Genomic DNA, 144,179 nt, shown 5'->3' on the forward strand with positions numbered 1-144,179 from the left:
TTGAAAAGGTAATGAGTGAGTGTTAAAGAATTGATTGTTAGAAGTGCATTATAAGTGGTTTGATGAATACTTACATATAAGTTCCCATGATGTACTTGTAGATATAGGGACTCATTCACTGAGGTTTCGAACACAAGTACAGGGGCACTAAGGAATAAACTTGCACCATTGAATCTATACTTCTACATCCTGTGTAACTTGTGTGTCTTATATTTTTGGTTCTGATCTGTAATGTTCCTTAAATTTGGGAATTTGGGTAAAAACATACCATTCCAAAATGGAATGGCAGATCCTCCTCAACTTCAGCACCGGCACCATTATGCAATTATGTTTGCATTTGCCAGTAGCTGTCAGGAAACTATGCTATACCTGCTCTATTACTGACATCTTCCTGGCAATATATTTGGGCTTGTTACAGGTTGCTCATTAGTCTCATGCACCTGCATTTTGTTATGTGCAAAATAAAGGACTGAAGCTGGGCCAAACACGTAAAGATGTCTAATGTCTTTGTGCTTGTGCAATGCATTTTTAAGGGTACTTGGCGTCTGCTTGGCTGTCTGGCTACTTTGGCGTATTCTACCCCTGACAAGGTCTTTTGACCTTTGTGATGTTCTGACCCTTGGCTTGACTTCTGACTAATAGTTTGCTACCTGTCCCGACTCCTGGCCTGATTATTGGCCTCAATTATTGCTGCATGTCTTGATCCTAGTTGTTGTCATAGATATCTCTGTTTTGCTGCCTGTCCTGACCTGTATTTTGCCTACTCCTACTTACTGCCTGCCCTTAAACTTTTATCATGATATTGACTATTCTGTTCTCTCTTTTCCTGACTATGGCCTTCCTGGCTTTCGCCTTATACACTATTCCTAGATTCAGAAATGTCTCACAGTGCTGCCTAATAATGGGGTTTGATGCAGACCCAAAGGAAATAGGGCTAGTTGGTTGTGACGGTACATATGGGTCATGGACTCATCTGAGAAAGCAACATCTGATCAGGGATAAAAAGTAAAATTTTTCATCTTCCAGAATGGTCACGTTTTAGCCAGCAAAGTCATATTGCTTGGTTCTGGTCTCTTGACTGTCTTTCACTTCTGCAGCCACCGTACGTCCAATCGTTGAGTCCTGTTGCCGTTCTACCTAATGCTTCACAAGTTTAAAGATCCTGTATTTCTCATCAGCAGTACTATTGAGGGGATTTGTGCGTTCACAAATCAATTCTGTTTGATCTGCATCTATCCCGTATTATCCCGTGTTGCTTCTGAACACAGTAAAGTGGCTTACATGAGTTCTATTATCTCTCTGCTTGCTGATAAAGCTTTGGCACAAGCCTTTACTCTCTGAAAAATGTTAGAATGAGCCCATGTAACACTGCCTCCTTTTTCAATATGTTCCAGAAGTTCTTCAATGTTCCGGGTCACATGCAATGTAGGTTCAGACTCTTCACACCTGATGCAGGTTTTTAGTCTAATAAGCCTGCCAGTCAATATGTGAATTCTGGACTGGAGAACAGATGGTGAGCTACTGTCCTTTGCTCTAAGTCACTCCGTGTCTCTGTATCTTGTTTCTGGTACCCTGCTCTAGTTCTTACCTTGCTTTGTATCTCAGGGTCCTTATTCTGTGCTTGGTCCTGAAACACTTTGCCGTTTAGCGTTTGTTATTGAGTTTCCACCGACCTCTTCTGACCTTTGCCAAATATATCTTTTCCCAGACTTTATTCTTTGCTGTTACTCTATTAATTCTAAGAAGTACTGAACTGAAACCCTTAGGTTTCTCCATACCTGGGATCAGTAAAAACAACTTTCAAAAATAATGACGTATGGGTCAAACAAGAGGTGTCTCTGGAACAACCACTTAGGGCTGGAGAAACCAAGAGGATTTCAGACTGATTAGTTTGGCCATCGGAATATGTGAATGTGAAGCATTACCATGAATTAATCCAAATTATTAATTTAATAATTAATTTAAATCCCACTCCTGCCCTTGCCAATCATTGAGGCACCCATTTGAATCTTTCGCTATTTAATCTATTAGTTGGGTCAGTTGTAAAATCAGCTAGGGAATATGAGTATATTCCAGTCATTCTTGACTATGCACCCAGAGCTTTTGTCCCCTACACAATTCCACAGCTGAATCCATTGCAAAGAGCAGTGACACACATTTTGAGCCATATTGGGATTCCAACGAATCTCAACAGTCCAATTAACATATTTTATGTCAAAGTTATTGCAGGAATGGTACTTCAAACCCCAACTGGATGGTCTGGAAGAAATGTTCAGTAAAATACTTTATTGACCTCTGGCATAAGCACAACATTAGAATTTTATAGGGGTAAAATGCAAAGGGAAATCCCCAAGAAGAATCCGAATATATACACAATGTAATTTTATACAGTGCTATCATATGTACTGTCACATTAGAGGTTCAGATACTTGTATATAGTCTACACTTCCAATGCAACTCTTTACCTTGAGTCAGCAAAGCTCTTATCTCTTCCATTCTCAATGTTAAAAACAATACAGTATCTCCATGCAGAGTGCAGTAAAGGTTAATGAGCCCTTTGCATAAATTGCAATTGATCATGCTTTGTCTTGTCGGAGGACTGACTCTGAGATTATATCTGGAACCCATAAAGAAAGGCATTCCCTCTGCTGGTAGCCAAAAAGAAAATATAAACACATGAGCACAAGAAGATGAATACCACCATGCAAACATAAATAATTCGAATAACCCTTTCAGGAGTGTTTTTTCACAACCTGCAAAATACTGTTCCATTGAGGCGTGTGTGGGCCCGGGGGGAGCAAGGATGTTCATTCAACCAATATATTGAGCCAAGGGTCCATAGTAAGGGATAAAAACTTTAAAAATGTAATCCTCTAACTGAACCTAAGCTCCTAATAAAGAGTGTAAGAGTCTACATGAGTATTCTATGTGAGTAGTGATGTGTGAATAAATTCGGCAGGCATGGATTTGTGGCGAATTTCCGCAAAACAGTGGTGAAAATTTACTGGTGAAAAATTTGCTGCAACAAATTTGCGTAACTACAGTGCACAGGACTCCTTGCAAAAATTGTTCAGAGGGGCCTAAAGCGCAACACAGCCTCTACCTGCCTCCCTCCCGATCCCTCCCCCCATCCACCCTCTCTACCCACCAGCCCGCTCCCTCCCCTTGCATCCAAGATAGTGGCCAGGGAGGGGGGATTTCTCTAGATCAGGGATCCCCAACCTTTTGAACCCGTGCGCAACATTCAGAACTAAAAGGAGTTGGGGAGCAACACCAGCATGAAAAATTTTCTTGGGGTGCCAAATAAGAGCTGTGATTGCCCATTTGGTAGCCCCTATGTGGCTACTTTGAGGCTCTGTTTGGCAGTACACCTGGTTTTTATACAACCAAAACTTGCCTTCAAGTCAGGAATTCAAAAATAAGCACCTGCTTTGAGGCTACTGAGAGCAACATCCAAGGGGTTGGTGACCAACATGTTGCTCACAAGCTACTGGTTGGAGATCACTGCTCTAGATCTATAGAGGAAGAAGACCATTCAGTCCCGGAACCCCCCTCCCCCCACAACTGCGGGGTCTACCTCCTATATAGTTACACCACTCGATTGCACCTTTCTCTATTTTATTAGGTCTTATCGCCATTAATTAGAAAGGAGTTAATCCCATCAGTCAATACTTTGGCCACAATTATAAGGCACTTACACAACTCCCAGTTGATAACCATAATCTAAGAATTCTTTAGAAACAGTCAATTTCTCTGGAGTTAATTCTGACCAGAGGGAAATGTGGAATTGAGATGAAAGGTGCCCTCACTTCTTCTTTCCCCCCTATTTTCAGAACCAGCTGGGGGGCATAGTATAGAAAAAAAACACTGTCAGCGAGGCACCACCGGGTCCTAAAGAGTTAAAACCATGTCTTTGATCTCACTCGTTAGCAAGAACTTCAAAGAACCAATATTTAGAGCCTAATTTACATACATCAGTTTTAATGAGGGCAGCTCTTTCATTGCGTTAAAGGAATGTGAATTCTGGTTAACATAAATCCATATCACATTTATCAAATGCATATTTGTCCAAGATCCATTTCTACCCCACTGGCACAATTTATTCTGACTCAACACAAGCTAGTGATAGAGTGATAGTGATGCACCACCAGGGCAGCACTTCGTACTGTTATTGCCCCTTATCTAGTGGAGCTTCATAGGATACCAAATCCTTGATGAAAAACGTTTTGCCAAAATAATAGCAATAATTTCCTGTTCTATTTGCAAAATATTTCCATTTGTTTGATGTGCTGTTTATTTGTCACTGCACTCACATAAAGCAGCGCCACATTTAGCTGCATTGTGTTTGGAGAGAATGTGTGCAGTGCCGCTATAATTATTTCTCATAATATTGTTACTTCCTGTAATTCCTTATAATAAAGTGCTGCTGTATCCTAAGGAGTTAGAGACCTCTGCTGGACAAAATTGCACCAATGTATAAATTAGGGTTTCTTCTATGAATCAGAATACTGTACATAGGACTGTAAGGAGGTGCTGCAGAATATCAGAGGTAAGTTGTGCCATGGTGTGTAACTTGTATTGCCTCCTGCCTGCCACATCGAAATTCAGAAACACAGAAGAAATTTCTGGGTTGGTCACAGCCCCCCTGGTTCAAACATCTGCACCTGTATTCAGCCAATCTCTTTATAAGAGAATGCAAGTCACTGAGGGTGCCCACCCACTGGAATTACTGCAAACCAGGTGAACTTCTACAGTGGGATTAGAAAAGACTGGATCAAGAATGGATTGAATTGAATCTATGGGATTTCAGACAGGAAATTAAATGTACTGGAATGTAGTTTAATTGAAAGTAGCACAGGGTGGTGGCAAACATGAAGGAGCAGGCCCTAGTACAGAAATCTTTGGGAGGTCCCGGAACACACATTCATACAGCCGCCCCCTCCCCTCCAAATTGCCTCGCACCCAACTGGAAGTCAAAGGAGAATTAAGCTGAACTAAAGAAGAAGGGCAGAAATGTTGTACATTATGTTTTGGGCTTCTGTCCCAGCCCATAGGAACAACAGCCCTTTAGCAGTAAAGATCTGTGTCTCCAAAGATGCCCCAGTAGCTCCCCATTTTCTTTTCTGCTGATTCACTGCACATGCTGCTGCTGTCACTTACTGAGCTTAGGGACCCACTCACAATATGCTGAATATATATTATATAAATGTCACAATATAAGGCTGGTTAGTATATAATTCAGATTATTGGTACATGGCAGCTCAAACCCAACACAACAGTTGGAATTTAAAAATCAATCCTGTAGCGTCAGTTTATATGACAGACAACTCTCATTTTATGCTTGAGAATTTGTGACGACCCCTAAGCTTAGCCTCATACCACATGCCCTATCATTGACACTCCGAACAAAATCCAAGATGGTGAATTTATGTGACAACTTTAAAGGCCTGGAGCATTACTACTGTAGAGATGCTGAACCTTAAGACTGGTTCAATAAGTTCAATATATAAAATATGGCATTTCAAACCATTTTGGTTTTTAGCGTTTAGTTCTTCTCTACTTTAAATAAAAAGAAGTAACTGTGGCTACCATACAGCAGACTAAATGTTCTGGGTCCCCCTGCAGGGTCTGCCCTGTGATAGTTACACCACTGATACAGGCTCTTTGGCAGGGTGGGTTGCACCTCGATAATGTTGGTGCAACTGTTTTAGGGCAACAAGTAAATAATTTATTTATATAACTATGTACAATTGTAAGACTAGTTACTACATTGTGGTGTATTTAATGGATAGATTGTAATTTCGTGCAATAGTATCCATATGTAAAAAAATCTTGTAATTTCTCCTCTGGCCACAAGATGGAGCTGAGGAAGCACTTGGGCTGATGGGAGGTGAACAGGGTTTAAAAAGGTCACAGCAATTAAAATGTTTGTAACATGCACCCGAGGAAGGACCTTGTTGTCCGAAACATGTAGTGCTAAATAAAGAACATTAACTACATTGAAGGCTCTCCAGTTCTCTATGGGGCAGACACCGCTAATTGGTTGGGGGAGATATTAAATTAGGCATAAGGGAGGGAGCATTGAGATGTGCAAAATATAGAGTGGAGAAGGATATCACATATGGCGAGGAGGATATGAATTTATATATACACAAAATATAAAAGCCACCATTATTGAGTGTATTTTTAATAATGCAACAAGCTAAGCTGGTAAAATGGATGAGTTGGGTTTACTGATACTAAATGATAAATATGATGTCACTGGCGTTGCTGAAACATTGCAGCATGAGTCACATGACTGGGCAGTAGAAATATAAGAGGCCATTCTGTATTTCACAGGAATAAGGGAAATAGAAAAGGAGGAGGGGTATGTCTGTGTTTTAAATACCCTTACAGGCTTTTTCATGGGTGCAGCTCAAGTTGGATGCCAGGCAAATAGGGAAGCAATGCACTACGGACAAAAAAGAAGTGAGTGCTGGATCTTGTTCTATTTTTGAGCATGATGTGAAACCCAGTAATAAGGAGGAAGCCTTACGGGATGAGCTTGTCGTAGATTGTACAGCAGCAGGCAAGTTACTGTAATTGTAGGGGTATGCTACAAACCCCTGTGTGTAAGCATAAAGGAAAAGGATCAGATCTAGTGATGAGCAGCGCCGATCCTTGCTTTTATGCCGCCTGAGGCGGACTTCCGTTGCCACCCCCACCCCAACTCCCGGCGCTCACCTTTTCAGCGCCGGAATTGCGCTCTCTGCACTACAAGAGCCAAATTTCCGGGTTGAAAACCAGAAATTCGGCTCTTAGTTACTAGGAGCAGCATTTTTGCCGCCCCTGGCAACCAGGGGGGCGCTGCCGCCTGAGGCGAGTGGCTCAACTCGCCTCATTGGTGGAGCGCCCCTGGTGATGAGCAAATTTTTTTTTGCTAGGTTTGGATTTGGGGCAAAATTGTGCATTTTGCCATTGGTGAATAATTTCACAGAAGTAAATTCTGCAAGTTAGGGGCAAGTTTTATTATTATTATTAATAATAATAATGATAAAATATGCTTTGTGCAAAGAGATCTCATGGGCATGCGTAGCAGCCAGCCAATAGAAATGACAGAACTCATCACCCAGCACAAGTAAACTTGTAAATCCACCAAATCCCAGTTAACACATATGACCACTATGTTTCTCCTCATCGCAACATACCACCAACCCGTTAATGCTGGCACTTCTCAATGTATATAATACGCTGTGCTTGTTCACAAATGAGAACTTAGTAAGTCAGATGGGCACAAGATATAGGGTAAGTAATTAACTTCTATATTTTTCTGTAATGTACAATAAATCTATAGCAAGGAATAGAGAATAGCATGGAAATTCACAGTTCTAAGATGCAATTACATTTTATTACCCAGCAGGGGCCCCAGTGAGTTGAAACACGAGGCTTAGAACCGTGTGGGTTTTTTTGGCACTCCAGAAATGATTGCTCTTGCCTGTTCACACTGGTACAGGGCGTTAGAGACCACTTTGCTTGCATAGGCACGTATCAAGCACCTGAGCCTAGCAAAACCACAGTCCAGGGAGAAAAATACATTTAGGGTTCTTATAGTATATTGTATTATTGTAAGGAATGTTATTGTTGAAGCAATAGAAGCAAAGAACACTTCAAAAGCACTCACAATATTCTCTCAATATATAAACGACAAATAATGAAAAGCAGTGGAGGGGCTTATCCACTAGAACAGCTAGAAACCTGTATCTGGATAGTCTGAATTTGCAAATATATTGCTATGCTATACACAAGTACAGTATGTTGCCCTCGTCTTGAGTGCTTCCACAATTTCCCTCTAATATAGTATATTGGCCTGAAGCTGTGGCATAGCTTCATGTGGTTTTTCAATAGCACCCCATACCCACCCCTTAAAACTAATGGTGGTCCTACGCTTTTAAATGTGGGCGTTGGTTTGGGCAATCCCTCTCTCTTAAAAGCCTTTACTGGCGGGGGAGGATTCAGCCTTCAAATTGAAACCAATGCTCAACATACACTGAACACAGGTAATGCTATTATGCAGAGAAATATTTCTTTTTAAAATAAGTAAGTTAGGGACCGCCATATGGGGTTTACCTTGACGTGGTATGGTGGCTTTTCAATTTTATGATCATAACTTTGGTAACTAAAAACCCCTGTTTTGTAAACATGCACTTGCATTTATACTGAATTATTTATGAGACAGGGGCCCAGGGAAGTGCATTGTAAGCAGCACTTCCATTATATTTAAATTTATTTTGATTTAGCCTTGAGTGCTTCCACAATTTCCCTCTAATATGTTGCCCTCGTAGCCAGAGTTAATGGACAATGTGGGAAGGCAAAGGAAAACACAAGAGGAATTAAAAATGTCCAACCTGAAAATTCAAAAACTGCAGGGGTAGCCACGTCATCTTTACAAACTGGAGCTATTGAAATTTTCATACTAAACTGAAACCTAATGATTGGTTTGAATGTTATCTGCATGACTGCTTAGACATCAGTACAATGTGCAGCGTGCAGCTTCTATACTGATTAGTAAACAGCCATGCAGCTTCTTAATTTGTGTCTGTTTTTAAAGGGAATGAAATAATACAATCTGCACAGGGGTTAAAGAAGGGATAACATAAAAAGAGTAAGGAAAAACCACACTCTAATTCAGTGGTGTAACTAGAGTGCACCGGCCCTTCCTGCAAAGGAAAAACCACACTCTAATTCAGTGGTGTAACTAGAGTGCACCGGCCCTTCCTGCAAAAAAATCTTCCCGGCGCACTCCGATCCCCATCTTCCCATCCCACTTCTGCCCTGCCCCCCGTCCTGCCTCCACCCCACCAATTCCTTGCCCTGACTCCGCCCACCCCAACTTGTGCCTCCCCCTTCCTGCCACAAGTAAAACAGCAACTGGGGAGTAGGAGGATTTTTATTAGCTATAGAGGAAGCAGTCCGGGTCCCCTGTTCCCCTGCGACTGCGGGGTCTGCTTCCCACCACTGTACTAATAAGTCAAGTAGAAGAATTTCTGACTGCCCCTTTAAAACTTGATGCATAAAATTAAGGTGCATAATAAATGAATACAAGTATGGGATGTTATCTGGAAATCTGATATCCAGAAAGCTGACAATGGTGTGTTGTAATAAAAATGTTATACGTTATAACTTATCTTTGTTTGAAAGTTGTTTAAGTGGACAAAGACAATTATATTGCATGAACTCATGTGAAAACTCTTGGTTTGTAAAGTTTGTAGACTTGTAAAAATACACCTATCCCTGCCCTTCTAACATACCCACTACTCTAACTCCTTGAGGCATTTAAGCATTTCACACACAGCAATACAAGAAAAAGAATTTTGTTCCCACAGCAAATAGCAGTTTGTAGAGCAGGTTCAAAACACTCAACAACCACCCCCTTTTTTTGCAATCTCCTGCAAGTTTTGGTGCACCAAATTGCCAGGGGATTGTCACAAAAAAAACATAACAATGCAGAAATAAACAATACATGCATCTATATTACAAATAAATAGCCAGGATTTTAAGGCTATGAGATTATTTACAAAGTTGGGGCCATGTTCTCATATTTTCCCTAAACCACAATGTCACTTTGCCAGCTTCTTGCCAAGGAATTGAGTTTTGATGCATATTTCATAATCGGTATCTCTATACCTTTTTTTTTTATCCTTCTACTAACCTGAAGGAGTTGTTCATCTTTGAGTTAGTATAGTGTAGAGCAGTGATCCCCAACCAGTAGCTCGTGACCAACATGTTGCTCTCCAACCCCTTGGATGTTGCTCTCAGTGGCCTCAAAGCAGGTGCTTATTTTTTAATTCCAGGCTTGGAAACAAGTTTTGGTTGTATAAAAACCAGGTGTACTGCCAAACAGAGTCTCAATGTAGGTTGACAATCCTCATAGGGGCTACCAAATGGCCAACCTTATTTGGCACCCCAAGAACATTTTTCATGCTAGTGTTGCTCCCCAACTCCTTTTTATTCTGAATGTTACTCACGGGTTCAAAAGGTTGGGGGTCTCTGGTGTAGAGAGTGAAATTCTGAGACAATTTGCAACTGGTTTTCATTTTTTTTAATTATTTGGGGCTTTTGAGTTATTTCACTTTTTATTCAGCAGCTCTTCAGATTGTAATATCAGCAATTTGGTTGGTATGGTCCAAATACCCTAGCAATCGTGTAATTAATTGAATAGGAGACTTGAATATGAATAGAAGAGGGCCTGAATAGAAATATGAGTAAAAAAAAAAAAAATTATAAATATACATTAGTAGCCTTACAGAGCATTTGTTTATTTAGATGTGGCCAGTGACCCTCATTTGAAAGTAGGGAAGAGTCAAAAAGCAAAAGGCAAATTATTAAAAAAACATAAAAAAATGAATAATGAAGACCAATTTAAACTTACTTAGCATTGGCCATTCCAATCACCCCTTTAATAGGACAGAAGAGGACAGAAGAGAGGGCAAGAGGAAAAAGCCATATTCACAGAAAAATGGAAACAAATTTGAAGATTTATACCTGATTGTGATTGTTGTGAGCAAACTCAGCCCTAGGGAGCAACAACTGAGAAGCTGTATAGTGGAATTATTGGTGCTCTCAGTCATGACATTACTTTGAGAGTGACTGAAGAAAAGGTAATTTAATTCCAAAAAGTTTACAAAAAAAAAGCCTTAAAGAACCTGGAAACGTGACCGGGAACTCCACAATGGTAGAAGGAATGCCATGGGAATATAAAATATAAAATCTATGCAAAGAAAGAAGTGAAAGAAAGCTCCTGAATGATCATGTAAGAAGACTTAGATAAGTTCACAGTAAAGTCCAAAGCAATGTCAGCCAGAGGTTAATTAGGAACAGGTAAAGGCTAGAGAAGACCACAAGGCAAGGAAAGATATGAATTGGGTGAACAAGCAACGACCATCTGCAATATATTGAGACATAATCACCTTTTTCATCACTACCCACGAGCAACATTTAAATGTAAGCCCTATGTAGACTGACAGCCTAAAGGAGACACTGTTTAGCAGTAAATGTTACCAAAAACTTACCTCCAAGGCAAGAATTCAAAAATTTGATGAGCATTTTGTTGCATTAAAGTCAATGGGCGTCCAAATCATTTTTATGCATGACAATTTATACAGTATGTGCACAACAATTTTGATGCGCGACAATTTTTTTTTGTTGTGGTGTATTTTTCACTGGTGAATTTCCCAGGCATTTTCACGAAAACATTTGCCCGCGGCCAAAATTTGCCACAAATCCATACCTGGCGCATTTATTCGCCCATCACTAGTGACTGGGTATTATTTTCAGAGACCATATATTCCCATTTGGAGAGCATTTCAGCAAAAATATCTGCGGGCAGTCGTGAAGGGAAGGCTAAGATCAGTGACACAAATCTGGACAAAGGTAATTCCAGCCATGTATTGAAAATTGACAATTCAGCTGTACATTCTTCTTAAAGGAACCTGTTACTTACTTGGTTTGGTGGTGGCCAATAAAACAGCCTGTATTTGGACCACTTACTCTATGGAGGAATGACTTTGCATTATATTAATTATAAAGTAAGATGAAAAAAGGAAAGATAGATATGTATTTATTAAAAGTCCAAAGTCAGTGTGAGTCCAAGGAAATTACGGTTTCCCCCAACAAGTCCAGCAAATCTTTAGGCTTTCCTCTGCCCGTTTATAATAATCTTCAAAGAACAAGGTTTGCTGTGTTCCTCAAAATGACAAGTATTTTGAGGAAGGGGAATAACAGAAGATATATATAGTGTAGTATATTAAACACTTAAAATTTTCTCCCAACATTTGTGCCTTGTTGGATAAAGTTATATCACTCTAACTTGCAGTACAGCAGTAAAGAGTGATTGAATTTTATCAGAGCACAAGTGACATGACTTGGGGCAGCTGGGAAATTGACAATATGTCTAGCCCCATGTCAGATTTCAAAATTGAATATAAAAAAATCTGTTTGCTCTTTTGAGAAATGGATTTCAGTGCAGAATTTTGCTGGAGCAGCACTATTAACTGATTCATTTTGAAAAAGTATCCATTTAAGTAAAAAGTTATGATCTGAGCCCACACTGACTGATGTCAAACACTTTGTAAATGACAAGCAAAATAATATGGCAAATTGTGAAATTATTTTGAATTTGTTGGATTGTTCAATTTTTACAATATTAAATTGGTACACATATTATCCAGGAGACGGTTAACTTGACTGCTCTAAAAACCAGAAATTATTCTGTGATCTGCTGCTCCTCTGTAATAAAACGTAGGAGTTAGTCATGTAATGGGAAGGCAAAACAACTTGATTATCTTATTTTTTAATCCTATCAGTATTGGTTTGTATTAGATCATGCCATGCCGTTTGTTGATAATAAACATGCAACTTGGAATAGATAAAAGGTATAATAGGTACCATACAATCTACAGTGTCAGCACTATGGCAATTCTATTCCAACAGCAAAGATTATGCAGTGGGTGGCACCAACAGTGTGTGGTTTAGACTTCAAATTCTGAATAATAGACTCCACATTTTGTATATAGTTACTTGCTCTTGCACAATTGCAGATATTAGTATATTACTTGCATAGACACATACAGGATCAGCTCTTTAGGATATTTGTTTGTCTGAATCTGCTCATAGAACTCTAATAGACACATCATCACAGGTTTCTGTAGGATTAAACCAATAACTGGGGGTCTTTTGGAACCATTATAAAATGATCGCATAATGGACTCTGGTCCGCAAGTGAAGTCTTGGCATACACTCTAGCCATGTTGGTTCCAATACTTGCCTGAAATTCAACAATGAAATCTGGAAAGCCATGGCATTTGCTTGACAATTTATTGGCCTCTGCTCACCACATATCATTTTCCATTCTCACCAATGGAAGTCTCCCTGTAGATGTGTTTAATAACTCATAAAATAACTCATAAAAATGGCATAGCTGTGTTTTTGGTTGATAATGTGTTTGTTGTAACAAATGGCTTTGCCAGCTGATCTCACCTGCAAGTGATCTGCTTTGAATGACCTGCTGCATATAGCAGAATTTATAGCAGAATTTTGATCCAGTTACAGGTTTGACATCACTTAATATTTAGCACACAGTGTAAAAATATATATATTGTTTTAGCAAAATACATATCTGACCAAGAGGTCTTCTTCTTGGGGGAAACAGATAACATCTCAGCCCTGCACTAAAACCAACACTGCCCCAATTTCCCAATTGCTCTCCAGGATTAACATGGAGGCGCTGCTCAAACTAAAATAGTAAAGACGTGTCCTGTTTTATTTTTTAGAACTAATACAGCAGTCTTCCCAAGTGTTCTTATTGTGGGCTCTGCCCAGTCTGTTCTGTGTTTTAATGGTGCATTCATATTAATGCAATGTCTAGATTTATAAAAATGTAGTATGAAATCCTCAGTTTAGTACTTTAGGCATTCATATAAAGTATGTACAATGTACAGTGACATTTTCTGGGTACATGGCTGCACACTTCCTATTTATATGAATTCTACTTCCCTTATGTAGCATGAAGGGGATGGTCCATTCAGATTAAATTATTGTTACTCATCAGAACATGACCACTCTCTCAATTAATTTTCTTGTATCTTCTATTTTGCAGAAATTCAAGAATCCAAGTTTCAGATGAGGAGGGCAGTGTTATTCTTCTTGAGTTTTTTTCCCTGTGCTACAGGAAGATGCATCTTATTCCTACTGAGCCTTTTTCATTGCATTTATCTTCTGAACACAGACGGTATCATAGAATGGATCTGGAGGAAAGAGGACAAGAGACGTGCGAAGCAGTATATGAAAAAGAAAGTGTTAAATCTAAAAAATTTTTATTTATAAGTAGGAATATGGGCATTATATGGCATCTGCCCTTGGCCCCTGAGGATCATAGAGACCCCCTAGAGGGACAAATATATATATATATGTGTATATATATATATATATATATATATATATATATATATATATATATATATAATATCAAAACAGGGGGGAGCACTCTAAAGGCTTTAAAGTATATATATATATATATATATATAAGTATAATAAATGCTGTTGCATATGTACCCAAAACAGGTTTTTTTTATGATCATAACTTTGTAACAAAATAACCCCTATTTGGGTACATATGCAATAGCATTTATTATACTTATATATATACTTTAAAGCCTTTAGAGTGCTCCCACAACCCCCCTGTTTTGATATTGTATATATATATATATATATAAATAAGTACAAAGCACATATTATATTGTGTAAGAAATGCTGAGCAATATGACCTAAGATTTTGCACTGGTGATGTGTGGGCTGGCCCAAAAGCCGTAGGTCAACCCTCGGGTTGGGCAGGTTTAGACAAACTTCCACACAATGTTCTCAAGCAGCAGGCAGGTTCGGGCTGAACTTTAGCCTCTATCCACCCTGCCCCGAACTTCTACTGCTCTACTTCTGCCTCCGTGCATGCCTTTTAATATACTCGTCGGTTAGGGTCAGGTGCTGGTATTGCCAGATCGGGTAGGGTCGGGTGCGGGTAAAATTTTAGTTGACCGGCACATCACTTTACTATCAATAGCGGGAAATAAAGTACACCAACGTGTAACTTCACATATCATTCTACTTTGTTTTTAATTACACCTCACTACCACAGTCTCTCCCTCTTAAAGGAGAAGGAAAGCTACGGAGGCATTTTATTGCCAATAGATTAGCTGCAATAGTGCAAGCTAGAATGCTATATTTATTCTGGAGAATGTTTAACCATACCTGTGTAAAAAGTTCTATAAACTCTCTGTCTGTTTAGGATAGGAGCTGCAGTATTAACATGGTGTGACATCACTTCCTGCCTGAGTCTTTCCCTGCTCTGGGCTCAGATTACAGTAGAGAAGGGAGGGGGAGGGGGAAGAGGAGCAAACTGAGCATGCTCTTGCCCAGGGCAATGAGGTTTAAGATGAAGGCAGGAAGTCTGATAGAGAAGCCCATGTTTACACAATAGAAGGATAGAAATGCTGTGTTTCTTTTGACAGGGGACTCAGAGCAACATTACTTTGGGGGTTTACTGGTATATTTAGATGGACCTTTCTGATAAGGCTTACTTAGTTTTAACCTTTCCTTCTCCTTTAAAAGCCGCATCAGCAATGGGCGAGGGAGGATTTAGCTCACAGTTTGAAACCAAAGCACAGGAGATGTTCAAGTAATGCTATTAAGCAAAGAGGTAAAATACCTTTTATACTATGATAAGAGGTGAACAAGTGGGGTTTACCTTGACGTAGCATGGTGACTTATCAATTTTATGATCATAACTTTGTAACAAAAAAACCCTGTTGTTAATATTACATGCACTTGCATATTTAGTATTTACTTGAATTACTTAGACAGGGCTATTTTGAAATTTGCCTTAGGTGTGCACCCACAACCCCCCTTTTTTATATCCTATAATGACTTTCTTGCCCTGACTGGGAATGATTTACTTGTACACCCATAACAGGTGCTGGTTGAACAAATAATTAGTGATGGGCGAATTTCTGCTGTTTTGTTTCGCCAAAAAATGAAAAAATTGTGAAATCTGAAAGTTCACGAAAAAAAACGTGAAATTCAAAAGTTTTCATGAAAAAATTGTGAAATTCGGATGTTTTCCCAGAAAAATTGCGCAATTCTAAAGTTTTCACCAAAAAATCATGCAATTTGAAAGTTTTCAACAAAAAAATCGAGCAATTCGAATGTTTTCACTAGAATCAAGCAATTTGAACATTTTCACTAGAATCAAGCAATTTGAAAATTTTCACAAAAAATCGAGCAATTCAAATGTTTTCACTAAAAAATCGAGTAATTCGAACATTTGCACGGAAAAAATGTGAAAATCTGAGATTTCCGGGGAAGTTTCCTGAATTTATTCCCGGCGTCGAAATTTCCCGCGAATTTGTGCCAGGCGAATTTATTGGCCTATCACTACAAATAAGCAGATATCTTCAGCATATACATCATAGGTGTCCAACTTGCAGCCCTTCAGTGTTTGCTGAACTGTGAATTTTATTTGTGAAAACTGTAAACTATTTCTTCAGTACAAGACCTGGATCTGACAGGATACAGGTGTGTCTTGGTCATGCCTGCTCTGCCCCCACCACACCCTTGATATCATATTTATTTTGCTATGTGAGTGACTATGAGTTTGTCAGTACTGTATCTGTGAAATAGGCTTATCATTATCTCATAATGCTGGTTTATATTGAGAGTGATGAGAAAGTTCCAGAGTAATAAATGTGAGTAAGTGCAAAGTAAGTTCTACGGCAGGGGTGTCCAAACTACGGCCCGCGGGCCAAATGCGGCCCGATATCCATTTTTAATTGGCCCGCAGAGTGCAGAAATCCCTCCCCCCTCTCAGCATCCATAAAAAAAAAAGTTTCCTTCCACGGCGTCATTGAGGGGCGGAACCTACAGTGCTTCACAGAAGCTACAGAAGCCTGTCCTAAACTCCGCCCTCCCCTCCCCGTGACTGGAGTTTAGTGTAGTGCGGGGAGGGAGGGGGAGCCAGTAAACAAACTGAAAGCATGGCTCCAACTGCTGCCTAACCTGGCCTGGATTTCCTGCATGATCTCATGAACTGTGAGTAAAACTGTTCGGTGCTTGGCTTGGGGGAGGGGTGGATTTAGTGAGGCTGCAGTCGGGCAAGGGAGTCAGTTACAGATCGAGTGTGTGAGTTACTGTGTGTGTGTCTATCTGTATGTGTGCCACTGTGTGTGTGTGTGTGTCATTGTATGTGTGTGTGTGTGTATATATCTGTCTGTATGTGTTTCACTGTGTGTGTGTGTGTCACTGTATGTTTGTGTGCCTCACTGTATGTGTGTGTGTCTGTCTGTATGTGTCACTGTGTGTGTGTGTATGTCATTGTGTGTGTGTGTGTGTCACTGTATGTGTGTGTGTGTATATCTGTCTGTATGTGTGTGTGTGTGTCTATGTGTGTTACTATATGTATGTGTTTCACTGTGTGTGTCACTGTGTGTGTGTGTGTGTGTATCTGTCTGTGTGTTTGTATGTGTGTGTTACTTATTTAAAATTTGTAAAATGAACATGGTAATCGGGGGGTGTGGCCACAAAATGGGCGTGTCCACAGTGAGTGGCCCGGCTGTTTGTATATTTTACCGCATATGGCCCTTGGTGAAAAAAGTTTGGACACCCCTGTTCTACGGTATGGTGTGTCTCTGTTTGCAGAACAGTTTGAGGGATTGAGACATTTCTCTGTTGGCCAAATACTGATCTTTGTTACTGTGCTGGATGTGAAGAGAGCTCATAGCTGGGTGTGAGATGTGAGAATGTCTCCGTGTTATTTTCTGCTGATCCGGGTTAGTGTTTGTGTGGGTCCCTACTATCTGGGTATATTTACAAAGATAACAGCCATGCTTCCTTGAATGATAATGTTTAGTACAGAGAATGTTTATTGGGCCAGTATTCATGAGGCTTTACTGTTACAAATCCTTAATCATTAAAATAATCTTCTGGCATGAATGACTGGACTGAAACAGTGAAAAGCATTGTAGATACAAATTAGATACAGTATATTCTAAATAGCCTCTGGAAATAATAATTATATTATAGTAATAGTATTTTATTATAGTATAGTGCAATAATGATTTTATTATAATAATAGTAATGATAATTTTCCTTGTTTGTCTCTGGAAAATCAAACCTGTATCGTTATGAATGTAGTGTTACCATTCTCATCACAACTGTAGTTCAACAACATCTGAAGTACCAAAGGCTCTGATGTTGACATGAGCTTCCCCAAGATGCATGACTGCTGATTTTTCTCATGAAGCTAAAAATTACTATAATAACATATACGTAGCTGTACTTTTCACAAGTTATTACACGGTATCATTCCATATAGTTTTATGAAACACCCCAGTCAGGTATTAGATTAGTTTAATTTGTTTCTTACCTGATGCTTTCTACCCAACTGTCTCTCTCTACTTGATTAGGAGCAGAAAGGCGATATGACTGATGATTCCCCTGTACCATTTGCCCATCCCCATGTGTTTAGCATGCTTTGATTGTCTGTCCTCTCCCATGTAGATCAAAAAAGGTCTGGGAACAGAACGGTTCAACATAAGAAATAAAACAGAGTATGTAATGATGAAAAGATGAAAAGATGAAAAAGGGGTTGGCGTAAGAAAGTAGTATGTTAAACATTATGGGGCAAATTCTCTAAGCGGTGCAAATTTGCTATTGACCGCTTCACCCACTTCAACTCAACACTTCACCAGGTGTAAATTCGCCAGGACAACGCTAATTCCCTAAAATGCGAAGTTGCAACCAGGGCGCCGAACGCTGGCGAAGTTGCGCCAGCGTTACTTCGCCAAGCAAAGCAAAGTTGCGCTAGCGTTGGCTAATTTGCATACGGTGGGAAGTGAAAGTTGAATGGACGTATATGTTGCAGCAAATACATTACACTACACAAGCCCAGGGAACCATAATGAAATCAAGTTGTTATAATGCCCTACATATGAGCCCAGTGTATAGTTTATGTGCCATATGTTAGCAAATGTAGGGGGGAACCCTGGTACCCAAAAAATTTTACAGTCTTTTGCAGCCTCTTACCCTGAAAAAAAGGAAAAGACGCCAGCGTTTTATGTAAATTTTCAACAAAAAATTGAGGAAGTCCTATCCACTCCATTGCACTTCTCCTGGTCTGAGGTGGCCAAGGCAAGTTTGGCGCGAGAGGTAACGTTCAGTAAAATCCGCATATTACTGAATTTGCGGAGTTAGCCAAAGCAAAAATTCGCCTGGCGTTAGAGTGCGAAGCATCGCTAGCGTCTATCTCCTTCGCTAGCAAAGTGAGGCCTGCACCCATTAGGGAATTGGCATATGATGTCACACTGGCAAATTTTCGCTAACATTAGTCACTTCGCCCTTTAAGGAATCTGCCCCTATGAGTGTAAGCAAATGGTATTTGTTTACAAAGATCCCCGAGAACAGTGATCTCCAACCAGTGGCTTGTAAGCAACATGCTTGTCACCAGCCCCTTTGATGTTGCTCCCAGTGGCCTCAAAGCAGGTGCTTATATTTGGTTTAGAGGAAATTTTGGTTGCAAAACAACAGGTGGTCTGCCAAACAGAGCCTCCTAGGCTGCCAGTCCATATAGGGGCTACCAAATGGCCAATTATTTGCACTCCCCAAGGAACATTTTTCATGCTTGCGTTGCTCCCCAACTCTTTTCACATCTGGATGTGGCTCATGGGTTACAAAATATGGGTACTCCTGCCCTAGAAATTACATTATGACCAATCAAATGCATAGGGATGTCCACCAAAGTCTACCTACTGGTTTATTGGGATCCACAATTTCCACTGATACGTTATCAAGAGGGATTATTCCTAGAGGTTCTTTGTGCTAGAAACAGTCAAACACAACTACATTTAGCCCCTTGTAATGAAATAGCCATCTGTCAGGCAGCAGAGCATCCCTCCCTATGCCATTACCCCCTCTCACCGTGATGCCTTCAAACTAGTACAGGCAGTTGTCTTTGAGAATGAACCATCTCTATGTTTTTACCCGACCACCTGCAATGAGGGAGAACAGAGCATGTCAAATATAAATAGCAACCACTGTTCTATCAGTGTTTTCCTCTGAATTAAATGTGGACTTCATCTCTCCTCATCATCAAGAAGCTTGGCTTCTTAGATATATTCCAAGCCTAGAAGGAAATGATCAAGAATAAATAGGCCCTTTGGGACGTGGTGACAGAAGATATATAAATCTCTTGCAAAGTGCCGTATGTACCACCAGAGCCGCCTTGTAAAATGTCAGCTCCAATTAGATCCTGAAGCATAGACTTTTCAGTAATTGTTTGTCTATCTAACTGCACCATCAGTAACATTTTCCTAAATAAAGGCAGTATGGCTTTAATAAGACTCTACCCCACAGAGGTAAGGAAACAAATTGTGCTAACTATGCACGTACTGCTATGCTTTCATATTCCCGTCATATATATAGTGAAATGTAGTTATTTCATCCAGAAGTTGGCACTTGTGTCCAAATATGCATTCCAGGACTAAGCCTCCCCTTTATCTTCCCTGTTTCACCGCTGTTTCCTCTCACATGAGACGGTGGTGGAATTTCATATTTTCTTGCTACAAGAGTTTCTCTTGTGTGTATTTTATGAACCATTACAATATCCCATTTTGTGCATGCTCTAATTAGTTTCCATCTCTGGGGTTTAAACGAAACAAAATTTCATTCAGATCATGTGAGAAAAATGTACTTATTAAGGCATGGTTAGTTCCTGGGGATATGTAGTCTGTTCCAGGTTTTGGTTAATGAATTATCGTCTCTCTCTCTACGGTACAGTGATTCGAAAAGAAAAAAAGATTTTCCTAATTTATGGAACATGATAATGTCATCTATATAGTGTATTCATGGCTTTATTCTTTATATTAATGCAAGTGCCTTGTCAAGCTAATGCTGTACTGATAACAATACCTGTAAAACACTGTAGTATGAAAACACCAACTTATTACAATGGTTATTCACCTTTGAGACACCTTTTGTGTGATTTAGAGCGTAATATTCTGAGCTAATTTGCAATTGGTTTTCATTTTTTATTATTTACGGTTTTTGAGTTATTTTGCTTTTTAATCAGCAGCTCTTCAATTAGCATTTTAATCAATCAGGTAGCTAGGGTCCAAATCACCTTAGTCACCATGCATTGATTTGAATTAGAGACTGGAATATGAATATGAATGTGCCTGAATAGAAAAACGATTAATAAAAATTAGCAATAACAATACATTTGTAGCCTTACAGAGCATTTGCTTTTTAGAAGGGGTCAGCGACGCCCATTTGAAAGCTGCAAATAGTCAGAAGAAAAAGGCAAACAACTATAAAAAATAAATAATGAAAACCAATTGAAAAGTTGCTTCGAATTGGCCATTCTATAACATACTTAAAGTTACCTTAAATGCGAACAACCCCTTTAAATAAAGAAGTATTTCTATAATGATCAATGGGTTTACTCCTAATGATGTTTCCTGCAGAACTGCACAGAGAATATTTAAGCATAGGTAGCTCTCTTTGCTTTCTATAATAGCTGATATTTTAATGTTTAGGGAGTTGAAGTGGACATTTACACACACTTACAACTGTTTGACTCATTAACTGACCCACTTGACACACAGGGCAAACTTGCCATTATAAAGTGGGTGCTACTTCAAAGCGATATTAATTGTATTTGTATAATATTAGGCACAATTGTCATAAGAATTTTCAAGGGAGTTATAGACTGGAGTTTTAAAGAGATGGGGGAGGGAGTAAAGCAGCAGAACTGTATCCTATCATGTTGCATAGAATAGTGAAATATTTATTCCTTTTGCTTTCATGTTAACAGTCAAGGGGAAATTATAGTAGATATAGGATATTCCCCGACTGCATTAATCAGTGTGTGTGCGGATCCGTTTCTTATACACATTGGAAATTATAGTAGAGCCACTACTGGGCCATGAATTCGAATGCCCAAGGTGCTGGGAAAACCAAAAATTTAAAATATTATTTCATTTATTCAGCTTTCTGCCTTAAGCTGGCACATTCATTAAAAACTAGCCTCAAAGAAGAATGGCAATGCTATAAAGGCTGCCAATATTACTGACAGTTTCTTATCAATTTGGAAATGATTACCGCCCAAGGGCTTCTATCAAGGGGAAACTGTGCTCTGCAGGGTCAGACGGGAGCATTGGTAGCCCACCGGGGGTGAACACCAGCGCGGCACCATATATCTTTTTTTTTTCGAGGGGGCTAATCGGAGGAATGGGTCTGACCCTGTGCAAGGTTGAGGGTTCGATGCCTTTAAACAATAATAGTAATAATAGGGTTCCTAATTTACAACATTGGCAGTGCCTCTGTTCTCTTACAAATTCTCTGTTCCCCAGCATCACTGCATACTTTGGCACTGGCATCACACATCTCAATATATTAACAGATTGTACCTAAGGTCATTAACTATCTGGCACATGCCGGCATTTTCCTTTCCTAAAGATACATCATATTGTTGGAGAAGGCGTGACAATATTTTGAGAGGGATATTGTCTAACATAAAGCAAGAAGTGCAAAGAATGTCTGAGCTTGTTCCATGAGAGTTAATGCCATTTCAAGCTACATATGATATAAGTATGGGTAAGGGATAAGGCTCACCTATTTTAAGAAGCCATCCCTCCCGGTGAGGCTTGTGAAACGCATGGGCAAGCTCCCAGGCATCTTCCTCTTCAGGGATTCGGAAAGGTTCTTTCTTTAAACTTTCATACATTTCCTGTATTGGAGAAAACATGGAACAGATGGCATGTAGGGATTTGTTTAGCTCACTCACACAAAGACTGGCAGAAAAAGAAAAAGGTTTTCCCATAGGGACAGGAAATAAGTCAAGCTTGAAGATAGAGTAAAATAATGCGGCATGTTGCCTCTGTCATCAACTCGGGTTTTGATGTGCTCAGCTGCTCATCTTTATCAGTTCCCATGATGATAAAAAGCAGAGACTGGCACAACACATCACACTGTCAGGGCGACATCATCCACACACAAATATATCCAAACCCCCCTTACCCTTTAACCAATGTTAATACAAGTATAGGATCTATTATCCAGAATGCTGGAGACCTGGGTTTTTTTGGATAGGTGATCACCAAACTTTAAACTAAAAATCATGTAAAATTGTTTTGCCACCAATATGGAGTCTTAATTACTATCAAGTACAAGTCACCATTTTTAGTGATGGGCGAATTTGCGCCGTTAAAAAATTAGCGAAACGGCGCCAGCGTCTCGTTTTTGACGCCGGCGCCCGTTTTTTCGACGCCGGCGCCCGTTTTTGCCGCGAATTTTCGGGGGCGTTTCGCGAATTTATTCGCTGGCGGCGAAACGCGCAAATTCGCCGCAAATTCGCGCCTGGCGAATAAATTCGCCCATCACTATCTATTTTATTATTACAGAGAAAAAGGAAATCATTTAAAAAAAAATAGCATTATTTGCTTATAATTGAGTCTATGGGAGATGGGGCATAAGGGATCCCAAACCTGTACAAAAAGAAACATCTTGAGACCAGAAAAGGTCATGGTTTTATTAACAATAACGGTCAATTACAAACTGAACCATTTTGATCCATAACTAGAAAGATACAGCAGCAGGCCACAAAGCTTTACAGGAGTGAACGGACCACCAGCCAGCCACCCTGGAGCAGCTGCCCTCAAATGGGCAAGTGAGAACAGATAAATCTCACTCAGAACCATTACCTATAACCTAGTAATAGTAGACCCCTAATGATGGGTCTAAAAGTCCCAAAAATCATAGAGGATCAGTGTGAGGCAAGGTGAAGTACCATGAATCAAGTGTGGCATCACAGTGTAGCATACTTTGGATAGCAAATGTCTGAACTAGACGTCCTACTATTACATGCAAGAATACCTGGAGTCTACTATTTTTAATATTACTATTAATACTCTTTTTAATACTGTATGCACATGTCAATCTATAAAGGGTGAAAGGAAATACTGAAATATTTGCACTGTAGCTATACTATAATGGCTATACTCCAGAGATTGTATTTATATAGAGAGGGGATTGCATACAGGAAGGCGCATCTCCCCCCTAAAGAAAACAGTGGTGTGGATTTTAGGCTACTAAGGTGCTGCATATAAGTTGTGGGTCATACTGTCATTTGGGTAGCCTGAGGACAATTTAAGAATTTTTAGTAGTGATGGGTGAATCTGTCCCCTTTCGCTTCCTCATTAAAGTCCAGATAGGGGAATTGGGTAGCGGCTCTGGCCTAGCCACTCGCCAGTGAAATAGTCAAAAATAAATGGAAAGCCAATACCTTGTCTGCTAAAAACGGGTGAATCCCAAATTTTATTCCATGGTGCTCACAACACTTCAATGTTCATACACACACATTGAAGTGTTGTGAGCACCATGGAATAAAGTTTGGGATTCACCCATTTGTAGCAGACAAGGTATTGGCTTTCCATCTATTTTTTACCCTTTCGCTTCCTGACACGCAACACCAATTGGAGTCTACGGGCGCCTTTTTTTGTTTCGCTGCGAAACCTGGCAAAATTTTGGTCATCACTAATTTTTTTTAGGTTTTTACTCGTTTTTAAACAGTGTGTCATTGAATTTTGTCACTAATGAATACAAGTTTTTAATGGGCTTTATACGGTATGCATAATATTATCATGGTTTTTTTTTGACAAAGTAATGAATTAGACCTTTCCGGATATTTGGAGAAGAAACAATTACTTTACACTGCTATTTAACAAAGGGAAATAATGAATCCCATTGCACTTTATTAGCTTTATAGCAAAAGCCACTGGACTAAAGAAATTGCAGCGGCTACACATGGGAATATTGTACATATATTTGGGGGGGAGGGGTCCTTTAGTGCTCTAGTTCTTTTTATCCCAAATGGAGACATGGATAAGAAATAGCATTTCTTCCAATTTGCAGTAGATAAAACTGTCTATTATTTTTGCACTATATTATATTGAGAGCAAACTGTATTAATTTTGAATTAATTTTATGGTAATTGGTTGTGAACAGGTGGTAATTAGTTGCATTAATGAACTCATTAGTGAATTAATTGTATTAAGGGATTGACAAGTTATTTAAGAAGATTTTATTTAGCACCACCCTTATTACTGGTGTGAATATAGCGCTCAATGTTTTTTTGGTTTCGTTACATGTAACCCAGTAGGGGGGTATCCCAACAACAGTCCAAATCAGGGCTGAAGGCTGGCTGCTGCTTCTCATGTTCGCTACCACAGGTTTCTCCTTCATGCTGCAGCCTTTTGCTACCATATCGCTACACCTACTCCTGACCAGGATCTACACGTTTAACCATAACTCCCTAGCCTTTCCAGTCCTTACTTTTTGTCTCTACCAGATGCCCCAGCTGCTGTTCAAATACTAATTTCAGCATTCCTTTAACAGCAAAGGCTAATCCCAACTCTTATGTCCAACCCCTATCCCCTTCATCTGGGCTTGTGTGTTTCTCCCATCCCACTACAGTTTTATTTGTTTACTGTTGTAAAAATTACAACTATCTTCTTTCCATCTTTTCCCAGCAACAAATATATTTTAACTAGAGGCGTGGGATCTGTTATCCGGAAACCCGTTATCCAGCAAGCTTCAAATTATAGAAAGGCTGTCTCCCATAGACTCCATCATAATAAAATAATCCAAACTTTTAAAAATGATTTCCTTTTTCTCTGTAACAATAAAACAGTACCTTGTACTTGATCCCAAATAAAATATAATTGATCATTATTGGACGCATAACCAGCTTATTGGGGTTAAATACTGTTTATTTTCTAGTAGATTTAAGGTATGAAGATATAATTAGATATATTTCCAAATAATGGAAAGACCACCTCCTGAGCATTCTGGATTAAAGGGTCCCATATTTGTATATTATTGGTACATTTCTAAACCTAAAGCCCAATGAAACCCACCACCCCAGGGCAACAGCATACAGGTATCAAGTAGTAAGCGCTGTTCATGTCTGTCTTAAAACTCATACATTTATAAAAACGTCTTGAAAAAAGATTGGGAATCATAAAAAGTCTTACAATCCCATGAAATCATTTAAAAAAAGGTGGGGGCGAACCCCCCCCCCTCCCAAATGTAATCACTTTTGCATGATGCACCACAGTAGTCAGTATAATGTTAAGGCTTTCAGGCTCATTTATTTCTTAGTCTTCCTTTGATGCCTGGTGGCCATAAATGTTGATTTTTGACATTACACGCTAGTTTTGCTTTAAGCTGAGACTTTGTATTTACGACAATGTATGAGCGATTTATTTTGCCCAGTACAGTCTGGTAGTTAAGTTCATGGTTTCAGCATATCTTTGCTATAACTTTGTCATGCGTTATGTTTAGCTGAAAAGAAAAATGGTTTTTTTCTCCAAAAAAACCCCGAAACTTCATTATTATGTACCCCTTGCCTTCCACATCAACCAGAGATCACAGAGAACACCTTAAAGGAGAACTAAACCCTAAAAATTAATATGGCTAGAAATGCCATATTTTATACAATGAACTTATTGCACCAGCCTACAGTTTCAGCTTGTCAATAGCAGCAATGATCCAGGACTTCAAACTTGTCACAGGGGTCTCCATCTTGGAAAGTGTCTGTGACACTCACATGCTCAGTGGGCTCTGAGCAGCTGTTGAGAAGCTAAGCTTAGGGGTCATCACAAATCATAATGCAGAAAATGAGGTTTGTCTGTAATATAAGCTGATGCTACCGGGCTAATTATTAAATTATGATGCTAATTGCACTGGTTTATGTGCTGCCATGTAGTAATTATCTGTAGTGATGGGCGAATTTGCGCCGTTTCGCTTCGGCGAAAAATTTGCGAATTTCGCGCGAAATTCGCGAAACGGCTTTTGACGGCGAATTTTCGCGGGCGTTTCGCGAATTTATTCGCTGGACGCGAATCGCGCAAATTCGCCGCGAATTCGCACCTGGCGAATAAATTCGCCCATCACTAATTATCTGTTTTAATTACTAATCAGCCTTATACTGTGACATTTATATTCTATGGGTACTGTATATTTTGAGCCGGTCCCTAAACTCAGTAAGTGACAGCAGCACAGAGCATGTGCAGTGAATCAGCAGAAAAGAAGATGGGGAGCTGCTGGGGCATCTTTGGAGGCACAAATCTTCCCTGCCAAAGGGCTGTGGTTGCCTTGGGCTGGTACAGAAGCACAAATTATATAATGAACAACATTTCTAGCTACTACTTTAGTTAAGTTCTCCTTTAACTGCAATGTAATGTCACCTTCTCATAGCGTTTTGGTGAAATTTCACTGTTTCAAAAATTTTTGTTGAAGCAAAGCATGGCATTCTCAGGAATCACTAGATACTACACCGACTTTGGCTAGTTTTCAAGCCCTGGGCATTTTGCAGTAACCTGAAGCAAAGAATTAGACATTAGACATGAAAAGTGTATTTGTCTTCAACATATACTGGAATTGCTTATCAGACAGTGTCAACTGGGCACCCATAATATACCATCTGGAACTCTAGCAGTTTAAGGGATCTGTATGCTCTATAGTTATGCCCCATGTGCCCATATTCAGACACCATGTTGCAATCCAGAGCCAATGGGACTGGGATTGTATATAATAAATAAGAGTTAATTGGGCATTTCAAGTACATTGATTTCTTCCATTTCCACACCAGCCAAAACGATCTTCTCTCATCAAGGGCTGACATGCTTTATACTAGCTGTATAAAGTGCTAAATGGTTCCCTACAATTAATGTAACCAAACAAAAAAAAGATGAATGTGTTCAACCGCTCACTAAACAGTAGGGTAGAATATAAATGCCCTCAATAATGTTCCCTGCTATGAAATCATATATCACTGGAGCGGGCAAGGACAGGCACACCAGGGTGCAATGACGCTCAGCGTAAAATACAATAAGTTCATATATCTGTCAGAGCCTGAAACTATCTGCACTAACACCAAAGACCTTGACTCTTCTGTTTATTTGGTACTCAGATAACTCTCCTTCAGGGTCTCATCTGTCTTGATAGTCACAATGTGGCTTCCTCTTGGGTTACCTGTTTATGTATCTCATAGCTTATTTTTATTTTCTGTGATGAAATGGCCTTACATCCTGTTCGTGTCTCTTTATAGCTCCATGTTCCATATTTTATGTCTTTAGCTTGAGTTGTCATTAGTTATCTAATTACCTAGCCTGCTCTGCTTTCCATTTACATCAAAACAGCTTTCTCAGTTCTGCCACAATGGAAATCTATTATGTGAGAAGTTTCAACAAATAACTTCATTATCCCATGATTTGCTTTCTCATTGTATTATTGCACTTAACAGGGCTGATGGCAGCAGGCTGGTGTACCGAGAATTGAAGTCCCCGGAGTATGCAAGAAGTCTGTGTGATGTATACAAACTGGGACTCTACGGCTGTTGTTGAACTCTATTGCGAAAATTAAAATTTGATATAAACTTCATCATACTGATATAAGAAACTTTCTAAATACAATCAATTAAATATTCGGTACCGTTTCTGAAATAATACGTTTATGTTCACTTTTCCTCTCTCAGTATCTGTTACTCTTCATTCTGTCTTTTGCTTTTTAAAGGGAAACTGTCATGGAAAAACATGTTTTTTCCAAAACACATAAGTTAATAGTGCTGCTCCAGCAGAATTCTGCACTGAAATCCATTTCTCAAAAGAGCAAAATTTCAATTTTGAAATCTGACATGGGGCTAGACATTTTGTCAGTTTCCCATCTGCCCCAGTCATGTGACTTGTGCCTGCACTTTAGGATGGAATTACTTTCAGGCAGGCTGTCATTTCTCCTACTTAGGGGCCCATTTATTTAGCTTGAGTGAAGGAATGAATAAAAAAAACTTCGAATTTCGAATGTTTTTTTGGCTACTTCGACCATCGAATGGGCTACTTCGACCTTCGACTATGACTTTGAATCGAACGATTCAAACTAAAAATTGTTCAACTATTCGACTATTCGATAGTCGAAGTACTGTCTCTTTACGAAAAAACTTCGACCCCCTAGTTCGCCACCTAAAATCTACCAAAGTCAATGTTAGCCTACGGGGAAGGTCCCCATAGGCTTAGCTAGCTTTTTTAGGTCGAAGAAAAATCGTTTATTCGATGGATTAAAATCCTTCGAATCGAACGATTCGAAGGATTTAATCGTTCGATCGAACGAATAGCGGTAAATCCTTCGACTTCGATATTCGAAGTCGAAGGATTTAACTTCGACAGTCAAATATCGAGGGTTAATTAACCCTCGATATTCGACCTTAAGTAAATTTGCCCCTTAATGTAACTGAATCAGTCTCAGTGGGACTTGGCTTTTACTATTAAGTGCTGTTCTTAGATCTTCCAGGCAGCTGTTATCTTGTGTTAGGGAGCTGCTATCACGTTACTTTCCCATTGTTCTGTTGTTAGGCTGTTGGAGGGGGAGAAAGGGAGGGGGTGATATCACTCCAACTTGCAGTACAGCAGTAAAGAGTGATTGAAGTTTATCAGAGCACAAGTCACATGACTGGAGGCAGCTGGGAAATTGACAATATGTCTAGCCCCATGTCAGATTTCAAAATTGAATACAGCAAAATCTGTTTGCTCTTTTGAAAAATGGATTTCAGTGCAGAATTCGGCTGAAGCAGCACCATTGACTGATGCGTTTTGAAAAAAACATGTTTTCCCATGACAGTATCCCTTTAACATCAAGAAAGGTCTTTGAAGAAAGCCAATAAAAGCCTTTAAACCCCATTGTCTATTCCCATATTTTCTATTTGGTATCTAACATTTGGGTGTAGTAGCAGTAGGGTATAAACAAGGGACTCAGGGGAAACTGCAGAGGATGAGTGTTCATGAAAAAAGTCTGTAAAAGCTGTTCCCATAGTGTTTCCTTGTGTCCCGACTATAAAGCACTCCACTGCCCTTGAGAAAGTCGGGACACAACCAAATGCGTTGGGAACGGATTTAAAAGACTATATTTATGAACAGTCATTCTCTATTAAATTGTAAGTGCAATATATCTTTCTTTGAATAAAAATGCTGATAGAATTTTACACGATGGGAGTGCGCCCCTTCTTTTATGTTTATATACAGCATCATACAAAGCAAGGATATTAGTCAGACAACCTCGATGAATGTAATCTCTTAACTACCCTTTTAACTTCCCACTAAAAAAGTTACAAGCCTTTAACTGCTAGGCTGACAGTAGATCCATTTTTAAATACTGCAATTACATCAAGGTTTCTCGAGTTTATAGAAATTATACCAGGTGAGAGGGTATGAGGGGTGAGAGGTGTATATTTGATTTGATTTATCAATTCCTTTTTTCTATTTTTTGTCTTATTTGTGGCCTGCTTAACATTGCTTAACAACTCTTAATATTTATAGGGCCTAAAAGAAGTGTCTGTACCATCTGGAGTTCCTTTTTTGCCTTCCTCGTCCATACTTCTCAATTTAACCACACGTGCCAGATATCATAGAATCAACAGCACTGGTACTCAAGTATCATTGTAACCTATGAATGAGACTTACCATGGATAAAAAATTTTAAAGGGATACTGTCATGGGAAAAAAATTTTTTTTCAAAATGAATCAGTTAATAGTGCTGCTCCAGCAGAATTCTGCACTGAAATCCATTTCTCGAAAGAGCAAACAGATTTTTTTATATTCAATTTTGAAATCTGACATGGGGCTAGACATATTGTCAATTTCCCAGCTGCCCCAAGTCATGTGACTTGTGCTCTGATAAATTTCAATCACTCTTTACTGCTGTACTGCAAGTTGGAGTGATATCACGCCCCCTCCCTTTTCCCCCCCAGCAGCCAAACAAAAGAACAATGGGAAGGTAACCAGATAACAGCTCCCTAACACAAGATAACAGCTGCCTGGTAGATCTGAGAACAGCATTCAAACCCATGTCTCACTGAGACACATTCAGTTACATTGTGAAGGAAAAACAGCAGCCTGCCAGAAAGCATTTCTCTCCTAAAGTGCAGTCACAAGTCACATGACCAGGGGCAGCTGGGAAATTGACAAAATGTCTAGCCCCATGGCAGATTTCAAAATTGAATATAAACAAATCTGTTTGCTCTTTTGAGAAATGGATTCCAGTGCAGATTTCTGCTGGAGTAGCACTATTAACTGATTCATTTTGAAAAAAAATGTTTTTCCCCATGACAGTATCCCTTTAAGGTTAAAACTTTCACATTTCATAGTGAACAGTAACGGTTTCATATCATATTAATAGAGAACCATTTGTATCATATGTTTATAGCTGAGAAAGTATTGTCTCTCTGTATTTACTGAAATATTGTTCTTAATAATTGGTAAATTAAGTTTACCTTCCTGAGGTGTACATGTCTTTGTTAAATGTGAATGTCTGTTTTTGTAACTTATATGAGACTATATTATAACCACTATAATCCAGGAATTCTATGGTACATTTTTAGATCATTTTCAGGTTGTAAGAGATCTAATATAGCATAATTTCTGCTCAGGTCCTTGATAATCTGTGTCAGTAAATTGTCATGCAGCAATTATTTTTTCCAATAAATGTACTGTTATTAGGATCAGGGCAGTTAAAATTCCTTTAAGACTTGCTCCAGACTTTAGTCTTTTCTGTTTGCAACATGAGCCAGGCCTCTTGCTATTACATGAGGAGGACTATAACAATTAACTTGCCTGTTATCTTACATTCTCTGAAAAGTTCTGCCCATATGACAGCAGAATAATCACTACAAGTGATGCTCTAATACCAGCTTTCAAATCATGCTCTAAGGAACAGTTTAGTGTAAACATGAAAAAATGGGTAAATAGATAGTATGTGCAAAATAAAATGTCTCTAATATAGTTAGTCAGAAATGTAATGTACAAAGGCTGGAGTGACTGGATGTGTAACATAACAGAACACTACAGCCCAGCCATTTTCATTCAATTCCTTTAACATACAGACAAACCATCACTTTTTCTGTTTACATTGTCCCTTCAAAACATGGAACAGTATATCTTTCAATTTTTATTGCTCAGTCAAGTGACTTGTTTTCAACTATGTTTCAGCAGAAAATTAAATTATTTAGCAAAGAAGAGTAATCTGGCGATTTTCTGCTCTAGTAACTTAATTGTTTTCATGGCTGACCGGCTGGCTAAACTATACAGCAACACTGCTGTTTCAAATTCATTATTTTAGCAGTGTAAAACTGCAGTGTTTTAAGTATCTTGAATACAAAAAATTGAACAGTTGTTCAGAAGAGCACTCTGAGAAATGTTACATGAGATTGTTTCTAGGTTTTAATCTCCAATAAGTTTAGAGTGTTAGAGAGTTTAGAGAGACAGAATAGGAATTAGAGGGATGGAAGACTTAAATTATGAGGGTAGACTGTCAAGGTTGGGGTTGTTTTCTCTGCAAAAAAGGCGCTTGCGAGGGGACATGATTACACTTTACAAGTACATTAGAGGACATTATAGACAAATAGCAGGGGACCTTTTTACCCATAAAGTGGATCACCGTACCAGAGGCCACCCCTTTAGACTAGAAGAAAAGAACTTTCATTTGAAGCAACGTAGGGGGTTCTTCACAGTCAGGACAGTGAGGTTGTGGAATGCACTGCCGGGTGATGTTGTGATGCTGATTCAGTTAATGCCTTTAAGAATGGCGTGGATGATTTTTTGGACAGACATAATATCAAAGGCTATTGTGATACTAAGCTCTATAGTTAGTATAGGTATGGGTATATAGAATTTTAATTAAAAGTAGGGAGGGGTGTGTGTATGGATGCTGGGTTTTCATTTGGAGGGGTTGAACTTGATGGACTTTGTCTTTTTTCAACCCAATTTAACTATGTAACTATGTAACTACTTTGTCACAAGGAAAATATTTGCTGCCGGCGAAACATGGAAATTCACAGCAAATCCATGCCTGGTGAATTTATTCTCCCATCACTACTGAATACCAAAGAAGTGGCTTGTGGATGACATGGGTGTTATTGAAGTTAGGAAAATAATTGTTGTACTCTTCATTGCTTGCTATAACTTATCAATATTTTAAGGCTTATTTAAGAATGCATGTGGAAGTGCAAAATGCTACTTTGGATGCAAAATTGAAGATAAATGGACCCAAATCAGAAAGGTACTTGCCTCTGTACATGCTCATTTGCACCTGTGGTTAGAGCCAATGCACCCTTTCAGCTCTCTCTGATGAATCACACACAATCACACAAACTAATGCAAAGGAACATTTTTCTATTCCCACACAAAAACTTTGACTTTCTGATTGGCAGTGAGCTGCATTGTAGACAAATTGAGTTGAACTTACTTCAAAAACTCTGGGGCAAATTTGTTTACCTTTGAAAATCCACCAGCATTGGCTTCGCGCACATCATAACACTTCGCCCGGAGTAAATTCGCCTGGACAACGATAATTCACGAAGATCCGAAGTTGTGATCAATTTACCGAACGAAGTTGCGCTAGCGAAAATGCGATCAGCAGTTCGAAGTTACGCTAGTAAGGAAATGTAGGGGGGAAGGAGGGCACTCCAAAAAATTTTTTCGATCTTTTCCAGCCTATCACCCTGTAGAAAGGAAAAGATGCTAGCTTTTTCAACTTTTTTCTGACAAACTCCTATCTACTCCATTGCACTTCTCCAGGTCTGAGGTGGTGAAGTCTGGTGATAGACGTAACGGTCAGTAAAATCAAAAACTTAGTGAATTTGCTTAGTAACGCTCTTTCGCCAGAACGAAAAATTGCCTGGCATTAGAGTGCGAAGTTGCACCATTTATATATATCACTTTTCATTTGTCTATTTTTGTTTAATTTTTGAGGTGTATCTTTTGTTATTTAGGATATGTATGTAACATTTTATGCTTTCACCACTAGGTGGAACTTCACTTATTGTGTGGAGTGGTAACATGTGTTTGTAATCTTGTGATTGGTCACAGCCCCTATATAACAGATGTACAGGGGTGTGCCATTTAGCCTATGAGTAAGTGCCCCTATAGGCACGATACGCGTTAGGTCTTCATGTCCTAATAAATTTTTCTACTTTTTATATTTGCCTCTTTATTTTTGGAGACCCTCACACCCTTTGGATACAGTGTTTTTGGTTTTTGCACCTTGGGAATGAGGTGAACTGTGAGTGTTTTCTCCTTATTATTTCTTCTATTATACATTTTTGTATCTTCACTCATCTAATATTTATTTTTTGAGTGGTACCATAGATACTTTTTGTTATGTGGCAGTAGCACAAACCAAAGTTTTTTCCAAGACCCCTCTTTACCTTCTTCTTATAGACCTATTTTATTACTAAACCAAGACATTAAACTGCTTTCTAAAATTTTAGCTGACAGGCTTTCCTCAATCCTACCTACAATTATCTCTGAAACTCAAAATGGCTTCCTAAAAATCATTCAGGCATAAAGAATATAAGAGCAGTTTTTTCAGCAATCTCATTTGCCAGAAAAAACAAAATCCCATGTACCATCATAAGTCTGGGCGCTGAAAAAGCATTTGACAATGTTGTCTGGGATCATCTTTTTAAATGCCTTGAGCGCTTTGGAATAACAGCCCCTTTCTCCAGCTTCGTCAAATACCCATACACTTCTCCTGAATACCAAATATCAATTGCAGGAGCGAAATCCTCCCCTTTCAAACTCTTTAAAGGAACCAGACAAGGTTGTCCCTTATCTCCTTTACTCTTTAATATCTCCCTTAAACCCTTGATTAAAGCCCTAGATAACTTGGTCTCATTCCATGGTATAAAAACTAACAAAATTAATTTGAAAACCCTTGCATTTGCAGATGATCTGTTACTGTTAACTCAAAATGCTAATGACTCACTGGTAGAGATTTTCAAATTACTTAAAGATTTTGGCTCTTTTTCAGGTTATATGATAAATGTAAATAAATCCGAGTTAATGAATATTAATGTATTTATACCGGACTCTCGTTTAAGAAACTTGATTTAAACATCCTAAATCATACATAACATATTTAGGTCTTAGAATCCCAACAGATTTGAGGAAACTTTATGCATTGAATTTTACCCCAGCATTCAATAAAGTGTTTTTGCTTTGTCAGAAATGGAAAAATGCTCCACTAAATCTAAAATGGAAAATAGCATTTTTTAAAATGCAAATTTTTCCCAAAATAATCTACCTTTTATTACATTAACCACTCCTAATAAAGCAGTCAGATATCAAAAAGCTAGATTTCTCTGACCTACGTTATCTGGGTGAATAAGAAACCTAAAATTTCCCTTTCCAAATTACGTTGCCCCTACGATTTGTGGGGGTTAGGAGTTCCGAACTTCAGGGTATTTAATCTAGCTTCTATAACCAGGTATCTAGTCGAATGGGTGTCAGGTGGAGATAGATATATAAACCCTAAATTAGAAATAACTTTAGAAAATCATTCCAATATAGTGAATATTCTTCATTACAAATGGAATGAGATTCCTTCAGATTTCAAAAAAGACCCTCTATTCAGAGACGCGCTGTTCACGTGGAAATTTCTCTTCTCAAGTCATGGCTTTAATCATATGCAAACCCCATTTATGCCTTTAGAACTTCTTTGGGGAAAAAATCAAGATTGGGATATCCTTGGTTCCTCCCATTCAGAAGGAAATATCCACCTTTTATGATCAAAGATGTAGTGGCACCCACAAATGGCAATTTAATTAGTTGGAGTTATTTTAGGAGTCAAAATAACCTGAAGTCATGTGATCACTACATATACATTATCAAGAGTGGTTTGCTGGGTTTTCCAAATAGAGAGTCACTTGCCCTCCAGAAACACTGGATAGCCGACTCAATAAATAAATTCATAGAGAAATTCTATCCATTGAACATACATTTTATTTCTCAAAAACTATGGCCATCATCGGGTAAACAAAATCACCCTCTTGCTAAAGTGGCGGATAAATGGTCGGGTTATTTACAAACAGAAATCTCACCAAACCAACTTTCTCAATCCATTCATAAGTATAACTTGAATTTTAAAACTCTAAATTGGAGAGTTCAACATTTTAAAATGGTCCATTTGGGCTATGGGAAAATGTTCAAAAAGTTTTCAGGTTCAAACTCCCAATCCTTTTGTCCTAAATGTACTCAATTAAATGTTGACTTGTTTCATTACTTGTGGAGTTGCCCTGAAATCCATAAAGTCTGTCTCGCTCTGGAAAAGTTTCTGAATCACAAATTTAACCTCCATATCAAACTAAATCCAGTTTGGGCATTACTACACCTGAATTACCCTGATTCGTCTTTGAAGCCACACCCAAAATCTTTATTCAATAAACTTAACAACGTTATTACATTGTTGACAGCAGCTACAAAGAAATTGTTATTCTTAAACTGGTTATCTGTATCTACACCTTCAATAAAGGATATCTTGTCCCTCTTAAATCACTTATGCTGGCAAGAAGTGATAAGGATTAAGACTGCTGATCCTCACCTTAAACAAGATTTTATTAACAATTGGGACTTTTTTGACTCTACTAACAAACTCCATTCACTTGGACTGCTACATTTATAATTGTAGTTTGTAACTCATTTCAAAATGTTGATTTACATTTGTGATGTGTTTGTGGTCACTTACATGTTCCAGGAAATCCTTAATAATATCTTTCTTATTCTACTTTCAAGATAAGCTGAGCATTATTACGTTAATATGTTTTGTTTTACTTTAGTTTTCTTACTTAGCTCTAATAACAGCTTAGGTGTATTCTCCATCATCAAATTCTTCTAGGACACCTAACTCTCTAAGCTGTATAAGTTTGTGTTATAGTCCTTCAATGGACCAATGTTATATCTTGCTTGTTTTTGTAAAACCCAATACAACTTTTAAAAAACAAAAAATAATTCCTGTCAATTCATTTATGTACTAGTGCTTTACATTTGCTTGACGTGTTGGTTTTTTATTCTTTATCAAAAGGTTTTCTCACCTAAGAGCCTCCACCAAGTGAGTTTAGTCAACAAACGCCTGGAGAACCTGAATATTTAGTGCATCCCTGGAATGACAAAAATTTGTCAAGACAAAGAGTAAGCATAAGCAAAAAGCGATAGAAAATATTCTGTGATTTTTTTTTTTTTATATACAAGTGACGTATGGAAATTAAATAATCTACAAAACTATTTTATACAGGTATCCAATCTCTTATATGAAAAACCCAAAATGCAGAAAGCTTCAAATTATGGGAAGGCCAACTCCTTTAGTTTTTAGAAGGTGACATTTACTGGTCTTTTACTTTTAGGGCCTTATTTATCAAAATCTGAATTTATGTATTTAAGTTAATAAAGTCTGACCAAACTAGAATCCTAGATGTGACCTTATTTATTAATAAAAAAAGCACAATTTAACTAGATTTGGGACAAACTTGATAAAATCGAGTGAAAATCCGAATCGTACAATTTTTTCTGAGTTTTTTCTCAAAACCCCGAATTTTTCGCATTTTTGCCCGAAAAATCAGAAATAGTTGTAGACAAGAGAAACTTTCAAATAGGATAGGGACCTCTCCCATTGACTTATATATAACCTGAGATGCTGGACTTTCAGATTCAGACTTTTTTCCATCCTCGGGGTGTAATAAATCTCGGAAAAAAAATAGAGTTTTTTTCCCACTAAAAATTAGAATTTTATAGTTAAAATAACTCGAATATTTTGAGTTTTTGGCATTCAGACTTTAGTAAATAACCTCCAAAATTGCTATAGGTTATTGCACCTGGGCAAACTTTGTGCCTACAGCTCTAAGCCTGAAACAAATATTATACCTGGCACAGAATTATCCCCTATGAGATACAAATCTTAGGGTAACAGATCATTAGGGATGTAGCGAACTGTTCTGCTGCGAACTAGTTCGCGCGAACTTCGACCGTTCGCGTCCGCCGAATGTTCGCAAACGTTTGGGAACGTTCGCATTTTGAGTTCGCGTTCGATTCGAATACAAGTCGTTCGACCATTCGACCATTCGAATTCCTTCGACCGCTAAAATCGAACGATTTCCATTCGTTCGAACGATTGTAAGCATTCGATTCAATGAAAAGCATTCGATCGAATGGCTTCGATCGTTCGATTCGAATGAAAATCCTTCGATCGAATGATTAAAATCCTTCGATCGTTCGAATCGAACGATTTTAGCGGGTGTTCGAAGTTCGCGAACTGTCCGCGAACGTTCGCATTTTTTGCCGGTGTTCGCGAACGGCGTTCGCGAACACCAAATCGGCAGTTCGCTACATCCCTACAGATCATGTTCAAAATGGAAGAACTTTTGTTGGAAGAGTGGTAGAAGTAATAGAGGTCACATATGTGTGTAATATACATGAAAGACATTTTAATAACCAATGACAAAAGGGGATAACTGATAAGAAATTTGGTATAATTTGCTTGTTGGTCTTGTTTTCCATCAGTTCTATTTGTATATAGTGGCAGATAAATGATAAAGGATGCTGAAATCCATATGTACAACTAGTTCAGAGTTTGTTTACATACACTATAAAACACTTTATAACGGCACACATTTATTAAAGAAATGGTAATTGTGCCCCTGTAGGAGATTGACTTTTCCCTTGACAATGATACCTTTGTTCTGAGATTTTTGCTGCCTGTATAGAAGTGTAACAGAACAGGCATTTCACACTTTATACCCGGATCTTTATAATAAAGCAATTATTTTATTCTTAATAGACTTGATTTTGTGAGCAGCAGCAATGATACTCTGTCTAAAAGACCCCAGGCTTCCATTGTTCTCATTTACACACTGTAGCAAGCAGAAGACTTATCAAGCAGAACCGTGAAAGCAGAATAAAGGTTAATGGAAGCAGAGCAAGGACAACTATGGTGCTTTTATAAAGTATAATTACACAAAAATTCAATTTCTATACCACTTAGTTACCAGTGTTTCCCGATCCTTTAGTAACAATATGATGTAGGTCTAACAGAAAAAAAAAGCTACAAGGGACCTCAAAATACAGAAATTGCATATGGCGGCAGTGAAAAGGGGATACGTTTTTTCTAGTTTCTGACCTTTCACCCAGGTACTCTCCTATCGCTGTTTTACTGAACAAGAAGATGGCAATGTGGCTGGCATCTTTCTTCACAAATTTGTTCTCAATCAGCAATCGGATACCCTGATACAGCCAATTAGAGAGAAATTAGCAAAATAGGGGTTATTTGTATATTCAGTTACATTTGCATATTTGATTGCTTTTTGTTGTTGCAACTTCGACATGTACAAAGAAAGGCTGAGTTCCTGTACCATTTTCAATGCTACAAATAAGGAAGATATCCCTGTGTGCTTGATAACGTCCATTGACTACTACAGGTATGGGGTCCATTATTCGGAACCCTGTTATACAGAAAGCTCCCAATTGGGGCTATCTCCATTTTAATCAAATAATTCCGATTTTTAAATATTATTTTGTTTTTCTAAAAATAGAACCCAAATAATGCTTCTTGGAGGATAATCAATATGTTTGGGTTTAATTAATGATTAAATGATTTAATTCAACAATTAAATTTAACTATTTAACTAGACTTAAGGTATGGAGATCCAAATAATGGAAAGCCCCAGTTCCAGAGCATTCTGGATAACATGTTCCATACCTGTTCTAAACACTGTAGAAAACATTTGCTTGGCATAAAAGATCTTCCGCTACATTAGCTAATCATGACCAGAGACTATAATGATGATCCTATAAATTCACTCTACACTACAAAACATGGCCAAAAGTATCTGGACATATGCCTGTCTAACGTCATTTCCCGCTCATGGGTAATAATATAAAGACAGATATAAGAGTATCTACTCTTCTGGGAAGGTTTTCGTCATAAGATTTTGGAACACTGAGAATGGTGCACATTTTTGCACTCTGCATCTTGTCCCTGCTCTGGCAGGTTCTGCACTACAGTGACTGCAACGAGTTTCAGAAGCCTATTAGCTGTATGTAGCATTTGACCTGATGTTGGTGATCGATCCACAGATGTTCAGTAAGGGATCCATGTGGATCAAATAAAAATGTTCCCACTCCCACCTCAGCAAACCCATTCTGTATGGACCTTACTTTGTGCACAGGGACATTTTCCTGAAACAAGAAATAGGCTTCTCCAAGTGCTGCCACAAAGTAGGATGCACAGAATTGTCAAGAATGGTTTAAGGTTTGCCATCAGTGAAACTAGTAGCCCCACCCAGACCATGGAAAACAGCCCCATATCATTATCCTTCCTCCACCAAACATTACTGTCAATATTATGCATCCAGGCAGCAGGTCCGGACTGAGAATTAAAATAGGCCCTGGCATTTCAGGTACACGGAGGACCAATCAGCCCACATGGAGGCCCAAACAGCCCCACCAGCCCACTAAATACTTACTTTCTATGGGTCCTTATAGCAGCCCCTCTGGCATTTGCCAGAACCCACAGATTGACAGTCCGGCCCATGGTTCTCCAGGGAATTGGCCAAACCCAGATTTTTTGCCTATTGCAGCGGTCCCCAGTGGGGGGGGGGGGAGATGTGTGGGTCCATTACAGGCTTACCAAAAAACTGTATACTGCCCAAACAGTATTTTGGTCCTTGTCACGATCAGTAGAAAGCTTCCTGGGCTTTGCACAGCTGTTGTCATGGCCATGGCTATTATAGACTGCAGCCGGGACCAGAGGCGACCTGATTTTGACACAGCCCACAGCTCGTCACCAGTCCATGGCCAGGTGGTTGGAGACCCATTGCCACCCATAAAACCCCTATGCCCTATAAATTATTTTGATGACATTTCTTTAGGAGACAATTGGAACCCACCGGTGAGTGCTTTAACTAAGGACATTATGTTTTAGAGTGTCCAGGTACTTTTGGCTTAATACTGTATATATTGTATGGCATCAGTTTCTTGATTTTTAGTAATTTTTAGTAATTACTCTCACCTTTGGAAACATGTTAAATTTTCTGCAATCACTGAGAAGCTCATTGTCCCTCTGGGTCTTACGACTGTGAACACAAGAAATTGGTGAGGCATTGTTATTATTATTATATTATTATTATTGTTATTAATGTTTGAAGTTGTTTATTTTGACTTAGGCCTAATGTGTGAGTGAATGTCCCCAGGTCTGAACATTGAGACCCGCCTTACCTATCAACCAAGCCTTTAATATCACCCAAATCAGCTACTATTTCAGTAATCTCATTCTGCAGATCCTGGGATAGAAGGGAAAAATAAGGGTTTGATCAGTTGGTGGAAGCAGTGGGAGACAATTTTAATGAGGAGCTTAAAATGAGAACTGGAGGAAGGAAACAGGATAAAGTCGTGATGGATGAATGGGGAATGTTGAATCCTGTCAATTTAGTGAGTGGGGTTTAAAGTTGATGCCCAAACAAAAGACATTAGCTAGAAGGAGAATGAGACAACTTGCAGTGGAAAAAGGAAATGAGGCATTTTTATTGTGGTGGAGGCAAGAAGATTGATAGTGCAGGGTTATAATGTGGAAGAGCAGTAATAATTATTATCTTCACTGAGTGTAAATTCTGCCGCTCCAACACTTTTATTTGCAATCAAGTATAAAGACATTGTGAAATAAGGGAAGGGAGCAATCAGAGCAGTTATCATTACAGATGCAGAGGTTTGTCACTCAGCAGATATCAGGGTCAGACCGGCCACAGAACACAATTCAGAGATTGGCACCTTAATATGTTCAAATAGCTCGTTTCTGAGAGATCCTGATGTTTGGATACCGGGCTGTTCTGTCTGAACCGGCGCATTTGTCTGTGGAGATACAGATACATGTGATCATTGTCAGTAGCACTTTACAGTATGTCACGTTATGGTCTTTATATAAATGTGTCTCTAATAAATAAAGGCCTTCTGTGGACAAGAGATTGTTGAGATACCTATGTGTTATATTATAGATAATGACTGTGAAAACCCATTGACTAAGTGCTGAAAAGGGGTATGTTGTAAGGGCAACCAGGCATATTGCTCAGTGTGGGGAGGTGGAAGAATTATTGTGCCACTTTAATTGGGAATAATGAGCAGATGACTAACTGCAACCAAGAGTGTAAAGAGCAGCAGGAGATTATGGAATTAATTACTAGAGTTCATTAAAATTGTCTATAATTCATTGATCATTAGCACTGTGAATTTTTAAGCACCAAAATGAATGCAGCCACTTTACTTAAAGCAGAATGAAAGCGCCAATTCATGGGGGTGCCAAATGTTAGGGAACCCCCAAGTATAGTAATGATTTACTTGATACCACAAGCAGATGCTCCTGTTTGCAGAAAACTGCACCGACCCAGGGGATTTGCGATTGAACAATCTTCTTCCTCCCTTCTTCTTTCTTCAAAATCCAGCAGTCAACACATGCGTATTAGAGAACAGTTTTCTGCTAACTGAAGAACCAGACTAGGGTATCGGGTAAGTCATTATCATCAACCTATCCAACCATTAATTAGAGCTTTCTTTCTCCTTTGAGTGTAATTTTTGAAATTTGTCTTATGAAAACTTTATCCTACAAATACGAGTGTGGGACCTGTTATCCAGAATACTCGGTACCTGGGGTTTTGCAGATAATGGATCTTTATTCCTTAAGTTCAAGTAAACATTAAATAAAGCCAATAGGCTGGTTTTGCTTCCAATAAGGATTAATTATATCTTAGTTGGGATCAAGTACAAGCGACTGTTTTATTATTACAGAGAAAAAGGAAATCATTTTTAAAAATGTGGATTATTTGTATAAAATCGAGTCTATGTGAGACAGCCATTCCGTAATTCGGAACTTTCTGTATAATGGGTTTCCGAATAATGGATCACATACCTATACTATACATTAATGTAGTTACTGTATACATTACATTGTTGAGAGAAAAAACAGAAAATGCATAAAATTGTGGGGAAATGTGCAGTCACAGGTTGGATAACAAAGAGCAGCAACACTGCTATAATATCAAATCAATTATCCGGACACCTGTTACCCAGAAAGCTCCAAATTATGGGAAGGCCATCTCCCATAAACAATGCAAATTTTTAAAAATTATTTCATTTATCTCAGTAAAACAGGACCTGGTACTTGATCCCAACTAAGATATAATTATTAAACTGTTATTAGAAGCAAAGCCATCTGACTGGGTTTATTCACTGGTTAAATCAATTCTTCATAGACTCAGCGGCAGATTTATCAAGGGTCGAATTTCGAAGTTGAAAATACTTCGAAATTCGACCATTGAATTGAATTGAATTACTTTGACTTCGAATATCGAAGTCGAAGTTTTTTTTCATCGAATTCGACCATTTGCGGTCGAAGTAAAATCAATAAATATTCCTGAAAATTACTTGTGTGGGAAAAGACTTTGTAATAACAAATCTGAATCGTATGAATTTTTCAGATTTTTTTGCCGAAAACTGCAACTTTTTAGGGTTATCTCCTGAAAACCACCAAATCTTTGGATTGTTGAATCAAAAAATTGTGATTTCCCCCTTTAAAAGTCTGACCAGAAAAAAAAATAATCCGATTTTAATAAATAACCCCCATAGTGTTACCAGCTGTCGGTGGGCACTGGGCATTTTACTTTAGCAACAGGTAAAGCAGCCCTACTTCATAGAAATATGAGAAATATGAATAAATATGATATAAACAATTTATAACAGTACAGGGCAACAGTACATCATATTTTAACAATTTTAAAACACTTTTATTTTGTGGGTTTACTGTTCCTTTAACAGCAGGAGGCCAGCCCTTCAGTATCAGTTAGAAGTTTTTTTTTCAAGTTTTTTTATTTATTGGTTACATCTTCAACATACAGAAATAAAGGATAAGTTTGCAATAATATTCAAGCGTACATTGATTATTCATATGGGTTGAGCGACTCTTCACCCAGGTGAGAGTCTGAATCAATGGTTTTCACAAACGAAGAACAAACCCTTTTTTCCTAATTTTTAACTCAAACACAAACAGGGGTACATGGGGGGGGGAATGATCATGTGCTAGCTTCTGTTCCCATACATGTAGGTCATTTAACAAAGTAGAGTCCCGAGGTGTGTTCGTATCAATTATATCGTCCCATGCACCCCAGATTTTCAAATTTATCTGTGCAGCCTCTACTAATATATATTAGCTTGTAGAAGGGAAGAGCTTGGTGAAGTTGCATTCAATTTTATATTCAGGTTGTGTTTAAAAGGACTATAAAATGAGTCTGTAAAGAGTGGCCAATAATCTAGTTGTCCTGTCATGTTACAGTATGTTGCCATGCACTGGATCTTGCATATATTATTCATCCTGATCCTCTTGGTCCACACAGACTCTTTAAAGGGCATGTAAAGTCTAAAATAGAATAAGGCTAGAAATGCTGTAGTTTGTATACTAAATATAAACATGAACTTACTGCCCCACAAGCCTAATCAAACAAATGATTTATGCTTTCAAAGTTGGCTACAGGGGGGTCACCATCTTGTAACTTTGTTACATATCTTTGAAAGACTAAGACTGTGCACATGCTCAGTGTGGTCTGGGCTGCTTAGGGATCGTCATAAACAAAGCTGCTTGAGTTCTGCATGGCTGGGAAGTAAGGCTGGGGCTCCCCCTGCTGTTCATAATTATGATTGTTTCCCTGCTCAGCAGTTAGGGACTGTCTGATAATTCCTATCCACAGCAGTAAATGAAGGGAGAATTTCACTGCATACAGTCAGGTTTCTTATAAAAACAGTACACATTTTTTAATTAAAGTATATTGGAGATAGGTTTCTTTTTCATTAAAGAAAGTAAAAATGGGATTTTATTGTTTGCCTTTACATGCCCTTTAACCTGAATTGTTATAGAGACTTGCACTATGTCATCATTACAATGTTACACTGCCTTCTAGTTTACTGCTTCCAATACAGCCAGCCCTACTTCCCTTATTATTCTGACTTTTATTTCTATACTTATGTAGCCAGTTCAAAGTACTCACTTTACCTCTCTTCATTATAGGATCAGCCTGATCTTAGACCCTTGCCCAGTATTTGCTATACAGGTATGGGACCTGTTATCCAGAATGATCAGGACCTGCGGTTTTCCGTATAATGGATCTTTCTGCAATACATTAATTCTACTAGAAAATTGTGTAAACGTTAAATGAGTCCAAAAAGTTGTTTTTGCATCCAATAAGAATTAATTGTATCTTAGTTTCTGTAATACGGAGCTTTCTGGATAATGTGTTTACGGATAACGGATCCCATACCCATATTATATTAGTCTGTATGCATATTCCATTGCTTCCATTGCTTCTGCCAATGCTGCCATTCAGTCTAAAAAGATAGTCCGACTTTCCCCTTCTTTCCAAACTTTCAAATGCTCCCTAAAGACCCACCTGTTTAGAGAAGCTTATTCAATGTATTCTCATTTATCAGTCATAGCTGTATCATAAATCACAAATTTGTTTCTGAAATCCTTATGTCTCAATTGTACCCTAACCATTAGTTTGTAAACTCTTGTGAGCAGCCACCTCTATTCCTATTGTACTCTGTAAACCCTGTTCGTTATAAACTACTATACTATGTGGGACATTCACTAAGATTCATAGTTTCGCCAGGCATAACTTCGCCGCACTTCGCCAGGCGTAGTTTCGACAGCGCTCTGCAAATTCACTAAAATCTGAAGTTGCGCTCAGGGGTAGCGTAAGGTTGCGAAGTTGCACCAGCGTTGATTCGCTAAGAGAAGCAAAGTTACGCTAGCGATGGTTAATTTGCATACGGCGCCAAATTCAAAATTCAATGGAGGAATATGTAGCAGCACTACAAATGCCTGGGAAACCTTCAAAACATCAAAGAATTTTTTTATTTTGCCCTACACATGTGCCCACTGTATAGTTAAGTTGCCATGAGTTAGGAAATGTAGGGGGGAAGGAGGGTAGCCCCAAAAAATGTTTCGATCTTTTTCAGCCTATCACCCATAATATAGAAAAAACGCCAGCGTTTTTTGGGACTTAGAAAAATTTTTAACTTTTTTTTGAAGAAATCCCTATCTACTCTATTGCGCTTCGCCTGGTCTGAGGTGGCGAAGGAAGTCTAGCGTAAAAGGTAGCGTTCAGAACAATACGCGCGTTAGTGAATTTGCGTAGTTACGTCCGTTGCGCAAATTCACCAGGCGTAAGGGTGCAAAGTTACACTAGTAAAGTTACGCCGGCGTCCGTTAGTGAATTTGCGAAGTAACGAAAATGACCAACGCTAGCGAATTGACGCTAGTGTTAGGCGCTTCGGCGCATAGCAAATTTGCCCCTATATGTAAAGTACTACGTAACTTGTTGGCACTCTATAAATAAATGATGATGATGAAAGGACTGCTCTTCTGTTATATTTTAATGCCCCATCAGAGCATTGTTTGATATATACAAAATTGATATCAAACACCAACCTGACTTGACTGAATTGGTAATTAGTAAATAGAATACAGTTTACATTACAAGACTATGGCTTTTCTGAAAAGAATACATTTTTGGCTTTTACATTAGAAGATTATGGCTTTTTCATTAGACTATTGCATTAGAAGACTATGGGGCAAATTCACTAAGATGCGAAGTTGCGCCAGGCGCAACTTCGCCGCACTTCGCCAGGCGTAGTTTCGCCAGCGCTCCGCAAATTCACTAAAATCCGAAGTTGCGCACAGGGGTAGCGTAAGGTTGCGAAGTTGCGCTATCGTTGATTCGCTATATAAAGCGAAGTTACGCTAGCGAAGGCTAATTTGCATACGGCGCGAAATTCAAATTTCAATGGAGGAACACGTATCTGCACTACAAATGCCTAGAAAACCTTCAAATCAGCAAATAAAAATTTTATTTTGCCCTACACATGTGCCCACTGTCTAGGTAAGTTGCCATGAGTCAGGAAATGTAGGGGGGAGGAAGGGGAGCCCCAAAAAATTTTAGATCTTTTTCAGCCTATCAGCCATCATGTAGAAAACACGCCAGCGTTTTTTGGGACTTAGAAAAAAAATTGACTTTTTTTTTAAACAATCCCTATCTACTCTATTGCGCTTCGCCAGGTCTGAGGTGGCGAAGGAAGTCTAGCGTAAAAGGTAGCGTTCAGTACATTCCGCAAGTTAGTGAATTTGCGTAGTTTCGTCGCTAGCGAAGATTCGCCTGGCGTAAGGTTGCGAAGTAACACTAGCGAAACTACGCCAGCCTTCGTTAGTGAATTTGCGCAGTAGCGAAAATGCCAAACGCTAGCGAATTAACGCTAGCATTCGGCGCTTCGGTGCTTAGTGAATTTGCCCCTATGGCTTTTCTGAAAAGAATAGTTTTGCTGTTGCAGGTGAAAATGGGTTTATTGTACCCAAAGCTACCACTAGATGGCATGTTAAGTCAAGTAAAGCATGGATTTGATTGGCAATGTGCATAAGGCAGATAAAAGATGGCGACGCCTGAAGTGCTGTTGCTATGAATACAGTCATTACAAAAAGAAAACACTTTAATTTGATTAATCTATAACTACTATCTATAATGGTTAAAGAATTCTGTTAAATATTCTGTGTAGCTTTAATAACACGAACGTTTAAATACTGATTATGAAAAAGGACCAGAGACAGAAAACATTAAAATGAATCACTATTTTCTTGTAAAATATTTTCGCTGAAATTCTGGTTTCTTCCAGGGTATTTTATAGTTGCGTCCAGTCAATTTTCACCTACCCAGTCCTTTATATGTAATTCATGAGAAAAATCAGAAGTGCAAAATTGTGACTTGGTGCAGTAAATAAAAAAAAGGCTATCCAATCTGCATACATATAGATTTGCACACACACACATATTTAAATTCTTAAGCCTTTTCATTCGTACAACCACAGGTATGGGATCCGCTGTCTGGAAACCCGTAATCCAGAAAGCTCCGTTAACCAGAAAGCATTTTATCCAAATAATCCAATTTTTTAATAACGATTAGCTTTTTCTCTGTAGTACTAAAACATTACCTTTCACCAAACTGAGATCCTAATCCTTATTGGAAGCAGAACCAGCCTAATGGGTTTATTTAATGTTCACATTATTTTCTAGTTCTCTTAAGGTACACTATGAAGTATGAAATTACTAAAAGATCTGTTATCCGGAAAGCCCCAGGTCCCAAGCATTCCAAATAAGATATACTGTAATTAATGCTCATTAGAGGCAAATCAATATGATTGGGTTCATTTAATGATTACATTAAACATTAAACAATTACATTTAACATTTTTACTAGACTTAAGGCATGGAGATCCAAATAATGGAAATCCTAGGTCCCAAGCACTCTGATAACAGGTCCCATACCTGTACCAAGTAACAAATGCTTTATAGCTTGTATTTATAGCTACAGGGCTGCTATACAAAACCACAGATACAGCATCCCTGCAGCATGAAAGCTACTAGTCTCAGAACATGGTACCTTCATGATCCTCCTTGTCTTGGCCACTTGTCCTGCTACTCAAATGCATCACTGTTGCACATACAGAGTGTTTCAATCATTTCTTGCCTATGTGCAGCTTTCAGACCAGTAGGGACAGAGGCCAGAGGGCATGCACCTGTGCTTCCAACCATCCCATCTACAATAAGCATGGAGCTGGAAGGCTTTTACAGAGAGTAGTGACCTTTATACCTACTGCTGTATGTATATTTCTGTACAACCTATAAGAGGTGGATCAGTGCTTTATTAGACCTTGAAAAAAATAGAAGCATTACAGACAGCAAAAAATATTATTCTCTGCTAGACCCTTCAATACTTTGTATTCTTGTAGCAAATAAGTTCTTGCAGGGTTAGACAGGTGGTGGCAGGACATGGGTAAAAACCCAGTGGGCCTGCAGACCCAAACCTGTACACGATTACAGGTCAGGCTGCCCCCTGATCTTGCCCCCCTTTGGCTCCGAACACGCAAGGGTTGCTACTGAGGTGGGGGGGGGTATAGGGGGTTGTGTGGAGGCAGGGGGGCCCTGGTGGGCCTCCAAAACTTAGTTCTTGTATTTTTAAGCTAGTGTATAGTTGCCAGCTGTACAGTTTTGATTCAGGTGGCACATTTTTTACTTGGGCAGATCTGCTGAGATTCAGGGTTCCAGTGCAAAACTCTGTTTCTGGGACCCCGATATGCCCAATCCCAACTACACTCTGCCACCTACTGGGAAAGACCTTGCACTGCAATGGCAGTAAATGAGACATAGCTGCCTGGGTGATTAAGAGGACCACTTGGGTGTCCAAATACAGGGGAAACTGCCTCAGTAAACATTTCTAAACCTCAGGGTCCCTACTCCAGTATAAATAAAATTATTAACTGATATATTAACAGAATGCTGCACTCTCCCCACCTTTATCTTCCAGTTCTGGAACCAAAAGCAGAAATGCCATTAGGACAGGATAGAGAACAATATCAAGAGGCAGCTTTTTCCATACTTGTATGGGGGGCCCTAGATTCCTACACACTTGTCTGCTTCATATATCCAGTATCTCAGTCATTGCCTTCTGAATCTCTAAAGAGAATTCCAAGGACTTTATATAAGTAATATATTATTCATCTCATATCATCACATCTTTCGTGTGGTTTCTCTTCACTATAGATTTCATCATCTTAGATCTCTTCCACACATGTTATCTTATTCCTCCTTCATTTTTTTGCTGTAGAGATATTCAAGTTGATGTTTGCTTGCTTCATTGCATAGCGAGTCATGAGCCCAGATGAGTAGTTTGATAGGGAAGCACTCAGAGGAAATAGGGTTATACTAGGTAAAAGAACTCCCTTTTTATTCTGCAAACCTCTACATTGCCCAGGGTAATGTATTAATTCTGGGGCCCTCAGCTGGAATATATAACTGCCAGTTCCCATTTTCAGCAGGCAGTGAGATGCATGGAGTTATAATTCAATTACAGATGAAAGGCAGCAGGTTGGGAATCTTCATTATAAATAGTGAAGGCAGCTAGAATTGGTTACAGCATGGAATATCAGCTGCAATCTCTACCAGAGGGATCATACCCTGGGCACAACGCCAGCACTAATAGAAGGGAAACTGACACATGGCATATTTTTCATATCAAAGTGTTTTCACTTTTTTTGTGAAAATACAGGTGTGTGGTTTATTCTTTTAGCTAAGTATTTATACAAACAGTATAACATACATATTTTCTATAAAGAGTGAAAATGCAGATTTACATGGATATTTGGTTGTGATGTAATTTGTTTATCTATTACCCATACCTTATATTAGTGTGCAGTTTTCTGTTTCTTAGCTTCCCTTTCTCAACCTTGAGTCCTGTCCAGGTACCCACTGACGTCACTTCTGAAGACTTCCAGCAGGGGCCTGCTTGGCTATGGGAAACCTCTTGGTTGGGCGATATCTGATGCTTCAAAGTGCACAGTTTCAGTTCAGATCTGTGTTGGTCTAGTAATAAAGACCCATGCAGGACTCTATCTCAACAACTGATTAATGTTATCTAGGTCTCTCTATACGTGATGTGCAGGTTGACAAAAAGTTGCATGCCTATGGCATAACTAAAAGGTGATCCTTCACTAAAATTAAAATTCCTCTGCTACTGATCCATGTCATTCAGTGTCGGACTGATGCACAAGGAAGACTCCCAGTGTTCCCAGTTGTCAAAAATGCCCTTTTGCTCAATCATATGCCTTGTATATATCTATACCATGGCAGGACAATGGGGGAAGGATAGGTGATAGTATGTAAAGTGAAGCGAATAAGTAGAGAAGGAAAAATCATTTGGAGAGTGGGTCTGTAGTCTCAGGTTTTCTGGCAGGCTCCTGGCACCCCAGCCTATCACTCCTGCACTGCCTGAATCGATGTCTCTAACATTAGTCAGCAGAGGAAGACCAAGCTTGGACTTGAGCAAACACGTGTGTGTGTAGTGACGTCAGAGACCGGATCGGTGCAGAGAGTTGGCAGAGAAAAGAAAGTTCCTACAAGGGGTAGGTGGAATCCTCTTCAATAGGTACATGCCTTGCACCCCCAATCGTTGCACTATAGGCAAGTGCCTTTTCTGCCTACCCCTATTTCTGGCCCTGCTAGTCAGTAATGGGGGTCTGGGGTGGCAAAGGCCACTTTTAGAATGTAAGAAAAATGATAAATTTTTAGAGCTCTAATCAGAGTTGTCACCTGTCCAGTTTTGACCCGGACAGCCAGGTTTTGTCCAAATTAGGGAAACCGGGCAGGATTACCATAGATTAATGCGGCGATCGGACAATTGCTGATTGCCACTCCCCAGTCCTGCCACTGACATCTCTGGACAGCCCCTAGACCGTCAGTGCCCCACCCCTTCCAAGTCATCAGTCTACCCTTCAGCATCATCTGCCTGTCCCCCTTCAGTAAATGGTGGCAACCCTAGCTATAATGGCAAATAAAATCTGGAAAGTCAGTGTCACTATCCCAATAATACTGCTACTAATAATTACTATCCTTCTTTATAACTATTATTAGTAGTAGAAGTAGTAGTATAATTCATTTTTCAATGTTTTCCTTATAGTTCCTTGAGATATTCAATATTTTAATAGCAAGCCTAAGATATTTCTCTTGTATAAACAGCTCATTTATTGTGAGAGTCCCAGGCCAATAGCATGAATAATTGGTTATACTTGATGGAAAAAGACAGGCTGGGAGGGAAGCAGTATTTTCCCTGATCTACTAAACGGATTCTTTGATAAGCCAGCACAAAGCACAGCTGAGGTGTTTAATACAAGGAATATATGATGATGCACAGATAAACATTAAACAAGGTGTCAAAACAGCTCTTCATTGACAGGTATCAAAATGTCAAAAAAGTGCTCAGTGCAAAATCAGTTGGGGACATTCCTGCCCTAAATCTTCACCCAATGAAATGATGGCCCAATTCTCTTAACCTGCCAATAAATGACATAATGGCTCACTGGCATTAAGCCTGCATGATGTGCTACGTTAGTACCCTCTGCTGGATACAGCACAGAATAGTCATTATTAATGGAATATCTATCTAATTAAAGTCTTTAGACATCTCCTTTGAAAATAATTTATTGCAACAGCATCTTAAAAATAATACCCTCTTTCTTACATCCTGTTCCAGCACACTCCATTTTACAGATCAGATTGTCAGCCCTGTGGATATTAGTCTGCCCTTGCCAGTACCCTGAACTGACATTTAATCCATGAGGTAACAATCAATTTAGGGGGCACATTTACTTACTCTTAATTAACCCTCGTTATTCGACCGTCAAAGTAAAATCCTTCGACTTCGAATCTCGAAGTCAAAGGATTCATCGCATTTCCTTCGATCGAACGATCGAAGGAAAAATCGTTTGATTGAACGATTAAATCCTTCGAATTGAACGATTCGAAGGATTCTAATCCATCGATCGAATGATTTTCTTCGATCAAAAAAAGCTAGGAAAGCCTATGGGGACCTTCCCCATAGGCTAACATTGGTGCTCGGTAGGTTTTAGGTGGCGAAGTAGGTGGTCGAAGTTTTTTTTAAAGAGACAGTACTTCCACTATCGAATGGTCGAATAGTCGAATGATTTTTAGTTTGAATCGTTTGATTCGAAGTCGTAGTCGAAGTAGCCAATTCAATGGTCGAAGTAGCCAAAAAAATACTTTGAAATTCGAAGTATTTTTTATTCTAATCCTTCACTCAAGCTAAGTAAATGTGCCCCTAGGTGGCACTAGCAGCAGCAGCTACTAATAGTAGATATATGTTTTCCTACCTAGAGGGTGGAATTCCTGACTGAATGAGAGAGTGCAACAGTGCACCCTGCTGGTATAGAGAAGGAGAAGTAGGAGCTAAAAGGAAGAAGTCTCAAGCAACAAAGTAGCCCAGTTAAAGCGACAAAGAAAGTGACAGCGTTGTTGATTCCCCTAGGTCGGCTATGGAACTACTTCCTTATTTACCTCCAGCCTCGGGATAAGGAAAAGGATATATTTTACATAGCTGGCATGTATTATAAAATAGTACAGGCAAACAGAGGTGATCATAGTACAGGGCATGTATTTGTTTATGCTGTTTTTGTATTATGTGATCATATCCTCACTGCATCCCAGTTCATAATTTAAAAATATTTAGTGATGAGTACAACATTCCCTTTAATATATATATATATATATATATATATATATATATATATATATATATATATATATATAATTACATACTTCTACTTCAGGGACATACTTCTGCTGCCAGCCTGTGAGGTACAAGAGGAAGCATTTGGAGGTGGGGATTTTTCTGACATTTGTATGCTCTATCTATAACCCATCAAAACAGAACTGAATTCTATTTTTAGATAGACTTTGATATTTTCGGGGCTCAATATGGCAACCAATTCCATAGAATGTTGTTTCATCAGTGATGATGGAATGTAAAACAGTGGTCAATATTGAAGACAAATTACATTGATATAACATAATGTCACTGGATAATGTACTTTGTTTTACTCTGTCAAAGGAACAATAACATCTAAGCATTAGTTTTAAAGGAATGATAATATAATGTACTGTTGTACTGCACTGTATTTGCTTCAGAAACACTGCTACAGTTTATATGAACAAACTACTGTGTAGCCATGAGGGCAGCCATTCAAGCTCAGTATACACAGTAGAGAACAGATAAACTCTGTATTTTATAGAGCTTATCTGTTACCTTCTGTGTATCCTGTGCCTTTTCTCCTTTTTGAGTTTAAATGGCTGCCCCCATGGCTACACAGCAGCTTGTTTATATAAACTATTGTTAAATTCTGAAGGAAATACACCAGTACAGAGCAACAGTACACTAAATTTTCATTACGTTAAAACACCTTCATTTTTTGGTGTTACTGTTGCTTTAAAAACGTCGACATTATTTTTCGCAAGAAAAGAGTTGTGAGCAGAGTAAATTTTTATGAAATTGAATAGACAGCTATGGTTAAAATGGCTGAAGCAAAGACGTATGATAAATGTGTTGAAGAGTCAATATTTTCTTGCAAAAGAGTTTTTATCAGTGGTAAATTATGAATATTTTTTCAAAAATAGGAATTGCCCATCTATAAAGGGCCTTGGAGTGTGTTTTTGTGGCTTAAAGGGCATGTAAAGGCAAAAAAATAAAATCCCATTTTTACTTTCTTTAATGAAAAAGAAACCTATGTCCAATATACTTTAATAAAAAAATGTGTACAGTTTTTATAAGAAACTTGACTGTATGCAGTGAAATTCTCCCTTCATTTACTGCTGTGGATAGGAATTATCAGATGGTCCCTAACTGCTAAGCAGGGAAACAATCATACTTATGAACAGCAGGGGGAGCCCCCGCCTTACTTCCCAGCCATGCAGAACTCAAGCAGCTTTGTTTATGACGAAACCGAAGCAGCCCAGACCACACTGAGCATGTGCACAGTCTTAGTCTTGCAAAGATGTTTAACAAAGTTACAAGATGGTGACCCCCTGTAGCCAACTTTGAAAGCATAAATCATTTGTTTGATTAGGCTTGTGGTGCAGTAAGTTCATGTTTATATTTAGTATACAAACGACAGCATTTCTAGCCTTATTCTATTTTAGACTTTATATGCCCTTTAAGACATTCCTTTTCCAAGGGTGGTTATATCTAAATGTAATTCTTATGTCAATGAATCAACCAGACCCACTAGCGTAGTTAGCAGTTGCTGGTCCCCACAGATGTTGTTTGGATGTCCCTCAGACAGGGCCACCCAAAAATGACATGATCTGCCAGGGTCAGATGGGTAACTCCATTGCCCAGGAAGGGCCTGTCTAATATCACCTATTCCATGAGGAGCTATCTAAGTGGACATACAGCTAACAGCATTGGACATACAGAGGGCATGGTGGCAAAGAAGACATCATACTCCCCAAGATGCTCAGAGCAGGCAAATGGGGCATGCTACATCATTTCCATTAGTTTTTTTACTTGTTGTCTTAACCTTTAGAATACAGATTATCTAAAGATATCCTAAAGGCTATAGCAGAGGTACAGAACCAAGCTGTAGAGTAGCCCTTAGAGGAGCTGGAGCAGAAGCAATGGGGGCTTATTTTGATGGCCACATAGGGAAAGATCTGGGGGAAAAAATTCTTTGTTTTCTAGATAAATTGGAAAGTCCATCCTGAGATTTATGACAAATACTACTGCTGTGCTAGAGATTTAAGCCACTGTGGCTGAATGACTGATACTCTAATGATTCCTATTTGTCTGGCTTTATGATTAGCGAAGGTGCCATGATAAAAAATAAACCTCTAAGTGGAATCGAAAAGAAAAATTCTTTCAACCACTGGGTTCCAATGAAATAAACAGTGAGTTCCAGTTAGGGTATTTAGCTCTCGTGACAGTATTCTATGTTAAGATGGCCATACACGGGCAGATAAAGCTGCCGATATTGGTCGTTTGGACCAAAAACGTCATGGCTATATCGGGGGTAATTGGAACATTCGGCTGTATGGCCGAACAATCTAATTATGATACGCTAAGGGGCTCTGACGGGTCGGGAAGGTTTGATTTTTGACCAACCCGTCGGAGCCCCTTGGCGTATCGTAATTCGATCGTTCAGCCATACAGCCGAACGTTCCAATTACCCCCGATATAGCCATGACGTTAGTGGCATATCGGGGAAAGATCCGCTCGTTTGGCGATGACGCCAAACGAGCGGATCTTTAAGCCCCCATACACAGGCAGATAAGCTGTCGAATTGGATATCTGCAGTTTTATCTGCCCGTGTATGGCCACCTTGACATAGAATACTGTCACGAGAGCTAAATCCCCTAACTGGAACTCACTGTTTATTTCATTGGAACCCAGTGGTTGAGAGAATTTTTCTTTTCAATTCCACTTAGAGGTTTAGTTACATGCGCCTTTACATGGTGAATGCTTTCATTAGGTTTAGATGCTGTAACGCAATCTTCTGTGTTAAATGGGATAAGTGGGATAAATAGGTTTAGATATTCTGTGTTAAACATACAATCCACAGTGGTTTCATTCTTTTTCTTTATCAGCCATTCAGCTACAGTTCCAATAATATCAAGAGCAGCAAATAAATGTTCATCTCAAATCTCCCCATAACTGACCCTCAATCTGGGCTTTCAGGACTTTCAGAGCAAATAGGCAACCCCCACCCCAGTCTCACCCCCACCAATCCGTAGGGGGTAGCACCACTACATTTACACAATATTTTCTGGAAACTCCAAACCCCAGGGAGCTGCATGGCATTTTAAAACCTACATATGACCCTGCTCTTTCAGTCCCCCACCAGCTGTAAAGTCTGCTCTCTCTACTGTTATTTCACTGAGCTATTTTAGACAACTAATTAAAATGATATATTAAATTAAAGACCATTTGTTTTGGTTGTGTACATGGCGGCAGGTTAGTAATGTCTGGTATATAAAGGGTTACAAATGTAGTTCCTCTATGGTTGAGCAAATATGTTTTCCTGTTTCGCAGTGTTGCTCTCTTGTGGTCTACTTCTCTCTCTGTCTCTGCATCTTGCTACTTCCCTTTTTCCTCTTAGTGGCAGTAGAAGTCTCAAACAGAAGATCATCGACTTGATGAGAAATGCAGGCCATTAAATGCGTAGTGGTGGGCGATGGGTAAGTAGAAATGCATGGGGGGCATAAATCAACAGTTGGTAACTTATGAGGCAGTAAGGACACTTGAGCGTAACCATTCTACGGCAAAAGAAGCACATAATGTACTACCCATTTACATGGAGACTGTCCTGTTTTAAAAATCACTCTGTTGATATTTAGATACCAATGTGCATCAGAAATGTCGCTGCTCTTTCTCAGGATTATTGATAGATGAGGGCTGACTAGTGGAGATCTATTGGGCAGGAAGAGCGTTTGCATTAATGCTGATGAAAGTACAAAGCACATATCATGCTGTGTCTATTATTTTTAGTTTATACATAAGAGATGTTCAACCTGAAACCTTTAGGTTGCTGTTGGTCTGGAACTTTGAGCATCCTATTGACAGGCTAGAGCAGTAGGGTGGAGGCAGAGTTTTGTAGTTTAGCAATATTAGGATAGTCACAGTTTGGACATTCCGAAATTACATATATTTTTCCTTCCTGCAGTGCCCCACGTATTTTATGACAACCCTGTATATGCCATTGGAAGTAGATATTCTGTAGCTCATGGTGATGGTGCGGTTCTATACACCCTAAGGCCTGTATGCTGTGTGATGCTTACAAAGGCTACATTGTTATGTATGTTGCATCTCTATGTTGTACGTGTTATAGTAACCTAAAGGAAATAAACACAATCTGATAAAATAATTATTTATATGCAACTCTTACAAATCCATTACATTTCTCATTAAATAATAATGTACCTCCATATACAACCACTCAAATGTGTACTCTGCCTTTGGTTTTAATTCTTTGCTGCTTTCCAGATATGGCACCCCACGTTGTTGAACAGTACTATTTCCCATGGATCTGAAAAAGGGGAACACATGTTTATTTTTCTATTTTAACATTAGTATTGTTTTTACTAAATTGAATGTTTCTCATGTTAAATATAAGCATTAGCATGTAAAGGAGCCTGTGCTAATGATGCTGTTTTTTTTTTCATTTTCTAAACCCTGGTTCAGGAAGCATGCAATGCCAAAGATTGATATGATATGTGATATATATGATAAAGTATTGAGCCATGACAAGTTGTTATTTGCATGTAAAACACTTGATGAATTGTAGGTAGGACATGGATTAGGTACATTCCCCAAAATGGTCTACTGTGAGCCTTAATTACCTTCAATATTGTCATTTTTTTATTACAGTTCACATGTAATCTTATTGCATGTTATTGCCTTTAGGAGCCTCTCCTGAAGGTTCACCAACAATAAAACAAAAAGTTGTTTGGTTTGAGTCTATTGAGTCTATAGAGCTGGAGCTGGCAAAGTATCAAGAGTTTATAGTTATTCTAGTCATTGTTAAAACATGTATTTTCCCATATTTCTCTTTAATCCTTTGAAAGCCCAAAATTCTAATGTTGCCCTAGGTATCTACTCAACATAATACTCTGTTACCTGAAAGATAACTAAAACAGAATCCACTTTTTTTTATCTGAAATTGTCAGTTGGTTGTATTTAAGTTTCCTTCCCTGCTCATGCTGTCAGTAGCAGCACCATGCCCCTTCCGGAAATATTCGTTTTTACCATCTTCTCTTCAGTCTCTGCCTATACACTTTGCTACAACAAGCCTTTGCTGTTAGACTGTGCAGCAAACAGGAAGCTGAGGTGCGCTGGTACAACTTTTGAGCAACAGTTATGCCTTTTCATGCTACAAGTGCATTGGCTCTCCAAAGAAGGCACATTTGCAATTTATATTTGTTTAAAATATGTAGTTACTTATTGTTAAGCCATCAGGGCCAATGTGGTCAGTTGTTCAGGCAGCAGAGCCCTACTTTTTACCAGGAGTGGCATTTTTGCCGACCCTGGTAAAAAGTAGGGCGCTGCTGCCTGAACAACTTTAACAAATAACTTTGAGCCGAATTTCCGTTTTTCAAACTAGAAATTCAGCTCTTCTAGCACAGGGAGCTCAATTGCACTTTTTTGGGGTAGCGTCCTGGACCCAGTCGGTCTCCCTCCAACCCCCAAAAAGGTGTGTTCGGGGGGGAGTGGCAGCAGCAAGCTGTCTCAGGCGGCATGGGGCCAGGATCACCCCTATAAGCCATTTAGCAAAGCCTAAATTTGATTGTGAGCTCATGACTTCATGTTTTTATGCCAGATTACAGGGAGTCAATAACAATGAGTGGGTACCATTGTTGGTGCTCTATTCTATAAAGATCATAAGAAAGAAACCCAATTGGATTTTTTCAATATGGACGTAGAAAAAGGGAAAACAAAAGAAACACCATTGCTAAATAATCTTATGTAACATAGAAACAGGAAAAATAAATGCTGAGGGCTGGGTTGGAGAGGTTTGAAAAATTAACTGAAAAAAGGAAGAATGGGGAAGGGGAAATGCTGTAAGATAAAAATGCATTAGCAAATGAGACTTCATACTTTAACAGAATATTATCATCTTTGTTATTTTAGCATTACCTTATAAATCTTCTCAGTTTTACACTCCGGGGCAAATTCATCAAGGGTCGAATTTTGAGGGGTTAAATCCCTCGAAATTCGACTGGGGAATAGAATCGAATAGGCAATTCGGGCGAATTTACGCACTGGAGAATAGTCGAATTGGCGAATATTAGCCAGGCGAATAGGCGCTCGATCGAATATTCGCTCGAAGGATTTTCATTCGATCGAATGCCTTTTTATTCTATCAAAAACTTGGAAAACAAGCCTATGGGACTTTCCCATAGGCTTTTAAAGCAATTCGGTAGGTTTTAGGTGGCGAAGTAGGCAGTCGAAGTATTTTTAAAAGAGACAGTACTTCGACTATCGAATGGGTGAATAGTCGCAGCGTTTTTGCGCTCGATCCAGTACTTCGACAATCGAATGGCGAATAGTCACATCGTTTTTGCGCTCGATCTATTCGAATCATTCTACTTAGGCGAATTTACACCAATTCGATAGTCGAGGAGAACAAAAAACGACTCGAAATTCGAAGTTTTTTTACTTCGAATCCTTCACTCGAAGTTAGTGAATCGGCCCCTACATGTTTTCCCATACTTGTTATGTTTGATATGTTTTTTTATTTTAATTGTTGTTGCCTTTGTACCTGTCCCTTTCTCATCCTCTCCCATGTGCTTTGTGTTTAAATGGGCTTGAGCCCATGTTGAGCTTTTAGTGTGACACAGAGAGCAATGTTAACATTCTGGTAGCTAGGGTCCCAATTACTCTAGCAGCCATGCATTGATTTGAATAAGCCACTGGAATATGAATAGGAGAGGTCTGAATAGAAATATGAGTAGTCAAATAAGTGATTTTTCTTGTGATATTCTTTTACACTGTCTTATTGCCCTCTCTTTAAAATACTTCTTTCATGTATTTCTTTTTTTCTACAATATTTGGCCCCTTTTCTAGGCACTTTGCTTTCTGTTTGCACCATAATTTTCTGTTATCTTTGTCCCAACCACATTTGCTATAATTTACTGATTCCCTCAATCTCCTTTCACTTTTGACAGTATCACTCCCTCTTATTCCTCTGATTCCTCAGATAGAAAGATTATAAAATAACCAAAGCCATTTTTGTCAGGGCTTGTCTGCCTGTCTGTGCAAAATGTCGGACTGGCCCACCGGGATACCAGGAAAATCCTGGGGGGTACAGGTGTCAGTGGGCTCTCCTGCTTCTAAACATTTGGCCTATTTCATGGCCATTCCCTATTTCTATTAGAACAAATAGGCTAAATAGATGGAATAATTTATAAATTATATTTCATATATACAGATGCAGCCACTTTGGTTTGTCTGTTTGACACAGAATAACTAAACACAGATATCCCATTTATCTCATTTAACACAGAAAACTGTGACACAACATCCCATCTAATTAAAGCATTCACCATTGTGAACAATGGTGCTTTGGTATGCTAATGAAAAGGTTAAATGCATTAAATGAGTTAAGATAACTTTAGATAACACAGTTTCTTCAATTAACTCTGAGTCATGACGCATTTAACTCACAAATCCAAGTGGCTTCATCTGTAGTCCACATTATGCACATATAGTCCACATTATGGAAACAATCCTTATCTGGAAAAGCCTAGGTTTCAAGCTTTCTTGATAAATGGTTTCATATTTGTATATACACAATTAATAAGGCAAGATATAATATTTACAGATAAATATTTATGATTACAATTTTTCAGTAAAAATGTATATCTTTAAAGGGCAAGTCAACCCTTAAATTAAAAAAAATTGCCTGATAAAAGAAAACACCTTTTTAAGCAACTTTCCAATATACATTTATATACATTACATTACAATATACATTAAAAATGTTCAGGGTATTTAAAGTTATTTGTAAGTTGTTACTTTTTACAAATTTCACAGTCAGCACCCTCACCTCCAAATTGCTTTAATCCGATGCACGTCCAACGGTTTCCAACTTCAATCCGTTCAATCAGACCACATATAGTAATTGATGGCACCAGTCAAAGATTTATTATCTTAAAATGCCTTTATTGGAACATAGGCTCTGACCCCAAACACCTGCCAACGTTTCAGACCACTCTCGGTCTTTTTCTCAAAAAGTTGTTACTTTTTAAACAAACAATGTTTGAGCCTGGGTTCCCAAGCAAAGACAGATCTGTGAATCAGCTGCCTTGTCTTACATTGTATCAACAGCCTGAACCATCGGGGCAGAGAATAAAAAAGGGACAGACAAACACTGTTTTGAAACACTGTTTTCACTGTTTTTATTAGGCAAAACATTATTTTTGGGTTGACATTCCCTTTAAAGTACAAAGTCATCATCTATGTGGCTTCCCTCAGAGACACCAAAAGAAATAGAAAGAGACAAAAGGGCATTTCAGCTTTATACCAGAAAATATATATAGAAACCACTCAGATTTTAGCAAATTGTGAAAAGCAGAACTAAGGTTAGTAAAAATAGAGAATTGGGAGCTTGTTGCTAAAAAGAAATGTTGACCAGCCCCACAAAAAATATTTTCATGGTTAAAATATGGGGACTGAGAATGTTATGAGTAGGATTTGCTGGGAAGGTAAATGTTCCAAATAAGTTATAATGTTCTGTGTCTCAGGACTTGCATTGTAAAATACTTATAGCAAAATATGTAACGCAACATAACCTGGGATAGAGGCCTATTCATCATCATCAGAATTCATATTTGTGAAGTTTAAATTTAAAAAACTCGATAACATACCAAACCTGAATGTGAGTGTATTTATAAAAAAACTCAAAGGTTAAAAACATGTAAAATGCTACTCGTCATTTTCATCTGTATTGTTTGCACCTATATTAACCTCAAAAAATTCAAGTTTCAGTAATACGGATTTGAGTTTGTGAGTTTTAGCACCAAAAAATGTATGACTTGAATTTGAACATTGATAGATTGCCCCATACCATTCAAAAATACTAACGAACTTCATAATACAGTTCCCTGTGTGGAATTTCTTCTTAGGAAAACATTATCAATGTTCCCACATCACACCCTACTAGTGGCCATAGACTCCAAGATCCGCTCGTTTGGCGACATCGACAAACGAGCAGATCTTTCCCCGATATGCCACTAACGGCATGGCTATATTGGGGGTAATTCGAACGTTCGGCCGTATGGCCAAGGGGCTCCGACAGGTCGGTTAAAAATCAAACCTTCCCGATCGATATCGTGGCCAGATATCGATCGGGAAGACCCGTCGGAAGCCCCCATACACGGGCAGATAAGCTGTCAAATCGGTCCAAATGACCGATATCGGCAGCTTTATCTGCCCGTGTATGGCGACCTTAAATGTCATGCAGGTTGGTCCAACCCACTGTTTTGAATATTTTGCTTTAAAGTGGACCCGTCACCCAGACATAAAAATCTGTATAATACAAGTCCTTTTCAAATTAAATATGAAATCCAATTTCTTTTTTTTATTAACGCATTCATAGCTGTTGTAAACTCATTTAAAAATATCAGCTGTCAATCAAATATTGCCTGCCCCTCCTCTATGCCTAGGCATAGAGGCGGGCAAGCAATTACTTTCACTTTCCATTCAGCACTTCCTAGATGTCACTGCTCTCCCTACATTCCCCCAGTTCTCTTAACCATTTAATTGTGTAGCCAGGGCATGGGGATGGACATTGGGTCCCCCATTCTGGTGCACAAACTAGACTCTGAGAGGATGCAATGCTTGTCTTAATAACAGTGTCCACAAAATGGCTGCTTCCTGCTTGTTATAATTATCCCAGACCGATGGAAACAAGATTAAAATAATTTATACAGTGTAATTAAAGTTCATTTTGCTTGACTAGCATTATAAAATAGGATTTGAAATAATTTTTTTGGGTGACGGGTCCCCTTTAACCACATTTTTTTAGCTGGCATGGGACATACTGTAAGTCCAAAACATCTAGGGCACATTGAAGGCAAAAAGATACACTGGGTATTTTGTTTGCCTTAGCCTGATTCTAAAAGGAATTCATGTGTATTGCTATTTGGATTCATGTGTATCTAAATAGCAAAAGCCATGGGAATGGAAGAACCACGGATTTACTCAACCTGAAATTCTATGCAAATATTGACCTGAAATAGGTGTTCATATAAAAATATATTCTAAGTATGATTTAGAAATGATGATTATTCTTAGACAACTCATTCAGCCATATTGTATGTGTGTTTTTCATTTTGCTTGTTTAGTGCCGGCAAACATCTGGTTTCCAGAAAGCAGATTTATTGTAGGGTGGAATTTTTTATTATTAGTGATTGTGTTGAGTCCCTGACCTACAAGACTTTGTTCCTTAAAGGGGACCCGTCACCCAAAAAAATTATTCAAAATCCTATTTTATCACATTAGTCAAGCAAAATGAACTTTAATTACACTATATAAATTATTTGAATCTTGCTTCCTTCAGTCTGGGATTTCAAAATTATAACAAGCAGGCAGCAGCCATTTTGTGGACACTGTTATTAAGACAAGCCTTGTATCATCTCAGAATCTTGTTTGTGCACCAGAATGTGGGACCCGATGTCCATCCCCATGTCCTGGCTACACAATTAAATGGTAAAGAGAACGGAGGAATGTGGGGAGAGCAGTGACATCTAGGAAGTGCTGAATGGAAAGTGAAAGTAATTGTCTGCCCCGCCTCTATGCCACTGGCATAGAGGAGGGGCAGACAATATTTGATTGACAGCTGAGATTTTTAAATGAGCTTACAACAGCTATGAATGCTTAAATAAAAAATAGAAATTGGATTTCATGTTTAATTTGAAAAGGACTTTTATTATACAGATTTTTGTGTCTGGGTGACAGGTCCACTTTAAGGTGGGTCCTAAGTTAAACCCTCTTTATGATTGCCATCTTATCAAACATGTAGCAAGCAGTCATTTAGTCTCCGAGACCATGCTTTATAACACATTTGAGACCGTCAAACACAAGGATATTGAGGAGAGAATTAGGGCAAACTGGCATGCCACAGAGTGAACTGGGACTTGCAGATATAGTTGATCCTGGAAACATTTCATGCACCTGTAAAACTATTTGTAATTTTTTGCCTCAAGTGAGTAAGATGTTTTAGGGAACTACTATCTCAAACTAATATAGAACTTTCTATGATTCATAGATGTTTGTTAGAAACACCCTACTAAGTTAGATCTGAATGAGACCCGTGTAGTGAATGCCATGTCTTGTGCACCAAGGTGTGAGTTTGGTTGAAGTACAGACAATATCTTGTGGTGAAACATCATGCATCATCAGTAGGAGATCTTTTTTACCCATATTTATAGCCAGAACCAAGCCAAATAATAAAACATGATTCCAGAGAAAATACATACTATATTCATCCAACCTATCCAGTTCTGCTGTGAAGTCTCTCAACACTGTCACCACTTGAATGACAATTGTGTTTCTAATGAATAACACTCATATGTCTATGAAGATTTTCATTCATCCAGGTCATGATATACGGTATCTAGTAGTAGTTTTCTGGAAAACATTTCACCACTCCCCAGCATTGAAACCCTTAAAAGGATACTGTCATGGGAAAACATGGTTTTTTTTTTCAAAATGCATCTGTCAATAGTGCTGCTCCAGCAGACTTCAGCACTGAAATTCATTTTCCAAAAGAGCAAACTGATTTTTCTAAATTTTAATTTTGAAATCTGACATGGGGCTAGAGATATTGACAGTTTCCCAGGTGCCCCCAGTCAAGTGACTTGTGCTCTGTTGAACTTCAGCCACTCTTTACAAATGTACTGCAAATTTGAGTGATATCACCTCCCTCCCCCCCTCCAGTAGCCTAACTACAGAACAATGGGAAGGTAACCAGATAACAGCTCCCTGACTCAAGATAACAGCTGCCTGGTAGATCTAAGAACAGCACTCAATAGTAAAAATCCATGTCCCACTGCGACAGTTACATTGAGTAGGAGAAACAATAGCAAGAAAGCAGTTCCATAGTGCAGGAGAAACAATAGCAAGAAAGCAGTTCCATAGTGCAGCAATGGCTCTTTCTGAAAGCACATGACCAGGCAAAATGAGCTGAGAAGCTGCCTACACACCAATATTACAACTAAAAAAAAATTCACTTGTTGAATTAGGAATTACATTTTACATGGTAGGGTGAATTATTTGTAAACAGTGTAATTTTTAAATAAAATCTACACACTTGAAAATCATGACAGAATCCCTTTAAGAATAATATGCTTCCAAACAGATTCTTCTGGGAGGACAAGTTAATCTCACAATTGTACAAACAGGTTGAACTAAGCAGAGAATATAGAAGTATCTCAGTGCCACAGACTTTTATATAAGAAAACAGATACAGTATGTGTTGAATGAGGCACTTGAGTCAGATCAGAGAATCAGCTTATGTAAAATGCAACAGTTCATAGAAAAGACTGTCTGATATTTCATGCATTTACTCCTTCTTGCATTCCCAATACCTCCCTCATACTCAATCAAAAGGAGTATGCCACTGTACTATTCCAATTTTCAATTATGAAAGGCACCTTGATCATGGTATTACCTTAATAAAAATCCAACACCGTACAGCCACAGGTGCTATCTGTATGTTCTTTATAGTGTATCTTGGTAATGCTGTATTACAGACTCTTTGAATTTCAAGCATCTTGGAATACTGTATTATACTGTGATTATTTTTTTTGTCTTTTGTCTATTATATTTTTATTGAAACGTTTCAAATCAGTTCCATAGCAAAGATATCAGAAATAAATCTTGATGGACCATGGAGACGTTTGCTTTTATTTAATTCTGTGTTGCAGGTTCTCAAATTTTGGCCAGAGATTCACTTGTTTTGTTTTGTTGGCCGAGTGAATACAATTTTAAACATCATTTTAAGAAATTAGAATGAGTTAAATCCACGAGTTTGGTAGGCCTGCTACTGGAATACAGCTTCATGTCTGTAAATGACTCATCGCTTGTGATTGTTCACACAGACTGTAAATATAATGAGCAGATCACAGGCAAATACTGCTCAAATCCAACAATAAAAAAAAATCCCAAAATAGATGTGGCTATAGCTTAGATCTGTGATGATCATTAAAAATCACGATGTAGGTTTTGAGACGTGAATCGATGAAGAGCTGGATATTTTTATCCTTTTGTAAAGCACCAACATATTAAACCATGCTGTATAGAAAATTTTCATCCTTCACATTGAAAGGTAGCTTACAAAGTTCTAAGCTTTAAAACACAGGCACACATACTACGCTCAATTGCATGTTTCTGGAGTGTGGGAAGAAATCAGTTGGGGAATGCAAGCAAACCCTAGTTTGGAATGAAATCCAAGGCCTCAAAATTCTGCTAGGCGTTCACTGAGGCCTCTTAAGAGGTAGGCCTAAGCTACTATACCAATAGAAATGTACCGTGGCCGAAGCCCAGGATTTGTCATAGTGCAACTCGGAAGCTCATGCAAAAGAAACAATTAAGGAGATGAACTATATGCCATATCCCAAACGTCATTGATCGCTAGTGATGAGCGAATCTGTCTGTCCGTTACAAAATGCATTGGTCATGTTGTCAAAATTTTTGCACAGGCGACTTTTTTTTATCCAAATGCATTAAAGTCAATGCCCCGTTTTTCTTATGGGAGGTTCTTATGGGAACTTTTTATTGCGGTAAATTTTTCTGCGGCACAGTTTTGCCGCAGTTTCACAAAATAATTCACAAATGGCAAAAGGTGGAATTTCACCATGAATCCTAGGCTGCTGAAAAATCCGCTCAAACTTAGAACTTTACATTTTTATCTACATCTCTCTTACTCTCTCTTTACACTCATGAAAGGATTATAATGAAATTCAAAACATAGCGTCCATTCCCGCTTACATGAGGAACTGATTAGGGACATGTCTGTATGCAGAGGAATGTGTTTCATTAACCAGATGGAATTGTGTCAATAAAACTATTTGCTCTGTTATTATAATTTCCCTATCTGGACCCTGTTACCAATTATGTTTATATATATATTGAAATATTGCAGTTGATCAAAACATTATTCAAATGATATACAGGAGTAGTTTAGTCCATGTGCACAGTGAGAATTAGCTGCCAACTTGGCCACTACAGAGTCAGTAGCTTATTGGCCCAAAAGAACAGTCTGCCTGAACCAGTATCTGGATAGTGATTGGTCAGATATTTAAATATTTCTATTTAAATATATTCATTTAAAAAGTTGTTGAGCAAGATCATTGTCTGCTTAAGCACCTGTTGTGTTCTGATTGCTGTCCATCTCATTGACATTAGGCAAACTCAACAAACAAGTGGAACTTTAAGTGTATGGCTGGACTTAGAGCTTTTCATCTGATCTGCAAAATTACCAGTTGCAGCGTTAGAGAAGGGGGACCCTCAATGTTGTTCAGTGTTATGTACCTTTAAGCTTTTGATGGGATGCTGAGAGTTATAAATCAATAGCAGCTGGAGGATTTCAGGCTGGTAAATATTGAGAAAATTGACTTTATTATTTTTCCTTGTTTTGTAAAGCATTTACAGTCCCTGGCCCAATGCAGCTTACAGTATAATCCATCTTGAAACACGACATGCATTGGATCAATTTTATAAAAAAAAAAAAATGAACCTTCCTCTATGTTTTTGGAGAGTGGAGGGAAACTGATGTACCAGGAGGAACATGCAATCTCCATGCTCCTATACACATAATATTCTCCTTCAAGTTTTATCTTTATATCTTTGCCCAAGGACCTCTGGTAATGGCATCTCTTCAAAACAATACAAAATCCTCCCTGTCAATATTTGATTGACAGCTGAGATTTTTAAATGAGTTTATAACAGCTATGAACGCTTAAATAAAAAAAATAATTGGGCTTCCATGTTAAATTTGAAAAGGACATTTATTATACAGCTTTTTATGTCTGGGTGACAGGTCCACTTTAAGTATCTCTGTGACATGATTGTATCTTCTCTTCTGCAGAGCTGTGGGTAAAACATGTCTACTCATCAGTTACACAACCAATGCCTTCCCTGGGGAATACATCCCGACTGTGTAAGTATGTCTTCGAAAGGTAACCTTTCGGAGCACAGCATGGCACATTATGGTTACATGATAGCAATGTGCTTTTGTATTTATGTTTGACCTATATTAAAATTAAAGCAATGAAACTTCTAGTTACAAGAAAGCAACGAGTTAGCTTATTTCCCATAGTTGTGATATTTTTTTTTCCTTCCTATAGATTCGACAATTATTCAGCTAATGTGATGGTTGACAGTAAACCAGTAAACTTGGGCTTGTGGGATACAGCTGGCCAGGAGGACTATGATCGACTGAGGCCTCTTTCATATCCTCAGACAGTATGTATGGGAAGGGACTGTAGGGAATCCTATTGCTACACAATAAAGCTAAACTGAAGCAAGCATAGGAAACATATGCCACTTCAACCATTGCAGAGCTCACCACATCCCTCTCAACATGCTAAATTATCAGTGGGATGCAGGGAGTGGAAGTTCTGCAGTGATATAAATTAACAACAATATCAGTAACTTGGTTGCCTTAGGGAGAAGAGATTGGCCAAACTGGTTACTGACCTTATAACCCATGGGCCCAAAGCAATAGTTTTCTTGTTAAAATCCAGAAATAGGGACTGACCATTCAATAGGTGAAATAGTTAGGACCAGAAGAGCCCACTCACGACTGTCCCCACCAGGAGTCTGAACTGTTTTAATACATGTAACAGAGGTTTTTTAATTGTCATTAAATTCTATATTAAAATAAAATTTAGCATTACAACACTTCAGTGCTCATTTATGAAGCAAGTGCAAAACTTCTAAGCAATCCACTATTTTCCCCCCACTAGAATTATTTCCCAGAATGCCAGCATTATAAAAAGAAGCTGCAGTAATTTGTAACCCTATTTATTGAAAGGATCGTATTTAAATTCAGTATATTTCCTCTCCTGAAGTATTGAAATTGTCTGTGACTTTATGGGGGTTATTTACTAAACTCCGAACGATTTTTTTTTTAAATAAAATCGGACTTTTAAAAAAATCATGAATTTTTCGGAATTTATTAAACTCCGAGGATGGGAAAAGTCTGAATCTGAAAATCCGGCATCTCAGACCTGTTTTGACATTGATTTTTTGATGTGCGTTGGGTTTTTGGCAATCCCCCAAAGTTTTCTGGCAAAATTGGTTGGAAAATCGTGAAAATCGGATGAAAAATCCTGATTTTTCATGATTTTTTCGATTTTTTTCCCCTCAAACAAATTTTTGCGTGTAAGTGTATTAATAAATAAGCCCAAAAGACCCATGCGGATTTGGTCGGAGTTTTTTTCAGAAAATATTCGGACTTTGATAAATAACCCCCTATTATTTCTGATCTTATCTTTATGTTTAATAGGATGTGTTCCTGATTTGTTTTTCTCTGGTGAGTCCGGCATCTTACGAGAACGTTCGTGCTAAGGTGAGAGAATGATTTTCATGATGCATTGCAGAGAATGACACATACAGTAAATGCACAAAATTATCTTCTGTATTGATTGTTCAAGTTGGCAGAATGATTTTAGCACTATTTCCATATTTACCCAACTCTGTAACTAGCATTTATTATTATGGATGTACATAAAAAGCGCCTGAAAGGCTACCCAGCACATGAAAAAAATGCTTAACTCCACGGAAACTGAACATAGTCTTGAGAACCATTTCTGCACAACATGGTTGGAACATTGTGTAAATGGTATACAACACTATTTTCTATGCCTCACCTTCTGCATCTGCACCCTAATTTTCTGCCTCAATGGCATAAGCTTTTCAGTAAAGTGATTGATCTTGGTCCCAGAATTCCAGGAATGAGCAAATGCCTAAGATTTCCAGCATTTCCCATTGCCTCAAGTCAGCCTGAGAAGCATATTATATGCAATATATTTTTTTGCCATTCTGCTACAAGCCTGTGACTCCCATGTTGCTCTCTATTTCCCATACTGTACATCCACCGACTTTTTTCCCCATCATTTCCTCTTGACTAAAATTTATCATTCTTACCCTGTACAGCAACCTGACATATTTCTTTTAGCTTTAATAGCATTCAGCTGTCTGTAACAAGTGTAGCAAGGACCCATCATACATTATTTATGCCCATTTAACAAGGTGAGATATCATACAAAAATGTTCTTCAAATGGTACTTCACATGAGTGAAAAATTAGGACACTCTGCTGCAATCAATTTCCATTAATCCCTGTGAAATCCAAAGCTAAAGCTGGCTTAAAGTATTCCTGAGGATAGCATATACTGTAAAACCAATGGGTGAACGTTGTACTGTCTGCAGCTACACCTTTATAATATTACTGGCCATTTACAGTATCTTCATTATTTCACTATTTGTTAGTATTTGTGTTGTTTTGTGTATGTAAAAGGGAACAAGTTCTCGAGGGACTCATTCGAATGATGAAAAATCATTGTAAAAAGCTGCATAATATATCAGGCTTATGTAAATAAGGAATAATAATAATAATTGTATCAGGGTTATGTAAATAAGGAATAACCTCCCGGTGCATCTGTTGGATGGTTGTGCTGTTATTTGAATGACGTTGGATCATTTGTTTTCTGAAGCTATATGTGAGACCCATTTTACAAGCAGTTGGATTTAGTTTAACATATCTTTGTATGCAAACGATAGATCTTTGTGTCATCCCTTTTCGTTTAACCTGGGGTTGAGACTCCACGCTTCAAGGCACACTGGACACAAACAGCTTTAACTTAACACATTTCATGTGAATTTCAGTGAAGACTTAGGGGCCGATTCACAAAGGGTCGAATATCGAGGGTTAATTAACCCTCGATATTCGACTGGGAATTAAAATCCTTCGACTTCGAATATCGAAGTCGAAGGATTTTAGCGCAACTAGTGCGATCGAACGATCGATGGATTATTCCTTCGATCGAACGATAAAATCCTTCAAATTGAACGATTCGAAGGATTTAAATCCAACGATCGAAGGAATATCCTTCGATCAAAAAAACTTAGGAAAGCCTATGGGAACCTTCCCCATAGGCTACCATTGAGTTCGGTAGCTTTTAGATGGCGAACTAGGGGGTTGAAGTTTTTTCTTAAAGAGACAGTACTTCGGCTATCGAATGGTCGAATAGTCGAACGATTTTAAGTTCGAATCGAAGTCGTAGTTGAAGGTCGTAGTAGCCCATTCGATGGTCGAAGTAGCCCAAAAAACACTTCGAAATTCAAAGTTTTTTTACTTCGAATCCTTCACTCGAAGTTAATGAATCGGCCCCTTATAATCTTGATAAATGAATCAAGCCCCATGCCCAAGTCCAAGAAACACATCTGAGTTTCTTTGCTTCACTTCTTTATATCCCTACAATTGCCTTTTATTAGTGATAGGCAAATTTGGGGCGTTTCGCTTCGCCGAAAAATGTGCAAATTTCCAGCGAAATGGCAAAAAATTCATGAAATGGCGCCGGCGTCCGTATTTTGGACACCGTATTTTTCGCAGCGGTTTTGCTAATTTATTCGCCGGCGGCGAATCACGGGAATTTGCAGCAAATTCGCGCCTGGCAAATAAATTTGCCCATCACTACCTTTTATTCCTTTACAATATGGAATTTAGCAGATTATGTCTGCAGAATGCTAGGAGCTTTTTAAAGAAATCCCATTTGTACCTCCACTTAATACATACACATCTCTAAATAACTCAGATTCTAAAACATTGATTTGGACAAACCTAGTGTCTCTCCCTGAAAATCCACCACATGCAGCTTTGAGCCTCAGTCCTACTACACCAGACATTGATCTCATTCTTCATTCCAATTATCAGCATATTTTTATAATGTCTATTACCTTTCTTTATAGTGCATTTTTCAAAACAATTTATTGTTTTTATAAAGTCTTTAGAAAACACTGAAAAGGGGATAAGGGTATTAATGCTGGCCTCCTCTGTTGCCAGTATAAATCATAAGTAACAACAGCAATACCTGGGGACAGATTTATTAAGGTTCAAATTCCAATTCGAATTTTCTAATTTTTTTTTGGTCAAAACTCACAAATTCCAATTTTAAACCACCAACTTGAATTTGAATTAGAATGTGAGATTTATCACACCTCGACCCTGGAAGTTTACATTTGAATACTCACCACCTAAAACCTGCCAAATTTCAAGTCAATGGTAGAGGTCCGTTGACCCATTTCAAGATGTTAATATCCTTCCTGATAATCGAGTTTTTTTTAAAAAATTCAATATGAATTTCGTTCGTATTAGATTTCGATTAAAAACAAATTTTGTGGGTCATTCCCATTTGATCGTTCACATATATTGGTTTTACTGTAGACGCCATGAGTAGAACAGGTAAATTGAAATCACTCACCCTGCATTAGACCATGAAAGGAAGCTTCTTGTGTTCTCATGACTGAAGTTGAGTTATTCGTTTCAGTATATTTTTTCTCACGTTTCCCTTTTCCTTCTTCTAGTGGTACCCAGAAGTGAGACATCACTGTCCCAGCACACCAATTATTCTTGTTGGAACCAAGCTGGATCTGCGGGATGACAAAGAAACCATTGAGAAACTTAAGGAGAAGAAATTGTCCCCGATCTCTTACCCACAGGGTTTGGCTCTGGCAAAAGAGATTGGTGAGTTATCCAAAATAAAACTTACAGATTTGAAGAAGTCACTGTGTAGGACAAATATATGTCATATTGATAATTGATTTTAGACAGATTTCACTTTCTCATTAAAGTAAAACTAAACCCTAAAAATGAATATGGTTAAAAATGCCATATTTTACACAATGAACTTATTGTACCAGCCTAAAGTTTTAGCATTTCAATAGCAGCAATGGTCCAGAACTTCAAATTTGTCACAGGGGGTCACCATTTTGGAAAGTGTCTGCAACACTCACATGCTCAGTGACCTCTAAATTTAGGGATTGTCTCAAATTATCAAGCAGAAAATGAGGTTTGTCTGTAATATAAGCTGATGCTACAGGGCTGATTATTAAATTCTGATGCTAATTGCACTGGTTTCTGGGCTGCATGTAGTAATTATCTGTACTAATTACTAATCAGCCTTATATTGTGACATTTATATTCTATGTGTACTTTATATTGTGAGTGGGTCCCTATGCTCAGTGACAGCAGCACAGAGCATGTGCAGTGAATTAGAAGAAAAGAAGATGGGTTGCTACTGGGGCATCTTTGGAGAGAGATCTTTGGAAAGAGATCTTGGACAGATCTTTACTGCTAAAGGGCTGTGGTTGCCTTGGGCTGGTACAGAAGCACAAAACATTATGTAGAACATTTCTAGCCTACTTATTAAGATGAACTTTAGTTCTCCTTTAATTATATTCTTTTTTGCTTAAACATTTTGTAAATATTTTACATTTAGGGGCAATTATTTAATTTTGATTGATCTTTTTAGTTTTGTTATTACAATGTCTCACTTTTATCCTATCCTTGAAACTTTTTCCCTAAAGAGGCAGTCAAATACTTGGAGTGCTCTGCCTTGACGCAACGTGGCCTAAAGACGGTATTTGATGAGGCTATCCGAGCTGTGTTACATCCCCCACCTTCGAGGCCCAACAAATCCAAATGTGTGGTGCTTTAAGGTTAAATTGGGGGTATTGCCGCTAAAGTGAGTTCTCTCCCAAGTTCTTCAGGGTTTACCTCTGCAGTTGAGGTGAATTCTTTCACTGTTTATATTATTATATTATTATCAAGTGTCTATTTTTAACCTGTTTGTGCCCCTTGGTAATTTCATGTATATGATTCTTGTTATCTGAGACTTTGCTTGTTATTTTGTTTTTTTTTCTTTCCTTAATACCACCTGTAACACTTATTTTTGTCTATGTCTTAATCTGTCTCATGGATATCAGTAGTGATTAGTGAATTTGTCCTGTTTTGACCAAAAATTTGCAAATTGCGAATTTTGACGCCAGCATAACGCTGTGCACGACGGTTTTGACACAAGCGACTTTTCACTGCAGTTTTGCAAAGTCGCCGGCGTCAAAATGCGGAAATATCAATTATTGCCATTTGATGAACAGATAAAATATGATTTCTCTATGTACAAAAGATGCTTTCACACTAGCAACTTAGCAGATGCAACCTTGTTGTAAATACAAAGAATAGATGTTATCATCCTAAATATTATTGCTCACACTAGCACTTGCTCTTGCCTTTTGATGCTCTGAACAATGACCAGTCACTAGGTAGCAATCTAGATATTCTATCAGTGCCATTGTGGTACCCCAGCCCCCCACTAAGAGGATTTTCCAGGGTATAAATAGTCACATCCTTTTCCTGATGATTCTTACTTTTAAATCAAACATTCCTGACCACTCTGGACAGTTTCTCATTATAACATTATTAATGTATTGCCTTTAGCACCTGATGTCATAGTGAGGCAGGCTGCTATGTAGAGCCACTTCGCAGGAATGCAATCACTGTATTATCTGTATTTCTGGTCACCACAACAAAGAGAAGGGACACTTAACTTGCTAGCTTTTAATAAAAGGGCTCTGGAACTTTTGAAATTGGTCTCACAAAGCATGGGCTGTCTGTTTCCCCCTAGATATCAGCTGTCCTTCTCTCTAATACTGACACTTGCTCCTCCCCTTCCTCTTCCTTCTCTTTCTCCAGACAGGAAGTATACAACCTACATAAACAATAAGATAAAATGTGATAAACAATGCATGGACATATATAATAAACTATTGATTGTCATCAACGGCTAACTCCCTTAGGGTAAGGTTATCTGCTGTGATGTCACTGCTGATGTCACAGGCAGCGTCACTGCAAAGTAGGGTTGCCACCTTTTCTGGAAAAAATTACTGTCTTTTCTATATATTTTTTTCCCCTATTAATTTGTATAAACCGTCATTTTTACCGGCCAGGCTGGGAAAATACCGGCCAGGTGGCAACCCTACGGCCAAGTATGATGCAGTCAATCACTTATATGCCCGAGTATGACATGTCCTGGCTCCCACTCACCCTCCGCAGCCTGTAGAGGCAGCAACCTCCCTTCCACCAAAACCCCTGCTGAGGACCACTCTCACTAACTGTGGAACTTACAACAAGCCAGGGTGGGTGGGAGTGGAGTCTACTATTTAGTAATTTTACAATTCTACAAGAAAGTCTCAGGCAACATTTCAAGCACCTGTTCAAGCCTCCCCCTGTGGCTCAAGATGCGGGCAGCAGTGATGGGAAATTTGTCCCGTTTTCGTGAAACGCGAATTTTGACGACCACGTCAATTTTGACACTCGCTTTAAAGTCAGTGGGCGTCTGAATAATGTTGACGCACGACAGTTTTGGCACAATTGGCTATTCTGATGGGCGTCCAAATTTTTTGATGCTGGCAAATTCACGCCTGGGGAATTTATTCGCCCGTCACTAGTGTTCAGCAACCACAAGTTTATAGCCCACAGGCCTCAACTATTGTCATTGGAATGGGAAGATGTGTTGAGCAGTCTCTACTGACCCCATGATCTGTCTCCTTACATGTAAGCAATTCTGACTTAGCCTGTTTTTGTCCTTTATTTTTTTGCTAATCTTGCTGTTAAAACTGAAACTGATATTAAGGGTGTGACTCATGTAAAGAGGCCCATTTAAGGTTTCTACCTGGGCCCCTTTCAATGGGTTCAAATCGAGAAAACTGGGCCCTAGGCATGGTAAAGGTCTTCTACAGTCAGTATGAGTGATGTTCAACCTGTTTTTGTTCAAATATATCTAACAAAACCCTCCAGGCTTCAGTTGTAGCTCACAAATAGCTGAAGTGTTATACTGTGTAGGTGATTAAATGTTTTGTCGTGCCACCACTAAAGACAGCAATCTTTTTATTAAGCAATCACGGCAAACTGTTTCTGTCCAATACTTCTGTCAATAAAGCTCCTAATTATGTTTGCAGCCTAGAAATGACGTGGCCATAGGCAGGAGCCTTGTACCTGAAATGTTGCCAATATTTTCCTGGTCTTTACTAGGATGACTAACCATGGCCTCTTTTATTTACATTGATTCTGAGATAATATTCCCCTATTCCCTTTTCATAATGTGAAAGCACTTCACTTCATCTTATTCCTAAAACCACTACATAACCATGTATTACCATGTATACTTGATCCATTTACTTCTTTGATTTAGATCCATTTGAGGAAAGAAACATCATCACCTGGCATAAATTAGTATAATCAGCAAATACACACTGAAAGCAACAAAGCAGCACTGCACTCAACAGGCTCAGTTCTTTCTTTTGTTTATTAAAATCAGTTACTCTAACTGAGCCTGTTCAATGTGGTACTTTTTGTTGTGGCACTGTGATAAACTCCTGAGAAAAGGAGTATTTGCAGCTGATAAATCATGCAGATATGTTTTACATAAATATACTATCCTGACTTATAATTTAATTGCTAAACAATACCTGTCTGAATACAATGCCTCAGTAGTAATCCTTCTACAATTTCTGCAGTATCAAGGAAAATACTTGTGCAATGTGAACCATTCCTCCTTTATGGGGCTCATTTTTCCTCTGCCGTTAATAGATGCAGCATCCCCCAAAATTACGCCACATTCAAGCTGCTCCTAATTAGGTGTAGTGAACAGTTCAGGTTCACAGAAGCTGGCAAAATCATTACCATGGAAAACAACAAATAAAAGAAGACTGAAGCAACAAATGGAGTGAGGTCCCTGCACTCAAAATTTTATTGTCTAAGGGGCATATTTTTTATGCTGTGTAAATGAAATTCACCAAAACAACTGTGTAAAAAGCCTATTACAATAAAAATAATTAATTTGACACCATTACATAGCTTCTGTTGGAAGTCACTGTAAAAATGTAACCTGTTTTTACATGGCAAAGCCTGGCGATGTGTGGTGTATTATCCCTCTGTTTTTTACACAGCATAATAAATATGCCCCTAAATCAGGGACTATTCTGTCCCCTGAGCTGCCTGAGGCATATCTCTCCTACCTCGCTTCCCAACACTTACCTTTCCTGCACCACAGGTGGTCAAATGGGTCACATCGCTAGTGCAGAGGGCGAAATTGCACTCTCTGTGCTTCAACAGCTTACTTTCCAGTTGAATAGCTGGAAATTTGAGTCTTGTCCCCTATGGGGATTAGCATTTTTGGACAAAATTACTCTCCTCCATTTGCCTCTATAGAAATTCATGGAACTTGTGACTGTGTGAACTTGAAAGGTGTCAGTCACTATTCATATAGTATATAATTATCACATCCTCCCCATTAAGCACATGTTCTCCAGTGTAAACACACCCTACTTGTCAAGTTTTATTTAGTTCCATAATCAATAATTCAGTATAGATACAATGTACTCAACTACAACTAAATGTTCTAAAAACGCAAAACTCTCTTTCCTGCACTTTCCATTAAATAAATAACAAAAAACAAATTTTTCTTTGCCTTAAAGGAGAAGGAAATTCATGTTTTACTTGGGGGTGCCAAAAGTCAGGCATCCCAAGTGATTGTATTTACTTATCTGAAACCCTGGGCTGGTGCTCCTATCGGCAGAAGACTGCACCGGCCTGGGGTTATTCCAGCGAGCACCACAAAGTGATTGTCTTCTTGCTTCTTATTCCTTCTCTCGGCTGCGCATGCTCAGTATAGCGAAAAGCCGGCTATTTTGTTCTACTGCGCATGTGTCTTCCCCAAGTATAACATGAATTTCCTTCTCCTTTAATATAGTGCATAGAGATAGAGAGTGCATGGAGTTGGCGTATACGTTCCCTTATACATGATCCCTCATCCTCCTCCTGCTGTTGCGTCAGTTCTCTATAACAGGGCCGCCTGGGACACTTGTCCCACCTGTCCCCCCCCGCTCTACAATATTGCCACATAGTGATCACCAATATAACCAACTGACCTAACTTTTAAAGTGGTGATTGATATTTTACTTAACTTTTTGCATGTTATAGATTAGCCAATTCTTAGCAACTTGTCACTTGGTCTTGATTTTATATTTGTTAGTGTTTAAATAATTTTCCTCCTTTTTCTGACGCTTTCCAGCTCTCAAAATGGGGTCACTGTCTCTGGCAGCCAATAAACGGCTTGCTCGGTGACACTGCAGTTTAATTGCTATTCAGTGTTGGACTGGGGGGCCCGGGGCCTACCTGGGCTGCTGCCCCAGGGCCCCCCTCCGGACCCCCCTGCAGTGCCGGCGGGTGTGGTGTGTCTGCTTGCGGCGCCGTGTCTGTGTGCATGTGCACGCACACAGTTTTCTTCCGCGAAAAGTGGGTCGCGGCATTAAGAGCCATGTGGGTGCGGACCTGGGCCCAGCGGGGCCCACAAAACCAGGGGGCCCACTGGGTTTTTTTGCTGGTGCCCCGCCAGCCCAGTCCAACCCTGTTGCTATTGATACTTTTCTTACAAATCTTTCCATTTTTGCCCTCTACTAGCTCTCATTCAAACCACTGCCTAGTCGCTAGAGTAATTTGGACCAAATACCTGCTGAGATTCCAAACTGGAGAACTGCTGAACCAATAATGAAGGTCAATGGTTGATTAGCAAATCAATTTCTATGCTAAAAACATACTAAAAGTCAATATGAAGGCGAACAACCCCTTTAAGCAGGCCTGTTTGCTGTAGAGGGGCTGGTTTCCAGGAGGATAATTTAGAGTCCTGCAGTCACAAAGACAAAGTAAACAATAACAGTCACTAGGCCAATAAAAACTAACTGCTGATTGGTTGGTGTATGTTACTCAACTTGTTGGTTACACCTGCACACTGTTACAGTCAACTTGCAGCTGTGATATCCACCTGTCCCACAGATACAGCAGGTGCCGAATTCTATTACTATTATGGTCTCTAATGGTTTCACCCATTTTGAAGCTATCCTTTCTGTACAGCAGGATTCCGTCTTTCTGTTAATTGTATTCTTTTTTGAGTCTTTCTTGTTTCTTTGTTCCATCTGATGCATCTCGTCTCTGATTTCCTATTCTATCCCACGTACACCAAGGGACACTAGGGAATCGGCTGTGACTCAGAAGGCTAAACACACTGAACTCTTAAGACCATTTCTGCTCCCTCGGATGGTTGAATGATAATCATATTTTATTTATGAAGAGACTGGAAAATTGGGACAATCCACATAAATAATACAAAGAAGTTGCAAAACTGTCAGCAAGCATGGCTTACCATCTAGAACAAACCCCACAAAATTTGATAGCTTTGGGCACTAAATGGTTAATATGCTCTGATTTTTGTTGCCATCATCATTATTATTATTATTAGCCAATCCAAGCAACTATTTTAGAGCTCAGGGTGCTGTTAAACAGATGCCTAATTAGCATGAAAATCCTACCTAAGCATATCATTACTATTTGAGCTTGCATTAATGGATCTATGCATTTATTGATGATATGGGTGCCTCAGAGCAAGGTATCTAACAGAGAACTCTATCCTAGGCAAATTCTAATATTCATACACAACAGTTGGCTACCATGCACATGATTTAATATGAATGACTGCAGCCGGATACTCATATATACAAAAACCTTCAGACCGAAAGAGCAAGGGAGCAGAGATAGTACATAAACAGCATTACATGTACATTCATTTATTGTACTACCGAACTCTATTGTGGCGCCTGGGGGAAAAGACTGTGCACTGAAGCATTACTGTTACTGTGTAGCAGAAATATGAGTTTTTGTACCAAAAATGACACGATTGCATATTTATAAATATCCCTATTGGGTGCTGTACCGTTTCTCTTTATAATCCCTTCCTTTCTTTTTTTAGTTGCCTTGTAGTTTCCTTCAATAAAGTCATTATTTTATAGGTTTTAATCACTTTGTCAATGTCTTTAACCTACCATGTAGTCAAAATTAGAATTCTGGCCATTTGTTCTCATAAAAATATCACGTTTTTTTTTTTTTTTTACAATTTTTTAGTCTACTGCATTCTTTTGTCTCTATTCTATATGCTATACACATAGTCACATAGTGTGTTGGACTGGGAGGTCTGAGACCCAGCAACTACCCTCGTCCGTCCCTGGCAATGACCTCCCTTGTTGCGATTGGACCAGGGGTTGGTAAGGGTGCAGCACTCAGAGCAGGTAGCAGGACTGGGTTGGTGGAACCCACATGTGGCAGGACCCACCCGATTTCTTCCCAGTGTCCCGCCGGTCCAGTCTGAACCAGTATTGATTTATAATACAAAAACCCAAGGGGTCATTATATTACCCAGGGTCAGGGCCGCTTCTGCCATGAGGCAAGGTGAAACCCTTGCCTCAGGCGGCAGCGAGCGGCCAGTTACAAGGGGCGGCAAAAAGCCGCCTCTTGTAACTTTAAGAGCCGAACTTCCGGGTTTTAACCTGGAAATTCGGCTCCGCTAGTGCAAATAGCGCTATTGTGCTCAATGCACTAGCGATACTGCCCCCTGAAACCCGTTCCGACGCTAATTTCTAAGCGCGGAGTAGGAGAGGAGGGGGGCGGCATCTGGGCTGCTGCCTCAGGTGGCACCAGCCCCAGAATCGGCGCTGCCCAGGGTTAGACCAAGAGCACTAAGCAGTGCAAGAGCACAAAGTGCAAAAATATATCTGATCTCAGACTTTTTTTGCACATTGAGTTCTGCAACTTAAATGACTTCTACAATGTTTATAGTAAAAGACTCTTTGTAGCCCTTTGCTTACATAACAAACACAATCGAGCAGTGTTTTGAAGGGGATTGCAAACCTAACCTAACATGTCTCCTGCTGAACTCACCATCTCTCCAATAAAGGTGGTTGAAGCTTAAGCTTAGATACAAGAGTTTCTCTATTTAGAATACTTGCTGATGTTAAACTGTAATCCAGAATTAGAGAGAATGTGGCCTTGGACAGTTGAGAAAAAGCTTTATTGAACAGTGAAGAGTTGAAGAGTTCATCCCTGATATTGTTGTCCTACAGCTCCTTGATTTTGCCTGAAGCTGCAGCCTAGCATAATTTTTGGGATGGGTTCCACATGGATTTAGTACTAAAACCCATGACTTAAGTGATCATTTAGATTACTCTGGGGTGCAAGTGTTAGAGCATAATGAGCACAGGAGAGTGCACCTTAGTGCTTAGTTAGCAAGCACTTGCACTGTATGACGAACAGAGCACAGCACCGGCATGTGCAGCCTCAGAGTAGAGTTCGGCACCAGTCCAGTCGAGCAGTCCCGTGCCCAACCTGGACCAGCTGACAATCAAATTGACCCGCACCCGCCACCCAATATGTTCCCATACCTAGACCCGCTACCTGAGCCGGCCTCAAATCTGAGGCCTGTGAAACTGAAAGTGATGTCACTGTGAACCGGAAGTGACCACACTCCAGCATAATCAGATGGGTAAGGGGGCAAATTGTACGTTAACCTTAGGGGAGGGTGACAGGAATCAGTCCTGCACCTTAGCCAGGTACCTATGCTGGTTACTCACAGACTACCTGCATAATAAGGGAATCTGAACTTTCTGCCCAAAACCCAACCACTTTGCATTTATTCCAAGGGTACCCACAGGTACCTGACCCAATGAGTGTAGCAGGCAGCAAGGACAAGACTCCATTGTGGGCCACTCCACACTGCTTTTGGGTTGGAGTCCTGACTCCCAACCCATTGATTAAGAATCTTTGCCTACAATTAACATAATATTTTTGAATCAAAATCTCTTTGTCTGACCATCTGGTTTCAGCCTGTCTTTTTCAAATATATTATTCTTTCTTCTTTAGTTTTGTTAAAAATTTTTCTTATATGCCTTCAGTAATAAGTTCCCTTTCTTCCTGTACCAGGATAACATTACTGGATTCCTCCTCAGTCAGTTCCAGAAGACACTCATACACTGTGGACCTGCTGCCCTGATGTTTACAACTCAATCGTCCTTCTTACACCATATACATGCACCCACTATATACCCATTTGCTTTGTCACATTATCCCCCACTCCTATTTAGCTTTAATGTGTTTGTTTGTACTAAATATTGCTGTTATTCTGTTCCAAACAGAAATAAATATTTTATTATTTTCTCTGATGACGCTCGTTTTTATTGATCACATAGTGACTTTGTTACAAAAAAACAAACCAATGGCAACATTGATCTAATGACACGAATGAGACAATGGGCAAGATTGTCAGCCATTTGATTTTAGTGGTTAGCTTGCAATGCGTCGGAATGCACAGGGATGCTGTGCTGTGGCTGTTGCCAGTGAGAGTGAGCGTAAGCAAACAAATGAATGGGGTAGGATGGATGCATGCGGAAAAATGAATGAGGCAGAGGGCGAGAATGTGAGTGTGGAATGACGCAGCAAGAGGGGAGACATCCCTGCCATTAACTCTTTACACTCTTTATAGGTTTCAATTCTCAGTACTAGAGGGGAAAAAAACCCAACTGTATGGCAAGGAATAGTCCGCACTTTCAACAAGATAAACTTAGGCATTTGTGCAAAGCTAAATGCAAGTCTGAAAGTGTTCTGTGTCTCTCCAGTGGAATGACATTGGCATGCTAAGGATCATTGTCCCTGAAAGAGTTAAAAACCCATCTTTCCCATTTTCTGCATCCCTCTCCCTCCTTTTTTTCATTCTCACTTTTATCCTCTGTCCATTCCTCTCTACCCCTATGTATTTATAGATCTCTCTCTCCCTCACTCCCACTCGCTCCCCCTCTCTCCACCTTCCCAGTCCCTGATTGGTTTTCAACCTGTGTGCCACCGACAGGCAAATCTGTGATACAGAGATATTGAGAAAGACAGAAGAGAATGGGGATAGGGTAAAGGAGACTAAGGCAAGCATAGGAGTTCTAAAGAATGAGCAGTACAACAGCCGCAGCTGAGTGAAGAGAATACCTATAGCCAGGAGACAGAGGCAACTAACCAACATCCATTGCAGCAAGGAGCACCTGTCCCTGCCTACCTGTGAGCTGTAACTGAATACAGTACAGACATGCATGTGCTGACACACCTGTACATAACTGTTCTAAAGCAGGTATGTATCTCAGAAGCAATCCATAGAGAAAAGGCTTTATTAGAAACTCCATTAGAAACTCACCTGTACTTGTTATCTATCCACTTGCCCCGGCACATGGGGAGGCAGACAGAGAGAGGCAGACGCTGCTGGTTTATGTCTGGCACAGTGTATTGGTGCTCAGCGGCAGTCTGTGTGTCAGCAGGAGTCTCTGCCAGTCTATAGCACTTACTGTACCAGCGTGATCACAGTACAGGTATAGGATCCGTTATCCGGAAACCCAAATAACCCAATTTTTTAAAAATGATTTCCTTTTTCTCTGTAATAATAAAACAGTCCCTTGTACTTGATTCCAACTAAAATATAATTAATCCTTATTGGACGCAGAACCAGCCTATTGGGTTTATTTAATGTTTACATGCTTTTCTAATAGACTTAAGGTATGAAGATCTAAACTACGGAAAGATCCATTGTCTGGAAAACCCAAGGTCCCGAGCATTCTGAATAACAGGTCCCATACCTGTATATATCCATCCCTTTTTCTTTTCATTTCCAATAAAACTGTACATCTCTATTTCATTGTGTGCAACCTTGTGCCAGGTGTCCACAAACTGCATAGTACAGGTGTGGGATTCATTATCCAGAAAGCTCCAAAATACAGGCAGGCCATTTCCTATAGCATCCCGTTTAAACAAATAGATCTTGTTAATTTGTTTTTGTCTCTGTAGATGTAGATCCAATACCTTGTACTGATAACATAGCAGAATTCCATGTTGTTGCAAACTAATTTGACTGATTTGTTTGTACAGGTGTGGGACCTGTTATCCAGAATGCTCAGGACCTTGGGCTTTCCATTTAAGGCATCTTTCTGTGAGTTCTCTATGCCTTAAGTGTATTAAAAATATTTAAACATTACATAAACCGAGTAGGATTATTTAAGATTCAATATAGTTTAAAATTTTGAATTATTTTATTAAAAGGTAGTCTATAGAAGACAATCTTCCGTTAATTCTGAGCTTTCTGCATAACTGTTTTACTCATAATAGATCCCATATCTGTATTTTAAAATCTTATTTATTAGCCATATGGTACATAAAGATTCCCTATACAGAAAAACATACAGTAGGTCCCAAGTATTCTACATGACAGAGCACATACCTATATTTAATATACCTGTGCTGTTTGTTTGCAACAGAGAATTTATTGGAATTTTGTACTGCATAATATAAAGTAGACATGAGTACAGTATAGCAGGATTTGTGCAATCTCTGCATTGCTCTGTTTTGCCCATTGTATACACCTGTCCTTGTGTTTGATAGTTCTCTCAGGCACAGAACAATATGTGAGTGCTTTCATGTATTGCTTTAAAATTGCTTGTTACAGTATATGGCTCATTTTTCATAGAGTAGAAGCAGCAGTAAGTGCAACAATAGGTGAAAAATTGTAGTTAGCTCTTGCAAATACTTGTGTTCTGTTGTGCCAGCAGCAGTTCTTAATACCTGCCCTGGCCTCAACAGATGTTGGACAGGGCTCCTTTTACTAGCTGAACTTGTAGAAAGTGTGTGGGTCTAAGTAAAATTGTCTACCCAAGGCCCCACAATGCAGTGATGTTTCTAGGCAGGAGATATTGTATGTGTTCATAAACATACAATAACGTAAGGTTGGTGGCATTTAGGATGGAATTGTGGCTATGGGATAGCAGGCATAGTAGGTAAAGATGGTGCCTTTAGTAGCAGTGTGATCATAGTTTCTGGGAAGGGGCTGTGGCTGTGGGATAGCAGTTATAGTAGGGAGAAATGTGCCTATAGTAGCAGTGGGGGTAATCGTCTATTGGAAGGGATTATGACAGCGGGATAGCAGGTATAGTAGGGAGAGATGGTGCCTATAGTAACAGTGGGATAATAGTCTAGGGGAAAGGGACTGTGGGATAGCAGGTATAGTAGGGAGAGTTGGTGCCTATAGTAGCAGTGGAGGTAATAGTCTCTGGGAAGGGGCTGCGGCTATGGGATAGCAGGTATAGCAGGGAGAGGTGGTGCCTATAGTAGCAGTGGGATAATAGTCTCTAGAAAGGGGCTGTGGCTGTGGGATAGCAGGTATAGTAGGGGGAGATGGTGTCTATAGTAGCAGTAGGGATAATAGTCTCTAGGGAGGGAGTGTGACTGTGGGATAGCAGGTATAGTAGGGAGAGATGGTGTCTATAGTAACAGTGGGATAATAGTCTCTGGGAAGGGACTGTGGCTGTGGGATAGCAAGTATAGTAGGAAGAGGTGGTGCCTATAGTAGCAGTGGGGATAATAGTCTCTGGGACTAGACTGTGGCTGTGGGATAGCAGGTATAGTAGGGGGAGAGGGTGCCTATAGTAGCAGTGGCATAATAGTCTCTAGGAAGGGACTGTGGCTGTGGGATAGCAGGTATAATAGGGAGAGATGGTGTCTATAGTAGCAGTGGAATAATAGTGTCTGGGAATTTACTGGCATTGGTTTTTAGTGGCATTTAGGATGTAATTGTGGCTATGGGATAGCAGGCATAGTAGATAAAGATGGTGCCTATAGTAGCAGTGTGATAATAGTTTCTGGGAAGGGGCTGTGACTTGGGATAGCAGGTATAGTAGGGAGAGATGGTGCCTATAGTAGCAGTGGGATAATAGTCTCTGGAAAGGGAATGTGACTATGGGATGGCAGATATAGTAGGGAGATATGGTGTCTATAGTAGTAGTGGGATAATAGTATATGGGAATGGACTGTGGTTGTGGGATTGCAGGTATAGTAGGCAGAGAGGGTGCCTATAGTAGCAGTGGAGAGAATAGTCTCTAGGCAGGGACTGTGGCTGTGGGATAGCAGTTATCCCCAATTTATATACTGTAAGTGATACCCAGTCTGCAGTCCTTTTGGTTATACAACCCTTGTTATTTTTTATTTGTCATGGCTAATGGCACGTGGGGAGATTTTTCACCCACATTTAAACCTGCTGACAAATAGCAAAAATCTTTCCCACCAGCAACAGAGCAAATCCTTTATGGGAGGACATATACAGCCCTTCGTTTTCTGAAGCAGCATAGTCTATTTTTGATAAATGAGCTCTAAGCTTTCTGCATAATAGGGTGAATCACACAAATTAGGTAAATATGGCTGGTGTAGTTGTAGTGCAGCAACAATCTTTTCAAAGCAGTGGTTTTGCTACCAGTCAGCAGACCTTATGACTGCGGGAGGGAGGGCAGGGGGCCGAAAAGTGGGATCTGCTGTAAGTTAGTAACCCTCACCAGTGCCTTGAACTGGACTGCTTGGACTGGGTGGGTGCTGGGTGCAAGCAACGAAGGAGATGCACCAGGCACCCCTGATTATTTTATTTTTTTTGATAGCTGGGTGGCCCAGTTGGCTGTGGTTTCACCAGTGGGTCTACAGTGTTAAATACAGATGCACACATACACATTTAAGTATATACATTTTAGAGAGAGCGCAGTACACGTATGTCATCATGAAACAGCTAATGGAAAGTGGAAGTAATTGCATGCCCCGCCTCTATGTCTTAAGCCTAAGGAATAGAGGCGGTGCAAGCAATATATGATTGACAACGGAGATATTTAAATGCCTTTATAATAGGCATGGATGTTTTAATTAAAAAAAGGAATTCAGGTTTCATGTTTAACTTGAAAAGGAGACAGGTATCCTTTAATTCTTGCAACATAGAAAAGAATCTTTAGATTAACTTTTAGTATGATTCAGAAAGTGAAATTTTGAGGCAATTTGCAATTTTTATTCGTGGTTTGGAATTGTAGCACCTATCTGGTTGCTAGGGTCTAAATTATCCCACCAACCAGATAGTGGTTTGAATGAGAGTCAGGAATATGAATATGAATATTGAAAGACAAGTACAGGTATGGGACCTGTTATCCAGAATGGGTTTTCTGGATAACCAATCTTTCCGTAATTTGGATCTTCATATATTAAGTCTGCTAGAAAATCATGTAAACATTAAATAAATCAAATAGGCTGGTTTTGCTTCCAACAAGGATTAAAAATATTTTAATTTGGATCAAGTACAAGGTACTGTTTTGATACTACAGTAAAAACGGAAATCATTGTCTATGGGAGATGGCCTTTCTGTAATTCTGAGCTTTCTGCATAGCTTTGCCATTCCTGTAATAAAAAGTAACAATAACAATAGTTACAATAATACTGCCTGAGTCAGTGGCCTCCAATTGAAAGGTGGAAAGTGTCAAATAATTTTAAAAAAAACAAAACAATATCAAATAAAAAAAAATGAAGAACAATTGAAAAGTTGCTAAGACTTGACAGTTCTATAACATTAGGTTAACTTAAAGGTGAAAATCATGCATGTGGCTGTTTGCACTAAGAGGGACAATGCAGAGCATAGCATCCACTGGAAAATTGCAAAAAACCTATTTGCCTCCTTCAATGGGGGGTTGATGAATGAAACCCATTGTGCAGCATTAAGTGTTTTTAATTCGATGTATTTGTTCAGTGAAAAGAGCCTTAGAATCAGTGAATATCTTTTCTCTCTGTATTAATCTATATACGTATGAAGTGTTATGCTGCAGTTGTCCTTGAAACTGTGTTCAGCATGTTCCTCAACTTATGCCTTTCTATAAATGTTCCCCTGTATATTTCTGCCTAGTTTCTGTTATTCCACTTACTCATTTTTTCTATATGATTATAAATAATGTATATCTGCTATAGATCTGCCCAGCATAGCGAAGTTACTGATAAGAAAACGTAAGGGAGTTATTTATCAGTATCCTAGTCACATGGTGGCACGGCACAGAGAAGAGAACCAATATTAGCTGACTGATAAAGAATGAAACAAGAATGAGGATAAAACATTAACTAAAAGAATAGTGTTTTTTCTATTTCACCGTTACCTCTCTCAATCACTTTCTGATGACAGTATCTGTATTCTAAAACATGCATTTGTATTATCAAAGCCTTTCATTATGTTTATTTAATCTGTGTCCTGAAGCATAGAACATAACTGATTTCCTAGTAATTTATGACCTTGCATAGGTCTTATTTGAAAAAAAAAAACATCTCATATAGGAGGTATTTTTCAAATGCAATTATTCATAAGGCCCGACCAACAAAGGCATCGCCAATACCCAAGAGGGCGGCCATATTTGCAGAGTTAAATATTAGCCCATTGAACTGTCCAATGACACTACTTTTTAACTCCTTCAAGGACTCTTTGTGACCCACAGAGGAGGTTACATTTTTAATCAGACAGAAGATCAGTATTGCACCAGCTAAGCCAAATTGGATTGTCTATCATTATTATTATTTGGAGCCCGTGGAATGATGTTTGATAGTAATGTGCAGCATATGGGCCACAGTGTAAAATCTAATTTATCAAATGTGTTGGATATCTTTGTTGTGCAAACAGGCTTGTAAAAACATAGGTCTATAGGTAGGAGAGTAAATCCAGATTGTTTGGCTCAGGACACATGGAAGACTTAATGTCAGCTTTAATTTCTCAGGATGAGGCAACAATGGTTGCAAATCTGCTATGCTAGTACAGGTATGGGATCGATTATCCGGAAATCCCTTTTCCAGAAAGCTCCAAATTACAGGAAGGTTATCTCCCTTTGACTCCATTACAATCAAATAATTCCCATTTTTAAAAATGATTTCCTTTTATTTCTGTAATAGTAACACATTACCTTGTACTTGATTCCAACAATTATATAATTAATTCCTTCATGAAGTCAAAACAATCCTATTAGGTTTATTTAATATTTAAACGAATCTGGGGCAACTCAAGTTATGGAGATCCAAATTACAGAAAGGCCCCTTAAAAACCAAGACCTGAGCATTCTGGATAACATGTCTCATACATGTACTGGGAGGGGAGTACGCCTTTGTTAAGTGATTACGGGAAGGACCATTACTATAACTTATACCTATAGGGGTTGTTCTGTAATTTACATATCATTTGCTATATGTTAATTCCTGGAATTTAAGGGTTCAAATACAAAAGTCACTGGTGGAGTTGCAGACTATTGGCGGCTACAGGGGACCATGTTTTTTATTTTACATTTTCATAGCTTTCAAACTTAGGCATCTGCTACAAGTAAAATCAGGCAACATTGGTGACCTGGAGGCTTTTTTTATCACCTTTAGGAGTCTTATCTAATGTCCTGGCACACTTATGCTTCCAGAAGACTGCTGTGGGAAGCCCAGGATTTTCTAAGGTGTGATAACAGCACTGCATTGCATCAATATATATATATATATATATATATATATATATATATATATATATATATATATATATATATATATATATTCCATACATACTGTATGAATGTTACAGATTTGCCTTTATTTAACAAACAGACTTACATTCTTCTGGAAAGCTTGCAAATGGCATACTAATGCTCGATTTTCATTTTTATTTGACCCTTTTCAATATATCCGGCCTATATTTGTGGTTCCAGACCCCTTTAATTTCTCTATATGACACTTTAACTCAGTCTTGCCCCAGCAGCCGGCATTATCGATATCTGATTAGCCTGTGGCAGGTTAGTCATTTTCTGCAGGGAAAAACACACTCCATTTATAAGTCACTAGATCATTGATCCCCAACCAGTAGCTCGTGAGCAACATGCTGCTCCCCAAACCCTTAGATGTTGCGCCCAGTGGCCTCAGAGCAGGTGCTTATTTTTGAATTCTAGGCTTGGAGGCAAGTTTTGGTTGCAAAAAAAAACAGCTGAATTGAATAGGGGCTTCCAAATAGCCAATCACAGCCCGTCGTTGGCATCCTCAGGAACTATTTTCATGCTTATGTTGCTCCCCAACCCTTATTACATTCGAATGTGGCTCATGGGTGAAAAAGGTTGGGGATCCCTGCACTAGATTAAATTTAAACGTATTATCAGGCTCCTTTCCTGACAGTGGGGCAAGTACAAATTGCAAAAAACAGGTTTAAACTTATTATTTTTTTTGCACTTTGCACCATGGATGCAGAGAATCCAGTAATTCGGTTGGGGATGCATCCTTTTTCAGCAGGATTCGGATTATGCTTAATCTGGATCCTAAAAATTATGTGACTTTTCATCACACAAACAAGGAAGTAATGCAGTGCGGTTCGGATTCAGTTTGGACAAATCTTTTGTGAAGGATTTGGCCAAATTCTAAAATAGTGGATTTGGTGTATTCCTACTTTGCACCCTGCCCTGGTGCTGTTTCCTCTGGCCGCAAAATGGAGCAAAATTACCTGCATCCCCCCCATGAATACAGTGCTGCCTGCATTCAACAACAATGTATTCTTGAGGGGTGAGGGCTGGCACACCCGGAGGTGTCACCCCTAAACCATCCCCTATCCAACCCCTAACTTGCATGTCATTAAAGGAGATGTAAAGGCAATAAAATAAAATCCCATGAAAAAGAAATATATTTCCAATATAATTTAATTAAAAAATGTGTACCATTTTCATAATAAACGTGACTGTATGAGTTGTAATTCCTCCTTCGTTTTACTTGCTCTGACAGCTGCAGATAGGAAACTTCAGATGGTCTCTAACTGCTCTGCAGGGAAACTAATCATACTTTCAAACGGCAGAGGGGAGCTCCCCCTTACTTCACTGACCTCGAGCAGCTTTGTTTGTTTCCCTATAAAGCAGCAGGCCGCTGTATAGAGATTTGTATCCACAGGCCCAGTGCAGTCTGCATATTCTTATTATAATTCAGTCTTGCTGTATTGGCTTCTATGGCAGAAATTATTTGACTTGTTCTGTTTTGATAATTTATGACGATCCCTACGTTTAACCTCCCAACGGAAGCCCAGACCACACTGAGCATGTGCATGGTCTTGGTCTTGCAAAGATGTTTTACAAAGTTACAAGTTGACAGCCCCCTGTGGCCAACTTTGAAAACATAAATCATATGTTTAATTAGGCTTCTGGTGCAGCAAGTTCATGTTTATGTTTAGTATACAAAATACAGCAATTCTAACATTATTCTATTTTAGACGTTCCTCTTTAAAGGAAAACTATACCCCCAAAATGAATACTTAAGCAACAGATAGTTTATATCAAATTGAATGGCATATTAAAGAATCTTACCAAACTGGAATATATATTTACATAAATATTGCCCTTTTACATCTCTTGCCTTGAACCACCATTTCGTGACTCTATCTGTGCTGCCTCAGAGATCACCTGACCAGAAATACTACAACACTAACTGTAACAGGAAGAAGTGAGGAAGCAAAAGGCAGAACTCTGTCTGTTAATTGGCTCATGTGACCTTACATGTGGTTTGTATGTGTGCACAGTGAATCTTACGATCTCAGGGGGCGGCCCTTATTTTTTAAAATGGCAATTTTCTATTTATGATTACCCAATGGCACATACTACTAAAAAAGTATATTATTATGGTAATGGTTCATTTACACGAAGCAGGGTTTTACACATGAGCTGTTTTACTCAGTATCTTTTAATAGAGACCTACATTGTTTGGGGGGTATAGTTTTCCTTTAAGGCTTTATGTAAGGGAGCACAGCTGGGTGCAAGGTGCAAAGGAGCCCTGTATTTTCCACCTTCCCCGTGTGCTGATTGCAGCAAGATCCCAGACAAAAGTCGTTCTTAACTAAGATGAGCAATTTTCAGTCCCTCAGTGGTCTAGCACTTGACTCCGGGGTAATCATAATGACCACTTAAAGATGTAAGGTAAATAGTCCTGGACATTTTAAGTGAGAGAGCACTAAGGGTTGGAAAAACATGCCCCTTAGTGCTGATTGAATAAACCCTTGATATTCTCTCTATTTCAGACTTTGGGCTAATGTGCTTTCAGCCATAAAAGAGTAGTTCACAAATGAGACATTTTTACTGAGAAGTCCCTTTTGAAGATAGTCAGGAACTTAATGTAAAAAAAACCCAGTCATGGTCTTTAGATATATCATTTTTGATCATATTTTTTATATATAAAACATATTTTGCAATATGTGCCAATTCTAAATTCAGAGCATACACTGCTAAAGCCTATCCCTTAAGGAAATTTTTTTTTTAATAAAGGTAAGTGTAATTATAGTTTCCAATAAGGATGAACTATATCTCCATTTGGTTCAAGTACAAGGTATTTATTATTACAGAGAAAAAGGAAATTATTTTTAAATATGTAAATTATTTGATTAAAATGGAGTCTATGGGAGATGGCCTTACTGTTGTTTGGAGTTTTCTGGATAACAGGTTTCCAGATAACGGACGCCATGCCTGTAATATTGTATAAAATTCATATCATATGAAAATCTATGGTGCCCTGCTGAGGTCGACTGATATCCATATACTATGAATATTGATCATTGTGGAATCTGGCAGGTTAGAATATTTCATTGGTCCGTTGCATTATGGCCATGGCGCACTGGCAGAAAGGAAGTTGGCCATACCATGTGTGGCCCCTTGTATTGGCTGGAAAGAGAATATGGTCGGGAGAAAAGTGGATAGAAAATGAAGAGAAAGGACTATAGAAGGCTAAATAAAACAAAAAGGTGAGCAAGTGGAAAATCACTACTCTTAAAGGATAAGTAAACCATAAACAAGACAATTTCCAAATAGAGGTTACAGATAACAAGGAAGTAGACTTACATACCTATTAAACATATCAACAAACAAAATTAAATGCCATATAGTATTTTCATTTTACATAGGGTTACAGATAAAAAGGAAGTAGACTTACATACAAGGGTTTCACTCGCAGGCCCTCTTTTATTCGTCTTTCAATCATGTTATTTAAACCACTGTTGAGCATATCTCACACAATGTAGCATAGGCATCCCTTTCACAACATTGGCTTAAATCTCTATATAATCCATAGGCGTGGGGAAGAGTAACTCATCTTTCTATCAAACAAACAGGAATTGTGATCTTTATCATCAGTAATAGTGGTAACTACACCTTCCAACACCATCTTGTTATTTGGTTCAGCTGTGATTTTCTAAGGAACACTTTATAAAGGCAAATGATAGAGGGTTTGACTTACATGGTCCTTTTAAACAGTACCCGTGTGTGTGAGAATATACAGATATATATATATTTGCATGTACAGTATATATGTATACATACATTAATAGGTACACAGTTGTATACTATGTTGTGGGTGGGAGCACTGCTGAATTTGGCAGACTAGTGCAGCCTGACGGTGGGCCTTAAAAGTTCTCATAGATAAGTAATTATCTAAACAAATAAAACAACATGAAGCAAACTCAAATGTTGTTGCCTGGCAATCCAATTAATTGCATGCAGGCTTTGTGAATTTTTATTAAAGCCCTGTAACACAAAAAATAACATTATTCTTCTGAACCAGTATACTAGTTGTTGCTATTCAGTACACCTTCAATCTGTTGTATTAGCAGCCACCCTTTCTTGGGGGGGGTGGGGGTGGGGGCAGCGCTAAACCTTCGCAAGAACACCATTTTAACTAGAGAGGTACATTTCCTGAAGAAAATGTGAGTGGTGCTTGCCGTGGCAAAACTCAGGCCCAAATCTGATTGGCTGTTGTTGCCCCGCCCCTTTTTTTCCTAATTGTGAACCACAGTCACTCAGTGACTAACATACCAAAGTTTGGGAATGCTGTCATTTAATGTGTAAAAATGGCAGCATTTCTATTTTTTTCTATTGAAAATCAATGAATGAAATTTGATTGGTTGTTGGTGGCTCCGCCCACTTTTTCTAAACTTGAAGTGGAAACCCCCAGCGACCACATTTGTGATATTCAAGGTCCCTGACATCAATACTGAGAGAATGGCAGCCTTCTTAATTTTTCCCATTAAAACCAATCAAAGAAATCTGATTGGTTGGTTTTGGCTCCACCCACTTTTCTTAATTTTAATCCCAGTCCCCCAGTGACCAACTGTGCCAAGTTTGAGGACCCTGCCATTAACCGTCTAAGAGCGGCAGCAGTTTAAAATTTTCCTATTTAATTGAATGGCTGAAATTTGATTGGCTGTTGTAGACTCCGCCCACTTTTTATAAATTTTGGCTGCAGTCACCCAGTGACCCACGGTGCCAAGTTTGGGAGCTCTGGCTTTATTACTGTGAGAATTACAGCTGTTTACATTTTCTCATTGAAGTCAATAGGGAAAATCTGATTGGTTGTTTGCGGCTCCGCTCACTTTTTTGGGTCCCCAAAATAGGACAGAAAAGTCACAACACCCCATTCCCGAATAAGCTGAACGGTTTGACACCTCATTCATGGGTCTGCGACAAACTAATTATTCGATAAATTCCCCATCATAAGTCAATGGGGCAAATTTGGGGACCTCTCCTGCCCCGGGGGTAAAACTTATACCCTCGTGTGGGGTATCATCTGACACAGGTCGCAAACCTCTTCAAATGTGGTAAATTTAACGTTTCTACAAGATTCCCTCTCTGCGCTAGAATCCGTCAAAAGTTGGCCTCAATGTTAATCTATGGGACTTTTTGGGGTGGTTAATTGCCCCCGCAAGGGGCAATTAACCACCCACCCCTTAGAAAAGTCATACCACCCCATTCCCGATTAAGCCGCACGATTTGACACCTCATTCATGGGTCTAGGACAAACGGTGCGGGACTAGTTACGCGCCAAACTTTCATACAGAAGAAGAATAAAAATAAGTTTGCAAGATAACAGTAGTGATGCTTTTGCTTCGCAAGCACCACTAATTAACAATTGTGATGTTAAATTACATTCCCCCTTAAGGGTGGTTTTCAGTGGCTTTCCTCCACGGCTGCTTATTTTAGTGGCGGCTTTGTCCACAGTGATCATTTTGTGCACAATACATCCAAATCTTTATGAATTCATCTCTGTGGCAGAGCACTGGGGCCAGCAAACAACATACTTTTTAATGAACCTTGAATTTTTAAAGTCAGAATTATGAATTTTAATCTCTACATACTGATTCATGACTTTTAAAGGAGAAGGAAATGGCATACTTGGGGGTGCAAAAAGTCAGGCACCCCCAAGTGGTTGTATTTACTTACCCATTTAAGGCTCTACTGCGCATGCGCCGAATGTCACAAAGTTTACCGATTTCACTTTGTGACATTCGGCACATGCGCAGTAGAGCCGTACCGGTAACTGTTCCTACTGCGCATGCGCCAGAAGACGCCGGTTAGAGCAGGAAGAAGACGCGCGTGGGAGAAGATGGCAACTGTGAACTCCGTGGACAGGACCTGCGCAGAGGGGTGAGTAACAAGTTAGGGGCATTTGCCCAGGGGGACAGGTAGGCCAGGGGGGAGGAGGGAGGGGGGGGCAACACAGGGGAGGGGGGAGGGGTTTTGCGCCCAGAGGGTTTCCTTCTCCTTTAAGATGTGTGTTTTTGAGGCTAGGCTCACTTGTTGTAAGGCATGCTTGTAAATCTATTAAGTATTAAATTGGGATGGGCAAATTTTTTTGCCTTGTTTCGCTGAAAAAATTACGCCCATAGACTTGTATGGCATCGTGCGTCAAAAAAAAAAGACATTTTTTGGCGAAACAAAACGGGTCAAATTCTCCCATCCCTAGTCTTAAATTGTGTTCTTGCCATGCATACATGGCAGCAACCATTGCTTCTTCTTCTTTTACAACCAAAGTCCAAATATTGCTTGGCAACTGTTCTTCCAGGGGCGATCCTGGAACTGCTCCCCGCTCCCGCCCTGCGCTTAAAACATCTGCATCGGAGAGGGTTTAAAGGGGGCAGAATTTAATAGTGAAATAAGCCCAATAGTGCTCTCTGAACTAGCGGAGCTGAATTTCTAGGTTATAATCCGGAAATTTGGCTCATAAAGTTACAAGCGCCAATTTTGCTTTGGCAACTTTTTTGTCACAGCGGGTTTTTGCTGCAGTTTTCATGAAAAAATCCACCAGTGTCAAAGTGCTGAATTTCGCTGCAAATCCATGCCTTGCAAAAAAAATCGCTTATCACTATAATGCGATAGTGGATTTTTCCATATCTACAATGTTCACTGGTACACAGAAAAAGTCAAAAGCATAATCATCATGAAACAATATGCAATTTCCTATATCCCTGGGCAATATATTTATTTGAGGATACTGTTATTTTATGTCCCTTAACATTCATTAACCTAGTAGAATATGACAACTGAGCTTCAGAATTGTACAATTTTGGGGAAGGGTTGTGATTTGACTGTACGTTTATTCCTTCTCTACTGCCACCATATGCAGTACTTTCCTTAGGCTATTCCTTGCTGTAGCAATATATATAAATATACAGTATTCCATCGGCACTCTCCACTCAAAATACTTAGACTGGGTGCTCACCATATATTATAAAGTCCAATGTAAGAAAGCACTCACAGCTACTAATGGGCGAATTTGCGCCGTTTCGCTTCGCCGAAAAATTCGGTGAAAATTGGCGAAACGTCGCCGGCGTCTTTTTTTTTTACGCCAGCGAATTTTTGCAGGCATTTGCGAATTTATTCGCCAGTGGCGAATCGCTCAAATTTGCCGCGAATTCACACCTGCGGAATAAATTCGCCCATCACTACTCACAGCTACAACCATCATACTGTATAAGTGGAAAAGGCTTATTCCTCCGTATTCACATCATGTGAATATGGAGGAATAAACCTTTTCCACGTTGATATATGATGGTTGTATCTGTGAGTGCTTTCTTACATTTAAATGGTATTAAAAAAATAATTGGCATTTTTAAAAAGGATTTCCTTTTTCTCTGTCATAGTAAAACAGTAGCTTGTACTTCATCCCACCTATATAAAATTCATTCTAATTGGATACAGAAAAATCCTATTGGGTTTCTTAGTAGACTTACGGGGGAATGTAATAAAAATCGCTAACGGAAAAACTATTCGCAATGCGAAAAGTTATGCCTTTGCGCGAACAAATTTTGCTTTGTGCGAATTTAATATAGCTTTTGCGAGCCCGGAAACTGTTTAGCGACCACTTCCGACAGTGAAAGACCGTTTGCGAATTTTATAGTTTGCGCCAATGCGCAGTCAATGTAATAAAACTTCTTACTGAAAAAGTCGTTATGTTTGCTCCAAAAGATTACGACACCTTCAAGCACTTCTTATGAGTGCGCAATTAAAATTCGCAATGCGCAATTAAAATTCGCAATGCAATAACAGTTTAAGGAACAATATTACATTGCGAGATGTGGATTTTTAGTCTTATTGGTGCGAATTGTTTTGCTCTTTGCGACTTTTATTACATTCCCCTGATAAAGTAGAAATCCGTAATCTTTCCACAATTTGAATTGTCATACCTTCAGACTACCGAAATTTTTTTTTTTTAAATCCAACAGAATTAATTCGACTCCAATAAGGATTAATTTTGGTTTAGTTGGCATCAAATACAAGATACTATTTTGTTATTACAGTGATAAAGGAAATCATTTTAAAAAATGCAAATTAAAATGGGAGACGGTCTTCCCGTAATTCAGAGTTTTCTGAATAACTGAATTAAATATATATTAATAAATAAGGGGAGATGTTCCAGGATTAAACATGTATCTAATTGAGATAAATATTTCAAACGTTATATTATTTCAACCAACAAAATGCTAGGGAGTGAAAAGAGCCAACAAGAGATTCCATGCACATAAATACAGTGTATATACTTTTTCATTTCACCCACCTCAAGAGTCTCCATGTTAATCCCTCACTTAATGGAAATATCCTTGAGATTTGTAAGAGCTTGTTGATAGCTGCCTCTTGAATGCTGTGCAGTTTCATCTCAACAGCAAAGGCCAGAATAATACACAGAAAGGCAAGAGAATATAATGTTGTCTGTATAATTAATCAAGAAATAACAGTTAGCCTATGAACAAAAGCTAGATAATCTAGATGATTTATATTCATTTATTAGTGTAATTTTTGAACAATTTGGCTGTCTACACTCCCTCTCTCTTACCTGTATTTTAATTGCTATTTGGATGCCAAGCTCACTTGCCATAGTAACCATAAAGCTGTCTTATTATATCTATATTTATCACTTATATTTCTATTCAGTCCCTCTTTTTTTTATAATGTCTTTATTTGCACCTATTAAACATATCAACATACAAAATTACATGCCATATAGTATTTTCATTTTACATAGGGTTACAGATAACAAGGAGGTAGACTTACATACAAGGGTTTCACTCGCAGGCCCTCTTTTATTCGTCTTCCAGTCATATTATTTAAACCACTGTTGAGCATATCTCACACAGTGTAGCAAATGCATCCCTTTCACAACATTGGTTTAAATCTCTATATAATCCATGAGCCTGGGGAAGAGTAACTCATCTTTCTATCAAACAAACAGGAATTGTGATCTTTATCATCAGTAATAGTGGTAACTACACCTTCCAACACCATCTTGTTATTTGGTTCAGCTGTGTATTTCTAAGGTACACTTTATAAAGGCAAATAATATGACTTACATGGTCCTGTTATACAGTACACGTGTGTGTGAGAATATATATATATATATATTTGCATATACAGTATATATGTATACATACATTAATAGGTACACAGTTATATACTATGTTGTGGGTGGGAGCACTGCTGAATTTGGCAGACTAGTGCAGCCTGACAGTTGGCCCTAAAAGTTCTCATAGATAAGTAATTATCTAAACAAATAAAAAGACATGAAGCAAACTCAAATGCTGTTGCCTGGCAATCCAATTAATTGCATGCAGGCTTTGTGAATTTTTATTAAAGCCCTGTAATACAAAAAATAACATTATTCTTCTGAACCAGTATACCAGATGTTGCTATTCAGTACACCTTCAATCTGTTGTATTAGCAGCCACCCTGTCTTGGGGGGGAGCAGAGTTAAACATCCAAATCTTTATGAATTCATCTCTATGGCAGAGCGCTGGGGCCAGCAAACAAAATGCTTTTGAATGAACCTTGAATTTTTAAAGTCAGAATTATGAATTTTAATCTCTACAAACTGATTCATGACTTTTAAAAAAGAAGGAAATGGCATACTTGGGGGTGCAAAAAGTTAGGCACCCCATGTGGTTGCATTTACTTATTTGAAACCGCAGACTGGTGCTTCTATCGGGAGAAAACTGCACCAATCTGAGGGTTGTTCCAGCAAGCACCAAAGACCGATCGTCTTCCTGCTTCTTCTTTCTTCTTGCGGCTGTGCATGAGCAAAAGTGTGAAAAGCCGAACTTCAACCACAAAGCCAGTTATTTCATTCTACTGCCATATATCTGCCCTGGGAAATTTGAAGAAAAAAGAAGAAGGAAGCCGATTGCTCCGTGGTACTCACTAGAAGAACCCCCGGGCTGGTTTTCAGGGGAGCTTTAGATAAAGGTTGGCCAAAGAGACTTAAAAATTAAAGGCATTTTTTTAAACATAAAATTCATTGTGAAAAATTGGCGGCGTCAAAAAAGAATTCACTGGCGATGGTTCACAAATTTTATGCCAACTTGTCGCTGGCGTCAATTTTTTACGCTCGCTATTTGTTGGCAGCGTCAAAATTGGCATTTTGCAAATTTTTCACCTGTTTCACGAATTTTTCGGGAAATTCGCGGCGAATCGAAACTGGACAGATTCGCCAATCACTATTAATTATTCATGACTGTCACTTTGTATGGCTTTTGGGTCCAACAAATAAATATGCAATGTCTAAAGCTCAACTAAAAACAACAGCAGTCGAAGGGCTCTTAAGTTTCCCAGGTAGCGCTACCTGCCCAAATACCTTTCCTGCTGGACAAAGGTATTTGCTCCCACGTAGCAGGCACACAAGCAAAGCTTGTTTCACAAACAGTAGACATGCTGGATCCCTTCTTTTTCTACCCTACCATGGGCACAACTCACCCTGGGGATTCACTCAGATTGGTAAACTCATCCAGAGCTGGAACAGGCATCCGCAGTGATGAAATCCATTCAGTGAAGCTCTCAAACTCCTTTTAGCCCCTACATGTTGCAGCACTTCTTGTCACTCTGTCCTCAGTGAGAAAGAAATCAGCAATGGCTGTGAGCACATGGCTCTGCCTATATCAAAACAGTTACACAGCAGTGAACACCTTCTGGCACCCTCCAGCATCTACCAGACATGCTGCCCCTCCCAAGACTCTAGGTAGACCCTGTAGCTGGAGAAGCAGAGGATTTCCACCATGTGCATGTGATTTCAGACCGTAGGGGAATTACCCATTTGGGTCCCTACAAGTATGTATAGTAATTACTGTCCCATCAGTCCTAGTGACTTATTTTCACCATGTGATTTCAGACCGTAGGGGAATTAACCATTTTGGTCCCTAGAAGTATGTATAGTAATTACTGCCCCATCAGTCCTAGTGACTTATTTTCACCATGTGATTTCAGACCGTAGGGGAATTAACCCTACAATTATGTATAGTAATTACTGTCCCATCAGTCCTAGTGACTTATTTTCAGTTTTACATTTTTTTCGGTCCTGTAAGTTCTGGCATATTAGGGATAGAACCCTAAGAGAAAGGTAACTGTTACAAATTAAGTACACAAAGATAGAAAAAGCACCAGCAGACAATCTACCTTCATGATCCTTCTATGCTGGAGAGTATGCTATGAGTACCTTCACATCCAACTTGTCTTATTCCAAGGTTCAGCTGAGTGTTGTGTCCATTATCATTAAGGAGCAGGTTTGTTGCTGTCTGTGGGTGCTAAAATGCTACTCCACTAGTATACAATCCAATGGCAGACTACAAAACTAGGGCTGCATTCTTTGACCCAGTTTCCGGCTAAATTAGTCGACCCAGAGGCCAGTTACACACTTTAATAATTTGTATCAACTCTACAGAAAAAATTATTTTCTCTTTAAAATAGATCAACTCTTCTAGCTTATTAAAATGACGTGTCTGCCAGTTGTTTTGTTTGGAAGGCATTTCAGGTAAAGTTAATGAAAGAGAGTTCTGACAGTTCATTAATTGCGGTACGTCTTCCCAACTGTTTTGGCCTGCGGTCATTATTATCTCAACTGTAATAAAACAGTGGCAAATTCTGATTTGTGTTGTAGAATTATAAATAATATTTGCACAGAGCCTGGCACAAAAATGGCCCTCCTTTCTTTTTAGATTTTTTTGTTGCAGTGAACTGGATTGTATTGTGTGCATTATATATAAGGATCTTCATTAAAATTACTGAAAATGGTTTTGTTAAACAAAATGATCCTCCTTATTCATTTCACTTTGAAAAAAAAAGATCCAAGAGCATATTAAATCCATGATAGAGTTTGCTTTTTGTTAATACATCATTTATGGATTTGCATTGCTAATGCAAGCAGGCTAAAAGTGATTATTGTGTCTGTATTACATTCATGAAAAAAGCACGCTCTCTTACAAATACAGATTATAATAAAGTCTTTTATTACCTGTATGTAAACCCAGAATCATTTGGCATTACTCTGCTTTGTAGATACTGCATGATATATGCTTAATTGCTAATTTTTTGGGGGAGAAGTCTCATCTGACTAATTTCTTTAAATCAGTTAAACATATTTAGGCAACCAAAATTAATAATTGTCCGAACTTGCTTTTAAATTGTGTCAAAAAGGTGAATGTATAATAATAATAATAGTCAATATCCATGGTTTTAGATGACATAGGTTTGCATTTTTGATCTACTATTTACTTTTTACTAATATGAGCTCATACAAAAATATCTCCAGGAAGTCTTCTCAACCAAAAGCTGTATTTTTTTACTGGTTCAGAAAAAAACCTTGTCTGCTGTGAATTTTTAAACCTGAAACATACTTTGCATTTATATTTATATAAGTCAACCAAATCTGCACCTATGTGCCTCTAAGCAAATTTTGCAACTATGCCCACCATGCTGGATTCCCCTTGCAATTTGTGAGAAAGTGCATCTCCACTCTGCAGAGCTATCAGATGGGTTTCTTGCACCCAATACCTATTTCTCTCTTCCTGTGTGCCAACAATGCTTTGTACAGGTCCCACTTACATGCAGAGCCAAGATGGAATTACTTGAACCCAATTGAACCCATCCAATGGGATGTTGCTAAACTGTAGATATTGCTCATAATAAATAGAAGATGTTCTACAGTGTCCGTATTCTCATATTGCATAAATTTGTTATCAAGGAGCTGAGAAACATGTGGCATGTTTAATTTATTTTTCAGTCAAGACTAGTGGATCTAGTGTACTGAAAACTTCTCTGGACATTGTGGTTAAGGCTTAGAAACCTGCAAAAGCATGTTCACATAACTCCCAACATAGTGCCTGCCTGGGCACCCTAGGTGAATGTGCAAATAGATGTGCACAATCTCACTATGAGGGAACAACAGCAGAAGTGAAGAGAGTGGAGACAGGACTAGGGGTAGATGGCAGAGCATAGAAACCAGTGAAACAATGACAGTGCAGGGCCCCAGTGGCAAAACAAATTTCGAGGGGCCCGGTGCACATCATTTTGTGCCACTCTGCTGGTTATGTCCCTACTCTGGTTGTGCACGCGTCACTATATTACTAATACTATAGAGGGTCTGTTACTATAGAGGGTCTGCTTCTTCTATAGTTACGCCACTGTGGCAGAGACTCACACCCTAGGCACGTCCCCAGGAACGAGAACAATTAGGCTACACCTGACCTGCCTTGACCATACCCAGCTAAGAACAACTCAACCTTGATCAGCGAAAACTTTATTTATTCTCCATCAAACCCAGATCTTTTTTGGGTCCGCTTTTCTAAACTGTCACACAAAGAAGGGGATAATTGGAATGTATATATATGATATTGTAGTCACTGGTGCAGTGCTGGGCCAAGAAGACCAGGCCCCCTAGGTGATCTGGCCCACCGCCGCGCTCCCCCAGTGTGCACGTGCTCTGTGCGCACATGCCCCCGAAAGCAGTGTGCACACTCATGTGCAGAGCACCGGAGGGGGGGAGGCAGGTAAGAGCGCCGGAGAGGAGGGAGGCAGAAGAGAGCGCTGGAGGGGAGGGAGGCAGGGGAGAGCAGCGAACATGGGGTAGGCAGAAGAAAGGTACCTGCCTAGCACCCCTTTTCATGTGCACTAGATCTGGTGAATGGTGAGTGCTGATGGAATGGTGAATACTATGCATAAATAAATGTAGGCTCCAGGGAATGTGTTAGCAGCTAGGCTGGGTCCTTTTTCCCAGCGGGGAGGGGGGCTAGTTCCCAGAGGTTATAAAAATTGATGCTCCCATGAGTTCTGTCTCTCTTTTCTAGTACACCCACTTGCTGGAGTAGGTGGTGTGTGGCTGTGAGGGTCTGAGGTGGAGGTAGACCTCAGTATAGGAGCAAGCAAGTGTCAGGTCAGAAACTGTAATAGGTCACTATAGGAGTGATAGATAGGTTCATGAAAATTATTGAGCAGCTTAGGCTCCAACTAGGCGTTTACTGAAGGTTTAGCACCCTGTGGCAACAAGTCCGCCAGGATATGGACTCAAGTTGTTAGGCTCAGGGATAGAGTGATCCTTGGAGTTGTGAGATTCACCTTCCATGGAGATTGTGCACCAAATGCAGGCAAGACAACTCAATTCAGAAAGCTGACTAACAAAGGATCAGAGAGGATCCGTGAGCAATATATTTGTGTAAATGACCTGCTGCCACTATTTGTTCATGAAGTGTACCGTCTGAGCATGCACCTTGAATATGTGATTGACCATTAAGAAGAATACCATCAGTTCAATAAATTGTTCTGCTGTTTTAAAGAACCACTGGTGCCCAAACTTATTTGATATAGTGTGATGGCTGTGTGCTTATTCCAGAGTGGTAATCCCTTACTCCATACCATAAGCGGGGACCCCATCTGAAGATAAAGAGTCTAATTATAGTGTGCCTACTGGGAGTTGCTGGGAGTTGGAGCCCGGGTTCTGGAACCAGTGTATAGTAACCCAAGGAAGGTTAAGGCAGACCCTGACCAATCCACTTGTTACATATATATTTTGCTGGTTTTATTCTATCCATGTTAAACATACTCATATGAATCAGTTATAGCCCAAAGCCCAGACACTCAGATATTAAACGTATTATTTCTGTCTTGGAGTGTCTGTACATGGAAAAAAACCCAATGGGCCCCAGGTTCTTGTGGGCCCCGCTGGTCCAGATCCGCAACATGAGCTTCCTTTTCCTGCAGCGGCTGTCCCAACAGTGCGCTCGTGTACTTACACAGATACGCATGGCACTGGGCACCGCACACGGGGGGGGGGTGCGGCGGCGGAGGGGGACCCTGAAACAGCAGCCCCAGTGGGCCCTGGGCCGACCCTGTCTCTGTGAGTGACACATCTGTGTAAACCATTATTATGTGTGGAACCCTTGTGTTCCACACGTGTACATAAGGCCATTCATAGATATTATTGCCTTACAGTATTTCAAGGAGCACAAGATTTGATTTGCAAAGCAGGAGATTACAGTTGTAAAAATGTTTTCAAAGGGCATAACTGCAGCATTCAAAAGCCGTCACCACCTATTCAACAATGCAGGCTTTCTTTTAACCATTCAGAAAAATATTGGCAAATATTGCAGACAAATATAATTATCCGAAAGCCTCCTGCTTTGACATGTTTCATTGTTAAGAAAATTAATCAGAAATTAAAATATCACTTCTTTTAGCAGATACGTTAGAAAAGTAAATGGAGCCTCAATTATCTGTATTAAAATGAGTCATTACTTTGACACATTGTAGTGTTACTGTTTTTTTTTATTTTTTTTAAAAAAGTCTCCTCCTCCATCTGGATCACCCACTACAATAATTTTATTTTTATTAACTCTATGCAGGATCACCTGGCCAGCAATACTGCAGCTCTAACTGTTACAGGAAGAAGTATAATATTATGAAAGTAGTTTATTTACATATGGTTTTACAAATGAGCTGTTTTATGCAATATATTTTTATAGAGACCCACATTGCTCTTGGGTATAATTTTCCTTTAATCTCCACCATAGGAGATTTAGGAAACACTGCAAAGTGCTAAAGCATTTCACTTTTGCCCTTTTTTTTTTTTTAACTTTTGGAACTGTGCATTCACCATTATAGGAGAATGGTTTTCATTCTATTGTTCTACATAGATCTATGAATGACAATTGACCCCTTTTTACCTTCCCGTATAAGAACTAAGAAATAGTGTATATGCTATTCAGTTTATCTTTCTGCAAATGTGTGCTCCACGGCCCAGCTTCAACTTTAATGACTGCCTCTGGTGACACAGCAGCTAAACATATGCTTTGCTTATATGTACAAAACTCAGAAAGTCATAAAACTCTAGTTCAGAGCAAGATGATTGAATTTAAGCATAACAGAAATAGAATGTATTACTTTTGGTAATGACTATATGTTTTGAATTTGGTTATACATTTTTGTATTTCATTTTTTTTCTTTACAGAAATGAAGCTGCTACAGCCATGCAGTAGCTGAAAAGAATAACAATAAGGTCCTCGAGAGAGAGTCAGAAACATCCAAAAGAAATTGATACATGCTGAAAAAATACATTTTAACAAGAATGGTGCCACCAATTTAATGAGAAAACAAAGAGTAGTAAAGAAGTATAAAAGAAACAAAAGATATCCTTTGCATCTTACAGTACGCGGCTCTGGCTTCTGTTTCCTAAAGCAATAATTTGAAATCAAGGAGAAATCATTTCCAGAAAATACTGTGTTCTATTTTATGAAGATAAACATAAGGCTGATACCAGAGACTCTTCACTCTGATTTGTGAACTGTGGAATATCCTACAAAATGTAAAACCTAACTCGAATATGATTCAAATCCACATTTAAAGTGAGGCAGCATGAAATTTTTAGTTTATGAGAAAGCAAAGCAAAGCATATCTACAGAAGAATAGTTTCTGAAATCAAGAGGCAACGTAAGTTGTTTAGTTTACCTCAATAATGACACCAACCTTTCCAACTACCCTGCTTGAGAGCTCCTACAATGAGTTTAACGCAACCCTTAATACCAATATTTCATTTAATCAGAATGGAACCTCTCCTGGACTCCTAATTCCTCTTGTCTATCTGGTTGTATGTGCAGTAGGTTTATGGGGAAATACATTGGTTATATACTTGGCATGGCGCAGTCCTGCTGGCCAGAACTCAGTAACTGCCCTTTATATTCTTAATCTGGCAATGGCTGATGACCTTTTCATGTTGGGTCTTCCCTTTCTTGCAGCCCAGAATGCCCTATCCTACTGGCCCTTTGGTTCACCTGCGTGCCGCATAGTAATGACTCTAGATGCAGTTAACCAGTTTACCAGTATCTTTTGCCTGACAGTTCTAAGTTTTGATAGATATCTCGCTGTAGTGCGTCCATTTCAGTCTGTCAAGTGGAGAAAACCTAAGGTGGCAAAATTTGTCAATGTGACTGTGTGGATCGTATCATTTCTGGTTGTGCTCCCTGTTGTATTCTTTTCTGGTGTGCCAGGGGATACTGGGACTTGTCACATAGCATGGCCTGAGCCAGCACACATATGGAGAACTGGTTTTATTCTGTACACTGCTGCCCTTGGCTTCTTTTGCCCCCTACTTGTAATCTGCATTTGCCACTTACTGATAGTGGCCCAAATACGTTCTTCTGGAAAGCGTGTTAGAGTAGCTCCAAATCGCAGACAGGGGCCTGAAAGAAAGGTAACCAAGATGGTGGCTCTAACAGTCACTGCATTTGTCCTATGCTGGTTTCCCTTTTATGCACTGAACATTATCAATCTTTTGTGGCCCCTGCCAGAAAGTCCTAAGCTTTATGGGCTATATTCATTTGTGGTAGCCCTTTCTTATGCAAACAGCTGTCTCAATCCAATTATTTATGCTCTCCTCGCTCGACCTTTCCAGCGAGGCTTGAGAAGAGTCCTTTGCAGGACATCTGTCCGTGTTGCTCATGGAACATTAAAAGGAGGTGAAGATGAGGTACATGAAGAAGCTAGCAGGGTTAATGGTATATCTCAAGAAGGGAGAAGTGTCAGAACAGATGGAGGAGAAGGAAATAGCATGAAAGCTATAAGTCAGAATCAAGTCCAACAAGAAGTTAGTACAGCTGCACAAAAATCTCTACCAGAGGATCTGGGGGCCTGTGAAAAAGAAAGTATGCTAAGAATCAGTTACTTGTGACATAAAGAGAAAATATGCTTATAAGTATATTATGGACCTCTGTGACTCATCATGATGGAAACATTGACTCTCTACCACTCTTTCTTAAATGCTACTACTGATTGTGCTTATTATGTGACGACACACCAAACTGGTCCATGGTTCTCATAGCTTTGGTATATAAATTATCTAAGATAAATAGAGAACAATGAAGGAAATGGAGACTAGTCAACCCTGTGTAATAATCTCTTACTACTAATTGGTTAATGTTATTAAGTGAGCTCTGCAGGTCAGAGCCAAATAACTGCTACCTAAAGTGCTATGCTGTAACATTTACATATGGATTAGACACATGTTTCCATAAAAAAAAAACTACAACAATATGGTTCTGTATAATAATTTTGATTTCTTTAACATTTTCATTTCAAGGTTACAAACTAACATATGAAAAGCAACTACTGTATTCACAGCACACTCACTCACGCAATCCACTCAAACAGTATTGTATATTTCTGCTTTGGTTTTGTTTCTCATTTTCAAACAAATGTTATGGGCGAATAAAAAATATGTTGAGAATCAATCTTCGTGTAGATGATTTTCAGTACCACTGCTATTAATACTACACACAACATCTTCTCCCTCCATCATATTTTGTCTCCGCTTCTTCTGTTCATCCATACAGATGGTGTATTTGCAAAGCCACAAGAAAAGGCATGATGCCAACCATTTCATCTCTGAAGTAGGTCATTTTCCTACCACTGCTATTTCATTGTGACCTTCAGAAGATCTCTTTTCTTCTTTTACTTTGCAAACTTGCTTTGACATTGTAGGACTGGACAAAGAATGTATTGTGTATGTATGAATCAGCTCTGCATTAGTTATTAAACACATTCTCATATGTGAGCTTTGGCAAAAGGAGTTACTAAATATATATAAAAAAAAGCTAAAATAACATAAATGTAGAGAGAACATTTTTGCTTCATGGTTGCCATAGATTTCTTCTTTGTCAAACTACCCCTTAGTTTCCTAAACAAAAGTCATAGGATAACTGTCTAGAAAATGTAGCCAATGAGTAATGTCAAATAGTTAATTCTTTAAACATCATTCTGGAGAAGTCATGTGCTTCTTACTGTCAGAGTGTGGGAACCCCTTGCAGCCTACATAATAATTTACTCCACTTTCAACAAAAAGATAACAGTGGTATGTTTTTCATTTCCCAGGAACATCTGAATACTGGGGTGTTTTCTGAACAAAGATTTTTAGTGAAATAGTATTCAAATGTTAAAAACTGACTCAGCAAAGGGTACTCTTGTAATTTTGATAATTTGAATGCATGTAACTGCTCAATACTGATGACTGCTTAGCTTAGCCCGTTAAGCCTTGAACTTCATATGCAGGTGTGTCCAATCATGAGAAAAGGTATTTAAGGTGGCCAATTGCAAGTTGTACTTCTGTTTGACTCTCCTCTGAAGAGTGACAGCATGGGATCCTCAAATCAACTCTCACAAGATCTGAAAGCTATCATGGTTTAGGGGAAAGCTATCTCAGGGGTTTAAACTGTCAGTTTCAACTGTAAGAAATGTAATCAGTAAATGGAAGGCCACAGGCACAGTTGCTGTAAAACCCAGGTCTGGCAGGCCAAGAAAAATACAGGATCGGCATATGCGGAGGATTGTGAGAATGGTTACAGACAAACCAAAGATCACCTCCAAAGACCTGCAAAAACATCTTGCTGCAGATATTGTATCAGTACATAGTTCTACAATTCAGAGCAATTTGCACAACAAACATCTGTATGGCAGGGGGATGAGAAAGAAGCCCTTTCTGCACTCACGCAAGCACAAACAGAGTCACTTAAGAACAAAGTGCCTTGGACTGATGAGACAAAAATTTAGTAATTTGGTCATAACAAAAATCACTTTGCATGGCGGAAGAAGAACACCACATCCCAAGAAAAACACCTGCCACCTACTCTCAAATGTGGTGAAGGTTCCATCATGCTGTGGGGCTGTGGGGCTAGTTCAGGGACTGTGGCCCTTGTTAAAGTCGAGGGTCGGATGAATTCAACCGAATATCAACAAATACTTCAGGATAATGTTCAAGCATCAGTCACAAAGTTGAATTTACACAGGGGTTGGATATTCCAACAAGACAATAACCCTAAACACACTTTGAATTCTACAAAAGCATTTATGCAGGGGGAGAAGTACAATATTCTGGAATCGCCGTCACAGTCCCCCGACTTGAATATCATTGAAAATCTATTGGATGATTTGAAGTAGACTGTTCATGCCTGGCATCCATCAAATTTAACTGAACTGGAGCGATTTTGTATGAACGAATGGTCAAAAACACCGCCATCCAGTATCCAGACACTCATGAAAGGCTATAGGAGGCGTCTAGAGGCTGTTACATTTGCAAAAGGAGGCTCAACTGAGTATTGATGTAATATCTCAGTTGGGGTGCCCAAATTTATGCACCTGTCTAATTTTTTTATGATGAATATTGCATATTTTCTGTTAATCTAATAAACTTTATGTCACTGCTGAAATACTACTAACAAACACAAAGTAGTGCTACACAAACACTCTCACCAATTTTTGTAGCGTCGGATGCCGTCTGTGACTCTGTCTGCCCAGGTCTGATTCGTGTACAAGAAATTATTTCAGCATCACTCAGATTATGCGACATTTTGAGCTTTTCCAGCCCTTTATAAAGCTTGATAAAGGGCTAGAAAAGCTTGAAACTTTGCTTAGCTTGAGGCACGAGTAAAGCTACAATTTTTTCACCATAATCGGAGTGCTGCTGAAATAATTTCTTGTGCTGAAATACTACTGTTTTCATAAGGCATGTTATATATTAAAAGGAAGTTGCTACTTTGAAAGCTCAGCCAATGATAAACAAAACTCCAAAAAATTAAGAGGGGTTCCCAAACTTTTTCATATGGCTCTATGAAGCTTTTAGGAAGCACACAACACATACAAGCACCAGAGGAAGCACTTGGGAATGTTCATATCTGTCATTTGGCTTGTAGCCTGGATATGTTGACATTCCATATTTACACCATGTGCAATCACTGTAAACTCTATTAGACATCTGTTATGACAATCTGTGTTCAGCCCTGAACCTACTCTAATCAGAATGGTTATGCAGTCACCTAATGTGAGCCATGCCAATTTGGGGTGTGGGGGGAGGATTCTGTAATGGGCAAGGCATAACATTGAGAGCCATTGGAAGGATTAAGGAAGATTACAAGTGAGTCCATATAGATCCCATTTGGATAAAGATTTTTGCCACCACCTCCCCTGTTTTTACATTATTAAAGGTCACCAAAACACCTACAATATACCTAACTAACCCCGTTTAGGATCATTTCTGGTGTTAGGCTAGTTCTTGAGTGACCATCACTGGTTTTGAGAAAAATAGAAAAAGAAACCCCCCCAATAGTTGCTGTTCTATAATTATCAAAAAATTCTGATAGGTGTTACAGAATTGAATTGATCATTCTTATCAATTTTTTTCACTTGAAACTGTTTAGGATAACTTAATGTTATCAGAACTGCACTAGCACTTTAATTCATTTTTTAGCACATTATTTATTTAATTAATTCTCTATACAAGTACGATGTAACACCTATCAGAATTTTTTGATAATTATAGAACAGCAACTATTGGTGTGGTTTCTTTTTCTATTTTTCTTATAATTAATTGTATTTTCTGACTTTGTCAGACCTCAACCAATAGCTGATAAATAAAAAGTCATTTTTGATTGAATAAGGGCACCTAATTTGGATTTTATTCATCACTGGTTTTGCTCAGATAATAAAAGATGAGAACAAGTCATTTAGTTATAATAATGATCTCATGAATGAATTCCCTTGACATATTTTTTCAGAACCTAAAAAGGAAAACACTGGAACAAAGCAGGCTCTGAACTCCTACCTAAGCCTTGAGGGAAGTAAAACTATAAAAGAGAATATTATTCAAATTAGAGATACAGAAAATAAGTATAAAATAGAGTAAAACTGGTTACATACAAAACCAACTAATTAAATGCTGATTAATAATATCTGAATTATTAATTAGAAGTGGAGGATATGGAATTATTGTTTGTCCTTTTTAAAGAGGGAGGTAGCAAACCTACAGATAAAAAGAGGAAAGAAATAGAGCTAGATTCAGTTTAATGGTTAGGTGATATTAGATGAAACAAAGCGAGATGATAGTTGGATGATAGATAGATAGATAGATAGATAGATAGATAGATAGATACATACATACATAGATAGATAGATACATAGATACATAGATAGATAGATGATAGATACTGTAGATAGATAGATAGATAGATAGATGATAGATAGATAGATAGATAGATAGATAGATAGATAGATAGATAGATAGATAGATAGATAGATAGATAGATAGATACTGTAGATAGATAGATAGATAGATAGATAGATAGATAGATAGATAGATAGATAGATAGATAGATAGATAGATAGATAGATAGATAGAAAATACAGTACAGTCATTTATCTGACCCATCCACCACTATACGACTCAGGGAAATCTTAACATTTGAGGCTTTCGAAGGCTAGCGTTGGATAGTTCTACAATATTGACTATATATAATTAGTTGCATGTGTACATGCATTATATATTTACAAACATGCTATGTTAAGGTACAGCTGGTGCAACAATTTAATGCTGGGTGACCTGCGTTTTCCATACTCCATGTGTTGTTGTGTACACACATACTATTGCTTTCCCAGCTGAGTCAATATGAACATTTGAAAAGAGCTTTTAGCCACTACAATGAAAGGTTTATAGACACTCTATCTTTGCCTGGGCAATAATTTACGTGACATCCCTGTGGCAGGAGTCTATCTGTAATGTTGAGGATTACAGATGGATTATAAAATAACACTGACCAACCAGAACTTTTTATCCATTTATCCTGCAAAACCTTCATATTTTATAGACTATTTTTTATTATATAGCTGAGCATTCGACTCTCCACTCAGCCGCAAAGCTTAAAAGAATGAAACATTTCCACTACAAAATTTTTTAAAGGAGTTTAACAGACCTTCGCGGCCATGATGAGGATTTGATTGTCTATGAACCATTACAATTTGCTAATTTAGCTATTGCTATTGTATAGTAAGATGGAGCATACACCTGAGTGTATCATTATATGTAATACCATTCACATATAGAAGGACGCATACTAATCAATGTACAGTGAGTTTAAGGAACAGTAACACCAATAAATAGAAATGTATCAAAAATGAAAATATAATGTACTGTAGCCCCGCACAGGTAAAAGTTCTGTGTTTGCTTCAAAATCACCACTATAGTTTATATAAACAAGCTGCTGAGTAGACATGGGGGCAGCTATTAAAGCTGGAAAAAGGAGAAAAGGCACAGGATATGCAGCAGATAACAAATAAAACACCATTGTATTCTACAGGGCCTATCGGTTATCTGCTATGTGACCTGTGCCTTTTCTACAGCTTGAATGACTGCATCCGTGGTTACACAGCAGCTTGTTTATATAAACTATAGTCAAGTTTCTGAAGCAAACACAGAACTTTTACCAGTGTAGGGAAACACTACATTATATTGTAATTACTTACACTTTAATTGTTACTGTTTCTTTAACCTAATTTTCCGAGGTTTCTTGTGTCAAAGTATCCATGTTCCAGATCCTTGGACTCTTTGTCAAGCTTGTCATTACTACACACAGATACACCTATCTGCTATCTGCTGTGTAACCTGAGCCTTTTCTCCTTTGAATGGCTGCCCCCATTGCTACACAACAGTTTATTTATATAAACAATAGTAGTGTTTCTGAAGAAAACACAACAGTTGTACCAGTAACAGCTGGGGCATTGTAGTGCCTCTGCTAATTTAGGAGGAATAGAGCTAAACTAAACTTGTTTTTGGGAGTGGTATACACACCCTCTGCAGAAGTGTTCCTGCATGCATGCAGAGTTACAGTGCAGAGCCCCTTAGACATCAAATCATAAATAAAAGAAGAAATAGCAGCAGCATGCACTTAAAATAGTGTGTTACCTATTTATTTGGCCACAGAGCCTGCAAACAGAAAACAGTGTTTCAAGTGCACAAAGCTCCCTTCATCAATTGAACTTCATTTCATCAGCATAGGGAAAATTTCTGGTCTGTTCAAATGTTCAGAAAACAAACTGAGAGTATCCTTCCAACAGACCAACCAGATCATTCCTTCATCTGTAGAACTGGCAGGTACAAAGTGCACTCTGCTCCTTGGCCAAAATTATAAATCCAGAGTTGGGGACACAGTGTAGCTGACACAAGTTCCAGAAAGCCTTGTGTCCTCTTGCACCACCTTGATTGTATGTTCTGAACGATGCAAAACTTGGGCATTTCAAAGAGTGTCTGCAGCATCTCTTGGGCATTTAGAAACATACTCTTCCACAGGATGACACCCCCACCGTGACACCTTTTAGGCAAATCCTATGGTTGAATTACACTTAGGCTTTATTTATCATGCTGTGTAAAAAGTGGAGAGAAACATTATCAGTGATTTTGCTCATAGCAACCAATCAATCATGATAAGCAAAATAGATTTTCCACTTGTTATCTTTTCCATACATAGTGTGTACCCTGATCTGATACAAATAGCGTATGTTACAGAGATAAAGCTATAGAGTGCTTCATATGAACTTTGCTGTAGGATTAAGAATGGTAGCTACAGAAGCAGCTGCTATAAAACCAATCTATAAGAAATTCCTAATGAGTCTGCTGGCTACTAAAAGCAAATGAGCAAATAGGCAATAAAATAATTGACATACCGGTATTGAACAGTGGAAAATCCCTAGGTTAGACACTCAAAATCATCTTCATTTCCCAGCTGAACAAATAACACAAGCAGTAAAATCCTTTAAAACCTCAGCTGCACTACAGAAAAGTCTAACATTGTGGTGGGTTAGAAAGTGGTTGGTTTTAAGGTAGACAGAAAGGGCATTTTCTCTGAACCTACAGCACCACAGTGGGGGTGTTGATAAAAACACAAAAGTGGTCTTTTAGGACAAACCCAGGCAGAGTTCTCTGCACCTTGCTCATGATACAGCTTAGGTTAGATCAAAAAGGTAGACTAAGATATGGCAAACATTTTCGTAGAGCAGGTTGGGACTCATTTATGAACTATGCACAGGCACATCACTAATATACACACTGGCAAAACATAGTTATTCTGCCAGGATGTAATATAATATACAGTAGATAATATATATAATATAGAAAATACATGAGGGGTTATTTACTCCAAGGAATGGAGTGAGAAAGTGCAATGAACAGTTCCATCTGCCATTCATATGTACTTTGCACTTTGAGTTTCTTTCATTGTATTGCCACAGGTCACTGTGCTCTCTGTATATCAAAATGCTCTTTTCAAAAGGGGTAGGTAATGGAGGGGAACATAGCCAAAAATTTACATTTAAAGTTGACATTCTAACTTTTCCTAAAAGTCAGAATTTCAGCTTTTTAAAGTCAAAATTTTGAGTTTAAAGCAGAAGGAAAATAATTTTTACTTGGGGTGCCAAAAGTTAGGCACCCCAAGTGATTGTATCTACTTACCTGACACTGTGGACCAGTGCTCCTATCAGCAGAAAACTGCCTGCATGGTCCTAGCGCCGACACCTAGGATGAGAAAGGCCCCTATGCGCGCGCTCTCAAGGAGTACTGTTGAGCTTTGATTCTCCAGTGCTTCTTAGGATGCGGCTGGGCGGCATGCCATCCCTAAAATTTTGCTGCCCTAGGCCTGGGCATTTGTTCACAACATTGTGAGGAAGTCGTTGAGGTCTGCAAATGGTCATATGGGTCATGAAGGGGCGATCCAGAACCCTGTTTTGGCTGAGGCAGCTTGCTGCTCCTGCCACTGCCCACCGGTGCCTCATTGGTGCAGCGTCCCTGGAAATGTGTGACAGTACCATCCTGAAACAGGTCAACTTGAATATAACAAGGGTGGAAATAAATTAGGTGCTTTATGAAAAAAGTTACAACAGAAAAAGGTCTGCTGATAGGTCCCCTTGTCTTTGCTATTGCCCCTTTTGTCTATTTATTAAACCATCCCTGGCTATTCCATGATTATTGTTATTGCTATTTTATTTATATTTGTTTTCTCCACATTATTTTGCTAGATGTCTTTTGTGTTGCCATATACCTCAACATTACAGAGATGATACATCAACGAATGGAGCTTACATTCAAACACACATTATGGTCAATTTTATCAGGAGCCAATTAATCTGCCTTCTAGTGTGGGAGAAATCTGGATCAGCTAGCGAAAAAGAACATACAGACTCCTTACAGGTAGTGCCAAGGCTGGAAATGAATAGAGAGCCTCAATGCTGCAAAGTAAATCACTGCACCACTATGCTGTCCATTGACGGTTTCCATAATCTGAGCATTATAATACTTATTTCCAATGACTATGGAAACTGATTCATAGATACTATAGTATTTTTCCCTTCTCTGGTAATAAAACAGTTACAGGAACAAACAACCTTCCACATTTGTTCCAGACCAGGCAGCCAGTTTGTGCCACCTATACTGAATTAATGACGTTAAACAGTTTCAGGACTACGTTCCCATGGAGAAAGTGTTCTCTGTGTGGATGTGAAGTGACTTGGACACAGCTTTTAAAACAGGGGCCCTATTATTGCAAGGATTTTGCTTGGTCTCTGATTAATTACTGGAATCAAAACGGCACTTACAGAGCGGAGCAATCTGTTTGGCTGCTGGCTGGAGCCGAAAGACATTTAACGCTAATAACTGATATCAGTACAGATGATGGAGCCTTTCTCCCTCTGTGAATCACTAGCAGCAGTGGTTATTCAATACATGTGTAGCGCTATAGTAAACTGACTTGTGCTAGGGCAGTTTTAGGTACTTTCCTTTGTGGGCTGAGACCACAGATGAGCTCTCTTTCTCAGGGGTAAGCCCTCGCAACGCGGTGGAGGCAAGGGTGTAGTGTAACTGTAACTGGGTGCGATAGCACAATGATGGGCGCCAGTAGTTCTTTAACGGTTGAACAAATAACTGTGTTTATTGAACAATAGCACATAGATCATTTAGCACCTTGATCCACAATGGAGCATAGAACATACACAGCAGCATAAAGGAAGCATATACTCACAGCACGTATAGGCTGAATCCCCACAGGCTAGGGAATATACAGCAGAGAGTAAGTTGACAGCATGTGATGGGTATTGCCCAGTTTTCAGGATATCTTCCAGTTACAGACTAGGGGAACTCCTGACATCCCTAGTCTCAACACTTGGTTCCTTACTCTGGGTCAGTAATACCCTGGGATCTTAATCCCTCTAATCTCCTCGGCGGAGCCTTGAGCTGCTCAACTAAATAACCTCTCTATCACTCCTAGAGTGATCTATAAACAAGTATAGCTGTCTAATTACTAGGGCCAAGGCGCCTAGGGTCGACACTACCCATTCCCTTCCAGCCTGCTTGGTTGGGCTAAAGCAATGGACCCAGAACACATGGTTCCTAAACCTTTTATACTCTGGCAGAGTGCCATCTGGTGTACACTGTGTGAACTGCAGAGGTTACATAAGCACAAGGTCCCCATAAGGACCCACTGAGGTGTCCATATTACTAGGGATGTGCCTGTCTGTAAAGTGTAAGGGTGTCTAAGATTTTCACATCCCTACACATGGCCTGTCACAGGGTTAGCTGTATGATATTACATAGTAAATGAGGTTAGGAACCCACAACAGACGTCCATGAAGTTCAACCTTCTGGATTTTTTTAACACAGACATCTGTTTGCTCAGATTGCAAGGGAGCTGTGATAGTCTATTTTTGTCACCTTGTTCCATTGTGAAGTGATGGATTCTGGGAAATGAAGAGCCTCTGCTTTCCACAGAATCTGTACACCAACCACTATGAAAAGCAAAGGGACATATCCTACCTAGCCCCTTTTGTCATGAAACTGTGTGCCTGACTGGCATGTGCTGCAGGGGTACTCACCCCTGCCAAGTGAATGTATTTACTTACCTGAAACCAGAAAACTGCACCGGTCCGGGGTTATTCCAGCGAGCACCACGAAACGATTGTATTCCAGCTTCTTCTTTGTTTGCGCGGATGCGCATGCACATTATAGTGAAAGGCCAAACTTTAACATGGCTTTTTAATTCTACTGCACATGCGTCTGCCCCGAGAAATTTGAAGAAACAAGAAGCCAGAAGAGAAGAGCTCCATGGTGCTTGCTGGAGCACCGGCCCAGGGTTTGGGGTAAGTAAATACATGCACTTGTGGGTGCCTAACATTTGGCACCCCCAAGTGGCAAAACAACTTTCCTTCTCCTTTGAAGGGTGATAAAAATCCTGAAAACAAATTTTCATAGTTCATTGTAAAATTGTCAGAGGGCTAATTCTGACCTTTTCTTGCAATTAACAGTCATTTAAAAAAAAAAATCTTCAAGATATTAGCAGTTTTTACACCGCTATTATACACTGTAGATCTCAGTTCAGCTGAGAAACATCAGAAGACTCTTCTCTGGCAAGTAACTTAATGTTCTAGTCGGCTACCAAACTGAACAGCAGGTAACACTGTTTCAAATCCTTTATATTATTAATGAATAAACTGCTAAGATTTTGAAAACTAGAAACAAACAGTAAATGTAAATTGCCAATATGCTCTGAAGAGCACTCTGAGCAATCCCTTTGTGTGACCATAAATATCCCATAATTATAGTTATAACACAGAATAGTCATCCATCAGATCACAGTAATTGCTTGAACATGATCATTAGCCCTATTTACCTTTGGGTAGTGTGCATTTGATAAGAGAGCAGACTATGCAGATATAATCAACAGGAGAACAGTAAAATATGGTAGATGCAATGTGTATTCTGTATGGGAAAAATTAACAGGGCACCTGCAGTCCAAATTTCATTGCAAAATGAATTGTATAAATATGAATTTGCTCAGATTGTTTTCCATTTAGCCACAGGAGCTTTAAATATATTGGGCACTGATCTTGGTAAAAAGTCTGCTCACAGTTGGTGTTCCAGTTTACCCAGTAAGTTTACCCAGTAAGCACTCTGTAGACCAGTTTTCCACTTCCAGGTCAACAAACTGCTCTCTAACAGTGCCTCCATGTCAATACTTCACTTTGGCCAATGATGCCATAGCTCCGCCATGTTGTGTCATAGCCCAACCCCTTTGTGGCATTGATCCGCCTCTTTTATATCACTGATCCACACCCTCTCTCTTCGTTGATCAAAAAAATACCAATTAAAAAGTAGCAACCCTACAGGAAGCCTATTTGTTACAGATCTTTTTTATGTACATGGAGGCATCTTTGTGTGCAAACACCAAAATTCTTACTCAAGAATTTCACTCTACTTTGTAGCATTAAGGTTGATTTCATTAGAACCGGGGTCTTAGCTCACACCACGGAAAGCAGTCTTAGACCAACATTATCCTTTCTCGACCAAACAGTTGGCTTTATGGATTTAGGCAGGAAGCATTCTCTTGGCACACGCCAATCCCATACTCATCCTTCAGATTGGAAGATGGTAAAGTTTAAATCTTGACCCGAAAACATTTCCACTTCTTCTGACTATGATAGTTGTGAATTTGACACCCCTTCAGACATCAATTTGCATTGTCCATGGGGATGATAGGTTTGTGAGCCCATAAAAACCCCACAATGCTGACGTATAGTTCCTGTGTTGACACTGCTTCAAGAGACAATTTTGGACTAAGCAATGAGTGGTCTAATGAAGGTTATATGATTTTTGGCAAGAGTGCACAGTATGGCTATCTGTGAATAATAAAACTGCGCTGCCTATTTCTGAAAGGTTCTAAGCTGTAGCCCCACATAATGCCTGTAGGTGGCAGAAGAATGAAAGAATAAGGCAAACCCCACTTTCATTTAACCTGTTTGATCTTTTTCTATAGATAGAGGAACAAAGGAGCCAGAAGGCACATATTCATACATATATGTAAAGCTGGCCATAGAAGTGCAGATTTTACACTTGTATCCGATGAACGATCGGGTGTCCCAATCTTCCGACGTGCCACTACCCATTCAGGTTATATAGAGTAGTAAAAGAACAAATCAGATGATGTTCTGGCTGTGACAGTAATCGTGCAAACGTTATGTCCGACAAATTGTAGTGACAGTCACCCACTGATATCATCAGATACATGCAGACATATAATTGTTAGCCGACAGAAATCTTCTAACCTGTCCAGTCAACTAAAGGACTAAACGCCATGGTACGAAAAATGTTAGGACTATCAACACATGGTCAGAAAACTGTACAAAACCTTTATTCGTACAACTATATCTTTGCATCTATGGCCATCTTTAGGCACCATTGCTTCTCTAATTCCTTATTGTACCAACTATTGGGGCTCATTTACAAATACTAGCAGAACATGCAGCTGGGCAGTAACCCATGGGAGCCAATCAAATGTTTGCTTTCATTATTCAGCAGCTGGCTAAAAACCCAGTTACTAACTGGTTGGGTAACTATGGGTTACTGCCCAGGGCCTTAATGAGCCTTAATGGATAGCATTATATTTGAAGAACTCATATAACATATTGTGAATATAAAATGGCAGCATTTACATGGAAAACACTTTAGTATCACCCTTCCTGGATTGCTCTAGTATAGTAACAGGTTTATTTTCCTTTCTTACAGAGACTCATACAAACACTTTCATAGCAAGCATACCAATATATTTGTTTACTTTTAGAGGAACACAGAAATATTAGTATAAAAGCTCATCACATCAGGAGGCAGGATACTAAAAAAAAACAAAGGGTGATGACCATGTCCATATATTCAATACCCATTTACAGAAGGTAGGGCTGCAAAGATTTCATCTGTATGAGAGGATGACTAACACAAGGAGGGGTTCCTGGGTCTGTTTCTTTTTCAGTCACTTTCTCGAGTTCTCTATTCTGAATTCATTCTGGGGTTAGCTGCAGGCTGAGTTGCTTATCCTACCCCCACCTTTGCAATTACACTCTGCACCACAGTTACGTTTTGTGCTCTACTCAGTCAAGTGGTTGTCATAGTACTCTTGGATTATTGCAGTTTTAAACTGACTAAATGGCTCTAAGGAAGCACATATAGGTCCTGCAAAGTTTGAATTATACCTCTGTATAGGAGAGAGAAGTCCCAACAGGTGATGCCCTTGCTAGTGGGCAGAGTCTAGAGCAGTGTTGTCTAATTATTTTCACATTATGGGCCAAGGGAGATTAAAATAAAAAGACAATGTGATCTAAAGAGGTCAATAGAGCCCTTGGGAAGTCTAGAGGAGTCCAAAAGTTATTGTCCACATATAGCACATTGGCCTCTGGTTAGACAGCCCTGGTTAATAAAATGGAAGAAGTTGCCTGTAGGTGTTGGTAGTGTTTTGGAGATTTTCTCTGTAGTATGGGTGGGCATTTTCTGTTGGTTCATTTTGGTTCAGCTCAGGAGTAGGGGATTTAAGTTGCTGAGAGTCTGAGACAGAAAGCCTCAGTAAGGAGGAGAGTCAGAAGGCCCAAGACTGAGCATGTCCATCATTTGGGAGAATGACTTGTATGAGCATGGTTTAGGAGTGAGATATACTAGCAAGCAATGTGAGGCTCTGAAAAGGACTAAGTGGTTCTCATACCCTGTGTGTGCCCATTTAGCAATGGAATGCTAGTCAGCAGGCCTAGGATAAAATTAACCCCTTGAAATAACTGTAGTGTGGGCCTGTGAACGTGCAATGACACTAGCTGGAAGAAACTACCCAAACCAGCCCTGCCATATCCACTTGATTTTCATGGAGATGTTTACACTGCAGTTTCTTAAACTGTGAGACCATCTCCTTTGTGACGTTTTCTGGCATATTTGGTGGGGTGCTCCACCTGCATACTCTACTGCTACTCTTTCATAGAGAATATGAAGACTATTGCACAAGGGCACTTAAACAGCAATTAACTGTAAATAGTCTAGTGCAAGGTAGAACATGATAGCTTGGTCCTGGTTGGTTGCTATATGTAACTGTACTAGTGCAGTTCACCACCTATGTTCATAAATCAGCCCTTACAGATGGATTGGTCAATCTGCCTTTTTTCTGCACTTTGCACCAACGGCCCCATGTTCATGAGTTGTGGGAGGGGAAATGCTTGTGGGGTCCCTTTCCTTCTTCTTCCTGTCCCCCAATTTGTGCATCCTTCAGAAGTTAGGGAGCAGTGGCAGACACAGGCCACAGCAGGACCATGTACTTTTACTCCCATCCCTATGACAGGTGGTAGGGACAGGGTAGATCTGCGGATGACAGTCCCAGCAGATTTTTTATTTGGTATTTCAATTGAAGGTACAGAGCACAGACAGATTCTGGACGGACACAAAGGAGCGCCTCTTGCACTTCGGACCTCTTATGTGTTTTGGGTGTGTGTGGTCTTTAGCAAGAATCAGTAAACTTATTTGGCCTCCCACTGGTATGACCGGGAGGGATAGCCAGCCATTACTGGGTGCTCAGGAACATACCACTGCTGCTTATTTAACTGCCGAATTTTAAGCACAGGAGATGAAAGCTATGATGGAGCACATTGAGCAACATATGCTCCTGTCTCCACTTTCAAGCTTTAAACCCTGAATAGAAAATGTAGCTGTGGTTTCACTATGATCTGTATTTACTCTAGTGTCCGCTTTGCTGGTGGAAACTTTTACAAAGTGTGCCCAAGCCTCCGTGGTGAGGGGGGGGTCCCGTGCTCCTGTCTAAAGGGAGTAGGGGGCGGGGAAAATAATATGGCAGTTGGCTGTGAATTGTTTCCCTCCCACGCTGGCCTTGACACACTGTTTTTAGAGACAGTGGGTGTTCGATAACCACTTAAACACTGTATTACAGTGTCGGGGAAAGGAGGATTACAAGATGGAGTTATAAAAGTTAACAGGTTGGAATGTGTGTGATTAAAGTCAAGGGCAATGAAATAAAAAGACAGTAAAAACAATGAATTAGTGTGAGGTAAGTGATGTTGAACAAGGTGAGCATGACTGCATCTATGGCACTTACCAACATTCTCTGAGGCAGATCCAGTGATCCAGATCCACTTGGTAATTTCCATGTGGAAATTAAAAGAAAATTAGACCCCCAGAATAAATATTAAACCAACAAATAGTTGATATCATATGAAGTGGCCTATTAAAGAATCTTATCAAACTGGAATATAGATATCAGCAAATATTACCCTTACATCTTTAACTTTAACTTTGAGCCACCATGCTGCTCCCACAGAGATCAGAGAGATCCACACAAAGAAGTGTGGAAGTAAAAGACAGACTTAGCCCCTTCATTGGCTCATGTGACCTAACATGTATGTACGCCCCTTGTTTGTTTGTGTGCACCGTGAATCGTATTGTCTCAGTAGTGGCCCTTAGTTCTTAAAATGGCAATTTTTCTATTTCAGTCCCACTTATTGCTAATACAAGAGGCCTATTTTGTTTTCCCACAATTTCCTATTTATTGTCGCTGTTTTGTATAGTGACAACTGTGTGCCATGGCCCCCACTCCTAAAGACAACAGTGGCTCTGCCCCTACACCCCCGCTGTTTGTCGCTAACAAAGAGGATGTTGCAATGTACAGCGAGCTTTCGCCTCTGGAGGTGTGTGAAATTGTGGTTATTTGAACTGCCACCAGCCTTTATGCAAAATAAAAACAGAAACACCATGCAATTTGATATTTACAAATGAGCAGACCCACGTAAGAAGGCCCTTTGCTGCCAGTGGATGTACTGACTTGATACAATATAATTATGATAATTAGAACATTTTATGGTCAATATGGCTGCCTGGAGAACACGCCATTTCTGCCTAGCTCAAAGATCCATGTGCCTGGGCTTGGTGCTGGAGTGATTTAACAGTCCCTCTTCGGCTTCGAACATGTGTATAAAACTAAACGTTTTCCTGCCTTCACGTTATTGCAATATAGTCTTTATGTGTTTGGAACTTTAGGGAAGCAGTATGAATGAGATGTCCACCTTTAGATATGTGTTTAACATGTAATAGATGGATTTTTTATAAGCAACACTGGTCAATATTATTTATGTTATAATTATTATCAGTCTGCAACAGAAAATGTGGAAGGCCCTAGCAGATCCACTGTGAGTCTTCAGTGTTATTGTTACCCTTATTTCTAATTGCTTAACTTTTATTTACAGTTCTTTCCTATTAATCTTCCATTCTGACTTCCAATCTGCTGGCTGTGAAAATGCTTTTTGTGTCTATTTTCACAGTTAAAAAAAAAAATTGAGGTCACCCACAACCCTCCACCACCAAATAGGATTCCTCTACACCTAGGGCCCCCTGTGGTCACATGCTCATCCCCCTTTAAAGTTGCACAATTAAATCATATGTATATTGGTCATCAAACAATTCAAAAGCCTTCTGCAATTCACAAATATGACGTTTTATCCTTGTATCTGCCACAATGGTTAGCACAGTTGCCTTGCAATTCTGGCAGGCCAAGATTTTTGGCAAGGCCAGCAAGGCCTAGGGCATGGAGTCTGGCCTGTGGGAGATTTGAAAATCTCTTGCGTGTCTCCAGTGCATGACCAGTTCTACACGTGTGCATTCTACATGGGTGCAGGGAAGGGGACAGGATGGAGAAGTGGAGGGGATGGGTAGGGGAAAGGGGACATGGAAGGGAGGTGGTTGGGGAGGAGGCTGCAGCCTGGATAGTAAATACTGGCCTGAATGCTGGGGTACTTTAATTCCAGCCAGTGCACTATCGCCAGAATGTATGCTTTCCAAAAATATATGGTTTTCAAGGGTCCACTTTTATGGCACCTAAAACTCGGGCATGAAGATCATTTTGCACTATTTTCATTTTTGGTTCTGTAGCCGCATACCTTATGTTTCAGATACTTATGATGATATGTAAGATTAGAAATTTGAAGCTATTTTCAGATTTTTTTAACAAAGTATAGCCCTCTTCTGCTACTGAATGAGATATAACCCGCATTTAATTGCGTGTGGCGCTACAGGAGTCCTGTGCCTCCGCTATATGGGTGAGCAAGTACACTTTAAAATGGGCCAGGACAGACTGAACTGTTATACTGTTATACCCTTCCCTGGGAAACTTCTTTCTGATCCCCAATTACGCACAGGAATATGGTTGAAAGGTTAACTTGTAAAACACCATAACTTTAAATATATGCAGACATATGGATCCCTTTACAGTCTCTCTATGATGGTGCTATTTATAGTCACACAAGGATTATCCAGTGTATACTCACAACTTTACAGGATGAGTGTTCACAACACATCAGAGGTAGTATTACTTGCCTTTGATGCACAATCCCCATTGAAGGCATCTAACAGGGGTCCCAATCTCGAAGTTTTTCTCTATCCCTGAGGCTAACCGCTTGAGTTCCTAAGCTGACAACCTTGTCACTGCAGGGCAATATCCCTCCTGATCTCCTTGTTGGAGCCTCTGGCTGCTCTATAAATAACCCCTGATCCTGTCTTTCACTCCTAGGGGCAGATTTATCAAAGGTCAAGGTGAAATTTCGAAGTTAAAAACTTTGAATTTTGAGCTATTTTTTGTGTACTTCGACTAGGGAATAGTCCAAATTCGATTCGAATTTGAAAAAAACATCGAAATTCGAATATCGAATGTACTGTCTCTTTAAAACTTCGACCATTCGCCATCTAAAACCTGCTGAAGTGCTGTTGTAGCCTATGGGGGACCTCCTAGAACCTAGAATTTGGAGTCAATTGGTGGACTTTGAGAAAGTTTTTTGGGGGAAAAACTTCAAATCAAATTCGATCGTTTGCGCTATTCCTTCGATTGTATGATTCGAATACGGACCTCTTCGACCCAAAAAAACCTTCGACTTCACTTTGGTTGGTCTTTTTGAATTTGAATTTTAAAGTATTTTCAATTCGATATTCGACCCTTGATAAATATGCCCCCTAGAGTGACTATAGCAGGACTACCCTTGCCCTTGCATCTATTCTGGAACCTTCCTTTGTTCCAGGCTCTATGCAGCACCACTGTCCTTTCTCTAGCAAGTGTGCAGCCCAAAGAGACTGAGCACATGTAGGCATCCTTTTTATAACCTCTGGGGAACTACTCCCCCTCCCCTCTAAGAAAAAGGACCACGCCTAGCTGGTCAACTAAATCCCTGGGGTAAAGAAAACCCTTACCCTTTTGTAAAATAGAATAGAAAAATATAAAATAGTCTACTGGCCAGTCACTGAACTGCCAGCAGAATACTTTCACATAGGAAAAGGAAACAGCTTCTCTTGTATAACTGAGGACCCCATCTAGCTAATTAAGTTATGCCCAGGGGACCAAAGGACCTAAAGATTTGCAAAACCTTTATCCTCCTATAAAAGCTTTCCAGTTTGATAGTTTGGAGTAGAACAAATGTAGTTACCTTGACTGGAGCATAATTAAGGGGCACATTTACAAAGCTCGAGTGAAGGATTCGAATAAAAAAAACTTTGAATTTCGAAGTGTTTTTTTGGCTACTTCGACCATCGAATGGGCTACTTCGACCTTCGACTACGACTACGAATCGAACGATTCGAACTAAAAATCGTTCGACTATTCAACCGTTCGATAATCGAAGTACTGTCTCTTTAAGAAAAACTTCGACCCCCTAGTTCGACAGCTAAAAGCTACCGAACTCAATGTTAGCCTATGGGGAAGGTCCCCATAGGCTTGCCTATGTTTTTTTGATCGAAGGATATTCCTTCGATCGTTGGATTAAAATCCTTCGAATCGTTCGATTCGAAGGATTTAATCGTTCGATCGAACGAATAATCCTTCGATCGTTCGATCGAAGTATTAGCGCTAAATCGTTCGACTTCGATATTCGAAGTCGAACGATTTTAGTTCCTGGTCTGAATATCGAGGGTTAATTAACCCTCGATATTCGACCCATAGTAAATCTGCCCCTAAAAGTCTATGGAGCAAATTCACTAACCTCCAGAAATTCACCAGCGACGGCTTCGCTCAGATCGCCACACTTCGCCAGGCAAAAATTCGCCAGGACTACGCTAATTCCCAAAAATGTGAGGTTGCGTCAAAAAAAAAATAAAGTTGTTATATTGCCCTACACATATGCCCAGTGTATAGTTTATGTGCCATATGTTAGGAAATGTAGGGGGGAAGCAGGGTACCCTAAAAAATATTAACGATCTTTTGCAGTCTATCACCCTGAAAAATTGAAAAATCGCCAGCGTTTTTTGGGACTTAGAAAAATGTTAAACTTTTTTGTTGAGGAACTCCTATCTACTCTATTGCACTTCGCCTGGTCTGAGGTGGCGAAGGCACGTCTGGCGCAAGAGGTAACGTTCAGCTAAATCCGCATCTTAGTGAATTTGAGAAGTAACGTCCATTCGCCAGAGCGAAAATTTGCCTGACGTTAGAAAACGAAGTAGCGCTAGAGTCTATCTCCTTTGCTAGCGTTAGGAAGTCCCGAAATGACATCACGAATTTTCGCCAGCGTTAGCCACTTCACCCCAAAGATGGGATTAGAGTCTGCAAAGGAGACTAAAATGGGCCACAAGCAAGCTCAAAAACATCACTTTAACATGCTTGCCTATAGTGTTGGTAACAGTTGAAACTGCACCTGCAGAATTGCAGGTAGTTATTCTTTGCTCTTATTTTCTTGTCGCTAGAGTTGTCATCTTCACTGGAAAAATTACTGGCTGTTCTTATCTCCATACTATTAGGATCATTTTTATTGCACTGACTGATATAATCCATCCAGATAACTTTATTTTCAGTATTCACAGCTTTTTTTTTTTTAGTAGCTATGCTCTGAAATTACAGACAATTTGATATTTTCCAAAAATGTATAGTAAAGCTATATAATATAGCCCATTTATAGTTGAATGGAAAAATAGCCTTTTAATATCAGCAAATCAACCAAAGACCACTGCAGCTCTACAAATTACTGCCCACAAACAGAGCCTCCGTTTATTTTCTACTTATTGACTAATATCTATAGGATCTGTTGTGAGACAATTTCCTGTATTATCTGCTGTGTACTTTTATGTTTGGATATCTATTTTTAAATGCTCCAGTATTAATATAAAAGTTGTTGAAGGACAGTCCTCAAAGTCAAAAGAGAACTTCTTAAATAAAACAGCAACATAGGTATGCGCTCGAATGGTAATAAAGAGAGGGAAGGTGGTTAAAATTGATGGAGTGGAATTGCTAGTGGTGCACATAGCAGACATACAGACAAGCTGCCAGAACCTTGGTATCCCACAGTTGCATGGGAACCACTATGTGGAGGCAATGAAACCCCAACATCTTAGTACCACCAGGGGCACCATCAGAAATCACGGGCCCCGTACAACGCATTGTATGGGGGTATAGTTTTCCTTTAATTTTATTAAATTTATATGTATTTTGCAGAGAATACAACTGAGATACTAAGGGGCAGATTTATCAAAGGTCGAAGTGAAAATTCGAATTTAAAAAATTCAAAGTTCAAGCTATATTTTGTGTACTTTGACTAAGGAATAGTCCAAATTCGATTTGAATTTTGAAAAAAACTCGAAAATTAGAATATCGAAATTTATCATGTACTGTCTCTTTTAAAATTCAACTTCGACCATTCGCCATCTAAAACCTGACGAATTGCTGTTTTAGCCTATTGGAGTCAATTGGTGGAAGTTTTTTTGGGGGAATTCTCATTCGAACGAATGCGCTATTACTTCGATTTGTACGATTCGAATTCGGACGAATATAGACCTATTTGAGCAAAAACGGATCTATTCGGCCAAAAAAACCTTTGACTTAATTTCGGTTGGTCTTTTTGAATTTGAATTTCGACATTTTTCAAATTCGAAATTCGACCCTTGATAATTATGCCCCTCAATGTCTTCTACAAGGGTTGGTGGTACCCACACACATCAGTCCCTATTAGTATGTTTTTGTTTGTGGGGACTGCCCAGAGGAAACCCACAAAGACACAAGGAGAACATATAAACCCTGGTTGGAAATAAACCTAGGACTCCTGCAATATTAGCCCCTGTGCCACATGCTGCTGATCAATGAACATTTTCTAAAGCATTTGTGTTTGCTGGGCTACATGGTGCAATAAATGCATACAAAAGCACAATATTCACTCAAATCTGATCCTATTTGCTCATAATGTAAAGTCTGATGTTTTCTTTTTTTTTGTTCGTGTCCATCCAACAATCAATGTATTTCAGTGAGAGGCAGAAGTCTATTAAATGTTATCTTGTCATTCGAAAATGCAGCATGCGTTGTTTCCTTGGGTTGTGACAGATGGTTTTTTTTTAAGTTTACTGTTGACAAATTACGGCATTCGGGTTTCATAACAAAAATATATTATTTGTTTGATGTTGCTTTATCCTTATAGTTTTCTGTCTTTAAAAAAAAACAAATTTTGATGCTATTTGGACACCACCCCCAATGAAGTGAAACCCTTGAAGGTTTCACTGTGTTTTATTCATAGTGTTATGTAACCCACAAATCCCGCATTCTCCACCACTAAGCCACCACCCTCCAAATATGTATTAAAGAAATCTTAAAGAATTGTGTAAGCTCCATTATCTTCGACTAAGAAAACAAATTCCACCAAAACACCAACCTACCTGCTTTAAAAGGTTTCAGCAAGCTGTTAAATATTGAGTTCATTGTTGAAGTCTGTTGGGCACTGACTGATACTAATTCACCTGCTGGTCATCATTAGATGGATGCGTTTGTGAAACTTTGTTACATGAGCCTAAATTAAGCCCTCCTAATTGTAATGGTAGTAGTGTAATGTAGTATATCCGGCTGCAGTTCTGTTACAAACATTTACTTCAAATAGAAGAGGGGGATGATGGCCAGTACAAATTTCAAACAAATTGTGTTCAATTCCTTTACGGTTGCTCTTTGCTGCAACTGCTACATGCGATCCAAAATTGAAGAAGGAAAAGGAAATCCAGCAGAATTACTGCAAATAAACTTTAATTCCGAGTGGTGTGCATACACGACATGTTTTGGGTACAATACACTTTATCAAGCGACTGTCACTTTATTAAATGATTGTCACTTGATAAAGGGGATTGTACCCGAAACGTGTCGTGTTTGCCACCACTCTGAATCAAAGTTTATTTGCAGTAATTCTACATTTTAGGAAAGAAACCCTTATTAGAAGGAAGTGTTACATAGTTAGAAGTGCAAGGATAGTTAGTGTTAATGCAGTGTTGGTTATTGCCACTGCTTATATAGTTGAAAGCATGCATAAAAATGTCTTGCAGCTGTAAGGGGAAGATTAACAAGATAATTTACTAACTAAAAAGAATATGTAGGAAACATTTTAGAGAAGAAAACTTTCATTATAAAGAAGTGTTAGAAACTACAAGATGGATAGAAATTAACATAAGAGGACCAGTAAACCAATACAAGAGAGCAAGCCATTAGCATTTTTCCTATAAGAATTGTGAAATACCTAAAGGGCTAGCTAGAAAGCAGCTGTAAGTGCCCATTTAATGGAAAGAGGCCAATGCGTCCATTTAGTATGTTTCTGCATAGCTTATAAATGAAATGCCTTTGCTTTAAGACAATTACTTGAGTGTTGGGAACGCGTGGAGGATGCAATAAATCAACAGATTAAAAACTGTAATTGCGGAACATCTTTTCAATACGGGTTATAACAAAGTAACTAAAACATGAATGAACTAGTTCACTATTATAAAGTATAAATGTATGGAAGACCTAATCTGTATATCATGGGGTACAAGGCAACTGCATAAAAACTAGGGATTCGGTTCCAGGATTCGGTTCGGGATTCAGCCAGGATTCGGACTTTTTCAGCAGGATTCGGCCGAATCCTTCTGCCCGGCCGAACCGAATCCGAATCCTGATTTGCATATGCAAATTAGGGCCGGGGGAGCAAATTAGGATTCGGTTTGGTATTCGCCGAATCATTCACAAAGGATTCAGGGGGTTCGGCCGAATCCAAAATAGTGGATCCGGTGCATCCCTAATAAAAGCTAAATATTAATAAACTAGTTCACTATTATATAGTATAAATATATAGAATAGAAGACCTAATCCGTATATTACAGGGTGCCAGGCATAAAAACAATTATTAGCAGAAGTAATTTGTTCGTATGCAGTGAAAGTTATAGGGTGAACTGTTACCAAAATTATATAAGCTTTAACCTACTTTGGCTTCATTAAAAAATGTATCCAGTTTTGTGGCCAATGAAATAAAAAGTGCAAAGTTTGTTTTAGGGCTATTCACCCATAGTGATCAATCAAAAATAACATTTACTGGTCATCTGTTTGGAAGCAAAGTTCTGATTGGTTGCTTGAAACTACTTGACCTGGGTAAACGTTGCACTATTTAATTCACTTACCCCATTTACATCAAAATTGGAGTCAATCTCCAGATCTTTTATATTATTAAATTCTTCCTGCCTCCCAGATTAGAAAATCTTAATAAATCTTAATATATTCTAACTGAAATGATCAGAAAGGACAAGGAGATCTCTGCATTTTAACACAGCAAATATCAATCTCAGATTCTCCCTGTCATTAATACAATTCTAAAAAGAACCAGTAGGAAGGAATTGGCTGCTCCTATTTCTGTAATAGCATGACATTGTCAATGTCAATCTGACGGCCCCTCCCAACAACACTAAGGAGCAGATTTACTAAGGGTCGGATTTCGAAGTACAAAAAAAGTTCAAAATTCGACCATCGAATTAAAAAACTTCTAATTCGAATATCGAATTCGAAGTTTTTTCAACAAAGTTGGCAATCCTGTGTTGAATAAAAATTGTTGGATCGAACGATTAAATCGTTCAAATGGAACGATTCGAACGATTTTTAGCGATCGATCGAAGGATTTCTATTCGACCAAAAAAAACTTAGAAAAGTGCTGTGGAAGGTCCCCATAGGCTAACATTGGACTTCGGTAGCTTTCATTTGGCGAAGTATGAAGTCGAAGTTTTTTTTAAAGAGACAGTACTTCGATTATCGAATGGTCGAACAGTCAAACGATTTTTACTTTGAATCGTTCGAATCGATGTCGAATGGACGAATATAGCCTATTCAATGGTCAAAGTACCCAAATATTTACTTTGAACTTTTTGACATTCGAACCATTCACTCAGCTTAGTAAATCTGCCCCTTTTTAAGCTTCTTCCCCTTTCCTTAAATAACTTACCAACCACGTGATATCTTGGGTGAAAAGGCCACAGCTTATTTATTAAATCATTTAAACCAAAGCTGTTGAATGTAGGACAATGTACAATCACATTCATAAAATATTTAACTGTTAACTTTCTGAAATCAAAAAATTGTACCCGCAGGCCTAACCCCTGTTGCATTCTACACTTGTTACCACTATCACTGGTCCCCCTATGGGAACTTTTCAAGGTAAAAGAGTTCCTTAACTTCCTTCCTCTTGTAACCCCACGTGTCTCCACCCATCCCAATAGTAATTCTCTCATTCCTAGTCCTGTCATGGCCCTGTAATTCCCAGTTCCTGGCTCACTCCCCCGGGCATTCTTTCTTTTTAACCCAGAAAATCATATCTACTGTCAACCCCAGAAACATATTTTCATATATAAACTCCCCCGACTGTTTCATTTTCTCTTTAATGGACCATGGTCTAATGCATTTATGTGGCAGAACAAGATCACTGCAGTGGTGGACAAATCAATAAGAATTTAGAAAAACTTTGCAGGAAACAATATGTTCTTAATTCTGCCAGGGGCCATGGAGTATTTCATGAAGATGTTAAGGGGCAAATATATACCCACAGACAATGTATGTCCTCTTATCCCCGCAAGATGAATATTGATTGCTTCTAAAAACAGCACTTTACTAAAGTGGTTTCATTTATATGTATATATAGAGCACAAATACTATACCATGATGCAAAGTATAAAGCTATAGATTGATCCCAGAGGGAGTGCTGGTCCTTTGCATGAAATATATGTTGTTTTGACCATGCACCCCATAATATAATCACTGCAGACACTTTGGACCAAACAAACCTCTAAAGAGCTACTTTCAATTCACTGGCTGTGACCACACCATAATGTAACACTGTTCCAAAGCCTACTTCCAAAACTTGGCTTTGAGATTCATAATATAGGAAAAACTCCACAGACTGACGGCACTTCTGGATAAGTTTATTGGGAAAAAACTGCTGTAGGCCGCCTAACGTGTTTCGGGATTGTATCCCTTAATCATAGGCTAACATAATATAGGAAAGACCAAATCCCAAGTTTAATGTAAAATATAATTCTTATTTTGTTTATTGCAGGGATTATAAAGGTCCATACAGCCATCATTTTGAATGCTTGCTTAAATTAGTAGGCGTTTTCAATAAAACTATGGAAAAAGGGTTTGCACAAAGCTTTGACCAATGCACAAGGTCTTTGTTTCAGTTATTTTTTTTGGTTTTCTTCCTTTCTTTACTCGCAACCAAGGCTTACAAGTAAAAAAGTAAAATTCAATGGGCACATGAAAGGGAACCTCTGAGCCGTTACTAGTTAGAACGCTGTCAAGTCACAATGGATTTTTAGATTTCTTGTACAGTATTTCTATCCTAATTGATTACACAGATTTATCATATTAAGTGAATAAATATATAAACTAAAATAGGCTGCATTTCTTTTGAAACATCAGCATTGTTTCTTGTATTATTCTGTTGCGTGTTCTAGAGTGTCTTGTGTGCCTACTGTTTTTCTACTATCCAGAAACCTGTTATCCCAGGAACCTGTTATCCATAAACCTCTGAAATTTCATGTCTTTTTAAACCAGAAATTGTTAATTTATTAGATATTTGCTATTTCTGTGTAATAATAAAACAGTGCATTGAGCTTGAATAAACTAGCATAAATCAATGTTAATGGCAGAACAATCCTATAGTTTATTTTAATGTTGTAATAGTGCTCCTTATTATCGAAAGACCCTTCATCTGGAAAAACCCCTGTTACCAGTATTCCAGATAATGGATATTAAACATGTATTTAAGGGTCCTCGTGATCAAACAATTGTTCAGTTCCCCAACCTTCCTTGCTTATGCCAAGATTAAATAGGTTATAACAGTAGCACTTCAATAGTTCCAGGGAAAAGTATGTCAGTCGAAAGGAACACACCAAAAAACTGTCCTTGAGACTGCAACACCCAACCACTGCAATGAGCTCACATTAAGGTACCACTTCACACTACAGGAACCATTCTCTACCATATAGAAAACTCATTGTGGTGTTTTTTTCCCTCTAAAGTCCCTTCTACTCTCCCAAAGATTTTAAGATCTTAATTTAAGGGTTAACAATACCAGGTGTATTGTTCCCAGTATCAATTATCTCCTCAATGAATACCAAGAATCTCTGTAAAATGTGAAAGGGGGTCCTGGCTTTAAAGGCGAACTAACCCCTAAAAATTAATGTGGCTAAAAATGAATGTGGCTAAAAATTCTGTATTTTATATACTGAACTTATTGCACCAACATAAAGTTTCAGCTTCTCAATAGCAGCAATGATCCAGAACTTCAAACTTGTCACAGGGGGGGTCACCATCTTGGAAAGTGTCTGCGACACTCACTTGCTTAGTGGGCTCTGAGCAGCTGTTGAGAAGCTAAGCTTAGGGGTTGCCACAAATTGGTAAAGGAAAACTATACCCCAAAATGAATACTCGAACAACAGAAAGTTTATATCAAATTAAGTGGCATATTAAAAAATCTTATCAAACGGGTATATATATATTTAAGGAAATATTGTCCTTTTACATCTCTTGCCTTGAACCACAATTTCGTGATGGCGGTTTTGTGTGCTGCCTCAGAGATCACCTGACCAGAAATACTACAACTCTAACTGTAACAGGAAGAATTGTGGAATCAAAAGATAGAACGCTGTCTGTTAATTGGCTCATGCGACCTAACATGTATAGTTTGTGTGCACCGTGAATCATACGATCCCAGGGGCGGCCGTTATTTTTTTAAATGGCAGCTTTCTATTTATGATTACCCAATGTCACATACTACTAAAAAGTAGGGATGCACCGAATACACTTTTTTGGATTCGGCAGAGACCCCGAATCCTTTGGGAAAGATTTGGCCGAATACCGAACTGAATCCGAACCGGGTGGGAAGGGGAAAACATGTTTTCCTTCTTTGTCTTATGATAAAAAGTCACGTGATTTCCCTCACCGCCCCTAATTTACATATGCAAATTAGGATTCGGATTCGGTTCGGCCAAGCAGATGAATTCGGCCGAACCTGAATCCTGCTTAAAAAGGCCGAATCCAGGCCGAATCCTGAACTGAATCCTGGATTCGGTGCATCCCTAATTCTATGTGTACTGTATATTGTGAGTGGGTCCCTAAGCTCAGTAAGTGACAGCAGCATAGAGCATGTGCAGTGAATCAGCAGAAAAAAAGATGGGGAGCTTTGGAGGCACAGATCTTCTGTGCTACAGGGTTGTGGCTGTTTAAGGCTAATAAAAAAGCCCACAATATAAAATAATGTTCAACATTTCTAACCTACTTCTTCAGTTAAGCTTTATTTCTCCTTTAAGACCAGATAGGATTAGATTTGTGCTAGTGTACTGACATCCTTTCCTTTGGAACTATAGAGGTGGATTTCAAAAATGATTTCATATAAAAGTGTACCTTCATATTTTTTGGCCAGCATTTGCTTACCAAGATCTCATTTCTTGCACATTTAAGGTTATCTGGACTTCTTATCTGATCCTTGAGCAGACAGGGTACGTATACAAAGATTTCTATAAATATGCATTTATCCGAGCAACCAAGAAAGTTACAAAGGAAGAGGCCTAAATTAACATTAAGTAGGTCAGTAGGAGGATGTTATATTACTCCAGTTGATTAAATACCACTTTCTTGTTTCTCTTTAAATTCTGTCACGTGCGGTTGCAATTGAATTCATAGTGACCGCTGCTTGTAGCCACCAGTATTCTCATGTGTAGCAAATGCAGATCTCACCTCATCCTCTTCCTGTGTAACATAGGGGGTCTCTACAATTAGCTACGGGCACCTCAATTTCCTGCTTCACCAGGACACCTCTCAAACATGTTTTTACAAAGCATGGAAGGGCAGTCCTTATGTGTCCTTGTTGTGATTTCCAAATTTTACATCTGGATAATACTGTATACTACTGAATAAAAAACAGGAAACCAAACTGGTCCATTTCATGGGACAGTTAATTGATGTACGCCATGTTCAGGGGCCAGATAATATCAAAATGGAGCTCATAAACAGGAAGGGGGTAATAAAAATACATTGGGGATGGGCATATCATGTCTCAAGTTCGACAGCTCTACTCTAGAGTAGTGATGGGCGAATTTATTTGCGAAATGCCCACGAAAATTCGCGGCAAAAATTCGTCGGCGACAAAAAAAATTTTTTCTGAAAAAACGGACGCCAGCGTCAAAAACGGGCGCTGGCACCAAAAACGGGCGCCGGCTTCAAAAAAACGGGCACCAGCGTCAAAAAAACGGGCACCAGCGTCAAAAACGAGATGCCGGCGCCGTTTTGCGAATTTTTTGCCGTTTTGCGAATTTCGCACAAAATTCGCGAATTTTTCGGCGAAGCAAAATTGCGCAAATTCGCCCATCACTACTCTAGAGCTCTGTGGAAGTAGGCAAGCAAGCTGTCTCCATCTCCATGGATATTTGAATATTGTAATGTGTCTACACATGCATGTACTAAATATATATATGAGAAAGGCAGGACGGTCAACCTTGAAAATAACGAACTGTAATACAATGCAAAAAACAACAATAGTAGTGACTAGACTTTGCATATGTAAGAGATCGCAAGAACCCACATTCCACTGAAGGTGCATTGGAGGAACTGTAGCTCTTTTGACTGACAGTCATCACGAAGGGAACTTGTGTTTGGCATGTGGGTGAGTAAGTGGACACATTATTGGGAGAGGTTGAGAAGGACCTAACAATCATGTTACACATTGCTACCAAACCAATGACACATTTAGTGGTAAGTACTCAAGAATGATTTCAGAAATGTAGCTGAAAAACTGAAGGTGAGATGGGCTGCTCCTTGATGTTGACGCAGCTATCTTGTGTTGGAGGATGGTTGAAAATTTGGATAATATTTTACATTAAACATAATGCACAAAGGAGAAGAGTGAGTAATACTATGGAAGATATGCTAGATAAGGATCTAGGCACAGCAGGGATAGCACATATGATATGGAGAACCACCATTTCATCATAGAAAACAATATATACACATTGCAGAATCGCTTATGCAAGAAACTTTGCTTGTAAAATAGACATGAGTTAATGGCACTTAAAAAAAGCAAGTACCTTTGTTAGGTATGGTTAGGTATCTGTCCTTCATGCGACCATTCTAGTTACTGCAAATAATGACATTTGCTTTTACAGAGCCCTGTTCAACCAAATAATATCAATTTATTTAAATGAATTAATGCACTTTATTGACATTAATTTTTATTTTTATCTTAGTTTCTGTGATATTGGATATTAGGTTATTTAATAAAACGTGCAATGTTTGCTTCAGGTCTAGTCACTTATTGCAATCAATCAGCAGCTCTAGTTTAGAGTTCTGTGTATTCTTAGTATTGCTGATACACTTCCACTGAAAGTCTGGTATTAACAGTCCGTCAATCTTATTACATTTACATTTTTGTTTAGGTTTAAATCCCCTTTAAAGAGCACCTGTCATCAACAAAAAGGTTCCCCCACCAAAGGTGCAGGCTAATAGAGCCTGTAGTTCACTTGGGGGAAACAATATATATATATTTAAAAAAAAACAGCTTGATCATAATGCTCAAGTATTTGATCTAATGTAACATGATTGGCCCCTACAACTCCCTCCCAGTGTGGCTGGCTTATCACTTACAGGGAATCAATGTGTATAAGAAACGGATCCGCACACACGCTGATTAATGCAGTCGTGGAATATCCCCTTTTATTCAGCCACCAAACATGATGTTTGGTGGCTGATTAAAAGGGGATATTCCCCGACAGCATTAATCAGCGTGTGTGCGGATCCGTTTCTTATACACATTGGTTGCTAAGGGACCCGGCCGGGTCAACGGAAGGAACGCACCACCAATTGCAGGATTGGTGAACTACAGGTGTGCAGTAGGAGAATTACATTGTTATCACTTACAGGGAGCATTCAAAAAAAATTATGATTGGTGCCCTTTAAATGGATATTGTGATTGCACTGATATCCAGATTAATGTCCAGTATTAGTGCAGCAAGAAGTGATGTGGGATGTGTTCAATGGATGTACTGCTTAAAATAAAAATTGGGCATCCTGTAGGTTAAAAAGATGGCATTTAAAACGTTCTAAAATATCTGTAAAATAATTTTTTAGGGATCTGGAATGGATCCTATTTAAAATGACATCACGTCAGTTCTTTCACAGACAAGGCACTGAATTGATTGGGTCCCCTTGATACCATAAAGGAAAAATGATCGCAAGTGTCAAGCTATTGTTACAGTGAGATTGCTTGACACATGCCTGTTTCTAAATGCTTTTCAACAGCTTTAATTCCAGTATTTAAAAAACGTATTCATGAATACTTTCTATTTCACAATCATTATAGTGTCACTGCCACCGCCAACTCTTAATTGCAGTTCCCCACGTTGACTTCTCGGTCCTCCCACTTCCCCACAGTTTCCTGTCAAATAGGTACGCTAGCTTAGGCTGAGACATTTATAGACATGGTCACTGTGCGATGGGAGAAGAGCAGAGAGCTTCACATTTGGTAAGTTCATTTAGGAAGAAAAGAAAACAAGCGTTGTATGCAGTTATAGTGAAAAATTAGAGCAATGATGTCTATGGTTGGATAAGTTTATATGTTGGGTGGGCAGATTTGGTACTTTCCCTGTATCAGTGAGCATGGAGATAATTGGAGTTAAAGAAGGGGCTAATAAAGACATAAATGTTTAGAAGAGGAATGTAATATGTGTCATTGTCTTACATTATTAGTATATTATTATCATATGTCATTATATATAGTGTCAAAACATTTAGGCAAGGCTTAATACACCATTTACAAACATAAAATCTTTTTTTATTAAACTAAAGTAAAGAATTCTAGTTTCACTCAAACCACAATATTTATGCAATTCAGTCACTGGGGAGTTCACATGGAGAGGGGAAATTGTAAGGAGGGGTAAATAGAATGTAAGAAAATAGATGAAGCAGGTGCGCAAATAAATGGGACAGACCGTGTATACAGTATGAACGATAGAGGATGAAAGTGTGCTGGAACAGAAATGTTAAGGGAGTATGTGCTCCATCTATGGATGGAGTATATAAATAAGGAATAATATAGGCGCATTATATACTGAGGTTGGTAAAAGTGAAGGTAGAGGGTGAGAGAATTGCGACATTTAGGAACAAATGTGAACAAGGCAAATTTGCATTTGTGGAGAGGAAAATGTGCGTCTGTGCAAGAGAGCGCTGTGACCAATATATGAATGGTAGATATGACTAAGCAGATAAAAAAAAAGGGATGCTGTTAAAGAAGAGAGGGGCTGATAACGGTGTAAAACAGAAACCAGAGACAAAACAGAGAAAGAATACTATAGATTCTATATGATAGCATAGATCACAGAGCAAAGACCAGGTACTAGATATAATCATTCACGGCCGATATACTCTAAGAAACGTATTTTCTCTTAATCTATCTCCTGTTTTCCTGTGCTTAGTATGATGATTATATAGGATAATTAATTAAGAAAGATTAAATAAAGCTATATAACGTACATGAATTAAAAAACTCAAAGCTTTACTACAGACTGAAAAAAATAAACACTAAGGTCAATTAGTTAATGATAAAAAGGAGTCACTGGGCAAAAATTGGCACCTGAGCAGAGTAACCCATGGTAACCAATCAAATGTTGTCTTTCACTGTTCAACCTGCAACTGGTAAAAAAGCTAATCACTGATTGGCTGCTATAGATTACTACCCAGGTGTATATTTCCCAATGTTTATAAATGAGCCCCACTATCTCAATAGCAGAGGAATAAGCCACATAAGTTATAAACCTTAGAGCAGGAGAAAAACCCCATCCAAATCAAAAACATATTTTACCTTCTTTTACCCTCAAAGCCTCTTTTATATTTACATTTCTTAGTCACATCTTCTACAGTTCATGATGTCTGCCTTGTCTCTTATTAATCACCCACTTTTTAATTGTTTTTTTCCCAGGAGTCTGGTCACAATACAAGATGGCAGGCACCTGTACCTTCATCCTTCTGTTTTTACACTTTACTCTTCTTGGTAAATATGCCATTTTACTTTTAGTTAATATGTTTGATGTTCACATTCAGTACATTGGCATATATATAGAAGCAGAGGTGAGGAATTATATCCATTTTATCTGCGTTGGAGAAAAGGAACCAACATTTGCAGAGGCTGCTACAAGGAAAAACAGAGAAGAACAATTATTATGGTTTGACTTTGCTAACCTTTATAATAAAAGAACAGATATAGATTGAGATAGTTGGGTAGAGTGACTTTATGGGGGTTATTTACTAAAATCCGGATGCCAAAAATCCAAAAAAATTGTGTTCTTTTAGTATAAAATCTGAATTTTAAAAAAACACAGATTTTTTGGAATTCATTATACCCCAAACATGGAAAAGTCAGAATCCGAAAATCCGTCATCTCAGACCTGCCGAGGTTGCATATTAGTCAATAGGAGAAGTCCCAAAGATTTTTTGATCTGCGATGGGTTTCGTGCAATAATCCGAAGTTTTCGGGGTTTATGGGCAAAAATCAGAAAAACCGGAATTCTGAAAATTTCATAAGATTCGTATTTTTCACAATTTTTTTTTCAAACGAAATTTTCGGGAAAGTATATTAATAAGTAAGCCGAAAAACCTGTGCGGATTTGTAAATAACCCCATAATGCTTAGACTCAACACTGCATGTTGCTTCTCTGAGCAAATTACAGGACAGGTTTGCCTGTATATTCAGGGGCACTTATGGCACCTCTAGTCAGATCTCTGCAGATAATATTTTGCCAGCTCTTCCACCTTATCTTACTGTCATATTGTGTAATAGATGAAATATTGAGCACTAGGATAACAGTCTGTGTTTTTTAATAGATGGTCTAAACCCACTTAACTCAATGTTGTTGTGTTTCCGGTTTCCACCTCCTGTTTCACAAATAATTTAGACAATATAGTTGATACCTTATCAAGCAACAAGGGAGCCCTGTACCACGATCATTCAAATAAGGATTTGGTGCTATGAACCCTTCTGTTGGTGTGCCAATGAAAATCCTAATACTATTAAATGTAATACAACTAAATTCATGTGATATATGTTGGTGCTATATAAATACATGTTAATAATAAAATAATAATAATATAAACTACTTCTCGGTACGAAATATATCCATAAATCCATTTAAAGGATATGCATATTAGACTTGATAATGTTTAATAATAATGTTTACTTTATAACAGGGATCCCCAACCTTTTGAACTTGTGAGCAACATTCAGAAGTAAAATGGGTTGGGGAGCAACACTAGCATGAAAAATGTGTGCTGTGATTGGCCATTTAGTAGCCTCTATGTGGATTGTCAACCTACATTCAGGCTCTGTTTGGCAGTACATATGGTTTTTATACAACCAGGGCCGGTACTAGGTGGTAGGCGGAGTAGGCACGTGCCTAGGGCACAAAGCTTAGGGGGTGCCCAGCACGTACCTTTAACTGCTGCCTACCCCCCTCCAGTCTTCATTCCTGCTCTGTATGCGCATGCTCCTATGTGACATGAGCGTGGCGTGAGATGTGTGTGCTTAAGTGATTGAGGGTGGCGTGCGCTGTGACGCTTTTGTCAGCTTGTCTGCGTGCGATCAGTGTAGGGGGCGACGCGGCAGGTCGGGTTGCGTGGGGCGCCTGCCCAGGCTGGCCTGGCCCTGTATACAACCAAAACTTTCCTCCAAGATTGAAATTCAAAAATAAGCTCCTGCTTTGTGGCCACTGGGAGCAACATCCAAGGGGTTGGAGAGCAACATGTTGCTCACAAGCTACTGGTTGGGGATCACTGCTTTATAATGTTGTGATTTTAGCACTATCTGATGAACCATAGATCAACCTGAGAATAACTCCATCTTAACGGTTTCACCTATTTAGGGTTCAACAAATATAATTTCATCTTGTTTTTCTCTCAATAACTCTGCCAAAAGCGAGTTTCCGTATGCCATACCTCACCGTCATAGAGGATGTAAACAAAGTTTAGGCTGCCTGTGAATCTCGCAGCTACTGGTAACACTTGCCAACTTAAGTGTTTATTTAAAATTAACTTAATATGTGGTTTTTTTTAGCCATATTCATTTATAGGGTTTAGTTCTCCTTTTTAAAGCAACAACAAGTTTTTAACTTGATGGGACAAGGCTGTAAAAGTGAATCAGATGATTGTCAATCATAATATATATATATATATATATATATATATAAAGGTTGGAAGGATCAGCACACTCCATTTTGCGATGAAAAAAGTGTTTTTTTATTAAACACACATAACTCCAACGTTTCAGTTCCGCCTGGGAACCTTTATCAAGGCTTGATAAAGGTTCCCAGGCGGAACCGAAACGTTGGAGTTATGTGTGTTTAATAAAAAAACACTTTTTTCATCGCAAAATGGAGTGTGCTGATCCTTCCAACCTTTATCTATGACTTATTGATCGTGCACCTCGAGTTCACAAGCTAAGGAGTGCGGACACCACAGACAATTCTATATATATATATATATATATATATATATATATATATATATATATATATATATATATATATATATATATATGTCTCATACATCTTATAATCTAAATTGGGGAATAAGATAATAAGATATAGCAGTGATCCCTAACCAGTGGCTCACAAGCAACTTGTTGTTCACCAAACCCTTTGATGTTGCTCTCAGTGGCCTCAAAGCTGGTGCTTGATGGTCCAACTAGGGTTCATAGTTCTGATTACTTTTATGTTGATACACTTTTATATATCAGTAGGCTTGCATACTAACAATGGTCAAATTTGCATTAGTGTTGTAATTCATATAATCCAGTTCCATTTTTCTGCAGCAGGCTTTACCAAATCTACTTGCTGATTAGTCGCAGCAAGTAACTGCATTACAGGAAATAATCCCATATATGTTCCAATAATTACAGGTTTTTTTAACTGTAAGGCCCCAGGTTGGAACTGAGTGATAGAGGTGGTTTGTTTTGTACAGACTGAAAGAGCTGGTTTGGTTGGTACTGACTGATAGAGCTGTAGTTGGTAATGGTAGCGGTGGATTGGTTGTTACAGGCTGGTTCAGGTGGTTTGATTAAGTATAGACCGGTAGAGGTGATTTTCTTGGTTCAGACTGGTAGAGGTGGTTTGATTGGTTCAGACTGGTAGAGGTGGTTTGGTTGGTTCAGACTGGTAGAGGTGGTTTGGTTGATATAGACTGGTAAAGGTGGATATCCTTTGGTAGAAGTAGAAAATAATATAACTGATTTAATCATTTTTGTTCATGTACAATATCAGTTTTAGCTCTAATTTCTCTGTTTGTGTTTTAATCTTATTTTTATTTTGCTACAGGAGCCACAAACCCAAACTGCACATATAACTCCTGGAATCTCCTCTCCTGTTCATGGTTTGCCAAAAACCAGTTTATTGACAACAATTGTTACATAAGTGCCTTTACTCCCAGTCCCAGGTCAGTTTACTTGTTTTCTCACAGTGCAGTGGTGCAGGAAACTCTGCCATAAGTAAAAAAGCAAGACTACTTTTAGGGGATTCTTAAATACAGTTATAACCTGTCTTTTACAGATCTGTCTCTGGAGCCTGTTTGCTACCATCTGGAATGAATCCTCGAAAGTGTAAAATCTTTCTAAACGTAAGTAGACTTACTAAGTACAAGGAGGTGATTTACCTTCTTGGCCATGCCTTCTACATATGAAAATATTAAGAAACACTTCCATAAAATTAAACTGTCAGCAAAAAAGCATGGAAAAATCACTCCAAGCTCAGCATTTCATAAAGGCAGCTCCCAAAACCAGGTGTTCAGTTCTCTGTGTCCCTACTGTGATCACATACCAATAAGCAACTGGATGGCACTCTGGTTAAAAAGATTTATTGCAGCACAGACTGCAGGTAGGATTCACTTAACGTGTTTCGGGAACAACTCCCTTAATCATAGGCTTGCTATGATTATGTTTTTGCTTTGATCTGAATGAACTTCTGTATTTCAGTATATTACTATAGATTCAATTTATAATATGTTAATTAATTCACGAGAAATACAAATAATTATCAATAGTAGACATAAAACTTTCTCAACAGCTTAGGATTTATAAAAGGGAGGGGTTCCTATCTGAGGTTGGCAAAAACAGAGCAAAAAAAGATCTGTTTTCTGGTGTAAAATTCTTAAAGAAATGGCTGTTTCTTTTGTGAAGGTGATTAAGGTAGAAAACATCTAAATTGTATACAGCATTTTCTACAGTGGCCATATATAAACTAAATTACTTATGAAGGGTATTTTTGTAACAAATAAAGATAACATTTTAAATCTGTGATGCTCCAGAACCAAATTATCAAGCTCTCATCTAAACATAACCCCTGTTGCATAAATATGCATTTACTAAATTGCTGTATTTTATTTTTTCAGAGCCAAGAAACATTTACAGTTGGTAGTCAAGTAAACCTAAGTGTGAGATGTTACACAGAGGGTGCAGGAAACAAAAGCGTGGAGTCCATAGTTTACTTCCCTTATGAAAACTGTAAGTGTCAATACACTTACTATGCTTACTATGGATGCTATAAAACCTGCCAGGGATAAGGTCTATCCATACCCATATCTGCCCCTTGCTTGGTGGGTTTGCAGAACACAGCAGAGGTTATAATGGTTAGTAGCAAACACTAACTAAATCTTTAGCCCAAAAAACAAAATTTATTTTATTTATTCTTTATTTATTCAGAAGGATCCTCTGAGCAATTTTGCAGTTTACATTTTTTTCTATTTTTTTCTGTTTATAGTGGTTTCTGATATATTGACAGATTTAGACAGTTTTAGACTGCTTATACCAGGCTCAACAGATCTCTTTGAAGTTCAGAGTGTCAGCGACCCTAACTGACTATGAACTGTCTGTGCTGTACTTATTGTATTCACATAACCCTAGTGCTAGGATTGCTGAATCTCAGTTAAGCCAAAAGTCTGGATTAAGCAGTTTAGAATTGCAAATATTTTCTAAAAAATAGAAAATGACTGTACAAGTGTTTAGAGAAGAACCCTACTTGTGCCTATTCAATTGTAGGTCTAGATTCCATTTAAAACCAGTAAAAAGGTCTACTTATTACATAAAAAGAAAATCATGGACATTCAACCCTTGTTAGTGAAAGGTTCTGTAGATGTCTAGCAAAGTGTCCATGGCTACCTAGTGAAAATTGTTTGACTTTCTAAAGCAGACCTGTGTACATAGATATAGGAATGTAAGGGTTTATTATACAAAACATAGCCGTTTCTTTCGATGTTCTTGTCTCACACACAACCATGATCTTGTTGGTTCTTCACATTTATTTGCATCAATTCAATAATATATGTTTCCTGCATAGTGCGACTGGATCCTCCTATGTCTTTGGAAATCATGCCAGCTAATGAAGGAATGTGGAACTTGGCATGGAAATGTCACCATAGTTCTTATGTTACAAACTTCAGGGAGTATGAAGTTGAATACAAGCCTAAGTCAAGTCCCCAAAAGGTGAGAGACTAACA

At 38.9% G+C, this 144,179-nt stretch overlaps 3 protein-coding genes and 1 pseudogene across 8 annotated transcripts in view; 3 read left to right on the top strand and 1 right to left on the bottom strand.

Moving 5' to 3' along the window:
• Positions 1–12,677: 12,677 nt before the first annotated feature.
• LOC108715024 lies at positions 12,678–22,655 on the bottom strand (annotated as a pseudogene).
• On the top strand, positions 16,362–81,486 carry LOC108715797 (ras-related C3 botulinum toxin substrate 2). 5 transcript variants are annotated; one of them, XM_041561662.1, is made up of 8 exons: positions 16,362–16,614; positions 36,484–36,590; positions 67,467–67,538; positions 67,726–67,843; positions 68,889–68,951; positions 71,968–72,127; positions 72,970–73,127; positions 81,248–81,486. In XM_041561662.1, exons 2-7 carry the CDS (start codon positions 36,565–36,567, stop codon positions 73,098–73,100), a joined length of 570 nt encoding a protein of 189 aa, XP_041417596.1. In that variant the 5' UTR covers positions 16,362–16,614; positions 36,484–36,564; the 3' UTR covers positions 73,101–73,127; positions 81,248–81,486. The 5 variants fall into 5 exon arrangements, 4 of the variants coding, with proteins under 4 accessions (XP_041417596.1, XP_041417597.1, XP_018116755.1 ...); XR_005961003.1 differs by lacking the exons at positions 16,362–16,614; positions 36,484–36,590 and adding an exon at positions 55,944–56,055 and having other exon boundaries at positions 72,970–73,172; XM_018261266.2 differs by lacking the exons at positions 16,362–16,614; positions 36,484–36,590 and adding an exon at positions 55,947–56,055.
• Positions 81,487–82,078: 592 nt separating this feature from the next.
• On the top strand, positions 82,079–106,849 carry sstr3.S (somatostatin receptor 3 S homeolog). 2 transcript variants are annotated; one of them, XM_018259935.2, is made up of 2 exons: positions 82,079–82,436; positions 104,702–106,849. In XM_018259935.2, the coding sequence occupies exon 2, from the start codon at positions 105,206–105,208 to the stop codon at positions 106,415–106,417; it is 1,212 nt and encodes a 403-aa protein (XP_018115424.1). In that variant the 5' UTR covers positions 82,079–82,436; positions 104,702–105,205; the 3' UTR covers positions 106,418–106,849. The 2 variants fall into 2 exon arrangements, with proteins under 2 accessions (XP_018115424.1, XP_041417598.1); XM_041561664.1 differs by lacking the exon at positions 82,079–82,436 and adding an exon at positions 83,234–83,285.
• A 30,253-nt stretch (positions 106,850–137,102) lies between these two features.
• LOC108715025 (interleukin-2 receptor subunit beta) overlaps positions 137,103–144,179 on the top strand; it is a 13,252-nt gene continuing 6,175 nt past the window's right edge. Inside the window, exons 1-6 of the mRNA XM_041561665.1 lie at positions 137,103–137,169; positions 138,622–138,693; positions 142,007–142,124; positions 142,238–142,304; positions 143,076–143,187; positions 144,020–144,165. Coding sequence (XP_041417599.1) covers positions 138,642–138,693; positions 142,007–142,124; positions 142,238–142,304; positions 143,076–143,187; positions 144,020–144,165 — 495 coding nt within the window. The 5' untranslated portion in view covers positions 137,103–137,169; positions 138,622–138,641. The remainder of the gene's footprint in view (positions 137,170–138,621; positions 138,694–142,006; positions 142,125–142,237; positions 142,305–143,075; positions 143,188–144,019; positions 144,166–144,179) is intronic.

The sequence above is a fragment of the Xenopus laevis genome, chromosome 4S (genome assembly GCF_017654675.1).
Source record: "Xenopus laevis strain J_2021 chromosome 4S, Xenopus_laevis_v10.1, whole genome shotgun sequence".
In the NCBI taxonomy this organism is placed as follows: Eukaryota; Metazoa; Chordata; class Amphibia; order Anura; family Pipidae; genus Xenopus; species Xenopus laevis.

Coding starts and splice junctions, on each gene's coding strand:
- sstr3.S (XM_018259935.2), top strand. CDS start 105,206: ATGACACCAACCTTTCCAACTACCCTGCTTGAGAGCTCCTACAATGAG.
- LOC108715797 (XM_018261266.2), top strand. CDS start 56,021: ATGCAGGCCATTAAATGCGTAGTGGTGGGCGATGG. Junction 67,844..68,888: donor CTCTTTCATATCCTCAGACA/GTATGTATGGGA, acceptor TATGTTTAATAG/GATGTGTTCCTGATTTGTTT. Junction 72,128..72,969: donor GGCTCTGGCAAAAGAGATTG/GTGAGTTATCCA, acceptor TTTTCCCTAAAG/AGGCAGTCAAATACTTGGAG.